General features: G+C 40.7%; 4 protein-coding genes and 1 long non-coding RNA gene across 7 annotated transcripts; 3 read left to right on the top strand and 2 right to left on the bottom strand.

Moving 5' to 3' along the window:
- Positions 1–3341: 3341 nt before the first annotated feature.
- vps37ba (VPS37B subunit of ESCRT-I a) lies at positions 3342–17357 on the top strand. The gene is made up of 4 exons (XM_061037172.1): positions 3342–3510; positions 7562–7733; positions 13944–14026; positions 15040–17357. The coding sequence occupies exons 1-4, from the start codon at positions 3406–3408 to the stop codon at positions 15535–15537; spliced, it is 858 nt and encodes a 285-aa protein (XP_060893155.1). The 5' UTR covers positions 3342–3405; the 3' UTR covers positions 15538–17357.
- Positions 17358–19121: 1764 nt separating this feature from the next.
- On the top strand, positions 19122–48728 carry ppp3cca (protein phosphatase 3, catalytic subunit, gamma isozyme, a). Of its 3 annotated transcripts, none has more exons than XM_061037170.1 (14): positions 19122–19839; positions 25373–25570; positions 26510–26634; positions 31872–31983; positions 33334–33479; positions 34228–34367; positions 34655–34732; positions 34809–34903; positions 35003–35128; positions 36092–36169; positions 36628–36712; positions 38407–38504; positions 41640–41666; positions 46051–48728. In XM_061037170.1, the coding sequence occupies exons 1-14, from the start codon at positions 19773–19775 to the stop codon at positions 46200–46202; spliced, it is 1527 nt and encodes a 508-aa protein (XP_060893153.1). In that variant the 5' UTR covers positions 19122–19772; the 3' UTR covers positions 46203–48728. The 3 variants fall into 3 exon arrangements, with proteins under 3 accessions (XP_060893153.1, XP_060893152.1, XP_060893154.1); XM_061037169.1 differs by having other exon boundaries at positions 46042–48728; XM_061037171.1 differs by lacking the exon at positions 41640–41666 and having other exon boundaries at positions 46042–48728.
- Positions 48729–65593, bottom strand: adam28 (ADAM metallopeptidase domain 28). Its single transcript, XM_061037168.1, has 24 exons — positions 65390–65593; positions 65011–65090; positions 63222–63310; positions 63031–63107; positions 62589–62667; positions 62352–62428; positions 59991–60174; positions 59776–59838; positions 59634–59705; positions 59315–59484; positions 58822–58903; positions 57664–57797; positions 56025–56202; positions 54052–54141; positions 53650–53845; positions 53429–53534; positions 52453–52609; positions 52242–52322; positions 51951–52044; positions 51716–51818; positions 51569–51644; positions 51381–51476; positions 49482–50192; positions 48729–49207 (listed from the first exon to the last, which is right to left on the bottom strand). Exons 2-23 carry the CDS (start codon positions 65066–65068, stop codon positions 50160–50162), a joined length of 2295 nt encoding a protein of 764 aa, XP_060893151.1. The 5' UTR covers positions 65069–65090; positions 65390–65593; the 3' UTR covers positions 48729–49207; positions 49482–50159.
- A 34806-nt stretch (positions 65594–100399) lies between these two features.
- Positions 100400–101329, top strand: tcima (transcriptional and immune response regulator a). The gene has a single exon (XM_061037167.1). The coding sequence runs from the start codon at positions 100530–100532 to the stop codon at positions 100830–100832; it is 303 nt and encodes a 100-aa protein (XP_060893150.1). The 5' UTR covers positions 100400–100529; the 3' UTR covers positions 100833–101329.
- An 8596-nt stretch (positions 101330–109925) lies between these two features.
- Positions 109926–111977, bottom strand: LOC132974948 (uncharacterized). Its single transcript, XR_009673162.1, has 6 exons — positions 111614–111977; positions 111168–111262; positions 110777–110903; positions 110494–110591; positions 110351–110412; positions 109926–110092 (listed from the first exon to the last, which is right to left on the bottom strand). It is a non-coding gene; the product is annotated as an uncharacterized LOC132974948 (long non-coding RNA).
- Positions 111978–124440: the final 12463 nt, after the last annotated feature.

Here is a 124440-nt window from a genome sequence, read left to right as displayed (position 1 = left end):
ATAAACAATTTACATTTACTATATCTATGCTCTATATTTAGGCGTGTGATGACATACAATACAACATAAATGCTTGTGTGATATTAATTATCTTGGAATTTCAAAAAAGGCGGAAACATGGATACAGTTTACTATTACCTGCAGTCATTACTGCAACTTACAATGTACCCACTCAATTTGCTCTTTAAATGATAACTCATCCTGCTGCATGCATGGTTGGAATACTTAATAGATTGTAAAATGATTGTGAGCAGCATGAAATCAAACATTTTTCAGAAAAGATCCCAAAGCCTTGCTAAGATGTTTAATCTTAATCTTTAATGTTTAATGTGAGATGGCTGGCTGGTCCCGTTTCAGTCTCCGACAATTTTTCCCTTCCTGGGCTACCAGAGAGGTCCACGGGCCAGATTAGATGCCTTAACAACTTGGTCGGGGTATGCAGCTGGGATGGAGATTGTACGTCGGTTCAACCGTCGTCTCAGAAGCTCCAAGAAAAAAAAAAATATTAAAGAGTCTTTTGAGACGTCGATTTCCAATTCAGATTAACCGGATGGCCATCTCGATGAATCCAAACTAAGGAATTGGCGTTCAAAATTGAAGAGCAAAGACTTTAGAGAAGAAAGTTCAAAAACCTTGCTAGAGCCAGAAAGAATTGATGTTTCTGACACAATGTCCGAAGAGAAGCGAGCAAGAGCTGAAGCTCTAAACTTTGACAAACTAACAACCAAAAAACAACTGGAGATCTGAGCTGAGTCTGAACTCTTATCAGCTGCAAGAGAGGGGGCTGCCCACGGGTGACTCCCATTCTGACTGGAGGACAATTGTTTAAACTAAACCGAGTTTACTCAATAAGATTAAGAATAAGAATCTAAACATATATACGTCACCATACATTCATTTGATATTATTTCTATCAGATCCACGTTGATGTAGGTTCACGTCATATATTTAGACAAACATTTCTATCAGATTCATGTTGAGATGAAAATCACACCATCTGGGAACATCCTCAGTTAATCCCAGCCTGTAGGTGAACAAAACCATGTTATACAGTCAGCATTCTTAATAAGACATATTAATAAAGTAGGAAAAGAAGTTGGTGTCTTTAAATAACACCTTCTATAGCTAATATCAAAGAGTATGCTTTATAACACGTCTAAATATATAATTATGAAGGTTACGTATTCATGGATATTCTAACACTAGATGGCAATAGTGCTCCACGTCAAATTCCTATTAAACATAATATAACTCTTATTCCTGTTCTGAAGATCAGATTTTGAGTTTAAAAAGATGATTATAATACATTCAATGTGACAATTACAAATATCTAGATGAAGAAAGACATAAATGTTCATTTGATGCAGAATTGAAAGCTGTGGTTTAATTCAGTTCTTCAGCAGTCCTTCAACAGATGGTCAATTTTACGACTTTGCAGAGACTGGTTTCGGTCACAGTTCATGTCTTTGGGGTCAATTCGTAGATAGCAGAGTGTTCTGTTTCCGCTCGGTTGTTTATTCAAGGTGTTGTAAAAGTTCATAATATCCTGTCTTCCAGAGCCTGTCTGAGAGGGAGACTTAAATAATTGATCAGTTCCTTTGTTTCTTGGTAAAAAGTAACCAACATGTTAATCCACAGTCCTGAGTCCTGCAGGAAGAGAGGTGGTAAAACGTGGCTACTAATATCGGCTACACCCACAAATGTGATTCTTCCTCTGCATCAGGCCCATGATCCACAGCCGTGTCTGATTGTTTGGCTGTGCTTTGATTGATGCGTATCAGGCATTTTCGTTGTTTTTTAAGTTTACATATGGGTGGAAATCACGCAGTGATAAACACAGTTGTTAACCATGTACCACCAATAGCGACTGTCAATTTTACACTAGACAGCAGGATTATTAGGAAATTACATTTCCACCCGGGGCTCTGAGACCCCTGACTACTCCATGTGCACCTCACTTGCGCCCCCTGTATGTGGCACATCACAGCAGTCACACCAGAGACGGAGCAGAAAAGTGTTATGTGACCACAGAATGGACACGTAAAGTGTGCTCTCTTTGAGATTTCCTCGTCTGTCAGCGCTGTGTGTGTATGTGGAGCTCATGCTGTGCTTACGCGAGTCTAAAGTGCAAAGTGAATACAAAGACTGAGACATCAATATTATGCTGTTGTGGAATCAATAAGAATGTAAGACGACGTGACAATGGCTGAGTTTAGTAATGGCACTGTTGCACACAAAAAAGCAGTCTGAAAATGACTTTAGATTGAAGGCGTAATGTCACACCGGCGTAAATATCGCGGCTTGAAATGGCAGTCTGAAGAGGGTCTATAATACGACACTAACAATTTGTATTATCCATCCAAAATTATATTCAGGCCTAATTATATTTTTCTTTGTTAATATTTTTTATTGGGGATAACAAAAAAGAATATGAGCACAGTACAAAGTTACAAGTGTAACCCCCCCCCCCCCACACACACACACATTTTTTTTTACAGAACAGGAGCAATAAACAATGCCTCTGTATTGAAAGGAAATAATACAAGACCTTAAAGGCTTAATATGTGATTTTTCACACTTAAATATAATATAAATCAAGTATATCCTCTGAAAATAACTCTGTGAGTCATGACTGTCTACAATGGGTGTAACACCCGAGTCCCACTGTCTGTGATGTTTTCAGAGTTTTCAGAGTCCTATCTTCAGTTTGTTTACATCGTCAGGACAGCGGGCCGGCTCCTCCCCTCGTGTATAAAAGTTGTTTAATTGAGGGACTAGAGAAAAGAAGAATAACATACTGTACTCACTGCTTAACTGTGTTTCTAGATCACGCTCATTTCAGGTAAATTTACATGCAGTGTGAAGATACGAGCATAATAAAGATCACTAGCACCATGCTAACACAACAATGCAGCGCAAGTTGTTTTGGTTTCATGCTGGTGCTCAAGGGCGACATCTGCTGGATCAAAAAATCACATATAAAGCCTTTAAAAAGAAAAATGTACAAGTAAACAAAAACAAACAAACAAAAGGTAAGTAAATATCAAATAGTGAAACCAGATAAATCACTTTGAAAAAAAAAATCATAATAAAGAGATTTATATCAGAAAAATAAAATTCAGGCCTAATTGAATCTTATATATAATAATATTAAGCACAAGAGAAACATTGTGTACATCCCCTACTGAAACTAAAACCTTAAACATAATCACAACATATTCTAAACCTTGATCATTCCTCTACTGACACGTATCGTGGATTATACCAGAAATGTACAACAACTTTTTCTGACAGGACGTGAAGGCAACACGAGGCCTGTATTAGCTTTAACTACTTCCTGTAAAGCGAGCGCAGTCAGCTGTCACAGTGTGAAAGGCGAGGAGAGGGATCGCAGCTGGGGCTATAATGTCTGATCTAAACACCAAGTTCAGCGGTTACACAATGACTCAACTCAACGAATTCTTGGAGGACGACGAGAAACTCACCAAGATGGTTCAGGAGATGGACGAGGTATGTCGAGCTCCTTAGTTTGTAGTCCAGCGCTAGCAACCGACTCTCTTTTCTCGGTCACTGTTTTCCCCTCGACCCTTTGTTGTGCTTTCCCAGCACAGAGCCTCTTACATTCACGGAAATGGCTGCCTCGTTCCTCGTTAAAGACTTCTCCATGAAGACACTTTTGTCTGTGTGTTGTCAACCAAAGTTTATTGTTCCGAAACGTGAAACGGGCTACTAATCGTCATTCAAGGGTCGAGCATGGACAAGCATTGTCTCAAGTTTGAACACACCGGGATCCCGAGTTTGCGACATTATTACAAATAAACTGTCCAGACATCGACAGCTTCTCCATTCAGCTCTTATTTAAAGAACAAAAACGCTTAATGGCCGCACCGATACTGCTGAGTCATTTTTCAGAAAACAGCCTATTGGATTAAAAAATGGCACTAGCGCCGACACTGTTTTCAGACAGGTCGTCCTGCCAATCTGCATTAAAAAGTCTGCCATTTTCTGGCAAAGAGGTCAAGCCAAAGAAAACAGTCTCTCAAACACTTAACCTTTCTGAGTGTAGCCCACAACCAGGACCAGGAGTGTACTTATGACGTCATGGACATGTTGGGCATCGCCTGCTTTACAGCAATGTGGATTCAGCAGATTGTTTACATTCAGGTGAGGTCTGATGCTACATGAAGGATGGATGAGAAGTAGTTGGCAAGTTGACACTTTAACCATTAATCTCCACACCGGCCATAGCTTTACTTCCGGTCTGATAAGCAGCTGACAGGCTTATGTTTTTATACATCTATTACTGGCCTTATTCCCATGAAAGGGGTTTTGAAACACAGATGGACATTTGCCAATTGAAGTGGGAGTGCTGAAAGACTAGACAGTTTTTTTCAGATTATTTCTGCAGCTCTGTCCCTCTCTGTTAAATGTTTTCATTCTCATTAGACCCTCTTCACATCAAGTGTTTGGAGAATTTTCCCAACGCGCTGATGTTGATAGATTTTAGTAGTGAGTCCTCGAGACCAACCATAGGGTCGATATTTTGAGCATCAAACACCTTATTTCTTGTATTCTGGGTTTGAACACACACACACACACACACACACACACACATATTTACTAGCAGCAAAACACAATTGTGAAATTACAGCAGCAAAATGCATCAGAGCCTGTCAGGACTAGAGGACAACCTAAACACACACACACACACACACACAGAAACAGACAGACAGACAGACAGACACACACAGGCAAAAAAACACACACAGACACACACAATAACACACACACACATTGGTCTTACATAAACATGAAATGAAAACCATGTTTATTAGTTTTTAGTTTTATTTGATATAAAATGTCCCATTATTAAAGTCTGCTGCTGCTCTGGGTAACTCTCAGGGCGGTCAGGTAAATAGACTCAGTGCAGTGTGGGATCAATGATTACCACTGTCTCACATGAATGAGTCCTGCATTCAGGAGATACTACGTCCTGCCACAACATGGACTTCTGCAGCACCGTCATCCCTGGTTTAAATTCTGAGACGGCTCAACATAACTCTGATTTTTCAGCTTTTCTGCACGTTTTGATCTGACACTCACTGAACAAAGGGCTCCGCCTCCTCCTTGTGTCGGAGCAGGTGTCAGTGTTTCAAATCGAATTGAATTGTGGCCCAGCAGTCAGGTTAACCCTCTCCAAGTTTCAGCAAATACCAGCCACATTAAGTGTGTTTACTTTGCTCACTTCAAGAGCATCTCTGTCTGTCTGTCTGGAGCTTTAACTCTCTGTGCTGAAATGTCTCGACTCGGAGTCACCCGAGCCCAGAGCAGTAGAATCTCCTTTACAATGGGTCTACCTGCTGAAGGTGTGTTTCAACCGATGACTAGAAGCGTGCTGTGGCTCTGACTCATTCTCTCGGCTGTAAATACGGTCACTCCCTAAAGCAGGGCTTTTCAAACTCAGCGAGGTAAGTGAACATCATGAAGTCCAACCTTTGACATGACTCAGTGATGTGTTTTTGAAGAAGTGGTATAAATGAAAGAAGACCTGTAGTGAAAAACTGTTAAATCAAATAAAGTTGAATTCACTGTATTCAAACGTTTATTCTAAAGTGGAGAGTACTCTGTCAGAATATCTGAGAGTCTTAAATCAGGAAGACTGAAATAAAAGTTAAAGTTAGAGCTTCTCCTTTTGGAGGACGAGCTGACATTTATAACGTTTCCCCTGCGGTGTCAAACAAACCTCTGCTCTGCTCCTCTGTGTGTGTTTCTCTTTGTTTTTTTACACACGCCCGACTCTCTCCACATGCAGGGTTGAACCGAGTAGAGGCTTTGATTGGCTGATAAGCGTCATGATTTACAATGACTTCACCGGTCTGTGACTATCTGAGCTGCTAAACTCACTTCTGAACACACAGTACAAACTTTGAAGAACTGAGAACTGTCTTCTAGCTCATCGTCTTTATGTTGACTAAAGTGATCTGTCAGAGTGCAGAAAGCTTCTCGGGAAGTTACCGTCTGAATACCACCTTGAGACAGAGCAGATGAATGGAGCAGATGATGTGTATCTTTAGTGAATCAGGCCGTGTGTTGCTTAAAGACTAGTCAACCAGTGAGAATTTCAAAGTGCTTCATTGATGGAGAAGTCTCCTGGAACATTCCTAGTGGTGATGGATATTGAATGATCCCCTTCAAGTTGACTGCTATAGTTAAGATGATATGCCATGAGGTCTTGGTGTGTTGTGAGATGCTGAAGGATTCTGGCAAAGATTAATCAATGTTTGAACTTTTGAATTGTTCTCTAATTTGGATTCAACTCGTTGTTTTCCCTCCAAGCTCCTGTGAGATGGAAACATATTACAGAAACATAATTCTTATTGTGGATTACTACATTAGCTTTCCAAAAGCCAGGTCTGTTGTCCGTCCAGACAAGCTTAACCTACATTCCCTGTTCTGATTTAGCCTGTGTGTAGAGACTCATGTAGAATCATTCCAGGCTGACAGCTACGTGTTAGCTTTGACAAGCCTGCAGTTATGTTTGCGATTTAAAGATCTTCTTCAGCATGCTTTACGTTTCATGGCTGCTCACCTCATGATGTGATGATTCACAGAGCTGCTGTAATTAACATATTTAGCTGTTTTATCTTGCCTCAGTCACTTTACTGTTTAAAAATCACAACCTGGACCATATTTTCAAGGACACTCGATCAAAAACAAAACAAAAAGAAACACTCATCTTTTAAGATGGCTTTGTTCCTAACGACTAAACTCCCTCATGGTCATGGACTAATGTGAAGTTCAGACCCAGAAAACAGACAAAATGGAGAACACATTGTTCTGAATTATTAACAACACTTAAACATAGTACAGTAAAGATAAATGTAGAAAGAAGGTCTACATGTTCAGAAAGAAGCGTGCTCAACTATTGTTTGTTTAGTCTTGTTTAAAACGCAATGGATTATGGGATATGTACCTCCTTCCTTCTAGGTTCATGTGAATGTGTATGAATGGATGAGTTAATACTGATGGACTCTTTACTCAGCAGCCTCTACCATCAGTGTGTGAATGTGTATGAATGGATGAGTTAATACTGATGGACTCTTTACTCAGCAGCCCCCCTGTGCTCCCCCTGTGCTCCCTCTAAAGCCACGCCCCTCACTTATATGCACGTATACAGTAACCTTTCTAATCAGACAGAGCGGTGGCTTAACTGACACCTGCTGATCTATTGCTGTACTAACACCTGGGAATGCACCTTCCTAAACATCTGAATTGTATTTGCATTCCCACAAACAATGCCGCCTGGTGCCTACATGAGATTTACATTTGGGACAGTTTGGTAAAATTCCTGTTTTGTACTTCTCATAGATATACGGAGATATGTAGATATATTATACTGTGACTCGTTTCTCGTTTCGTAATTAAAGGCTTCATGGCAGTCACTCAATGACTTCCCTCACAGGCATTCATTAAGGGAGCATTATGTAAGAGATCTTGTCTTCACTGAGGTTCAGAGGGTTGCCATAGACACTTCTGACATGTATTTCTTTTTCTTTTTTAGATGCAGGAAGTCCAGAACAGCAAGGAGAAGACATTGGTCAGCAACCGAACCCTGGCAGAACAAAACCTTGCTCTGCAGCCCAGACTGGAGCACAAGAAAGAGCAGCTGACCAAGACCTACAACAACCTGCAGGAAAGCTTTGAGTCGTATCAGCTACGAAAGTCCACCCTAGGTAAAGCTGCAGTGTAGCTATTGTAAGAATAAGAACTTTTTCAATCATTACTTAACTGTACCCAACAATTACAAAATCTGAACGCACTTTGAACTAATTACTAAACAATGCATGTGGGGCACGCTGAGTAATGTCACAATATTCAAAGTGCAGATTACCGATTACAGCTTTTCCTCTTTTGTTAATAATCATCTCTATAAATATTATTTTGGTAACTGGCAGTATATTGTATCTGTAAATAGTTGATATATGTTTGAATTTTGAGATGGCATTTGATTTCACAGAACATAGAACCAAACAATAATTCAGCAAATGTGACTTGGACAGGTAAAAACATGTATCGATATCTAATTATGCATCTAGCTAACCAGCTAGCTGTCTTCTCTATAGTTCTTCAACTCTGAGTCTCAATCAGTTCAAAGCTGTATTTGTCTCAGATTACCTCAAACCTCAGAGAACATTATCTATATGTACAAGTGTTTGAATATTGTTATGTCATTACAGGAACATGAGGTGTTATGTAATGTTTCCTAGCACATTGTTTGTTCCCATGCAGGGTAGAGCACCAGCTGCAGAGACCGGTTTCCCCAGTTCTCATATTTCTCAACAGACGCCTTAGTAGTCTGGAGTCTGAAGTTACTGTTATGATGCCTTAAAGTTCCAGATCCTTCATCACATGAAGGTGTAGGGTGCAGTGTCAACCCTTCTGATGCACTTTTACCTACACTGTCTTCAGTCTAAGATAAAAAGAACTGCAGTAGTGGTAGAGTTGGTTGGACTCTTTACTCAGCAGCCTCTACCATCAGTGTGTGAATGTGTATGAATGGATGAGTTAATACTGATGGACTCTTAACTCAGCAGCCTCTACCATCAGTGTGTGAATGTGTATGAATGGATGAGTTAATACTGATGGACTGTTCACTCAGCAGCCTCTACCATCAGTGTGTGAATGTGTATGAATGGATGAGTTAATACTGATGGACTCTTCACTCAGCAGCCTCTACCATCAGTGTGTGAATGTGTATGAATGGATGAGTTAATACTGATGGACTCTTTACTCAGCAGCCTCTACCATCAGTGTGTGAATGTGTATGAATGGATGAGTTAATACCGATGGACTCTTTACTCAGCAGCCTCTACCATCAGTGTGTGAATGTGTATGAAGGGATGAGTTAATACCGATGGACTCTTCACTCAGCAGCCTCTACAATCAGTGTGTGAATGTGTATGAATGGATGAGTTAATACTGATGGACTCTTTACTCAGCAGCCTCTACCATCAGTGTATGAATGGATGAGTTAATACTGATGGACTCTTTACTCAGCAGCCTTTACCATCAGTGTGTGAATGTGTATGAAGGGATGAGTTAATACCGATGGACTCTTCACTCAGCAGCCTCTACCATCAGTGTGTGAATGTGTATGAATGGATGAGTTAATACTGATGGACTCTTTACTCAGCAGCCTCTACCATCAGTGTATGAATGGATGAGTTAATACTGATGGACTCTTTACTCAGCAGCCTCTACCATCAGTGTGTGAATGTGTATGAATGGATGAGTTAATACCTATGGACTCTTTACTCAGCAGCCTCTACCATCAGTGTGTGAATGTGTATGAATGGATGAGTTAATACTGATGGACTCTTAACTCAGCAGCCTCTACCATCAGTGTGTGAATGTGTATGAATGGATGAGTTAATACTGATGGACTCTTTACTCAGCAGCCTCTACCATCAGTGTGTGAATGTGTATGAATGGATGAGTTAATACTGATGGACTCTTTACTCAGCAGCCTCTACCATCAGTGTGTGAATGTGTATGAATGGATGAGTTAATACCTATGGACTCTTCACTCAGCAGCCTCTACCATCAGTGTGTGAATGTGTATGAATGGATGAGTTAATACCGATGGACTCTTTACTCAGCAGCCTCTACCATCAGTGTGTGAATGTGTATGAAGGGATGAGTTAATACCGATAGACTCTTCACTCAGCAGCCTCTACCATCAGTGTGTGAATGTGTATGAATGGATGAGTTAATACTGATGGACTCTTTACTCAGCAGCCTCTACCATCAGTGTATGAATGGATGAGTTAATACTGATGGACTCTTTACTCAGCAGCCTCTACCATCAGTGTGTGAATGTGTATGAATGGATGAGTTAATACTGATGGACTCTTTACTCAGCAGCCTCTACCATCAATGTGTGAATGTGTATGAATGGATGAGTTAATACTGATGGACTCTTTACTCAGCAGCCTCTACCATCAGTGTGTGAATGTGTATGAATGGATGAGTTAATACCCATGGACTCTTCACTCAGCAGCCTCTACCATCAGTGTGTGAATGTGTATGAATGGATGAGTTAATACCGATGGACTCTTCACTCAGCAGCCTCTACCATCAGTGTGTGAATGTGTATGAATGGATGAGTTAATACCCATGGACTCTTCACTCAGCAGCCTCTACCATCAGTGTGTGAATGTGTATGAATGGATGAGTTAATACCGATGGACTCTTCACTCAGCAGCCTCTACCATCAGTGTGTGAATGTGTATGAAGGGATGAGTTAATACCGATGGACTCTTCACTCAGCAGCCTCTACCATCAGTGTGTGAATGTGTATGAATGGATGAGTTAATACTGACAGACTCTTTACTCAGCAGCCTCTACCACCAGTGTGTGAATGTGTATGAATGGATGAGTTAATACTGATGGACTCTTTACTCAGCGGCCTCTACCATCAGTGTGTGAATGTGTATGAATGAATGAGTTAATACTGATGGACTCTTTACTCAGCGGCCTCTACCACCAGTGTGTGAATGTGTATGAATGGATGAGTTAATACTGATGGACTCTTTACTCAGCACCCTCTACCATCAGTGTATGAATGGATGAGTTAATACTGATGGACTCTTTACTCAGCAGCCTCTACCATCAGTGTGTGAATCCTTCTGATGCACTTTTACCTACACTGTCTTCAGTCTAAGATAAAAAGAACTGCAGTAGTGGTAGAGTTGGTTGGACTCTTTACTCAGCAGCCTCTACCATCAGTGTGTGAATGTGTATCAATGGATGAGTTAATACTGATGGACTCTTTACTCAGCAGCCTCTACCATCAGTGTGTGAATGTGTAGGTGTGACCTGTGGTGTAAAAGAGCTTTGAGGAGTCAGAAGACGGGAAATGAAATATACAAGCTGAAGATCATTTACTATTTACCGAGTCAAGGGAGTGACAATACTTGTGACGCATTGGTTGCCAAGCTGCGGTTTCATAATAGCATGCTAACCATTCTGCTGGGCTGATATAAGGTTGACTTTGCCCTCTTGGCTGTAAGGCTATAAACTCTTAATTCTTTCGTGCAGTCATGGATACAACACACATGGTTAATCACATTCTATGTGAGCTTTCAAATGTTGAACTTGTATTTCTCTATGGCCAGAATGGAGCATTGCAGAGTTTAATTTCTATTCACAGAAAGATTCAAAATGAACTTTATTGTCTCCAAAAAGTGAGAAATGTGTCTCATGCTCTTCACTCGCCCTGCAGCCATAAAAAGACAACAATCAACATCATTCATAATAAACAGCAAACACTGAACATAGTTAAATAATGTCCAGAAAAAATAATTAGAATATAAATATCATCAGGTTGTTAAAATACCAGTGCACAAAGGCTAAGACAAATGATAGTCCAGTGCCTAGCCTGTCTTATTTACCACTATTGAAAAGATTTCTAGACATTATAGACTTTTGTGAAATTAAGGTTACCGGATAATGTTAAATTTAAAGCCATTAAGCCATTAAGTTATTGTGCAAAATGTTGTCTAATTACCGTAAATCCTCAAATAATTATGGAGGCCTTTATTGACTTTATTGCAGAAAGTACCACGCTGTATATGAAGCAGGCTTGTATTAGGAGGCAGGCCTTTATATAAAAATCTTCCTGTCTGAGAATTTAAGTTTTTCATACTAATAGGACAAAATAATTGTTTTAAACCAATACCCTTAGCCCCACAAATGACTGAACACATAGGATCTCAATTCAATCGATTTAATTAGAAGTACCCAGATAACTCGTCACAGTACCTTCTGATATTTGTTAAATAATGATGTGTTTGTATTTGTTTAAAACAAACTGACTCAAGAATGTATTTTATCGTTGCATTATTCTTTAATAAATAAAGAAAAGCAAACATTAAAGTACTGAATGATCTAAAGTACACTTTTGTGTCTGACCTGAATTCACAGCGCCACAGTGCCCCCAGTGGAGAGGGATGTCATTACAACAACAACTAAAATCGATCTCAGGATTTCCCTGAATCGATATTGAATTGTTAAAATAATAATTGCAATTAATTGATGAATATATTTTTTTTAACCATCCCTACTGCCAGAGGACTGGAGACAGTGTGACCAAAGTACGTAGGGGTTTAGATTTGAAATCTGAAAATAACTTAGTAAATGGACTTGAGCTTATTTATTTCTTTTCTAGTCTTTCCGCAGGTCACATCTACACATTCACACACTGATGGTAGAGGCTGCTGAGTAAAGAGACCATCAGTATTAACTCATCCATTCATACACTGATGGTAGAGGCTGCTGTGTAAAGAGTCCATCAGTGTTAACTCATCCATTCATACACATTCACACACTGATGGTAGAGGCTGCTGAGTAAAGAGTCCATCAGTATTAACTCATCCATTCATACACATTCACACACTGATGGTAGAGGCTGCTGAGTAAAGAGTCCATCAGTATTAACTCATCCATTCATACACATTCACACACTGAAGGTAGAGGCTGCTGTGTAAAGAGTCCATCAGTATTAACTCATCCATTCATACACATTCACACACTGATGGTAGAGGCTGCTGTGTAAAGAGTCCATCAGTATTAACTCATCCATTCATACACATTCACACACTGATGGTAGAGGCTGCTGAGTAAAGAGTCCATCAGTATTAACTCATCCATTCATACACATTCACACACTGATGGTAGAGGCTGCTGTGTAAAGAGTCCATCAGTATTAACTCATCCATTCATACACATTCACACACTGATGGTAGAGGCTGCTGAGTAAAGAGTCCATCAGTATTAACTCATCCATTCATACGCATTCACACACTGATGGTAGAGGCTGCTGTGTAAAGAGTCCATCAGTATTAACTCATCCATTCATACACATTCACACACTGATGGTAGAGGCTGCTGTGTAAAGAGTCAATCAGTATTAACTCATCCATTCATACACATTCACACACTGATGGTAGAGGCTGCTGAGTAAAGAGTCCATCAGTATTAACTCATCCATTCATACACATTCACACACTGATGGTAGAGGCTGCTGAGTAAAGAGTCCATCAGTATTAACTCATCCATTCATACACCACAGATGAAGCAGCGGGAGCAACTTGGGGTTAAATGTCTTTCCCTTGGACACATCTGACATGTGGCCTCAGAAGCTAGGGGATCCCCAGACCATCCGGTTTAGAGATGACCCACTCTAGCACTGATCCACGGCCGCCTTTACTTTTAGTGTCTGAAAGCAGTGTTTGGAAAACCTGTCCACTCTGCCGTGTGAGAGTGTTTGACTTAGACTGTATTTTAAACCCTGAGTCAGTCCTGCTTTAATCCCAGAGAACCGACTGCATTAAGCTTACGTTTAAGTAAGTGTACGTTTTGACAAAGTATTTAATGACCATTTTGAGGTTGAAGAAAACGTCTTGGAGTGCAATGGTTACTTTGGAATCACTGAATATAGATTAGTTTTTACTTTGAGAAGCAAAGGTGGAGAATCATTATGACACAAAATGACATCTCCCTCACTGTTCCTTACTCAGTCATGTTCTATATCTGCAGAATCTTGAACGCTTTTTGATGCACTCTCTGTGTCAATATCTGTCTAAACTTACACCAGAGTTTTAATGAAATCCAATTACACTCCATTGTTGATGGACGATGTCAAAAGAAGATAAAGGCTTGCAGTTCCAGAAGTAGTGTTGTATCTAATTATGCACAAAAGCCTTAAAAGCTCATGTGGCTTCATTCAGCGATCACTATGGTTACAGTTCATGATATCACATGTATGGTTGGAGCTACATCGTCTGCATGCTAAATATCTCGTTTCATGTCTTAACAAAGCTTGACATGCCTTTGCTCAGTTCAGGTTGTTCATTACTTCCGCTGTCTCTTGTTATTAACAGACCATCAATCAGGAAACACTTCTCTGGACACTTTGCTGGCCCTCCTGCAGGCCGAGGGCGCTCAAATAGAGGAGGACACAGAGGTAAGCATGAATACCTCCATTCACACACCTGACATGCCAACACAGTTTCTCTTATTATGTTTTGTGGAGAGTTTATTAATACCTTACACATATAAAGAGCTGCAACACACTTTTCTGTTCACTTTTTTTTACCTGAATGTAAAGAACTGTGATGATAGTCTAGCCAGAAGAATATCCAGGTTTCATATCCCAGATGTGTAAATGTTTAGGTGGACACTATATTTATAATGTACCTTGACTGTCACATAAATTGAATTATATTGAACTATCGACATGATGCTTTGATTTCTCTTTAAATAACACACAATGTATAATTCAGTTGAAGTAGCAGAATGTCTTCAGATGACCTGGACAGTTTGCCATTCAACTGCATTTCTCCAGACGTGAGTTGATGGTCTCCTCCCGGTTAGAAGACGTTACCTCATTGAGCAGCGAGGTCACTAACAGTACAACAGCATTGACATGTGGTGACACAGAGAAACCCTTAGAACGAAGTGAATAACAAACCACCTCAAAGCTTCTAAAAGTCCAAACTGGAGTAATACAATTTTTACTCTGTGAACAAAGTTGGAACTTCTTCAGACCAACACATGCTTTAATGTACGACATGTTGAAACTATATTCAGTAAAAAAAAAAACGTTTAGACAACGTGATTTACTAATGCATCAAATGACCATGAAGCTGACGCCTTCTCATCCTGATGTTACTTTAAATCTTTCATCTTAAATCAAAGACTTCACTATCCAGATGATGACAACAAGGGCATGCAGGGTACTTAGATGAAACTATAGGTAGGTGCTATACAATAGGTGCTTTATTGTCTGTATAAAGGAACACAACAACACTTAGTTGACAGTTATCCTGTACAGCAGCATCTAGGTCATGAACATATAAAAATATAAAGTTATGTACATACAATAAAAGGTTAATGACTTTTTTTTAGTGTTGAATAAACCTCAGTTAAGACTTCTCTACTTCTGTCTGAACTGTCCCACATCTCTGTGTTTCACAGAACATGGCCGACTCCTTCCTGGATGGGGACATGACCCTGGACTCCTTCATCGATGCGTACCAGAGCGACAGAAAGCTGGCTCATTTGCGGAGGGTTAAGATTGAAAAGCTGCAGGAGATGGTGCTGCAGGGCCAGCGGCTCCCCCAAGCCTCTGCCCCTTCCTCCCGATGTCAGGATGTGTCAGCAGCACCCAGGTCTTCATCCTCCTGTCTTCTGACAGAGCCCAGCAGCAGCAGCTCCTCCCCTCTAGCCCAGCCCAGGAGGAAGCCTCCCCTCCCTCCAGCCCAAGCAGCCCCAGCTCTGAATACTGTTCCAGCTGCCCAGCCTCCGGTCTTCTTCTCAGCATCACCATACCCACCAATCCCTCCCCGAACAGGCCAACCATTCCCCAACGTCTCCTCTGGCTACTCCAACCACTTCCTGTCTCAGTACCCCCCTGCTCTGCCTCAGAGGCCCAGTCCTCGCGTGGCCCCGCAGCCTGGCTTCATCATGCAGTAAATCAAGGGCGGGCAGGGCGTCTCAGACTTTTCACAACTGGATCTTCTATAGGAACATTTCTTCTATGTCGTCAGCCTTTTATGAATACGACCAATCACACCACGATGCAGACCTGCTCTGGCTGCTCTGGTCATGTTCATCTGAAGCGAGACTTTTCTGGATTAGGGCTCTACTCTCCATGCCATCAACACTCCAGACACAACAAGACCGGCCTAGAATTCTGACAGCCTGGGCCCTCGCAGGCTGTACTGAAACACGTGTACCCTGAGCTGGGACTTTTTCATTTATCTGCACTTTATGTCTCCACAAAGTCTCCCAAGCTCTGCATGCCAATTCTTCTCTTCTCTCTTAGCCTTTTCATTTGACGTGTTCTTCAATCTTTTAAAGGGCACAAAATCATCTCAGAGAACACGTCGTTACTCTCTGCAGCACACTCATTCACTGCTAATGGATATGCAAGCAAGGAGAGACCCTGATCACTGTGCAATTTGAACCCAAATATTCTCCCAATATATTCAGGCAAAAATTGCAACTATACTGTGATTCTTTATATTAAAATTAAATCACAAGGTACTTTTTATGATCTATAACTAATGGGGTTATGTTGATAACAGTCAGGGTAGAACAATGAACAAGTCTCATTAACATGTGGATGTTCCTAAAGAGGGGGGAGGAGCTATTGAAACAAACTAACAAGCCGATTGGCCCTTGCCTGAAATGAAGGATTTCTGTATAGCCATACAGTGCACTCCTTATGTGTTGTTTTTTGGGATATTTTGGTTATGAAACAATCCTTAATGATGTTTTTTGTTTTGAACTCCACACAGGATAAGGGAGGCAATGCCAACGGTTCATTGGCTCTCATATGGACCTGCTCAGTTTTCCTCTCTGAGCACCAAAGACTCCCTACATTAGCTCTTTGTTTTTGATTCTTTCTAAAGTGAAACATTTATCGAGGTAGTCCATGTTCGTTCCCTACATATCGGTGGTGATTCTGTTAGCCAGACTTTCCACATGTGGAACTTGCAAGATGGTGGTCTTGGCTTCAGGAGGAATCTTTTTTTGGTGCGATTTTAAAAAACACCTCATTCTTCCCAAAGGCTGTATCTCGCACTGTTGAAGAGCCATGAGTGCCTACACTTGAAATCATCATCATGTCCTGCTGACAATGACATCTTTCTCCATGCTCATCTGTAGCCCCCCCCCCCCCCCCCCCCCCCACACCCTTCAAAGAAACAACTGGCCTAACATCTGGTTTCCCTCCTCCTGTCTGTTAGGGTTCAATTTCTTTAGCAGAGGGCGAGGATAGAGTGATACTAAACATGTCTAGGTTTTGATTCTCTTTCATTCTTCCAGCATCGTTTTGAGGTTTTCCCCCGGGGTTGACATTCAGCGTCTCTGCATGTTTTGTTGCTGTTTAACGTTTAATTTTGTAAAAATAACAGGGCTCAGGAATGTTTTCTGTAATCATTTGGTGATACTTTGTCACCCTAAGCTAAACTTCTTTTCCCACTAAATAGACAAAGCTTATTGTCAGGAGGCAAACAACAAAAGGTTCCCATTAACATCTCCATGAACCAGCTAACAGCGGATCATTCTGTCTGCATGCTCTTTGTGTTTGCTCTCAAGATTTCTCTTTAATACTTTTTTAAGCTGCTGAGCTGCTTTTTACTTTTCAACTGATCCTCTGTATGCATTGTTTTCTGTGTTTGGTGACCTTTTCAGTGTAATGTTGTAGTTATTTACTTAGTACAGCTGAATGTTTAAGTTGAATTCAATGTTATTTTCAAGTTCAATAAATCTCAAAGTTTTGTATCAGATTTGATCCAGTTGCATTAATGAGTGTTACTGGGTTGATACCGCACGGCCTTTTTAATAAACTCTGGGAGAAGAACAGGAATACTTATCTTTACAATATAAACCACATGTGAATGTGATGCTGACTACAGAGACTACAATTATTCATGTTTAGAACAAAAACTCCAAGCATTCATTTATCCCACCATGGTCTCAGTACTCATCACTGATTGGCTGCAGGGTTTACAATTCCTGACAGTCAATGGTAAAAAAAAAAGAGATACAAATGGGTTCTGCTTGAAATAAAACCACGTCCTTAAGAGAAGTGAAAATGAAATTCTGTTGATATAAAATATGAATAAAAAAAACATAAAATTTAAGTTTGCACAAATCAAGTGTAGGAATCTGCTGCTCTACATATAACGATGAGCACACACCTGAACACACACCTGTGTGTATCTTTACACAATAAGATGAACACACCTGTGTGTATCTTTATCACCCTGCAGAGGGTGCTGAAGTCCACAGAGTGTATCATGGACTCCTCACCCTCTGATCACCTCAAGGAGGAGCAGAGCCAGAGACCATCAACAGACTGTTTGTTACATCAAGTCCCTCAGGCTGTCAGGACTGTTGACTCCGCCCTCCTCAGGTCAAAACATTTCACCTCATCAGCATAGCACACTATGTAACATACATGATGCACACACACACACACACACACACACACACACACACACACACACACAATCTACACATTTGACACTTACACCTTGACACTTTACTCTGCACACTTTGATATCTTTTACATCATTATACAATTTGTACATTTCTATATTTTTCTTAATCTTATATTTCTACATGTAATGGTATATATGTATCTCATTGTAATGTTTGAGTGTGTTTATTGCATGGCCTTGCAGAACAGTCACAACAATTCACTGAGCATGTGACAAATCAAATCTTGAATATAGAATATGGAACGGTGAACACCTTAGGTTAAAGGCATATGTTTAAAGCAGGTGATGAGAAAGGAAGGAAGGTGATGAGAAAGAGTGTGCAGAGCGCCTGGTCACAATTTGTGCACGAGTGCATGAAAGCAGAATTTAAGAGAACAGTGGATGTTGCAAAAAGGGGGCAGATGATTGAGCAGGACGACTCCGTTATAGCTGAGACGATAACAAAATGTTCCGTTTTAATAAGACTGTCGAGCAACATTAATCTGATATCTATATAGGTTACATAGATTTATTAAATTCTTGTTTTTATTTTCAAACAAAAATATTTCTCCTTTTTTTGTAAAATCCATGTGTATTGCCAGTTCATGTCAGGAAAGTTCCTGGTGGATTTCCCTCATGGAATTCATTTCCTTTTGGTCATATGGATATGTTAATTTCTCTTTTCAGTTTAGTTCTTTTTATCTCTACTTCTTCTTTTGAAAGGTTTTCTTTCTTAAGGAAATTAAGTATGGCTTATATCTTTGCCAATTATTTGCCATTATATTTTCTTTACTATATTTTATAGCCCATAAAATCCAGCTTTTGCGTGTTAAGTAATTGTTATTAAATATTGTCTATATTATTTTTGTAAGCTTACAGGAAATGTCATCTTTCAGGGAACTACAGTTCAGTTTGTGTTTGATTGGATGGATTAATCAAGGTGATAATTATCATGTGGCGATCAGAGAGAGGGAGAGAAGGTCTGTGCCTTGAACGCACCACTTCCCCACGTGTTACGTTTCCATAGTTACGTCATATCAGTAGCAGGTCCACCATGTTGTAGGAAATCCACTGTTGCTCCTCAGTCACTGTCAGATTACAGTGTAATCCGAGGGGGAGGATACACAGTCAAGAAACTGAGTGTATCTTGGAAGGACACTCGGTGTCCAAGCTTCCTTAATAAACGCAACTTTACGTGCTCCTGTCTGTTTTCTCCTCAGCCGGTCTTCCGTTGCTGTCTCTGCCTTCTCACCGTCTTTCGCTTCGTTAGGATGTTAGCTGGCTAACTAGCAGAGAAAGAGTAAGGTTAACTACCATTAAATCGGATTATGTGATAACGGCAGCCTCCCATAGGACAGTCATAACCAGGTATTAAGTTCAGGACCAGCCGCCTCCCTTCTTTCTTGGAGTGTTTTTTTTTTAATTTTTTTTTTACATTTCTTCCTGTTTCTTGCTCTTAAATGTTAACGTTGAAAATCTGCTAGCATTAATGTTTCTGCAAGCTAGCCTGGCTATCCGGCATTCAACCCACAACAAGAGCCGGAGCTCCTTCGCTAGCTTCTCTTAACTATCTGTTGGAAAGAGAAATCATACAAGAATCCCACTTCGACAACACCTCAGCACCTGGTGGATGTGCTAGCTTGTCCTCGGGCTAGCTGGCAAGAAGAAGACTGAACAAGATTTTATTCTTGAAGACCTAAGCTTTCGGACGCAGAGAAGATGTCAGGAAAGGATAAAGACAAAGACAAAACGGAGAAACAGTCCACGACAGAGAGGCTGGTAAAAGGTGGGTGTTTTCTCATGTACTACTCTACTTCTTTACTGATTTCATGCCGACATAAATAGTACTCCACCTGTAGCTTTTAAAGGAAACAGAGTCTGAAAGCCCTCCTGTCAGAAGTCTGTATTCAATCACTACATCAGTGGGGGGGGTAACCATTTCAAATATATAAGCCACATTAGTGACATCCATAAGATCACTGACTACATGATGCTCAGATATCTGTAGATTATTAGTAAGGATAGAGCTCTGTAAAGGTACCATCTCCATACTTATCGACTGGTACATGTAGGCCTATAACACCGCTATAAGAAATAAATCAGAATCTGTATTTATCAGGTTGTTTCTCAGTCATGGAAATCCAAAGGTCTGCTCAGGGTTACCAGCAAAGTATGACTAAATGGATTTATTCATACTGATGTCTTCATGTTTCATGTTTTCTTACTCTTATTTGTGTAAATATTTCTTGTACTTATTTATTGATATCTTACTATTTCATTAATGTTTTATTTTATATAACTATATTTCTACTGCTATGTTGTGTTTTAGAGCAACTGTAACAAACAAATTTCCCTCTGGGATTTATTTAAGTATTTCTGATTCTGATGGCTCGTTGGACAGACTGGAAACTTTTTGTTGAGTCAGCCAAAGATGGGACAAAAGCAAAGTGTGAGACAGAGAGCCCAACCCCATCCTTACTACGACCACTTATTTCCATCACAGCCGGTGTTTCCTGCAAGAAACTCACCAGTTAAGGTGACATAGCTGGCTTGTTGGTGGGCCTTTTTTTATTTAGAAAATTAGTTTTAACAATATGAGTACAACTGACAGTAAAAGGACAAGCTGCATATTTTAAAGTATCGTTACCAAACTAATGGTGAAGTCTGTTAGAGGGCTACACACACTCACAACTCAAGTTATATCACTTACCTTTTCCTGTGAAATTACCTGAGCATGAAATGTTCATTCAAGCATCATTCACACCATTATGATCCAGCTTTATTACTGTTCTGCTAATGTATGTCAGTAGCTAGCATTAAGCTAGTTTGCCACTTGGAGAGATGAAGGAAGCTAACGCTGTAGCAGAACTATGTAGACGCTAAATAACTAATGTTAGCAGACACGTCAGACAACAAGACAAAGTTACACAAGAACATTTCACATTATTGAAAACTTAAACATCAGTTGTATGTAAACTGTTAATTGAGTTTAAAATGTGATTTCCTCACCTCTTTGCTCTTTGTGATGCTTTTGTCTTTCTTGCTGCTTTAAGCCTTCATCACTTTATTTTCTGTTTTGACATTTCTGTTTTATTTTGAAAGGTCAAGTTCTTCTGTCAGATTGTGAGTTTCAGGAGTGGAAAAAAAGCCAAAAGAAGGATAAAAAGTGAAACATTTGAGTGTCTAACATGGTTTTAGATGAATAAATGCTGGTTCTCAACTGGTGTGTCGCAAATCAGTGCATGAAAAAAAAAGTATATGAAGCTCGTTTTAAACATCTTTGCTTTGTTCAGTCACGTCTTCGTCTGGCTGAGGTCCAAACTGCACAATTTTGCTTTGTAGAAATTTGATTGGTTGAAAAACATCAGATATTTAAATAGTGATTTTTTTTATGAAGGAGTTGGTGGTGGGTCCTGAGCATAGACTGTAAATAACGTCACCCATCTGTTACTACAGGGGGCGCTGGAGGCTCATCAGCAGCAGCCGCCATGTTGGAAATGCTGTCTCAGTCTAACTTTCAGTCAACCTAACGACAGGCTGAGATCTGGAGCTGAGGCGGGTTTTAAACCTCCTGATGAACCGTTACACGGCACCCTTTAATCAGGTCCTCCTCGTGTATTTTTTAATTTTTATTTTTTCTTACCACTGTAACTTTTGTTGCTTTGCTAAAGTGCTCATGATGGATAGGCCGGATCTTTGTAACATAACAATAAGTAAGGTCTTTTACCTGCTTTTTGTAAAGTGTCTCGAGATAACATTTGTTATGAGTTGACGCTATACAAATAAAAATTGATTGATTGATTGATTGATAACTATGTATAACACGTATCGGTCATTCCTTATAAACACCAGCGATGCAGTTTGGTCCTGAGGTTAAACCAGTTGAACACCACTGGTTTAACTTCGCGGCCATCCTTCAGAGGGTTCCTACATCCACTCCTTACCTCTGAGATCAGCCAGAGAGAGACAAGATTTATTTAAAGTAACTTTACAGTGCTCCTGTTGGCTGGTCTGGTTGGTTGCTGAGATATGAGTGACTGGAGCAACATTCAGTCTGATTTGATCAAAAGGTTTATCAGTGAAAAGACGAGGCAGGAATTTCTGTTTTGGTGGGTGGAACCCCAAACAGCGGTCCAGATATGTTACTATCCCTGCCGAAATAAAAATAATCAGATACTTTTTTTTAACCAGCAGAGGGTGCTATCTGCTTTTGTCTTCTCCTGTTTAACGTCGTATAGACATGATAGTAGCGAGCGGAGATTTTGCGGTGGGTGGAAGCAGTCTTGTTTCAAAGCGTGGTTACAGAAGGTGAGCACATAAAGACAAAAACTGCAAATATTACAATAGACTTAAAGAACGCAACTAAACATGACACACCATGTAGACATGAAACACTTAGAATAAGACACGCTGGGAAGCAGATTGGAAACCCCCCATGACCAAACAAATTCAAGAGCCACATGCATGATGGATTTGAGACGATTTACAGGTTGGAGGCAATAATGAACAAACCTTTCAGAAACACGAATGAAAACTGTTCTAACAGAAAGTCAGTGTGCTGTGCTTCAGACAGATAGCAGGCTGCACCTCAACAAAAATAGAGCTTCCCTCTCCGGGCTTGAATTGTATTTATTCGACTTAGAATTAGTTTGAAAATCCTTTTTTCAATTTACATTTAATGTTTAACAGTTACTCTTTTTCTAAAGATAACATATGCGTGTTGTAAAATGAGTAAATGCACCACCTCAGAATGAATCAGTGTTATAGTGGAAGAGGAAAAGAAGAAAATAGATATTTTGTAGTTTTATTGTCAGGAAATGTAAATGACAGATTCATGACTGACTTCAGTTTTTATGTCTTTCTACAAAAAGTGTGATTCATCGGTCTCGTTGGCCGTAAGAAAAACCTGAAATCCACCTCAGCTGTTTGGTGTTTTGTGCTTGCAGGTAGCTGTGGAACTGGTGTCTGTAAGAGGGCTTAACTGGTAGACTAATGCTGCTCTGGTTGTGTAAGTCAACTGATAAGCTCATTCTGTGCTGCTGCTCATAACTGCTTTGTTTAACTTGATGTTTTCTCTCACTCTGTGAATATATGAATATTTAAGGCTTTGTTGTGTTATTGAAGTCCATCTTCTTCTCCAAGAATCTTCATTGTTACATCCACTGATGTCTACTTCAAAAAGTAGAAATAGAACCAGGTTATTGTTTATAAGATACATATTTAGAGAGCAAACCGACCTGGCTTCCTAGATTTAGGAGATAATGTATTCAGTGATAATTAGATGTGAAGTGGTCTTCATGTTTCATTCATGTCTACCCCACCGTATCTTTAGTTCTCTTCCATTGTGTTGATCACAATAGTGGACATGTTCTCCATGCTGCTTTGTTTCAACGTCTAAAACCCGATCCACGAGAGTGTCTTTGTTTCGTCGCTCATTTGTTGTCATGCCAGACAGTGAAGGTGTGTGTGTGTGTGTGTGTGTGTGTGTGTGTGTGTGTGTGTGTGTGTGTGTGTGTGTGTGTGTGTGTGTGTGTGTGTGTGTGTGTGTGTGTGTGTGTGTGTGTGTGTGTGTGTGTGTGTGTGTGTGTGTGTGTGTGTGTGTGTGTGTGTGTGTGTGTGTGTGTGTGTGTGTGTGTGTGTGTGTGTGTGTTTTGTTGTTTTTTTAAAGTCTATTGAGATTTCATCAGTGTGGCAGTTACCCAAAAGGTTTTACAGCCCGGTCATCAAATGATAATTTTCTATCCTTTCCTGTCGTCTGCTTTGTCCGTCCATGAGTGTGACGAGGCTTTAAAGTAAACAAACCCTGAATCTGGAAGCCCTTGCTAATAGAGGCTTTACCTAATCTCTTCTTAAGGCTTGTACCTCAGCTTACAGCTCTCTTTGTGGCTCTGCCTGGTAGGCCTGGGAGCACTTAATGTTTATTTATACCACGCTGCTCTATGCATGACAGCTTGTCCTTTAAGTTTGAAATGTTCTTTTCTACTCTGGTTATGGTTTGTGGGCCTCACCAACCCAGAAGTTCTCTACAGTTCCACCATGAGGTCAGTCCCCACACGGCTTCAGCTTCATGGCAGTGTGTGTAGAAACATCAGTGGACCAGGGCTCTTGTTCCTGAACTTCAGTTTGAAGTACTCTACCCCTGCACCATCACTGATACCACATCACTGATTAACCAATGCTAATGCCTTTCTTTCCTCTTCTCGTTCTAAAATCCCTAATTATAAATGGGTATTGATATCACTTACTCATGGATATATTTCATGACATGTTTCCAGCTGTAATCTCTATTTAGTTAGTCTTCATCATACTTTCAGACCCTGATCACAAATAATGAAGCTGACGTCCAGTCAAAATACAAGCATTTTTAAAATGTTGTTTCTTCTCCCCATACGGACAGACTAGGACTGTGTTTTTGGAAGACATTTATCACTAACTGCTTGCTACACAGGAACGCCTGAAGAGACGGCCATCTTTCCCTGAGACATATATCATCGTCAGATCATAGCAAATGTTTTCCAAATCATGTAGCCCCAAAAAGGCCCTCATAGTAATTTTCAAAGTTTTATTGTTAGTGATGACAGACCTAATTGTAAAACCGGACTGTATTTAATTAGTTCATTCATTTGTTGTATGCCTTGCTTTCTAATAAGTAGATATGGTAATATATGGTTATACCTCTTATACAGTATATACATACACCCAGATACCCTTATACAACTATTTACATGTGAACACATTTGGTGGAGAGATGTCTGAGTGGGGCTGCTCACAGGAAGTACACCAGAGCTGAGTTGGGGGTTCAGTGACTTGCTCAAGGGCATTTCAGCGCCACCTCTCCAGCTACCAGGACAACTTCTGTATTAAGGTCCACACCGGGACCGGTGACCCTCTGGTTGCCAACCCAAGTCCCTACAGACTGAGCTACTGCCCCATTGTGGAGGTTTGGAGGTTTGGAGGTTTGGAGCAGGTAACTGAGCGGTGTCAGTGAGTTTTCCTATCATCCATCTTGGATGACATTTTGTAAATTCCTGTGTGTTGTGTGTTTGTGTTCCTTCTCATGTGGCAATAACTTCAGCTTAGCTAAGTCAATGTAAATGTTACATGATTAGAGCCCAGCCTCTGCAGTCTGAGATGCAGAGCATTCCCCTCCGCTCCATGTTTATTTTAGGGAGTCTTATCCTATTGGTCAGTGGGCTATTTTCAGTGGACATTGATGAAAATTTAATTTGGACGAGGTATTTCCATATTGAACTCTTAAAGCTGACAAACCCTTGTTGCATTTTAAAATTGAGTGAGCTAATAAAACCTGTCTTCAACAGCTGTGCCATACCCTCCACAACATAAGCTGAGTGTCAAAGAGCTGTATGAAGATGGAAAGCCCAATGCTGAGGTGCTCCGCAATCACCTGGTAAAAGAGGGCAGGTTGGAGGAAGATGCTGCACTAAAGATCGTCAATGATGGGGCCAACATTCTCCGCCAAGAGAAGTGCATGCTGGAAGTGGAGGCACCAATAACAGGTAGGCTTACAGATGTCAATCTTTTCAGGGCTGGCTGGGTGACCAAGAAGAAGAGAAAGATAACCTTCTGTTAAATACTGACTGTTTAAAAGTAACTCTGGGGTGTAGAAGATGTTCATAAAAAGGTTAAGCACTTTAGGCTGGTATCAGTATCTTATATATATATATTAAAGCGATTATCTTTGTGCATTTTTCATGTGGGTTAAATATTCCTCTGACAAAACAACTGGCCCCAGTTTGGCCCCCTCAGTAAAAGTGGTCTAGAACCTCCACTGGCCCACAGTCAGCCACACGCACCAAAACTACGGCTGCCATAGTTAGAGGGCAGGGCTCAAGTCTCTACCTCCCATAATTATTGAAACAGTGAGGGGAGGATAAAGGTCTGTGTCACATAGGCTGAGAGACACAGGCGGTAGAGGTCACCCCCCCAGCCGGTGTATTGCTCGTGGTTCGCGAGCTAACACACACTCGGTCTGACCATACAGTAGTTGTGCACGGTTACGGCCAGTGAGTCAGGCGCAGGCGATGTCGGAGATCTAGAATCTGAAGATCTTCTTACCTGCTGCATGAGCCTCTGATACTCTCACCATGCTGCTGGGTGCTTTAGTAAACTCTGCTCTGATTGGCTGACAGGCTGCAGGCGAGTCTAACGCCATGTGTGCACAGACATTGCAGCACCTGAACTGAGCTCCGGGTCTCTGCTCTTTCTCATCTTTAGAGTCCTTCACTGCTGAACTGATCCTTGTAAACTGAGAAAGGCCTGTTCAGTGGTGAAATCAGAAATGAAGAATATTTAAATAATATTTGTCCTGAACTAGAATGGAAACCTACATGAGTGCACGATGCTTTAAATCTATTTAATAAATATGGAGGGATATGTGTGGCTGCTTTTATAACATAAACAAAGCATGATTTGTTTTTTTGATTCTCTGTTTGCAGTATGTGGTGATGTCCACGGCCAATTCTTTGACCTTATGAAGTTGTTTGAAGTGGGTGGATCACCCAGTACCACACGGTATCTCTTTCTCGGTGACTATGTAGATCGAGGGTACTTCAGTATTGAGGTAAGTTCTTGTACCACTTCATCTTTTTGTTGGTTTATTTTTATATAGTTTTATTTGAGATAACTGTGAAGCCAGCAGTGTAGACACCTAAATACATTTTAATCACGCTCACAGTTTCCACCTTTCCACGATTAAAGAAACGTGATTAAAGGTAATTTTTGATGTTTATGTGTTACTCTAACCCCAAAAAAAACCTTATTGTACTAAAAATCTTTCTAGAAAGACACTACTCCTTTCTAATGATGTTATGAATGTTCTGTAACTTAGTGTTTGTTTCAAAGCAGGTGATCCACCTGTGTATGAAGCATACAGTATTGTTTATTACATATCATATCTTTACAGTCCCTAAATAAGAGTGCAGAATCTTTACTGCAGCAAAGCAGGCTAATAACAGGATGTTCAGAATCAGAATCAGAATCTGGGTTTATTGTCAAGTACATTTACACAGAATTTGACTTGGTGTACTGGTGCTAAACAATTAACAAGGAAATAAAGCAGAATTAGCAACAACTTAAATAATACAGTATAAGAAGATATTACAATATATAAAATAGAATTTTAAAATATAAAATATAAAAAATAAAAAACACAAAATGTACAAAAGGTGCAATGTAGGAGCTATGCAGTGGACTATGAGAAAAAATCTTAGTGTGTGTAACTAATAGGTGTGTTCAGGTGTGTTAGTAAAGCAGAGGGACAGAGTGAGCATAGAAAGAAGCTGTCGTGTTGACAAGCTAACCATTGCACAGCATAACAGTGAGCGAGGTACAGTAGGTCAGTATCATAAAATGATAAGTCATAAAGACGAAAGCCAAACTTAAGTCAAAGGTAAAGCTTTGATGCTGCAGTAAACGCTCCCTATCAGTTTTCTATACTTCAGATGTTACTGCTGCCTTACTCAGGGGTTTTCCTGGCTCATAGTGAGGGGGTGGGGGTACCTCTCCGGACTCGTGCATGTGCAGACGCACCGTGCATACTGGCTCAACACTTTTACAAAAGAAGCAGAGGATTCTCTGGCACAACTTCACCAACTTCACCTGCATGAAGAGAGAAAGGCTTAGAAGAGCTCCAGCAACACTCGTAGTATGAAGTTCAACTTTATTAACTAATTAGACCGATGCGTTGGGGTCATGACCCTGATGAAGGTCACAAATAATAAAATTCAAAAAAGTTGATCTTCGAGCTTCAAGTGTTGCTGGAGCTTTTTGACCTCTTCAACACTTTTACCAGCAACATTAGGAATTCTGATAATGTTGTGATTGAAGAAAAGACAAATCTAATAAAGAGCTAATCGATTCTACAAATGATTGTGCCTTGTTGAAAATGTAAATCATTCCACAGTTGAAGCAAAGATGTTAGATGAAATGAAAGACCCCCCCCCCCAGACATGTTGAGGGTCAAACACTGTTATTCTTGCATTGTGATGTATGTGCACCAAGTGTTTTCACATGGAGTCTGATGATGAACACAGAGAGAAGTTTCTATATTTTTACTGCAATTACAAACTATTCAAGTTTGTCCTCTTTAGACATTTGCCTTATTTTAAAACCAGGACTGATTAACTGACGGTGTAATTATGAACTCTTTGTCTCTTTATCATTTAGTGTGACTGTTATTTGTGGCACTAACACGTTGTCATTTGGTTATTATCATGGTTTTTTCTTCTTCTGTCGGCATGTTGAAACCTTTTAATCACACACAACATCACTGTAATGAAGAGGTGAAGGCGCTGAATATGAGATAAGATAAACCTTAATTCATCCCATATGAATATGAATTCATATTTATATGAATTATACTCTGACGGTGTCACAGAGAAATAGGAGTGAGAGGGACAGATAGCATATGTATATAAGCACAGACACAAAACAGAAATGGCGCATATAAAAGCCATGTATTACTCAGTGTGACTCTCAGGTCTATCATTGAACTTTATGGAATCCGCTGCAGTCAGGAGTTTGTTATTGTGCCAGTAGACTCAAATCTCCTCGCAGGCTGAATGCACATCCAGAAATCTGCATAGGTGTTTATAATTTCATTGATATGGACAGTTCATTGGTAGCTGGATATTTTTGCAGGAAATGACTGTACAGCAGCGTAGCCACAAAATAAATAAACGCTGACAAATCTTCCTCTCCTTTTACTTTTCTTCCTCTTTTGTTGTTTGGCAGCACGTTTCCTGGTGCACTGGATTGATTACAAAACAGCGCCGCCGCCATTTAAGTGTACAATTGTAATTGAAGTTAAAAATGACAAATTTACCATGAGCTGTGCTTTAAAACAGTGTTCTCCATGAACACTAGTAAGACTGTGGCCAGAGCCAGTGGTGGTACTAAATTAGACGGTGTCGGCCGCATCCAAATTTTGTTTATGTGGTTGATATATTTTACTGCTGCAGATAACTAAGGCTGTGCTACCGTTGAATTATTAATTTGTCATATAAGTGTAAATATGAATTACAATTTTATAAAATATCTTATTAGATGAAGATTAACACTAGAGCTTTTTCTCTGACGATCACTTCTTACAAAAACTTTTCTTGAGTATGGACAATGTGAACTTCTCAGTAACCTTCGATAACCAGGGATTCAGTCAAGAGTTACACAGTGAAACAGAAGGTGTAGTCAGGGGGCCGCTGCTCAGTATTGTTCGGCCAATTGTTGGGGACCGTTGGCCCAAAATGCCAGGGTAGACTTTTTTTTGTCCCAGTCCAGCCCTGGCAGTAGTTGTACATGTCCGATGTGTCCATGGGCAAGACACTTAACCCCAAGATGCTCCCACTGCTTCGTCTGTGGTGTATGAATGGATGAGTTAATACTGATGGACTCTTTACTCAGCAGCCTCTACCATCAGTGTGTGAATGTGTAGGTGTGACCTGCGGCGTAAAAGAGCTTTGAGTAGTCAGAAGACTAGAAAATAAATATAAAAAGTCCATTCACCATATACCGTACATGTTTAAAATAAACACAGAAAATGTCCCTAAACAACTGTGATAAATAATCCCTATAATCTAGCTTTACATTATGCAGTCAAAAAAGATAGAAATTACATGTTGAAATTTGGTTGTGACATCTGTAAAATGGTTTTAATTTCAGCATCCATTAAATGTACATCTGAAGTTTGAATTACACTTATGTTATTGTTACCACAGCACACCCTGAGGGTTAAATGAAATGAAACCTTTAACTTTAAATAACTCAATATGTACTCTAACCGGATCTGGTGGTTTTAAAACCGTTTTACCAAACGTGTTTTTTATCAGAGAAAACCTGCGCTAAGATCTGTGTGCGAGTGTATAATTCGAGTGTAGTGAGTGCGCTCGTGGGAGTGACAGCAGTGAAGCCGTCGGCTGCCTTTCAACTGTGACACACCTGCGCGCACACAAGCGCTTTTGATACGTTGATGCTGTAGCAGTTATTAGCGCGACGTTTGTAAAATAATTACTGACAAAACACCGGTATGACAGGAAAGCACTGTGAAATTGAGAACGTGTTACAGTCTATTAACTGGCCCGAGCGGGCCAGCTGAACGTGCAATCATTCATCCGGGCCAGTTATAATGTCGAGCCCTGGTTGATGATGAGACTTTGGAATATAAACCAGACATAGACTGAAGTCTGTGTGGGTGTGGGTGTGGGTGTGGGTGTGGGTGTGTGTGTGTGTGTGTGTGTGTGTGTGTGTGTGTGTGTGTGTGTGTGTGTGTGTGTGTGTGTGTGTGTGTGTGTGTGTGTGTGTGTGTGTGTGTGTGTGGGTTTGATGTGAAGGTTATTTTTATTATTTCTCTTATTTACCTTTATTTTACCAGGAAGTCCCATTTGAGATGAAAAAATCCCTTTTTAAAAAGACTCATGATAAGGTAGCAGAGCCATACTAAATCACCAACACTGAAAACAACATTAACAACACAACATGAGAACACCACACAATTTAGAATAGATGTTACAACATGTTACAATTCACTTAGCAGACGGTTTTATCCAAAGCGATGTACATCAGAGAGTAAGTACAACACTAATCCAGTCATACACCGCCACGAAGCAGTGGGAGCAATGCGGGGTTAAGTGTCTTGCCCAAGGACATCGAACCCTCAACCTTTCGGTTGAAAGGCAACGACTCTACCAACTGAGCCACACAGTGACCTTTCAAGAAAAATAACCAAATGCCTCTGTGACCACATTCTTTGTGATACTCATAAAGGTATTAAGTGTGTCTATTTGTAGATGCACAAGTGCATGTTGGGAAAAAATAAGTTTACCCCAGATCTGTCAGAGCTCAGGATCAAGTAGAGCACCACATTGCAAATGATACCCAGTAGAGCTGAAATAGAGATGGTTACAGAGGTAAGTATGGCCGTCTGACAAGTCTACTATAATTGTCTGCCTTTTCCACTGAAGACTGAAACATGGCGTGGCTAACTAAGAGAGCAGAGGGCTCTCATTTAAACACACACTTCAAGCTATGTCCTTTTCTTTGCAAAAGAAAGATAAGTAACTCTGAAAACTCCCTCAAAACATCCACTTACTGAGCCATGCGAAAACACATCATTGCTTCTTAGATGAGAGGGGTAGTGGAACTTGTGTTAGAGCATATGATAAAATATAAAATATAATATTTGGTTTAATTAGACTAAAGAACAGATTGATAAAGAAGAGATCAATATGTTTATACTTTTTAGTAAAAAATGTCATATGATTGTAGATATTATAAATATATTCTGACAATTGTCATGAATTAAAACACAGCCCTCAGGTAACTTGTATGGCTAGCAGAGATCAGAGTGTACCTGAGTGAGTGTTTTGAGTTCTTGAAATAAGTTTGCCGAAGTGTTTCCACTGGATATGTCAGTATACCGAACACATGAGTCTTTTTATTTCTACCTGAAAATGATACTTAAGGTTTTTGAATCTTGAGATACTTAGACCATCAGGGTTTTATATCACTGATTGTAAACTGAATATTTTTGTATTGGAAATGTTTTTTTCCGAACAAAAGAAAACTCGTAAAGACTTTCAAGTAGGGGCAGCTGTGGCTCAGTAGGTAGAGTCAGATATCTCTGAACCGGAAGGTTGAGGCTTCAGTCCCCAGCTCCTGCACATTCTTTGTGTTGTATAGATGCTGAGGTTTGGAAATGAGTTAACAGCTGATTGAATGCTGAGCACGTTCGGGGCACACTTTTTAAATGTGTGCGCATCAGTACAAATCTTTGACTTTTTCTCTCCCTGTCTGTCCTCCTCGCAGTGTGTTCTCTACCTTTGGTCCCTCAAGATCAACCACCCCACCACGCTCTTCTTACTGCGTGGGAACCATGAGTGCCGGCACCTCACAGAGTATTTCACCTTTAAACAGGAATGTAAGTCGAGTGCTTCTTTGCCATTTGAAAGCCAATCTAATTGCTCTATTATCTTTGTTCCACTTTACAGCAGTATGACCTCTATCACTCAAGTCAGTTTAAGTGCTGCATGTCTGCTGTGACACTATCGTGGGTTAAAGGAGCAATATGTAACTCTGACACCTAGTGGTTGAAATGGGTACTGCAGTCTAAATTCTAAACACTGTAGAGAGCTGTCCCCCCCCCCCCCCCCTCCTCTCTAGAGTCGATGCTCACACAGGTCACCATGTGGTGGACTCTGAAGCTTCAGTGTTTATCCAGCTCTGTATGGGTCTGTAAACCTTTCTGTGTTCTAACCTCTCTCCATTTTTCAAAAACATCTCCAATATTGATCCTAGTTTGAGCACGTTTCTGCTCGTGGAGCTTATTAGAAACATGCAGAGGCTTTTTAGGTCGAGTACAATCACTTCTATCTGAACCACTTCTCTTGCCCGTTTCCACCGAGAACATACAGACATTTAGTCATTAAAATACTCAGATAATGTTTTATTGAAATCTATTTGCCAGATAATTGAACATTTAACACAGTAATGCTGGATTGATTTCATGGGGATAATGTAAAGAGTAATGACAGCTGTTGAGCAGCACGTCGAGTAGAACAGAACCAAATGTACCACTGAACCTGTGATGTTTGTTCAGCATGCTATCAGCCTTTAACTCACAATGTTGGACTCACCTAACCCTAACCCTAACCCAAAGGCATTATGTGCCCATGCTGAACTACCCAGAGAGATGTTGAGACACACAGCTGCTTTTAAACAGAACTTCAGGTTCACCAGGGTTGATGGAAGGCTGTATATTCATGTGAAGGCATATTTCAAACTAGAGGTGAAGTAGAGCTTTGTCTACTTCATCTGGACAATACACATGTCTGTTTTTTTCAGTTATGATTAATCATTAAGTTTTAAGACAAACTAACTGAAGTTTGAAAATTGTTCTTTTTTTTTTTTTTTTACTTTAGTGCCGTGTTTAATGTCAGGATAAAAAACAAAATCATTTTTGAGATCCTTATCTGAAAAACATCAGCTACCATGACATGAGTGTTTATTTATTTTTGGGGATTTGAAATGTATTTAGCAAGAATTCTTAGTAGCATTTTATAGTACCATGTATAGTGCATCATGCATATCTGGCTGAATGTTTGTGAAATGCAGTCTGAAATGTCAGTTTAGTAATTCTGTTGTGTGAGGACAGTTATGTTTTATATGTTCTGGTTAGATTTTAAACAGTAGCTATATTTGGTAAAATAATGATTCTTGATGAGCTTAACGTTTCCTCACTTTCTGTGTTGACCTTGTGTGATTGCTGCAGGTAAAATAAAATATTCTGAGCGTGTATATGATGCATGTATGGAGGCCTTTGACTGCCTGCCCCTTGCTGCCCTGCTCAACCAACAGTTCTTATGTGTGCACGGCGGACTCTCACCAGAAATCAACTGCCTAGACGACATAAGAAAAGTAAGTATTCAACCCCTGACCCATGAAGATGTATATAATCAAAGGAAATGGCAGAACAATTCATTTATTTCTTTTTTGTATTAAGATCTGTACTGTACATGTCCGTTGTGATATTTGATTGATTTGGTAATCATTTATTTTTTACAGACTTCAAATGAACTAAAAAATGAATGGTTACATTAGCTCCTCCCATCCTTCTAACTTTATCTAGCAGTGTAGAACTTCCATGATTTGTATTTTATACCTTTAGGACAAAAATAAATATAGCAACCAGCTACCACAGCTGTGTCTGTCTCTCTCTGACTGTCTTAGTGAGGGAGGGGATGAGACACACAGTAAAATAAAGATGCAGGATGCATCATGGGATCTGTTACCTTAAATCTAAAGCTGCTCCCTTTCTACCTCACACTGCCCTCTCGCTGGCTTGTTTGGTCAGGGAGCAGAGGCCAACTGCAAACTCTAAATTCACATTAGCTTCCAAATATCAAACATAAAAGGCTTTATATAAAGATGAAAGCATTCACTACCATTTAAAATATAATGCTATTCATATGGGTACCATTTTGGAATGTAGGACACATTAGTATTGTGCCCCCCCCCTCTTAATCTGAGGCAGATTCAAAGATTTGTATTGATCCAACAGATCAATCATCTCTACCTGTTGCCACTTTGGTTTTCTGCATGTAAGAAGTCGTCCTGCACTCTGGAGTTTTCTACCTAGTGTGTGTTTGTGTTTTGTGTTTAACAGTTAGACAGGTTCAAAGAGCCGCCAGCATTTGGGCCAATGTGTGACCTGATCTGGGCTGACCCTGGTGAGGACTACGGCAGTGAAAAGACCTCTGAACACTTTAACCATAACTCCGTCAGAGGATGTTCCTACTTTTTCAGGTATTGCATTCATCACTCCTGCTGCTGTATTACCTAAATCTACTTCATTTTCAAACACAGCAGCTTATTGAGGCCTTTTCTAAATATGCTCACAGACTCAAACTGCTGCTTATGATTATAGTGATGATTAATGATCACCTAGCGTTATAGCCTACATTTAGCTCTTGATGCTAAGCATCTTTAAACACCTAGCTCAACAAGTGAGTGAGTGTCCTAATGCTGTTTCTTTAATCATTACGGTTCATGAAAAGCTTTAACCTCTCTCTGGTTCTTTGTTTTTTTTTCAGTTACTCAGCAGTTTGTGACTTTTTGGTTAATAATAACTTGCTGTCCGTAATAAGAGCGCATGAAGCACAGGATGCAGGGTGAGTAGGGTTATGATTTGGTGATGGGTTTACTGCACAACATGAAACAGATTGTTGATATTGAACTTTGTTTCAGGTATCGGATGTACAGAAAAAGCCAGACCACAGGCTTCCCCTCATTAATCACTATCTTCTCAGCTCCAAATTACCTTGATGTCTACAACAACAAAGGTCTGGCTTTCTCTCACTCTCCTCATTGTAGATTGTATTCAACAGCTTTCAGTCCTTGAATCTTTCCTCCTCTATGTTTCAATGTGTTGTCACTCCCAGCTGCTGTGTTAAAGTATGAGAACAATGTGATGAACATCCGACAGTTCAACTGCTCGCCACATCCTTATTGGCTGCCCAACTTCATGGACGTCTTCACATGGTCTTTACCTTTTGTTGGAGAGAAAGGTATGTTTGTTGTTTGGGCAAAATAAACCTTTCATTGAGTTGTCTGTTTCCTTTGCTTTTTAAAATACACAAAGCCAGGATTACCCAGAAACCCCTGTTTTTTTTATAAGTCATGTAATCTGAGTGAATTCTAACCAGAGCCCCTTTACGACCACGGGAACTTTCCCCCGGTACTACAGACCTTTTCAGGAACTATGTGTATTTGGACTGCAGGAACCAGGCTCTTGATTTAGTTTGGGGGTACCCTGTAGGTCTACCCCTAAAAAAGACCCTGGTGGCGGGTACTATTTTCCTTTGGGTTGATTTAGTTGATCTCTTAAGATGATGTATTTTTAATACATTCAAGTGTTTCTTTGAACCTTTATTAACTTATTCATGACCATTAAAAATGTGGCTTGACAAACAAACTACATTTGTGTATGTTTTGTTTGGACATTAGGAAAGTGTAAGCTCCATTAAAATACCATCTTTGATTATATTACATCCTACCTTGGTGATGGTAAATCTTTTTCAGAAATCCAGTTTTGAAATCCAACAAAGATCTTGTGACTGATGTTTGAAGCTTCTTTTGTTGAATACTAGTTCTTTATCTTTGGAGTTCATTGCAGGGGTTTAAATCATTCATCATCTTCAGAGGTGTGTCTCTGGCTTTGGCTGAAATGAGGGGAGTGAGGTATCCAATCACAGGGCAACTTTAAGTGTGAGTGCGCCCTCACTTCCTCAAAGAGAAGTCCCTGGAACTAAAGTTCTTGGGACCTTTGGACGTATACGGGGCTATAGATGGTGGAGTTTGAAAATAGTCCGAAAGAAATTAAAACATCACGCTGTAAGAAGTTGTCAAATGTTGCTTTTGGTGTATAAATGATTCTGTTAGTGTTTTATCTTGTGTAGGAGTACATTAAGTATGTATGGTTGTTTCTCTTGAGAATCCTGTTTTAAAGCAGTCTTCATTCTGCCCCACAGTCACAGAGATGTTGGTGAATGTACTGAACATCTGCTCTGATGATGAACTCATGTCAGAGGGAGACGACCAATATGAAGGTAAGACAAAAAGTCATAGTTTTTTTGATTCTGTCTCCACTGGATGTTGGTAGTCTGTTTTTATTAGAGCGTGTAGGGCTCGAGTTGTTCACTTTCTCCATTGTGTCTGTTCTCCTGTCACTTAATAGTATCTTCAGGTTAGTTTGTAAATAGCTTTTCATGTCATGTGATTGGTATGAAGCACTTCCTTTTCATCATGTCTGAAGTTAAATGTGGGAACACAACCCTGTTCACCATCTTCACATGGCAGCCTCTTATGGTGGGAACTTTAAATGGTCCTAACATGTTGCACTGCTGTGATCCAGGATGTAAAAACATTGGAACATATCCACCAGTAAGATGGCTTTAAAGATGTATCAAACCATGTTCTTGTTGTTTTTCTGTCACTGTAAAGAACATATGGAGTAAAGGAGGATTTGTTTTGAATACTCCAGCTGCTATACTTTGCTTGTTTTTAGGTGGAACCTCAGCAATGCGCAAGGAGGTGATCCGGAACAAGATCCGTGCTGTAGGGAAGATGGCCCGAGTCTTCTCTGTCCTCAGGTCTGACCCTTTGATTTACTTCTTCCTTTGTGATGAGGACCACCCCTGAAATCCTTCTGATCTGGTTGTTCACATATTCACCTCAAAGCAGGAGACTCTAGTGGTTAGATGAGCGTTTAGACACGTCCAAACACTTAGACACGTAAGAGAGAAGTCCAGTCTTCTCCTCTAACTTCAGCATGTTGTTGTTTACACTGTAAGGCCGTGTTCACACTCGACTTCTTTTTTACATACAACCCTATGGAAACAGGAAAAAGGATGTCGCCTTTTCAAACAGCGCTGTGCCCAACGCCTTTTTCAGTTGATTTGTTTGAACTTTTCAAAACAGCGCCGTGAGACATCAGCCTTTCTGACACCTGACCAATCAGGACGAGTCGTGTAGGTCTGCGTGTACCTTCCCTAGTAACCTACGTCCCTGGTTACCCAGACAGATGAATGCACACATAAACCATGCATCTGTTGTTCAAGGAGCATCCTCCTCCTCAAACGCCATGCAATGGTTGCACTGTATTTAACATTTTACTGGCCAGCGTTATCGGTAGAATGATGTCGGACCAGAACTTCCACCAGATACGACAACGTGAGATAACACGATGTATGTGGTATAAAACTCTAAAGAAACCTTATAAACACATAAACAAACACACAAACGGTCGTTTTTCTGAACCGTTAAAACAGAGTGTTTTATTCTGAAAATTAACTGGATGTTTTAATGTTGTATCGGTGTCTGACTTCCCGTCCTGTTTGTTCTTTTCTGTGCTAAATTGATGCGTCTGCTCCGGGACGGTTGCGCCGTAGGCTAGATCCCGTTGCTAAGGTTACAGAACACACAAGGCGCTGAAGTCCAGTGTGAAGACGGCCTGAGCACTCTCTTTGATCCTGGGGAGATCAACGTATAGATACATAATAAAGGTGTGCAGGAGGTGTCTGTATGTTCACAGCTTCTGATTCTGAACGTATTCAATCAATTCTTTTTGATTTTTGCCAAACGTGATGTGATTTCCTTCTGTCCTTTTTGCTTTGACCAGCATGTTAATGATATCCATAAATACTGTTTATATCATGTTGAATACTGGTCCAGTGTGGTAACGTTAGCTGTACCTGCAGTCCATCAGAGCTCTGCTGAGTAAAGCCAGTCCACCACCAGTTAGGAGGCTTCACCTACACATACTGGTACAGCAAATAAAGATCTTTAACTCCAAATATTTATGCAGTCATTCCTTTAAGTTACAATCCAGTCCATCCAATGATTTCCTCTAACTTTGATATTTAACAGGATGAACTTAATATACGTTGTACTACTTTACCCGCTCACTCACAGGATTCAGACCCGTCAGCTGTCTTCACTCAGTTCACTCTGCATTGTCAAAAATATGATAATCCCTCTTCGAAAAAAATGACTATTTAATTGTCCATCAGGAGGTTTTACTAACTCTCACAATCCATCCAATTGAAGTGTGTTAATTTAAACTATGTTTACACACATCATAACACTTCCTTAAAATGATTAAAATGACAGAAGTTGTGAGTGTTGTTGTGGAGTGTAAACCTGGACATGTAAGGACATTGATTACAGTCTTTGTCTGATTAGGTAGAGATTATATATCCAGTGAGGGCTCAACCAATGACCTTTGGTTACAGAACAGCCTGGTGACCAGGATGTAATCTATGGGTGTGTTTTGTTTGTTGACTAGGGAGGAAAGTGAGAGTGTGTTACAACTGAAAGGCTTAACTCCGACAGGAACTCTCCCTCTGGGTGTGTTGTCAGGGGGGAAGCAGACTTTACAAACTGGTAAGTGTGTTCAATCATTCCTTTTTGGACTTTTCTCACCATTTCACCAAATGCCTAATTTTTTCTAAAGCCTTGAGTGGTGCCTTGTAGGCGTGACTCAGGCAGCCTGATGTTACAGTCTCGATTCCTGAAAAATTAATTTTGTAAAATGTAAATAAAAACAGAACATGATGATTCACAAAACATTAAAAGCCCATATTTAATTTATAACAAAGACAACTGAGAGATGTCTTTCAATCTTTGAATGATATTATGTACTCTAGTCCAGCCTTTCCCAAACTTAAGACTGTCGCGGCCCACTTTGAAATACTATATTACTCCAGGGTCTGTTATAAAATAAAAGTTATGACTACAGCTCCCACGTTCAGTAAGGGTAAAATGTTGGACATGACAACATGATCTTATGGCAAGATAGACACAAACAGATAGTAAAATATTATGTCCATGAATAGTCATTACAAGCCTTACTAATCACTCTGTTTGAGGGGTTGGCTCATGGTAAATATTATGTATAAACATTGTATTTTTTTTCTTTTTATACTTGGTGGAGGCCTTTTCACGGCCCGCCTGTAGTACCCACACGACCCACCAGGGGGCCGCGGCCCACACTTTGGGAAGTACTGCTCTAGTTGATAATATCCACAGATTCTGTGGAGAAGTCTTTCACTGAGTGGCAAACCCCTCCCCCTTTTTACTACTCTTTTTATACTTATAACCCTCATCATTTCACAACTTTCCCCTCTGTCCTGATGTCCAGTTAGGGACACTAGCTGGTCCCTTTGAAGGCTTGTAGATCAATGATACCCCCACACAAAGCTCTGGCTACACTTTGACTCAAGCCTCCCACCCAGGCAGAATAAAGTTTTTGGGCTGAGCTCTAGGCTGTCTGGGTGTGGAGGGCATCCTGCCGTCTGGATTTGGGTACTAACCTTGTGATCTAAAGGTCAGTACCTGTGCTCGTCCATCAGAGGACATGCAGGGTGTCAGGCTTTGTCATGCTGGAGTCTCAGAAGCCGCAGGGCAATCGAAGGGAAAACCACATCTGTGACCTTTTGGAGAATATCAATGCCCTGGACTTCTCCCCTAGCTGCAGCTTTGAACAAGGGAGGCCAACTGGGGGTGGTGTACCTATTCTATCCAATCCAGATTCTTCAAGTTGTATTTCCGGCCTTCTGTTCAGTTTTTGAAGCGCAGTACTTCAAAAAATAAATGTTCATTTCAAGCTTTCTGACGAGCAGATGTGTCACCATTTACTGCTGCTAAAGAGGAGAGATTGCAGCTACAATGCAGCCTATGCTACCTGCTATCTGCAAACTTTACATTTCAATGTGTAACTGTGAGGGCGCTCAGTGAGAGGTGAGAGAATCACCTCGCTGCAGTCAGGTGTGTGTGTCACTGATTGGCTTTGATTAAGCTCAGGTGCTCTGTGCTGACTCATGATGTCACCTTCAGAGGTAGAGACAGGGGGTGCGTTCGAATTGTTCCTCCTATCTCCTTTCACTGTCCACTTTACCTTAACCCCGGAAGCATTTAAATGGTGGCCATGATAAGAGTCGTTCGAATTCTCTAAAAGTTAAGGACAGGTGGGTCAATGCTTCCTTTATAACCTCCTTTAGCATAGGATACACTGGACCATCCTTTACGAAAGGAGATGAGATATGACGCCCCGCAACATTTAAAGCAAGTCGCTCATCCGACCGTTCAGGAACATTAACGATGATCGTAAAGTGACACAGATCATGTTAGAGATAAAAGATAAGAGGCATTTTTATCAGATGATGTTTTATTCAACATATTTCATTCACTTAAGAATGCTTTGTGCAGTTGTACATTTGTATGCTTCAAACACTATGTGTAGGTTATATCTTTCATAAATGTAACAATTCATTTCATACAATCATATTTATGTTGATGTTGATTTCTGAGTGGACAGGAAGCTGATGGTTTCACTTTTCTTACTTGTAGCCTGGTATTCTATATTGCTTTTATTTCAATCCCCCTCGTGGTAATCAGGATTATTTCACTGGTAAGAAGGCACAGGGGAAAGTTTTTTAGATGCGTTTTCTGTAGTCCATTTTCTGAACATTGTAGTTTCAACACGGCAGACCCACGTCATTAACCTCCGCCGGCCCGTCGCATTTAATGACGTGGCCTAGTGGAAATGTGGTCGGATTGAGCAATGAGATCGCCTTTCCCTAAGTCCTTTATGAATTCTCCTAACATCTTTCCTTAACCTCATGACGTTTCCCCGGGGTTAAGATAAAGTGGATAGTGAAAGGAGATAGGAGGGACAATTCGAATGCACCCAGGTTCTCCCTGTGTTCCTCCAGTGTTTTGTGCTGACTCATGATGTCACCTTCAGAGGTAGAGAGGTTCTTCCTGTGTTCCTCCAGTCCTCTGTGTGTATATAAACACTAACACAGATCTGTGTGTGTATTACATTTCCATTGTCTCCCAGAGTTTAAGTTGGGGTGTGACTTCAGTCTTTGGTGTTATCTCTTCGCTTTTTGTTTAGTGTTTTCTGGGTCTCCTGGACATGTTAGTTGAGAGTCAGCTGTGGTTTAGTAGTTCATCATGTTTGGTGCATTAGTTAGTTTAGCTTGTTGTGACTCTATACAGTTTCATTGTTTTTTCCCCTCTCCAATCTATTGCTTGTGATTCTTGTGGTTAACCTTCTGGGTTAGGCTTATTACAGCAGCATGTTCCAGTAAGAAGAGAATACAGCTGTTTATGTTTCAAAGAAAAATAAAAAACATCTTTAAAGAAAAATATGAATCATCATGTTCAGTTCACTGCTGAATAGATCTCAATGATACTCAATTCTAAGTTATTGTTCTGTAGTCATGTGTTCTTCCACTTTGACTTGGAGCCTCATTGTGTATTGTTTTTGTTGTTCATCTCAACATGCACTCTAAGCGCTCAGCCGTAGAGCGCCTACACTCCCCCATCACCTACACTATTTTAAATCTCTGCCTTCCTACCTGCTTACTTTCACTTTCCAGCTGCTCTGGTTCTGATGATGATTGTCTGTCCTGTTAGAACACAAGGGTTCACTCATGTAACTGTTGTGTTTTTCTGTCTCTTTGCTGCCTTTGATGACTCCTTCTCCTTCTTCTCCACACTCTCTTTAAAAAGCTACGGTAGAGGCAGCTAAAGCAAAAGGTATGGATGGCTGTTTGCTTCATGTTTCTGTGTGTTTCAAATGTATTTGTGTCCCTTCTTCTTGGTTTTGAATGTCTTTGTAGTGTTCCCACAGTTTTATTATTCTATCATATTTTATGGATTTAGTGCAGGTTGCTCTTGTTCCAGAGTAAAACAGGTTAATTGGATAGATTTGTGTCCATAGATCAAATAATGAGAGCAGAGTAGAGGAGGAGACATCCCCTCTGTTTACATGTGCTGCTGTCATGTGAAGTGAATATTCCTGGTTAAAAAAAGGTTAAATAAAATAAAGATCAATGTATATTTGTTCTGTTGCAAAGTTACGCATACCTTTAAAAGTAAACATTTCCACCCAGAAGAAGTTCATGGAGCACTTTTCACCACCACAGAGGATCAGATATTAAGATATTAAAAGACAAACCATATGAAGGTTATTTTAGAATAATTCAGATTACGGCTTTGGTACCTCATACCAACTGTTACGGCCGATCAACAACTGAGAAATGAAAACAAAGCAATGAATCCCATTTTAAACTGCAGAACGGTTTCCTGTTTCGAACTATACTGTGCTCACCATTTTCAATACTACTCTGACTTCATACAGATGGAAACCAGAACACTTTCCAATACAGCCCCCATGTACAAAATGAAGCTTTGCGTTGGTTCATGCAGGATGTCATAATGTAATGTGCTGACAGCCAGCTGATTGAATCACAGCTCGTTCTCACATCAGGTCCATTTAAACGTCCGTCTCACCTCTCTCTGCACGCCGTGCTGCTGCTAGCTTTGCCTCCTCCAGCCTTTGAGTTTAGTGATATGCTGCTCAGCTAACCCAGGGAGAATCTAGTAAACTGTTTTTCCATGTTTGTAAGAGAATTGTTAGAGTCATGACGAGAGTCTTCCGACTGATATTTACATTTTTTTTGGTATATTCTGTGTTTAGAGTTACAACAAACAGAAATGTTTGAAGCTTATATAATTCTAAGATTTCTATAAGAGTAATGCTTTGATGAGATAAAGGCATTCAAATAGTGCTGCCTCACTTTCCCTTCAGTGAGTTAGGCCCGTGCTGAAAAGGTTTGTGTGAATGACTTTTTACATATTGACATACTTTCCCTCAAACTGTGTTCACAAGGGGATTTTATCTTCAGAGAGAAAAGCCCTCTAAGACCTGGCTAGGATAAGAGCAGGGACATCCCTGTCGGGGATATTTTCAGCAGCTAATCTTATTACACCATTTCACTGTTGCTACACTGTGGGCGCCTACAACCAGCGGGCTGTAGTGATGGTTAGTTTACCTGAAGTCCTCATGTCCTTCATGCTCAACACATCAACAACAATGAACGCTTCAGTGTGAGCTGTACACTTTAGAATAACCATCATCAATAAAGGCTAAGGTTAATACAAATGTACTTCATAGATATTTGACTCTTAACAGACAATGAAAGTTTATAATGTTTGCTTTGGATGGATCTGAAGAGTAAAATATGTTATTAATTGTCAGTTTCAACTTTATAAAAGCTTCCAGATAATGTTTATACATGCACAAATCTCTGTTTTATAAATCATCTGTTATATAATATATACAATGTTAAAATGTGTGCATCAATAAATCAATGATAGCTTTAGAAATCATGAGCTAACATGATTATCTATCAGTTTACCCTGAAGTGTTACCATGGGGGCTTGGACTTAAAGGGGACATATTCTGAATAATCCACTTTGTCTTTTTGAACACATGTTTGTGTAACCTGAGTGTCTACTGACCCACAACATGTGAAATAAATCCATCCAGTCCTTTGTTTGTGGTCTGCATAAGTCTTACAACACAGAGAAAAATGCTCTGCTTCAAATGTGCTCTCCTTGTGATGTCACAGTGGGATTCTGGTAAAAAAAATAAAAAAAAACTCCCCTCCCCTGGTATCTCCACCCATGGACTCCACCCCCAGCCTAGAGCAAAACTTTTGCACAAGTCCGCCATTTTTATTCTCTCTACAGAGGAGTGATGTCTACTGGGAAAACTCAGGGGGGGGGTCATTACATTTAAAGAGACACACACACCAAAACGGAGCGTTCTGAGAGAGCTGGTTTATACAGGGTCACAAACCTCCTCTGGTGCTTGATTCATGTTATATTTTGACCAAAGCACAGCACAGATGTTTCATTTAGACCACAGGGGACTGTTTGAAAAGGTGGAGGAGGGGGATAATATGTCCTCTTTAAGTTTTGGAAAGTGTTCTGGTTTCAGTTTGAAGGTAGTTTGTCGTCCCAGTAGTATTGACTTAACTTAACAGATACCTGCAGACAAGTGCAGCTGTAGATCAAAACGTTTCAATTTAAGCAACAAATCTACCTTATTGTCACGAAAGCCAATCAGCATTTAGATTTCCTGACTGCCTTGAATGCATCATTAATGACCTCCATTCAACAAACAAACATCTTCTCTCACAAAACTGCATCATGATGATGTTTTGGTGAACATTAGACCCGTTCATTTGAAAGAAAAGAGGTTCAATATCCAGGTTTATAGCTCTTCAGTTAGCTGGGATGAACCCTCTGGGGTTAACCCTTTAGGCTCCAGAGAAACAGATGAACGGCCACTCTAAGGGAAAATGAAATGATGGTGTTAACTTAATGATGTAGCTACCCTCTTTTCATCTGAACACATATGGTCCATGCTGCATTTCATAGAAATAAGTCTTTAAGCCATTAGTCCATGACATACAGTTCAACCTGTTAAGCATTTATTTATAGCTGATTATTACAAATATGAACTCTTCCTTATTTCACATTATTTTTATATACTTAATACATTTTATCTAACAGTCTGAACCTCATATTTCTTAAAGGCTTCACCCGTTGAAACATGAATCTGTATTGACATTAGGTCATATATGTAGAAATTTGAAATACATTTTGAAGTTGGTGCCTTCTTGGCCGGGAAAAGGCAGAAAGTGTCTTTTTGGCTCATGTGGATGAAAGACAACAACTCCCAGAATGCACAGCTCCGCAGGCCACTACCACTAAGGTCAGGTTTACAGACATATTTACTTCAACACATAAGACCATTTCCTCAACTGATTCAGAGATTTCTTCCAGAATTGATCTTGTAAATTCCTGTCAGAAAACAGGATCATGTCTGTGTCCATAGACAAACAGTGAGAGCACCGACACTACCAGTCCGCCCCAGCTCGAGCCGGCCCCCGGGCTGCAGCAGCCATGGCATCAGAGGCAGCAGCCGTCTCGTCGCTATAATGCGGCTCGTAGAGATAGCCACTAACATCCAGTTCGAGCACAATACCTTCAAAATCCCCTTCACCCATATCAGTTTGAAGTTGAAACATACTTTTATCATACATTTGTTCTTCTCAACTTTCTCCATAGAGCCTGTTAGCATAGCTTCAAAGCAATATGGCGGACGTTAAGTTTCGATTCTGGGAGTGAGTTCCCACCCACTGATCTGTGATTGGTCTGTAGCTTCAGTGGTCGAAAATATGAGGAACTAGCGTTGTAGTTTCACCCTGCTAACCACAACAGCTTCCACTGACTCAAAAATCATCATTTTGCGTCACTGGAAGCTCCTTTTCAGACTTAAAAATACAAAGATTTCCCATCTCAGGGGAAAATGAGGGTGGGATGCACGACCATTCAAAAATACTACCAGGTTTCTAATGATACAAAGATTAATGCTAATGGGTGAAGTATCCCTTTAAGTTTGTTGGTTTGCTCCCTGACTAGTTTCCTGTGTGTGTACGGTGCAGTAAAGCCAAACTACAAAGGGTCATTAGGGTCATTGTGTCTGTACATTTTCTAAAAATCAACGTCACACCAGACTTAACTGCTTGGTTGGTCATTCTTCTTATTATTATTTTTTTTTTCTATAACAGATATTTTTCTAACATTAAAAAGAATTGATCTGCTGCACAGATTTAAACCTAACCCAAGTAAAGGTACATTTCAAAAACAAGCTTCCTGTTACAGATATGTGTTTGTGTGAGTACCAGCAGCAGCTAGTTTAAGTTCTAAATGCACATGTAAACCTTCCCCTCACATGGTGCACTCTGTGTTGATGACTTCTATGACTGAAGAGTTTGTGCTTTTTCTTTGCTCTCCTTCTCTGTCTGCTGCTCTCGGCTCTTCCGGACACTACGTAAGTCTACTCAGTGTGAGATGTGTTTTCCTTGTGGTAAACACTGATTGTTTATTTCTGGATGTTCACTGATCATCTGCACTGTGCGAGGTCAACACTGTGTTCTGTGCTTTTCGAACAGAATCCCTCGAGGACTCTAGTTGAGGCTGACAGCTCCAGAGAATATATCTGACAGGAAGACTTTGCAGGAAATGATTTTTAATCGTCTGTGTCTCTGCCTTTCAGCCATTCAAGGCTTCTCTCCTACGAGGAAGATTCGTAACTTTGAGGAAGCTCGAGGTCTCGACAGGATCAACGAGAGGATGCCGCCACGCAAAGACGGCCAGCAGCCAGACGGCACTACAATCAACTCAAACAGCCCCAACAAGAACGGCACTGATGGATAGAAACACCAACAGCCACTTTGAGCCCATAGCTCCTGATCGTCTCCTGCCTCTGTCTCTGTCTCTCTCTCTCTCTCTGAAGGATGAACACTCAGACACATCAGCAGGTTTTAAAAAAAGGTCAAAGAGCGCGGGAAAAAGAACAAACCAAACATTTAAACTAAATCTAGTTGACGGATTGAGAACATTTTACTGACTGAAGTCAAATGTATATCATACATGTAAGTCCTCACATACACCGGTCAGATAACAAGGAGAATATTATATTTGAGTTGAGTAGGCGGAGCCCTGGTTATTAAAAGTTACTTTCAGTTTTTTATGGTTGTTCAATGTGTTGAAGAAATAACTGTCAGAACATTTGAAGCACAGAAACTGAAGCCTCATTTGGAGCTTACTAGATTCTTTGAGATGATTGGCTCTGGAGATTCTACATACTGTGTGAGTTATAAGTGAAGTATGTTTGTGTTAAAGACAAAAAAAAAAGAGCCAGTTCAATCATTTTCTTACCTCAAAAAATTTGATGAAGAAAAAGTTTAATTTTCCCTCTTTTTTTTTTCAAAATGTTGAAATCCCAAAGATGCTGAACGGCTGTGTTCATCGTGTTGTTCCCTTTGAGTTAAACGGGTCTAATGAAGGATTCATGCCTGCTCTGCAATCATAGTTTCTGCTGGTGTGTGAATGTGTTTGCTTGATGCCAACGAGTTCTCACTTTGCTAAACCAAAAAAAGCAGCACCAAACTAGAACAGTCAAAAGTCTCTTAAACCCTTTTCACACATACAGAAATCTCCTGAAGAGATTAGTCTACCCTGAGGTTCTTTATGCTATGTGTGAACGCAAACAGCCGCATTTTTCGCGCAGACTTTACCTGGAGTTTATCTGTCCAGACAGCTAGTATTTTATCCACAGAATATCCGAGTGAGCTGATGTCTGAACACAGCCGAATATACTCCAGAGAATTCACCTCGAGCCAATAGAAAGAGAATGATGTTTATAAACAGTGACTGTCTAAAGTGTCTGCACGCGACCACTACGATCTCCGTGCACGTAATTAAATGGCTGCATTCTGTTTTCTGTTCGTCAGTATATTGTTCTCCTCTCTTTTGTGGATGTTGTCATTCCATTGGATTACACATATGTGAACGACTAGGTCAGGAGAATCTCCGGAGAAGTCCTCCTGTAAATATCTAGATATTATCCGGAGTGCAGATGTGAAAACGGCTCTACACAGCTTGTGAGCTTCTCTCTTCTGTTGAGCCCTGCACATATTCACTGACACACTTTTCATTCTGTACAAAGACAACAGGCTTTAAAATACTCCCCAATGACTTGTGTTTCTAATGGTTGATGACATGATAATAATAATAATTTATACTTTATTGATCCCGTGAGGGGAAATTCGTTTTTTACACTCTGTCTAGTAAACATGAACACAAACATGCAAAAACATTTGCATTTCCATTTGCATTAATGGAGAGGTCTCAGAGTGAGGGGGCTGCCCACAGTGAGCGCTCCTGAGCTGGTGGGGGGGTTAGGTGCCTTGCTCAGGGGCACCTCGGCAGTGCTCAGGAGGTGGACTGGCACCTCTCCAGCTACCAGGCCAATTTCCGGCGACCCTCCGATTCCCAACCCAAGTCCCTACAGACTGAGCTACTGCCGCCCCCAACTACTGCCGACATCTTTGATGATGTAACATGACAGTTTCATTTGATGTTTAAACTTTCTGTCTTTCCTTGGTATCTGATTGCGTATCATTTTGAATCTACAGAGTGAAACATATAGCATGCAGTGAGATCACAGCTTTAATATTCACTGCTGTACTCAGACTAAATGGACTTCCCTCTGGCAGTGATGATAAAACCGGTGCTGTAGCCACACTACCAGCTGTCTATCAAGGCCTGACAGTAACTCTCTCAAACATGGCTGACTGTTTACTCTTTTTACTCTAGTACTACAAGGGGATTAGAAACTAGCTGAGTTTGCTCCGCTCTCTTCTAGGTCTTTTTAACACCACAGCTCTTCAAGGCCAGCTTCTCCTAGGACAACCATCTCAACTAGTGCCTAGAAACACCTGACTGTAATTCTGTTGTCAAAATGCTTGGAGAATCGCTCCTCTCTTTAATTTTTTGAATGAGGCGTTCATGTGCCATGTCACCTTGGCCACACATGTCACAAACTGTTGTGTGTTTGGTGAACAGAGGTCAGCAGGGGTACTTGATGTATGAACTATTAATCTGGATAACTTTTCTAAATGTTGTTGTTAAACATTGTGTTCAGTAGATGCTTAAAGGGTTTGCATTCATAAATGTGTTGTTAAATTTTGAAGGTAAGGCTTTATTGGATGAGCCATACACAATCCTGACCTCTTGTTAGGTCGTTTATATATCCTGCAGAATGTAAAAAATATTGTTATTAAGAATCCTAACGTAGCTGTGGAGGGTTGGAAAATGTACCGTCTTTGTCATGCAAGGCCATGAAATCTTTGACGTTGATGTATCACTTGAAAGAAAGAATAAAATGAAAACACAGTGTCTCTTTTCATTTGGATTGCTTCTTTAACATTTCATCGATCTATTTACACATTTAGCTCCCAAAATGACAACACATGCACAAAGGAATGAGTCAGCTTGAGGATTGTACAGTTGTGGTAATAATTATTTTGCTAACATCCCCTAACATGTAGCATTTCTGTTTTCAGAACTTTTCAACCAAACATCTTTGACATTGCATGGATCCTTTCCCTAAGTGTGTCTTGGGTTGTGCTGGAGAGCAAGCTGTTAATGCACTAAAGAAAGATCCTGGACTCAGATAGGATCATATGATATGCAACACTAAAAACAGCCCTCTCTCTCATTACAAGAAGAATGTAATCCTTTTTTTTTTTTTTACATTTTGAGGTCTTAAATTTATAAACAACAGCTAAATAACAAGTGCATTAATGAAATATAAAACACATGAGCATTAATAACAGGAAAAACATTCTGATACAACCCAAACAGTTCACTTCACTCTCATCTTAGGGCGGCTGTGGCTCAGTTGGTAGAGTCATTGCCTCTCAACTGGAAGGTTGAGGGTTCAATCCCCAGCTGGGCAAGACACTCAACCCCGAATTGCTCCTGCTGCTTCAGTGGCGGTGTATGAATGGATTAGTTACTTCTGATGGATGATACTACATAGTGATCACTACCATCAGTGTGTGAATGGGTGGGTGTGACAGGTGGTGTAAAAGCGCTTTGAGTAGTCGGAAGACTAGAAAAGCACTGTATAAGCTCAAGTCCATTTACCATCTTGAAATGGTTCTGACCTTGTAATTTGCAGCAGAGTTAGTATGGACCTAACAAACTGCTCCTCTGTGTTTGAGGACACTGAATAGAAAAAGGATTCAAAGTATCCTAAAGTGCACTGATGATTCCTCTCAGAGAACAAACATTACAAGTTTGCTTTACATTTAGAAGCCTTCTACAATTCATTTAACAGACACTTTTATCTGAAGCGAGAGTAAGAACAACACAAGGATCTAAACAACGTCAGTGCAAACGATCAGCTTAGAGTCCGTTCGGACCGATAGGACACACAGGTGCTGACAGGAAGTGACCAGAGGCAGCCTTGAGTAACTCTATAACAAGGCACAATAATGCACAAAAGAGCTGTGATGTTTTAAACACCAGAATTCTTGTAAAAGTTAAAAAACATAATATTAGTATAACCTAGCTGGGGTAAAAGGCTGAATTCTTTTATTTAAAAAAACCCTTAATGTGCGGTAACAGAAGTCCAGTGTTTCTCCTCCACACTCAGCATGTAGCTGCTACTGTTCTTGTCACTTAACACAGGCAGTAAAGAAATGGCAGAGGAAACAATCATGACTGGAAAACTTTGGAAACATGTCACTCTGATTTTCTGGCTTGCCAGCAACTTCCCCCAATGAACAAGATGTTTCTTCCCTAGTCACCAGTGGGTCTGAGTCAGACCTTTGGTGGTGGTACAGGCCTCAGCGCCTAGAAGAGAAACCAGAAGGGAAACAGCTTTGTTGTTTACTTCATTATTTGTGTTAAAGAAATACAATTGAAATCAGGAAAAAAGTCAATGATTACATACAAAATACAAAGGTGGGACATAAGGAGGGGCTTAAATGAAGCCCCCTAAACTGGAAAGAATTTTGCAGAAGTTCATATAAGAGACCATCAGAAGTAACTCATCCATTCAAACACATTCACATGTTTGACACCAAGTTTGTGGGTAGTCACAAGAAAAACTATCTGACCCTTTATAAAAACCAGCGTACAAAGTGTTATGGATAGATTCCTAAGTCTCTAAGGGTGTGTCTGAATTGTCTTTTTTGCTGAGTAAGATTTTTAACTGAGTGAAATGACCCGGAAGCATTGAAGTGATAAGAGCCGTCTGAATTCTCTAAAAGCTAAGGAAAGGTGGGTCAATGCTTCCTAACCTCCTTTAGCTTAAGATACACCGGACCATCCTTTACCAAAGGAGATCAGATATGCCACCCCACAATTCCTTGCGGCCGCAACATTTAAAGCGAGTCGTGAAAATGAACGGTGACTGTAAAGTGACACAGATCATGTAAGAGACATTTTTATCCAGATGATGTTTTTATTCTACATATTTAATTCACTTAAGGATGCTTTGTGCAGTTGTACATTTGTATGCTTAAAACATTTTGTATATCTTAGTTAAAAGTAACAATTAATTTCATAAATTAAAACTTATTTTAACCCGGGGTTAAGGTTAAGAGGATACTATCCACTTTACCTTAACTCACCTTTACCTTTGTTTTGAAACTATATTTTTCTTTTGGTCATTTTGTGACTCCTTCGATTACCCCCGTTCTTTGAGTCCTACTTATCTTTTGTTTTGGAGACTAATTTTATGTGTATCTATCATTTTGATAGAATAAGTGATTTGAAGGACTTTGTTCTTCTCTTACCTTAAAGAAACCAGAGGCCCTCTCATGTGGTATCTTTTTGTGAAAGGTGTTTTGTTAGTTCCCCCACTTGGGGAACGTAATGTAACAAAAGATTTTTGCTCTTGGGTATCACATAGTTTAGGAAATGAATTAAGCTGTCCAATTTAATGAGATAAAATATGTTTTGCTTTATGGTGTCTGAGAGAGGCTTATAAGCTGCATGTCATGTGGCAGGTGAACATGTATGTAAAATCAGAATTACCTGGCGTGCAGCTGTGTAGTTCTGGCCCGGGGGCTTAGGTCTGTTTCCTGCTGGGGGAGGTGGAGGGGGAGCCCCTCTGGGCTTTGACCGTCCAGCCTAAAAATTCAAGTAGTTTTACGAATTGAATTAAAAGTTTACATGATTACCCTAACCCTAACCTGTAAAGCTGTAGATTTCCAACACTCTACCTGTGACACCATCGGTGGAGTAGGAGCCTGTTCTTTGTTTAGGCGGGAGCTCAGTGCTGGCGTCTTCCTCTTGGTGCTGTTATATAAAAAGAGAGACTTTAGTAATTGGCTTTTCAGACTTGTTAAAATGAGTTAACTTATACTTACGTTGGCAAAATGGTACTTCGTCGTTTTTTCCACATGAACCCTACCACACCAACAACAAAGCCTATAACCCCTAAGACTGCCAAAGTGATGGCAATAGCTGCTCCTGCAGAAACAGATCAGAAAACAAGTTGTTTGCGGTGCAACACAAGTGATTCAAATGCATAAATTAGTAACGCAGAAAGTACTCATGATTGTGTATTGTTTGTTTGAATGAACAACAGCAGAAAGGTCTAACCAGTAGAGAGAGGACTTAAAGATCCATCCTTTGAATTGCAGAGTGGAGGTATCCAACCAGGCTCACACTGACACTCACTCCTGTGATTACACACCTGACAAACACAGAAGACATTCGTTTGTTGTGTTAACGGCACTATGTGCATCACTGAGATGAAATCAGAATGCTACACACAACAGATGTTCAAATCTTTTGCATCTTAAGATGTAGAGCAGCTGTGACAACAACAACATACTTCTATAAACTAAACCAAAGTGAACCATGAGTTCAGTCAGGATGTCAGTTACTCACAGCGTTCCCTGGACATTTTGCTGAACAGTTTGTGTTTAGGTAGGCTCTCTCCATATCCATACACTGATTCTGACTGCACACCTTCAAAAACAAAGCAGTTACAAAGTCATTGCTTACGTTGATATTGAACCCTGGTATCCAATCTGCTTATGCTGGTTAATCATGAACACATTTACAAAAGATCCTCTCAACAGATAACACTGGTTATTACCTTCCCATCAGCACATTTAGTCCCAGTGTCCACCTGGCCATAGTCCTGTTCATGGTTCTCAAAGAATGCCGCTTTGCAGGAACCAACCCGGACCATGCGACCATAGTTTGGACTGTCCTTTCCATTTTGGCAGAAGAGCTTCCCACAAAGCACGTCACTGCAAAGGAAGAGAGGATTGAAGAATGTGTGAGCTAACTTATTCAACAACACACATGCTTTCAGTAAACATTCAACACAAATACTTTATTTTGATGTTTTGAATATAAACAGAATTTTAAAAAGGATGTATTGCAGAGTAACTACTTTACTGAGACTTAGGGTGTATTCACATCAGGGAAGTCTTTTAGTTCACTTTCTTTGGTCCGGACCAAATGCAGTGTTTCTGTGCGGTTCGTTCTCACGTTGCACTTTCCGCAAGAGGACCAGAATTTTTAAACAAAACCACATGAGTGCAAAGATCAATCATTGGACCAAAAGGTCTGGGGGGCGGGGTAAAGCGATAATCACAAAGTAAACAATCATGGAGCGTGCTGCACTTGTTGTCCTGGTATTGATTTGGTTCAGTTCCAAACGTTAGCAGAACATTTTGTTTGATACTTTCATTTTATGGAGCGATGCTTATCATGTTGCAACGACGAAGACGTGCTAAAAGAAGGCTGCGATGGAAAGCTCTGATGATCACCTACTATTGCACGCTGACAGCAAGCCTTTTGTGCAGAAGCAAACATCAACGCTGAGCTGCTAACCAAACAATTATTTCCCATAATGCAACGGGAGCCTGTTACGTCCAAAAAGGCGTCTGATTTTTAGAACTGGGTTGGACTGAGGTCGTTTGGAATCGAACCTAGACTCACTCTTCGTCTGGGTCTCTGTTCGGCTGTTTGCTGTGACCCGAGTTCGATGGTTTGTATTTACACATGCCCGAAAGATCTGCACCAGGGTTTTAGTTCGTTTCAAGCGAACTTAACACGCTTACTCTTTCTGGCAGGGTATGTACTGGGCCTTAGAGGGACGTCTGCAGAAGCCGTAGTAGATTCCTCTTTTGTTCTGGTCATAGCAGGATCGAATGGCTTCTGTAGCACCTGATGACAGAATTATATATATATATACAGAGATTTGAAGTAAAAATGTTTAATGGTGATTATTTTTGTTCCCCTTTACAAAGTAATATGAAATAAAACATATCTGGACACTTACCATATCCATACAGCTTGATGCACTGGTTTGGCCTCTGTGGACAGAAGCCATTGTGGCAGTATCCCTGGCCTCTATCACATGGAAGACCATTCACAGCAAAGACGTCTTCAGGACAAGTGGCCTTCTTCCCATCACAGTACTCTGCCAGGTCACAGTCATCCTGCTTCCTGCGACATTCCTTGGACTGAGGCAAGATCTGTCCAACACGATCAATGAAAGGGAACAAAAAATAAATACTGTTTGTTATACTTTTAATTTTCCCCCGCAGAATAATTCATATTCCTTTAACCTCTGCATTTTAAAAATGGATGTAATGGGAAAAAACTACATTTGCAAAAGGCTACAAATAATTAATGGCAAAACACACAAAACAAGATCATTGGTCAAGAGATTGTCTCTCACCTTACAGTCCTCACAGCACTCGCCTTCAGCACATTGAGAACCCTCTGACAGGGTGCAGGTTGTGGCATTGCAGCATGGGTTGGTGCACTCCTATAAGGAGGACAATACAGAACTGATCAGGCTTTTTCTTCTTTTGACATAAACACAGATTCAGCTGGTCAATCAGTCAAGAACAGGGCATACAGAGACAGACAAACGTCATGCTCACACTCACACCTACAGGCAGTTTGAGAGTCATGAATTAACCCAATGAGCATGTCATTGTATATGGGAAGAAGTCTGAGTACCCAGACAGATCCCATGCATGCATGGGGAGAACATGCAGACTCCACAAGTATGCATGATGGGATTTAAACCTGGAAGCTTTTAGCTGTGAGTGAACAGTGCAAACCACTGCAACACGGTTCAGATGTGATTCAATTAGTCATGTTACCAAAAAAGTCTTGACATGTCCCTCATTGTCAAATGGTAAGGATACTGTTATCTACCTTTTCTGTGAATGTTGTCTTGTTCAAATCTGAATGTTTTATGAGCTATTATTAAAAGGGCAATTAGAAACAAAGCACTTATGATGCATGATGGAAATTCACAGTTTAAAACCTGCCAACAACAACAGAAAGGTGAGGTCATCCAGGGCTAAATGTGTGTTTTGTGCCTGTGGCATTGAATACCAGCAGAGGCACAAACAGGTCAGAACATTTTCAGAGGTTTGCACATCATTGGAATTATAGTTCTACTGCATTACATTACGACTCATGTTATGGATGCGTATAAATATTTTTTACACTAAAGGGATCAACTTTCTTTTTAAAGGGCAACCGTGGCTCAGTGGCGAAGTTGACCGTCTCTCAACCGGATGGTCGGGGCTCAATTCTTCCACAATTTCCCAGTTTGGACCATAATTTCCCAGTTTGGGATCAATAAAGTAATTCTATTCTATTCTAAAGAACAATTATAAAGCCTGAAATTATTAGGAAGGATTAACTATGAGTTCAATAAATATTATATGTAAAGAAAGGAAGTACATCCGTTAAGCACTTGGGAAGCCAGCACTGAACAGCAACAACAATCCAGACTCTTATTCTTAAAGTAGAACAAACAATCAGAAGGTTGCATGCATTTATACCACTGAATCTTTCCAGGGACGAGGACAATTTGGAGTACTCCGTTTTATTTCACTGAAGGGACAAGGGTCGAACGAGGATCTGGTTCCCTTATTTTACCATCCAAAATGTACCTGTTCTGAGGGTTGTCATTTCCTAAAAAAACAAAGACGTAAGAAGTGGGCCTTGTTGTGCTAAAACATTTGTGATCATGAAAACCTGTTGAGCAGCAAGTTGTGTCAATGTTTGTTGCTTGGTCACTGGCCGTCTTTCCTTAACACAGTGGCTCAAACACTTGAATACTTTTTCAGAAATAAATAGTTGTACATTTTATATTTTGTATAGATGACAGAACTCCCACAAATTGTCTTGTTTACTGTTGGAACATTTATAAAATAAATGGAATAATAGAAATGCAGATTTAATATTTCAGCACTAAACAAGAAAATATGACAGAGTTCTTTTCCCCCAGTCTGTTTGTAAATCTATGATCCCAGTATTATACCTCAATGAATAACCTAATCAATACGTTCAGTGTGTAAAGAGCTGTTACACTTCATGACTAGTGTATACTATTTACTATATGTATATGTAAAAGGAACATAATGCTCATGCTGAATTGCAGGTTATTTGTTAAATAATTAAGAAACAGAATTATGCAGATTATTAAGGAAGCGACCCGTTAGTAAAACGGGTTAATTTTCAAATATCAGCAGTTTTACGATCTTTCTGCACATCTCCAAATGAAGTAAAAGGTGGTCTGCTAAAGTAGAAAAAAAACTGGTGCTGCTGTTCAAATCACAACTTAGCAGACCCGAGTTCCTCTAGAGGAATGTGTGGAACATGTCAGCGTGAGTTCTGTGCAATTACTTCAGCAGTGCCACAGTCACAGTGTTCTCCTTTCTCCACAAAACCGTTTCCGCAGAACGCCGGAGCCACAAGCCTGTTGTAATCTGGTTTGTCCAGCAGGCAGCTAGGGCTGCGGCCTGTCAGGTATTTCTCGTACATGTTGCCGCTGCAGCTACTGAAAGAGCGGGGAACATTCCAGCTGTGAAAAAACAAAACAACATGTCAACTTTTTAAGCCACATAAAGTTTCTTCAACAGGAAAAATACATCTTAATGCAGAAATGATGATTTGCTTTGAGAGGAAAAGTATGGCTTCCTCTTGAAAGATTCCTGCTTAGTCATGAAAGTGTGACATGACTTGCAATACATCAAAGCAGATATATGATCATTTCACTATTTACACCTGTTACATGTGAGGATGTCCTCTGTAAGAATATGATTTATCATTGCACTCCTATAACATCATCCGCCTTTTAATGGAAAGTTAGAGGGAACCAATCTACATTACTTCAGAATATATATATATATATATATACACACATTTCTTCTTGATTGTTAACTGTGTAAACTCCATTATGCAGGTAGCAGCTAAAATAGCTGGCTATAGTTCAGTGATGCACATTTTAATATATGCTATATGTGAAGTGATATGAGACTTCACACAGCTCTGCTCCCTGTCATTACCTGTAAAAAGACGTGTCAAATTACAGTTTGGGGTTCTAAAGACATCGGGCCTCATTTACTAATATGTGTGTAGAAATGTTCTTACTCTGCACATTAAATAAGTGCATACGCAAAATCACCGTCAGATTCATGACACGTGTGTACCAGTATATTTTGTTCTCACCACCAGGTGTATGTTAGTCAATCAGAATGATTCTGAATCAACAGGCGCGTGCCCTCAACCTGCAGTCAGCATACTACCACGCCCCAATCTCTCCATATAAGGACATCCGATTGGTGTATCAGGACGAGAGCAGAGAGGTGGAGACATGTAGAAGTTTTTAGGAGATGGCCTCAAAAGGTAAAAAAGATCGTTGTGTCTGGGGTTTAGATGATGTTACAGTGAATTACAGAGCTGCAGCAGTACGTGTATTGGCAGACAGAATCAGCTGATCAGTCATTCATCACACTGTTCAAACATTTTGATGGTCTGATGTGCTCTCTTCTGAAGGCACCGGCTGCTATTTGTTTCAGTAAGGCTGCTCTTAATAAATGTATTATAATTATAATAATTCACGTTTTTAATGGTTGTCTTTTCAACATTTATTTAAAATATATTTATTTATTTACTAAATGTATTTTTCATGTCGTGCATTTAGTTAAAAGAGTTATGTTTACATTTTCTGAGAAAGCTGGTCAATCATTTGTGCGTACAAATGGTCTGAGGAAGTTCTATTTTTGTTCACAGAGTAAGAATAAATTCAAGTAAGAATATGCCCAATGTCATGTGTGACTTTTTGAATATAGTTGTAAAACAGAATTCTAAATGGGAAGAGTCACCTGACCCTGACAATAATCTGGTATTTGTGCTTCTGTGTGCAGACAAACTAGAATCACGTCTTTTAGAATTTCATCCTCTTAGATATTTAAAGAAATATCAGTTTGAGCATTTAGACAAAACATAAAAACCTTCTGACAGGTTTCTTGTCATTCTTTACCTGAGTGCTGCAGCCATGATGCAGCTGTCCCCAGAACAAGCACAGGCACTAGAGTCATCGTGGTCCATGCCCAGGTTGTGGCCCATCTCATGAGCCAGAGTTGCTCCCACTGCAATTGTCCGGTCATTGTGATCCTGAGAGGAAACAACCAATTATTTTAAAGATGACTCTTTAAATTTAATCAGGCTTATTGTTTACAAATGCAACTAGAAAACAAAATATCAGTTTAATTATTCCACAAAATAACCTCCTTCCCTTCAGCCAGGTTCAGAATGTGAAGACCACTATGTTTGAAAAGAACGGAGACTAACATACTGTTACTTCAGAGAGACGTATTTTCTTTCCTTTTTGCACTGAAACTTAAGCCGCCTAGTAACATTACAAATAAAATAACCACTTTACAACCATTTCATTGGCTCAAAAAAGCTTTCCCTGGGCTCAGTGGTGCTCTGAGCTGAATGCTAACAAAGACATTTATTACGTGCTCTTGTTCAAGATGTCATGTTAACATCACTTTAATTTGTATTTGACTCTGTTGAGTATAGAACATTAGGAAGAACTCCTACAAATTGAACTGGACAACTCCTCTCCAGATACATCTGGTATCCATCTCATCCAATCCAAAGTGTCTGATACAGAATCCCCAGTTTGGTTGTGTATGAATCGTGTTTAAAGCAGTGTATGGTATCGTGTTGTAAAGACTAAAAAGTCCCTATGTAAAGGCTCTTCTTTGTTCACTTCTACACGAGTTTGCCTGTTTACACTAAAACAAATGGATGATGTGCCATGAACTGATCTGTGTGCCTGTCACTCTTCGCAGAGGAAAAAGAAAACCCTAACCCTGCAGCCAACAGTGGATTTCTCATATTTCTCTAATAACCAATCTATCGTAGGTAACGATGAAGAAATGAAAACGTTTGTCAGCTCTCTGTTTTGTGCTTAACCACAGTTTCCCTTCTCTTTTTGTCTTCGCAAAATCGCAGTCATCTCTCTCTCTCTTCTCCAATGAATTAATATCTTTCAAAATGAATGTGATGTAGGCTTCTGTTTAGTTCGCATGTACAACCCCAGATCACAATTTGTCACTTGAGATATTTCAAAGTGAACATGGTCCAAGTGATATCACAAGAGACTTCCTGTCTTAACATTACACATTACCTGTACTACTCCAACAGCGTGACCTGAGCACAGTGTCCCAACATAAGCCAGACCAACAGTTGCTCCTTCAAAGTCAATACCACTGAAAGGAAAGGAATGACCGTATGAGACACTTTTAAACACATGCATCAATTGTTCAAAAGCATCAGCAGTTGTTTTTATTTTTCCTTACTACATTAAAACTAGAGAATTTTACTAGAGTCCTATAAGTACTTAAGCTTGATAACTGAATGTAAAATACAGCTTGCTGATTCCTCTATAACTACACTGGAATGTAAATTCTGGATTTTATAACATTAGTTTTCATGTGATTTGATGAAGCCTGACACCATGCCAACAATCCCAGATAATAAAGCAGTAAATGAGGGAAACTGTGAGTCAGTGCAGTAAGCAACATAAGTCTAGAAAATACACTTTAAGGGTTTTGATTAATCATTTGAATGACCTTTCATAATTTATAATTTTGAGCTTAAACGTATTGAGAGTTTGAGACCTGATCAGATGTGCCATGTCGTGTTTTTTTCTTTTGATTAGTTCAGAGTTTCTCCACTTCATGAAAGCACCCAGGTTGGCCCCAGCTGGGGGGGTCACAGAAATGAGGTCACTTCTGGACCAGATCTCTAATCCAACCAGAGCAATAAAGGTCCTCAGGGGCTTGTATACCTGCAAGCAAAACCAGCATGACAAAGATCTGGAATCTATTGCTGCAAATAGAGATGTTGCCAAAAAGATTAAAAAAATTATGTAATTAACAAAAGAGTCTCAGAACTGTACCTAACATTTGCCAATAAAAAACAGAAACACAGACTTACGAGATTTACAAAGTTGACAATTTCAAACATCCTCTTCCTCAGCGCTGTCTGATCTTTCTTCATCTTGAGAAACTAAAAAAAGGTCATTATGTTAAAGAAAACGGTCTGGTTTTCACAGGAAATGGCCATGTCCATATCTTACCTCACGGTTATCAGCAACAAGGTAAAGCTCGACGTATTTCTGTTGCTGAACTATAGTTATACCCTGGAAAACAAAATCATTCACATTTTTTAAGTTCCATATGTGTAATTGTTTTACAGTGTAATAAATTACATTTTGGCATTCTCCTTTAAAACAAACATTATATCATACCTAGCCCATTATCCTTAAAGGTGAAAGGTGTTATGAAAGCTTACCCCTGATCTGGCTCGGCTGCGGCTTGTTGGGGGTTCAAAGTCGTCACTCCAACTGGTGTTGGTGACACCACACACTGAAGGGGTGAAGTTCTTGTCGTTTAATGTTGTCACTGCGTGATCTCCCTCATCGCTACCAGAGAGTGGCTCAATCATGTACCTCTGTTCAGAAGTCCTGAAGTAACCCCTAAACCATTATCAGCCAGTTAGTATTTTAGTTCAACAGACATAGGCAGAATTAAATGTCTTGATTGGGTCACATTTTAGAGACCAGCACCAAAAGATCATTTTACACACAAATATTACATTTTTAAAAAGACTAACATGGCAGGTAATGAAGTGTTTTCAAACCTTACCCGGAGCAGCCTATCAACTGGACTAACTACCGTAGATTTCTCATCCGTAAGATAAAGTGGTTCCAGTTTAAAATCTACTGTAGCCTATATTAATAATCTTTGTATATTTACAATACCTTTCAAGATTTTTTGCTCCAAGTGATGAATTCCCAATTTCTTTTTCTGGACTTTATTACGTTGCTGTTTTAATGCTGTCTTGTTATTTTCTGCTATTTCTGTCACAGACTGCTGCTTCGAATAACATTACAAACTCTGGATTACAAAGTCCAATTTTTTTTATAAGCAGAAAGAAGTCCATCCGTTTTGTTCTGCTAATCCGAGGTTGGGTCGTGGTGTCAACAGACTAAGCAGACTTCCCTCTCCCCGAAAACGTTTTCTAGCTCCTCCTGGGGGATTCTGAGGCATTCCCAGCCTAGACGGGATATATAATCCCTCCAGTGAGCTCTGGGTCTACCTCAGCCTCTCCTCCCGGTTGGGCGTGCCCAGAAAACCTCCAAAGGGAGGATTCAGGATCAGCCCCCTCTTAACCATGACGATGCTGAACCAATCCACATGTCAATCTCATGGTCCATTTTACCCTCACTCATAAACAAGACCCTGACATACTTAAAGTCCTTCACTTTGGGACTCTCTCCCTATCCGGAAGGAACAATCCACTGTTTTGCCGCAGAGGCTGCAAAGGCAGAGGTAAGATTTTGAGGCCAGGATGGAATCTGCACGGTTCCTCCTGTATCCGAAGTTCAACATTTGGTCGGAGCCTCTTTTCAGCACCCTAGAATAAACTTTCCCTGGGAGGCTGAGAAGTCTAATAACCCAATACTTGGAGCACACCCTTCCTTTAAAGGGTGGCTGTGGCTCAGTTGGTAGAGTTATCGCCTCTCAACCGGAAGGTTGAGGGTTCGATCCCCAGCTGAGCAACGTGTCCTTGGGCTAGACACTTAACCCCGAATTGCTCCCGCTGCTTCAGTGGTGGTGTATGAATGGGATTAGTTACTTGTGATGGATGATACTACATAGCAACCACTACCATCAGTGTGTGAAAGGGTGGTCGACGCCCTGTAGCCCCCACCCCGCAGAGAGAGTCATGTGGGTCAGGTTCACGTTAAGCCGGATGGCAGGTGAAGGCCGGGGCCTAAGCTTGCTAATAGCAACACACACAGGCAAATCAGTCAAAAAACAATAGGGAATAATGCAAAGCAAGAAACTCCATTGGATCTGCAGAGTCCCTCTGCACCTTTAAGAAAAAGCTAAAAACCCAGCTCTTTCATGAATACCTACTAACTTAATGATGATCTCCATATTATTGATGATGATGATGGTAATGACGATGGTTTTGTTGATAACGTCGACTTATAAGATGGTTTCTATACTGATTAGAGCTCTCAAGAACTGCCCTCAATGTTGTGCTTTGCCTCTGGTCACTTCCTGTCAGCACCTGTGTGTCCAATCAGACTCAAAGCTGATCGTTTGCTCTTACTCACATTGTTCCCTTTTTTCTAGATCCTTGCTCGTGTTGTTCTTACTCTCTGATGTACGTCGCTTTGGATAAAAGAGTCTGATAAGTGAATTGTAGAATTGTAGAAGGGATGGATGACAGAGCGACCAACAACAACAAAAACAACTGCCACAGGGACAGACTGGGGCCAGGCCTCACTGCCAATGTACTAAAGCCAATCTTTATGAGATTTATGTTTAAAAAACACCACATCTTTATCCTTAGTTTTTGGTAAAACTGTTCCCTACTTTTAAAGGAAATGGTTTCTGATAAAGGAGCCAATGCAGCTAAATTTAGCTACTCTTAGCTTAGTTAGCTGTGCAGCTAGCACTAGCATTAGTTGATTCTGTCCAGCCTGGGAGCCCTGAACACTGGGGGGATTATCGATGTTCACACATCTAAATGACTGGTCAAGGTAATCAGGCTGGACCAGGGGGAAAAGGGATTGCAAGAAACTTATTTTCATGAACTTTGGACAGTTTAAAGATGAAGTTTAAGGTTTGGAGTGCTTACCTTAGTCCATCACAAGTGCTGATGCTAACTGATGATTTACTATCATGCAAAATCTTCCCATGGTAATAGCAATGATCCTGATAAAGACATAAAGATGATGACGGGTTATGAACAGTTACAAATCCAAACTATATTCAATTTGTTTATTTCTATCACAGAATTGTTGAAGCATTAAAAAAATTCAAGTCATGTACAAGGAAATGAAAACTGGCACAAAACGTGACTGCAAACACTTACAATGTCTTTGGGGGTCGTGGTGACTTGGGTCCCATCTTCTTGATAGTAAGTCTCAGTGTAGTCTTTGGTAAGTAATTCACTAATGATTGAAAGATACAAAACAAAATAGCCTATAATGTAATGTTACGTCATGTGTGAAATGTGATTCACTTCCTGTGCTCTACATTTTATTCACTGTTTCAAAATGTTTTTTTTTTAAATCAAAAATCTTATTCAGAGGTTGTGAAAATCTGGACAATCAATAGAAAACAATTACTTGAACAGTCACCCATTACAGTCACCCAGAGAAAAAGGGAAGTTGCCTTTTTCTCATGTTAACAACGGCTTTATGTAAGCCATCAAGATGAAATGAACCAAAAACATTTTATTTAGCATTTGTTTATTTTGGAGGAATGGTTTGACCATAAAGCAGCGGCATGATTAAAGTGAAGTTAAAACTTACTTGTTTTTTGCTAGCTGTATTTCAATGTCTCTTCCTCCCAAAGTGATTGCATACTGAACTGTTTCAGGCCGGAGATTCTGCCAAGAAATAAAAGTGAAATTGTGCTCTCAGTTTAGTCTAACTTAATAAAAACAAGTAGCATGAATGTTGATAACTGCACAGAGGACACTGACAGTAACACACACATTTACCTCTATATGTCTTTTTCTTATTGTGTGCATTCTTACAGGTCGGACCACCTCATAGTCTTTCCCCTCTTCAAAAATATGATCATGGCTTTCTGTGGGGAAAACATTGTTAGTCTATTGTAGTTTAGGTGTGTTTTTTAACCATCATCTGAGTTAGTGTAGACATGAACCTGCTACTTGAAGACTGTCTAAAAAAAATAAATCAACTTTTGAATAAGATATTTTGGTTGCAACTCCATCCAACATAGTCTCATATTACCTCTCCTAATAAACTATAAGACTAAAGGAATTCTCCCAATATTTTGTGTCCTTATTTAAAATGTTGTAAATATTATCCTGACCTGTGTTTATCTACATCTTAAACCTCACCTTAACCTGTGTACGACAGAGGATTAGGGCCACATACATTTTTTTTTTAAAAATTAATTAAAGTGGTAAATTTACGAGATTAAACTCGTAAAGTAACGAGTTCGAGACCAGCCTGCGCAAAAATGATGAAACTAGAAAATTATGAAAGTAGAACTCTTAAAGTCTTTAAAGATTAAAAGAATAAAGTCTTTATTTAGTCTGTATCAGAAGAGCAGCAGCATCTTGTTCTCAAATGACAAACATGAAGCATCTTGTCCTAAAGGTTTCACTAATAAGGAAATAGGATACTTCCTTGTGTAGTTCAAAAACACACAAGGAAAAAAAACAGTTAGTTCAAGAGAAGTTTTCACTTCAACTTGTAAGAACTTGTTTATCTGTAAAATGATGAACAGGACACAAACTGTCTCTGCACATGAGACACTTTAACAAGGCAGACAGATAACAGACACTAATAGTTGTGTTGTTTACTTATGCAGATATGAAACTACACATGCTTTTGACACATCATCATCTTCACATTGTCTTTAAAATATCAGGACCCTGAAAAGATACTGAAGAAACTGAAGAAAGAACCACACTGACTGAGGATGTTGTGTCTGAAGATGAAAAGACTTTAAGACTTCTACTTTCATCATTTTCGCACAGGCTGGTCTCGAACCCGTTCATTTACGAGATTATTCTTGAAATTTAAAAAAATATTTTTTTTTAACATGGCCCTAATCCTCTGTCGTACCTGTGTCTCAACCTTTGTCAAGAAACGTTTAAATCTAAGAAAGTAGAAAATGCTTTAAAGGAAATGACAAAGTCTCTATGAATCATGGTTAGGTGTCACGTCGCAGCACCTCAGGGTGCTTACTCAAGTTCGATGCTCAAACCATCTCCCACAGTGTGTCACAACAATGTGTTGGAAGTCAACCAGGTTTATGGCTGTGTGTAAAGATTTCCAACACAGTGCTGATGTTGTGACACACTGTGTGAGCTGAATTTTGGATCAAACTGAAAAAAGCACCCTGAGGTGCTGCTACGTGACACCTAACTATGATTCATAGAGACTTGAGTCAATTGAAGTAACCACCTTTTGTTTGCCTCACAAAGCAGTGATAATGAAGTTTTCTGAAATTAGGAATGTCTTAACACCAGAGCTGTGGCTGTGAGCAGGTCCATGTTTCTGTCTCAGCTTGAGGAAGTCTTACCCTCAGGCAGTCAGCACAGTATTAAATATGCTAATTAGGGAGGATGTTTGTTTTGTATGTTTTAGAACAGCCAAACTCCGTTAATAAGAAAACAGTGCGTAACAATGTATTGGAGCACAGGTCCGGATTTTCAGGAACAGAAACCCTCCAGTAAAAAGATCAGACTGAGCTTAACTTCAGAAAATAATAAGTGTCTATGGTAAGAGAAGGTAAACACTTCCATGACTTACCTGCCAGGTTGAGTGATGCATCTAGCATGAGGACCCACAGAAGTAGTGTTTGTACCATTGTCCGAGTGCAGGCAGTGACTGTAACAGAGCAGTGTTCTTATCAGGTCTTACTCTGCCTACCTGCATGTAATATTGCTGTTATTGAGAGGCCACACCCCCGACCGCCCTCCTGGACCTGTCACAGCTACTTCCTTATTGACACAACAGGCCTGAACACACCCCTGCTTCTCTTAAGGAATGCAGGAAGAATACTTCACAGGATACAGTGTTCACAACTTGATCTTGCAGATTACCAAATTAAGTTTCACAAAAACCATTTCTTCATCACATTTTGACAAAATAAAATTTAACACAAAACATTTCCTACCTTTTTTTTTTTTTTTTATAGTTCAGCAGTCGCTTCCCTTTTTTTTTGCATAGAAGTCACAAATCAGCAGTATGACTCACCCATGGTGTAGCAGACGTCTGTCTCACAGTAGAGCGGTTTACCACTTGTCACACTATTGTTAGGACGTTATGAAGTTTCACAACTTTTGCTGAGTGAAGACACTAAACATGTATTCCATAAGCAGCACTTTGCTCCCTCCCCATTTCCTCTATCACTCACCCACTGACCACATGCTCCGTGTCTCGGCAGAGACAAAGTGACAGAAGACAATAAGGCCAATGTGCATGGTCTCGCAGCGGCAGACCAGGACAATTCAGGACACAGTTAAAGAAACAATGTGGGACACTTCTGTATTAAAGTAACAGACTTTTTCAATCACATATGTGATTAAACTTTAAAAAGTGTCATTCAGTTTCACTTCAAATACTCAGCGTTTTCAGTTACATACAGTGATTAGAACCAGGTCAGAGGCAAAGAGAACAGACAGAAGTTCTAGGAAAAACAACATCATCCCTCCACACTCATGGATCAACAAGAGGTCTCTGGGTATCTGTGTTTATGCAGTTTTGATGCATATTCAGATCATGAAGTTACAATATTGAGGACATGACCTTAAAGAACAATTGTCTCTCTGTGGCTGTGATGACCTCACTGCACTACCAGAAGTCAGAATCCTATCTGACAAGTGCTTTTGCAACCTTTGGGTGAAAAACAACAAATCTTTGTATTCTGAGTCTTTTAGAAAATGTGATTGAAGAACAAATGCTGTGGACATGATGTGGCTGGACAGAGCTATAGGTTGCGATACGTTTTAATTCTTGCTTTAATGAGAGCCCATATGTACAACGGAGGATAAGGGCCATTTAATCTCTTAAACTAACGAGTTCGAGACCAGCCTGCGTGAAAATGATGAAAGGAGAACCCTTAAAGTCTTTAAAGAATAAAATAATAAAGTTGTTATTTAGTCTATAACAGAAGAGCAGCAGCTTCCTGTTCTCAAATGACAAACATGGAGCATCTTGTTACACATTAGTAAAGATTTCACCAATAAGGAAATAGGCTCCTTCCGTGTGTTGTCGTTAAAACAGTTCAAGAGAAGTTCTCACCACAAGAACTTGTTTATCTGTAAAATGATGAACAGGAAACAAACTGGCTCTGCACACGAGACACTTTAACAAGGCAGACCGATAACAGAATATAAAATATCCCATAGTTGTGTCGGGGCTTTAATTTTGCAAATATGAAACTACACATGCTTTTGGCACATCATCTTCACATTGTCATAAAATATCAGGACCCTGAAAAGATACTGAAGAAACTGAAGAAAGAACCACACTGACTGGGAGGATGTTGTGTCTGAAGATGAAAAGACTTTAAGACTTCTACTTTCATCATTTTGGTACAGGCTGGTCTCAAACTCGTTGATTTAAGAGATTATTTATGATGCTTCAAAAGGGATTTTCAGGTCAACAAGTGACTTCCTGTTTCACTCATTACACATAAATATTGAATGTATTCTTCTTGTTGCTATCACTCACTTAGTTACCACTAAATACAGAAAGTAGAGCAGAGGTTAGAGGTTATAAAAGTAGAATCTTTGAGTATTTTGATCTTTCTCCCCTCAACCCTCCAAACCTTGAAAGTGTTTATTCATTACTTGTATTTTGATTATGTCAATGACATGTTGTGAATTATCAAAATTCATTAGTATAATGTGAGACACTGTTCACTCCCTGAGGGTCTTTTTCAAACTGGCCACTACACCCTCTCCCTACCCACTACCCCTCCGTTTGCGCCGAGGGTCCGTCATATTAAGTCCGTCCCAAACCAATTATCGGGGAGTGGTAGTGGGTTATAAAACCCTCCACCAGCGAGTCTACACTGATGCCGACTTGCTGAACACGTGCAGCGCTAATTGTGTCCGGTGGTAGTCATGGAGGAAGCAACCTACAAATGTAAATTCTGTGCAAGTGCCTGTCCAAACACTGTTAAACTAAGGTAGATATATTATGATTTTCATACAGACGTTTACAACTTAAAGTGTACATGGTATCAAATAAAGGCCTACCCTGCATTAGTCCAGAAAACAGTTGATGTGTTTATTTTATTGTGTGTTTAAGTTTTTATATATACAGGGACTGTTGCAAAAACCAAAGTTCATTAACTCGAGAGTTACAAACGAGAAGCTGTTCAGTATAAAAAGAAATGCAGCCAAAGAAGTGTGGGAGTAAGTTTTTTTTTTAAAATCTGTCTCTACGGGCCTACTGTGGATTGAATGTAACGAGTCTGCCACCTCACTGCTCATGCTGTTCATCTTATCTAGACTATTAATAGTAGGCTAGTGGTGGTAGTATAAAAGTTTCTAACAAAAAAAAAAAATCACTTTCCTCTCTGACTTAATGGAGCTCAGCTTAAGTTCAGACAGGAAGACTTGTTATATTCTTTCACTCATTCATCCTTTCACTTCAACCTAAACCACTCCCCCTACTACTTCCTCTGTGTACCTGCTCTGGTAATCAGCTGATTATGGGCATTTATTCTTCAAGTGATCAACCAACCAGATTTGTGCACAACCTCTCTCATCCAATCATCTCTGCTGCGGCAAAATGCTGAAACAGGAGAGGCAGTTGACGCGTGTCACACCCTCTGTTGATTGCAAGCTGAAAATCTGGGGCGGGATTTTCAAGAAAATCCAAGCTTAAAAGAGTCTGAATCCGTAACTGCCAGCAGAACAAGCTCTGATTTGAAAACTAGGAAGGTCTTGTCAGCTAGGTGGGTGAATCGAAACTTGCTTTGAGTAGATATTGATAGTGGGTCGTTGTCAGGCTTTGTTTGGACTGAACGTCTGACGCTTCAGCATGGCTACAGAGCCCGGGCATCTACCACTACTGCTTTGCCTATTTCCTCTGGTCATCTGCTAAACACATGTGCTACAAAGAAAAAGAAAAATGGGAACAGGAAAAGACACATCTGTCATAGACAACGAAATCTTAACAACTTGTCTCTGCTTAAGAAAGCTTCTTCTACCCACCCTTCATTTACTTTTGGCCTCTGGAACTGTCAATCTGCTGTGAATAAAACTGAATTCATCCAAGCACTTGCAAAAATGTCAGACATTCAGGCACTTGCCCTTACTGAAACCTGGATCCGCCCAGAAAATACAGTGACACCAGCTGCTCTTTCTGTTGACACAGTGTTCTCACACACCCCCCGCTCTGTTGGACGTGGAGGTGGTACAGGTATCCTCATTTCTAATACCTGGAAATTCAATCAACTCTTCCCACTGAGCAACAACTCCTCATTTGAATATCACACAATCTTGGTTACTGCTCCTATTAAAATGTACATTGCTATCATTTATCGCCCACCAGGGTATAATCTGAATGATTTTGTTGTGGAACTGGACATGCTACTCTCAGAAATCCCTGATGATGGAACACCACTGATTGTAATGGGAGACATGAATATACACACTGATAAAGCCCAGGCAACAGACTTCCTTCCTCTCCTATCCTCATTTGACCTCACGCAGGTCCCAACTTCTCCTACCCACAAAGCTGGCAACACTCTTCAATCAATCAATCAACTTTTATTTGTATAGCGTCAACTCATAACAAGTGTTATCTCGAGACACTTTACAAGAAGCAGGTAAAATACCTTACTCATTGTCTGTTAACATTACAAAAGAGCAGGTAAAAGACCTTACTCATTGTTATGTTACAAAAAGCAGGTAAAGGACCTTACTTATTGCTATGTTACAAAGATCCGGCCTATCCATCATGAGCACTTTAGCAAAGCAGCAAAAGTTACAGTGGTAAGAAAAAACTGCCTTATTAAAAGGCAGAAATCTTCGGCCGGATCCCCGGCTCATGACGAAACAGTCTTCACAGGCCTAGACTGCGCCGGGCTTGGAAAGGGATAGGGGGAGAGATGGGATAAGATGCAGGAAGAGGGATAGAGAGCAAGGGGGTGGGGGGAGGTAGACCGTCCATCAGCAATCCGGTGGGGAGGGGAGGGGGTGTGGGGGGTTGTTCTGGCAGGCCGCCAACCCACGATCCGGTGGGGAGGGGGTAGTGGTGGGGTGGGGGTTGTTCTGGCAAGCCGTCAACCGATGATCTTGAGGAGCCTAGGGGAGCTCAAGAGCTCCCAGGAAAGTAGGTGGTTAGTGACTGAGATTTATAGATAGATACATGCAGTAATATGATGTACTGTATATGCAGAGAGAGAGAGAGAGAGAGAGAGAGAGAGAGGAGCTCAAGGTGCCAGTTCCCCCGGTAGTCTAAGCCTATAGCAGCATAACTAAGAGCTGGTCTACACCAGCACCAGCCCTAACTATAAGATTTATCAAAAAGGAAAGTTTTAAGTCTAATCTTAAAAATACAGACTGTGTCTGCCTCCCGGACCCCGGCTGGAAGGCGGTTCCAGAGGAGAGGAGCCCGATAACTGAAGGCTTTACCCCCCATAGTACACTTGGAGACTGTAGGTACCACCAGCAGGCCTGCACTCCGGGACCGCAACGCTCTCAAGGGACAGTACGGCACTAGTAGCTCCTTAAGATAAGATGGTGCCTGGCCATTTAGAGCTTTGTAGGTGAGAAGAAGGATCTTGAATTCTATTCTAGACTGTATAGGGAGCCAGTGCAGAGAAGCCAGGACAGGAGTAATGTGGTCCCATTTCCTGGTTCTGGTCAGTACACGAGCTGCAGCATTCTGGACCCGTTGAAGAGTCTTTAGAGATTTGCCAGAGCACCCTGACAAAAGAGAGTTACAATAATCCAGTCTGGAGGTAACAAATGCATGAACTAGTTTTTCTGCATCACTTTGCGACAGGATATTCCTGATCTTGGATATATTACGAAGGTGAAAGTAGGCTGTTCTTGAAACTTGACTGATGTGAGAGCTAAAAGACATATCTTGATCAAAAATAACTCCTAGATTCCTAACAGTGGTGCTAGATGCCAGGCTGATGTCATTAAGGACAGTCACATCACTAGAAAAAGTCTCTCTGAGGTTCTTAGGGCCTAGCACAATAACTTCAGTCTTGTCTGAGTTAAGTAGCAAAAAATTTCTGGTCATCCAGGTCCTAACGTCCTTAAGGCATGTTTCTAGCTGACATAACTGACTGGTACCATCGGGCTTCATTGATACATAAAGCTGAGTATCATCTGCATAACAATGAAACTGTATGGAGTGTTTCCTCATAATATTTCCCAGAGGAAGCATATATAATGTAAAAAGAATTGGTCCAAGCACTGAACCTTGTGGGACTCCATGGCAAACTTTAGTGTGCATAGAGGACTCATCATTAACATGTACAAACTGAGATCGGTCTGATAAGTAGGATTCAAACCAACTTAAAGCAGTCCCTGTAATTCCAAGCAAATGCTCCAGTCTGTACAACAGGATCCGATGGTCAATGGTGTCAAAAGCAGCACTAAGATCTAACAAGACGAGCACAGACAGAAGTCCCCTGTCTGAGGCTAGAAGTAGATCGTTTGTAACTCTAACTAGTGCTCTTGATTTAATCCTGACTTGGAACTGCTCGACAGCAAACCTGACTGTCACCCCTCTGCATCTATCAGACCACTTCTTTATTCAATTCACAATCTCCTTGCCAGAAACTCCCTCAGGCACACCCACAAATGGTGTCATACCACCAAAACATGTGATCGCTCAGGCCAGCTCAGCTGTCTGATGAGGTAATGGCTGCCATGCCTGCCCAAAAGGTCTTTCCCGCACTCTCTACAGACGGGGCTACAGACATACTCTGCTCTACAATAGCCTCATCTCTGAACAAGCTCTGCCCTCTGGTGTCCAAACCCGCTCGCAAAACCCACCCTAGCCCATGGCTCACGGAAGTCATAAGAGAGCAAAGAGCAGGGCTGAGGTCAGCAGAGAGAAAATGGCAAAATTACTATAAGCAAAGACTTGTCTCATTCTCCTCCAGCCTGAAAACGACCAAGACAACATATTATCAGAACAAGATATGCAATCCCACAGATACAAGAAAAATGTTTTCGGCTTTTAACTCACTGCTTCAACCACCTCCTCCTCCACCCTCCGATCTGTTCACACCAGACATGTTTGCCTCGTATTTTACAGAAAAGGTTACAACCATCAGTAACCAGTTTTCTGAGCCTGACCAACTCAGCCCAAAGGAACCAACCAAAAGTGCCTCACTCGACTCATTCTCCTCTCTGACTGAGGATGAAGTCTCTAAGCTTGTGCTAGACTCTCGGCCCACCACCTGTCCTCTGGACCCAATACCATCAAGCCTACTGCAGACCATTTCCTCTCCGCTTAATGCTGCACTTAAGCATATCATCAACTCCTCTCTGTCAACGGGTGTGTTCCCCACCGCATTCAAGCAAGCTCGGGTCACCCCTCTGTTCAAAAAACCCACACTAAACCCAGCCCAGGTTGAAAACTACAGACTGGTTTCTCTTCTGCCCTTTCTGTCAAAAATATTTGAGTGCACAGTCTTTAAGCAAGTCTCTGAGTTCCTGTCCAGAAACTGCACTACTGTCAGTAACAGAATCGCTACGAGCTGCCAGAGCTGCAGGTCAGTCCTCAGTTCTATTACTGCTAGACCTGTCTGCTGGCTTTGACACAGTCAACCATCAAATCCTCCTATCCACGCTCTCTGAACTTGGTATCTCAGGATCTGCCCTCTGCTGGTCCGTGTCCTACCTCTCTGGGTGATCCTTTAGAGCAATCATTCCCAAAGTCTGGGTCCCGACCCACGGGTGGGTCGCCAGAGATTTTTTATGGGTCGCCAAATTATTTTTCAGAATGTTTACACTACAGTATTTAATGTGACATTTCTGCCTGCAATACACATTTAAGCCACATGGGGGAGCTCCGCTATGTCACACTTTCCCTCTCCACCATATTAAAGCAAAAAATAAGGCTCTTCCACCAGCCACTGGATGGCGGGAGAGATAAAGCCACCGTCATGGATGCTTGGCTAATAAAAAAGAAATGCGGTGTTCCAGACCAGACAGCTACCGAAGGCCCACAGGGGCAAGCATGTGGTGAAAACCTGTATAGGGGAGGTGAAGTGACCCCTTCACGGCTCGTAAACCAGACGGAAGACCAGTGTGAGTCCAGCATTAACGCTAGCCACGCTAGCATTAGCAATCGACTCAACCAACCGGCAGAGGACCGTACAAAGGGTAGGCGGCTTGAGAAATCAAATGAAGAGCCTCACGCCAAGAAGAAAAAAACAGCTTCAAGGCCATACAAAGACTACTTTTTGAATTATGGTTTTGTGAATTGTTCGAATCATAACCAGGAGGCACGGCCGATGTGTGTTATATGTAGCGAAACACTAGCAAATGAAAGTTTAAAGCCAACCAAACTTAAAAGACATTTGGAAACACTTCACCATGATCTTGTAAACAAACCCCTGGATTTTTTTCAAAGGAAGGCACAGGAAATTAAAGCATCAGCTGATGTTCTGCGAAAAAATGTGACATTAAATGACAAAGCCCAGCTTGCTTCGTACATGGTTTCTTATCGTGTAGCCACAGAGAGGCAACCGCACACCATCGCGGAAAAATTAATCCTTCCTGCTGCAATAGACATGGTAACCACAGTGATGGACGCGAAGTCGGCGGAAAAAATCAAATGTATCCCCCTCAGTAATAACACAGTGTCACGCAGGATTCATGATATCTCAAACAACTTGGAGGAACAGCTTATTTCGAGATTAAAGGCAGCGGCTGATTTCTCCATCCAGCTTGATGAGAGCACGGATGTTTCCGATTGCGCAACTTTGTTGGTTTATGTACGATATGTGTGGGGAAATGAATTTCTGGAGGACTTGTTATGTTGCCTGAATATCCCCACCGGTACGACAGGTGAACAAATATTTGATGTGCTGAATGACTATGTGGTTACAATGTGCTCACTGGACTGGGCCAATTGTAAAGGAATAACGAGTGATGGGGCAGCAAACATGACGGGAAGAAACAGCGGTGTTGTGAAGAGAATTAAGGAGGCAGCTGGAAACGACATTGTCTGGAACCATTGTTTCATTCACAGACATGCACTGGCATGCAAAGGAATGCCTGCAGGTCTCGAAAAGGTATTGAAAGAAGTTGTTCGCATTGTGAACTTTATTAAAGGCAGCGCGCTCAACAACCGGCTTTTTGACCAGATGTGCGTTGACATGGGAGCGGAACACACGCACTTACTGTATCACACAGAAGTGCGCTGGCTGTCCAAAGGAAGAGTTCTTACAAGAGTGTATGAACTAAGAAACGAAATTCATGCTTTCCTCAACCAGAAGAAGTCCCCCCTCGCCGATTTGTTCACTGATGATTGGCTTCTCACATTGTCATATCTGGCGGACATATTTTCATCTCTCAACGAGCTGAATCTGAAGCTGCAGGGACACCACGACAATGTTTTCCGTAACTGGAAACATGTAATTGATTTTCAAAAGTCACTGAAGCTGTGGCTTGCGCGATTCAAACAACCAAAGCCAAGCTACTATATGTTTCCTACTGTTTTACAGCACTCAGAGGAAAACGATGTCACTGTCGCACAAATGAAACAGCTGACCGGACTAATTCAGACACACCTGGGTGCACTCATTGATAACTTTGATCGCTATTTTCCAAAAGAAAGATTTGAAAAGTTGAGTGATAAAAGGTGGATTCAAAACCCCTTTGAGTTCGAAAATCCGGAGTCACTGCTGGATCTTGACATGTCACCAGCTGCAGAAACGGAGCTGATACAGCTGTGCAGTGACGTCACGCTGAAAAAGCGACATGAACGCATGCCGTTATCTTCATTCTGGATAAGCATCGCATCTGAATATCCTGTCCTGAGTAAGTCTGGTATTTTGCTTCTCATCCCTTTCACAACCACATACAAATGCGAAGTGGGATTCTCTGTGTACACAAAAATGAAGACAAAATACAGAAACAGACTGGACGCTGCGCCCGATATGCGCGTTGCTCTCTCATCTTGTACACCGGACTGGGATACAATTCTGAAAAGCAAGCAGGCTCACCTGTCACACTAAAAATGTAACTAAAACTAAGAAGAAAAACACGTGCACAACTGCACAATAATATATTTGGAGTAGGCCTAAAAAGATAGGTATATTTGGTATAAATATAATCCAAAATGGGCTAATTTGATGTGGAATAGACCTGATGTTGAATTGATTGTTTGTTATTTATTGTTTGATGTTTTGCTGAATGACCTGAATTTATTCACAAGCTAGTAAATAGTTATGAATTTGACAAAAAATTGTGTTTTTCATATTATTGAATGTTTGTATTTGATAAATCCCCTGTGTATAGGCACTTTGTTTTGTGATTGTTGAGTTGTAAAGTAGGCTACACTTAAAAATGTGTTCATTATTTTGGTGAAGGTATGAAATCAAATCAGGTGACCTGTTAAATGCATTTATTCCATCCTTTAAAAGTATTTTCAAATTGTAAGACTAACAAAAACGTGTGCAAAGTTGTACAAAAGATGTAAGATGATGCAGAAACATGATTAAAGAACCTTTTTTTGCACAGTTACCCTGTCAAATTATATATAGATTAGACATATTTTGGATTGGGTCGCCATGGCTTGTATCTCTGAAAAGGTGGGTCACCAGAAAAAAAGTTTGGGAAACACTGCTTTAGAGTGTCGTGGAAGGGAGAAGTGTCCAAAGCGCACAGCTTATCCACAGGGTTTTTTTCTACTTTTAAGGTTCAAGTAGCTAACCTTGAGGATAAGTGCTCTCCTTTCCCCGTGTTTCGCACCAGCCCTATCGGCGTAGCCACAAGCAAATAGAAAAGATTTATTTTCGATTTATCCGTGCCACGTTCTGGCCCCTTTGCGAGCATCAACGGTCTCATACCCCTAGAGCCTTTTTCGCTTTATTACGCTTTGGTCGATAATGCAATTAAAATGATAAAATTGTCCGGGCAGGGCTCGTGGCTGTCCAAAGCAGGCATCACCGACGCATATAAGATCGTTCCCATCCATCCATGTCAGTGGCCTCTCGTCGGCATCAAGTGGGAGTCAAATTATTATTTTGGTGTGCGCCTGACGTTCGGGTGTAGGAGTAGTCCGAGCATATTTTCAGGTGTCGGAGGCGCTTTGTTGGATCCTGCTTAACAAAATCCGGATTCCCTCCGTCCTGCACCTATTAGATGATTTCCTTCTGATAGATGCTCCCCATGACGGGACAGGGTCTTCCCTAAGCAAACTGAAATGTTAGGCCTAGAATTTCTCGGTATCAAGCTCGATATTGTCAATATGAAAGCGTCCCTTCCTCTCGAAAAATTGCAGCTTATCCGAGAAATTTCAAAATCATACTGCGCTGCCGACAACATCACTGAACGGCAGCTTCTCTCCCGCCTCGGGCATCTTAATTATGCCATGCGCATCATCCCACAAGGTCGTTCCTTTATATCCCGGTTATGAGACATGTCCTCTTCCGTGCCTAATTTGTGCGATAAGATATCACTAGATGAAGGGTGCCGCTCCGATCTAAGGTTCTGGTCGCACCTGCTCGATAATTGGAATGGCATCACCTTCTTCTATGATGATATGGTGCTTTCGTCTGATTCTCTGTCGTTCATCTCGGATGCTGCTCCATCTGCGGGTTTTGGGGGGTTCTTTCAAGGGCAGTGGTTTGCAGATAACTGGCCTCTCTCTTTCTCCAGATTAAATCCGTCTTCCGCGCTGTACGAGATCGCAGTGGCTTGTCATGTTTGGGGCAACCACTGGAAACGCAAACACATCTCTGTGTCATGTGACAATGAAGCCGTGGTTTGCATCAACAGAGGGTGCTCCTCTACAAAAGATATCATGCCCTTCATGAGGAGCATTACCTGGTCCTCTATCAAACACAACTTTATTATAACGGCTCGACACATTCCCGGGCATTACAACAAACTAGCTGACTCTCTCTCACGTTTTAATTTTCAGACATTCCGGAGTATCTGCCCAGAAGCCAACTTATTACCCATTCAAATTCCACCTTTTCACAAGCCAACACTGTCCTAAATCAGTGTCTCATGCAGAGCTTGCTAGAGTCTGCCAGAATGTATATGAGAAAAGGGTTAGCTCCTTTCACTTTAAAAACTTACAATTTTGCTTGGAGTACTTTTGCCCTGTTTTGTGTTTCATTGTGTATTCCTCTTGTACCTGTATCAGTTAATACCTTTATTTGCCTTTTTATGGATGTAAGACATTTCAAGCCTCAATATATTAGAGGTCTAGTAGCAGGGAGTCAGTTTTAACATTAGATGTAAAGACCCTTCTTAAGTTTATTTTCTAATCATGCCATAAAAATTCTGCTCAAAGGCATTACGAAAGCTTCTCCTCCTGTGTTAGATCAAAGAAAACCGATTACGCTGACTTTACTTCATAGAATGATTTTCGTACTGAGAAATGGCCTTTTTACTCCCTATGTTGATACTCTGTTGGAAGCGGTCTTTCTTTTGGCTTTCTATGCATTTCTTAGAATTGGCAAATTTTCTACTCCCTCTTGGCATTTCGATCCCAACAGTAATATTGCTTTTTCTGATTTGACCTTTCATTCTAGTCACTACATGATTCATCTTAAGTCTACCAAATGTAGAGGTGCTTGCTCAGTAGTTGTAGCGAGCATCGATACTCCATTTTTCCCCGTTTTCATTCATCAGAAATCAGAGTAGCTCCACCTCTCCTCTTTTCCTTACACCAGGGAAATGGCCTGTATCGAAATCTTGGTTTAGCGATCACCTTAAACAAGTGCTTCTCAAATGTGATTTACCCCCTCAGCACTATTCAGGGCATTCCTTTAGAATAAGTGCTGCCACAACTGCAGCCAATCAAGGCATTTCATCCTCTTCTCTGCAACAACTCGGGCAGTGGTCTTCCTCTGCCTTCAAAATATTCAGCCAGATATCAGCGCGGTCTTGAGTAACCAAAGATCCCTAAAACCCTAACTACCGGTAAGAAACTCATACAACTGGTGGTGGTGAATATTATGATGTGCAATAGGCGACTGGTCTACACTGGCGTCATTTTCGGTGCTTCAGTTGTCTCAGTCAGGCTGGCCACGTGTCAGGTCAAACAGACCTCTGATACGCTGGGCCAGATGTCTATATGTCAGTCAACAGACTAGTCATGCTGGGCCACATGTCAGCGGTCGACGGACCCCACGTGCCGGGCCACATGACTTTAGGGCACATCAGTGATTATGAGGAGCCACTTGTTAGGGCAGCAGACCCATACATGCAGGCCTCATGACTATAGCTCATTAGCAGTCGTGCCGGGCCACACGTTAGGTGGTCGACAGACCGAAACGTGCCGGGCCACACGACTATAGGTCAGTCATTAGAGTCGTGCCGGGCCACATGTGGGTCGACGGACCACATACATGCCAGGCCACATGACTACAGGGCAGTTTAGCAGGTCAAGTACCTAGACATACCGGGCCTCATGACCAGGTAAGTCACTAACTGCACAAGGTGAATGCCTTTTCATATCAATAAATGATCATGGTTATATCACTCCATCCAACTGTAATTTCCCACACAGATATCCATACAGCCAATAAGGTAAGGCCTATGAGAATGGTGCTTTCTTACTCTTTTCTCACTTTTATTTAGGGGGGTATCCTATCCTGCTGTCGACCTCATTACCCTTCCGAGTACATTAAGTCGTCACGATGGAGTCTAATCCCCCAAAGACTTTGCACATTCAAATCTAAATTGGTGCACCTTTATTGTTAAATAAATAATTGTTCATTCTCAATTAAGTCTCTCCTGATTGAATTGCTTTACAGGTTCATATCAAGGAGCTGAATGTTCAGGGTTTGACAGTGAAACAGGCGTCAAAGAAGTGCGAGAATTTAAAAAAACAAATACAAGGTACATTTGTTGTCTTTGTCACAGAATGAAGATCACTATCTTCAATGCAGCAATGAGATTTCTAACATGTCACTGTTTGCCCTATAGGAACTAAGAACACCTCCCACTGGGTCTGGACCGGACCAGGGAGAGGAAACCCCCACCACATGGGCCTTCTACCTCAACATGCATGAGGCTGTCTGTAACTCCTCCTGTCCTCATTGCCTCATGCATGTCTAACCCCACCATACTCCCTAGTCCCTCTGGAGTGGGTGCAAGGCATGGCAGTGAAATGAACTTGTCTTGTTTGTGGTAACACTGAAGTGGTATGCGTTGACCAATGACGATGTTACAAAATTTTATGGAGTTAGGTTCGTGTCCCTACTGACATGCATGTTTGGCAGGACATTGTCGCTTCATGGTCCATCAGTTAGATAAAAATATGTTTCAGGAAATATTAAGTGGAGTGTTAAATACATAACAAGCCAAAACAAGTTTCTAATCATCTTTCATCAGAAAAGCTCTTTCGACTACAGAACGAGCCCTTGAATGATGCACATTGTACCTTTCTGTGGATCCGGCCTCGCAGAGGGTGCTTGTATGATGTAATGATGCCAATTGGCCTTTCCAGGCAAGGATAGGCACCATCACCAAGTAGATAATAACCAGCTGGAGAGCAGAACTCTGGCATCATGAACGGAACCTGGATAGCCCACAAACACGTCCAGAAATCACAGATGGACCTTAATAGGAAAATGAGCCAGCACAGAGTGCTCAAGGGAGTATATATAAACTTAACACAGCTGGACCAAATCAGGGCCAATCAGACACACACCTGACACTGCACTGAGATGATTAGCTCCCCACACTCAGGCCCTTTTTCAAACCTATATTAGTTTAAACTAATAAATGCTCCTTTAATGTATAATTTAATGTTAAGTTAATTTATTGTAATTTAATCATAATGTCATAGAACAGGTTGTCCTAAATTAATGCAAAAACAAGGATAATATTTTTGAATGTCAGAGCAGCAAAAAGCTTCTTTTTTTTGTTGTAACTTAAGTTTGTATTGAGATTTCACAAAGACATCAAAAATAAGAAAGAACCTAAATATTAACAGAACTTGTCTGCAACATGATTTTGATCAGCCTATATCACCTAAGTGCTGAAATGAGCCTGATTAATGTGTCTAAGTTAATTAAATAACTTTTATTGTTTTATCCCAGGAGGGCAGAGGGCTGTACATGCAACTAAATGCAGCCACCCCCATCATGATGCTGTACAACAATCCAGAGGCCTGTCTCAAGAGCTCCGTGTTACAAGAGCTACTGTGGGTTACCTTTTGCAGTTAATCTCTTCACCAAGGGACCACGCTTGGGGCCAGGAAATGGAGGTTCTTGTTTTTCGTTTTAGTTTGGCCCATGGACTTTCCCTCTCTGTGGTTAGTTCAACGATGCAATTTAATATATATATATATATATATATATCTCATATTGTTTTTTTACAGTGACCTTTAACACAACATAGTGCGTAAAAAATACTTAAAGTGACTTTAATTGCAGAGCTGTGTGGCATGCTACTGATGTGGCTAAGAATGTTATGTGACAGATTCAGATGAGGGGCAATACAGGAGTCCTCAGGTACATAGACAGGCAGAGCCGCCCTGCAGGACCGGCCTTTAGAGTCAGGGAACTTTAAGTCAGGGAGGGCATGTGACAGAGAAGGGACTCCTCATGGAGTGATGAGCTGGTAGTCAGGTCTTCTCTGGAGATTTGAGTGTGTGAGTATGATGTCAGAAGGTGCAGGGGAGAGGAAGAGGAGAGCAGGACCTGAGGATGATGACAGAACAGGTTACCAGGGGTCAGAGTTCAGCTCCTTAGCTTGCAGCAGCTTTGGCTCATTCGATTTGGCTACATTCTTTAAATGGGAAAGCATCTTACCTAACATTAAGAGCTCTAAAAAACAAGTTCAGTGAGTTTATAACAGATTATTTCAAGTAAATTGTTTTGGTACATTTGTGCAAAAGAGTAAGTACTAATCTCACTGATCCAAACTGATCAGCTGATTCTCAGTGAAACTTCTAAACTTCCTCTCATCATTTGAGGCATGTTATGGAAAATAGGTTGCAGGTTTCATGCTCATCAGAATCTATTGTCTGCACCTGTGATGTTCTCCTCACCTGATGTCTGATGACGATCAGCTGGGAGGCATTAGGGAGGAGGACTTCTTTGCTCAGTTGGTTGAGTGTATGCAGAGAGTCAACACCATCAGTTGGCTTTCTGTGTTTTTGAATGAATCTCTCAGTTGAGTGTTTGTTTAGAGAACACCTTTTTCTTTCGGCCATTTTGTGACTCCCTCTGTTCACTCTGATCTTTTATTTAGAACTTGAATGTTATGTTTGTTTATCATTTTGATAGAATTAGTCTTTTGAAGGGCTTTGTTCTTCTTCCACCTTAAGGAAACCCGAGGCCCTCTTACCTGATACCTTTTAGAAGAGGAGCAGTGTTTTGTCAGTTTTGCGACCTCTGACCATCAGATTTTGTTTACTGGGGGAACGTACCAGGCATAGTGGGCAGAGATAATCACCTCTCTTCCAACTGCTCACAATCCAGGGTCAGCTTGTAGAGCTGGTTCAGTCTTTTATCTGGTAACAGAGTTTGACACCTGTCTCTGTTTTTCACATCATGCTGACTCCGTTTACGAAAAAAGCATGAAGTGTATTAAATATCTAGGACAGAGATATTGTAGTGATCTTTAAGTGTATACTGCACATATCTGTTAAAGGAGTTTCCTTCAGTGGAAAGTTTGTTTAGAGGTGTGGTTCGCAGGATGAGTTATGAGTGTCAGGAAATGTTAGATCAAAGCTAGGATCCCCCGCAGTGGAATGTGAACAAATGGACCCTTATGTCCAGAGGGTTTCCCAGGGACATCTAGACAGGAGATTGTACCTGTGACCTGTGTTGGCCTTTAAGTTTATGACATACATATAATTGCAGAGGCTGCTGCAGTTGAAGTAGGAGGGGTTGTCCTAAAAAACAAACAGATAAACAGATGTCCTCATGTGTCCTGTAACATTGTGTATAAATAGCATTCTCAGTGTATGTTCAGGAGAGATCACTTTTGGCTGTGTCTCTCCCAGGTCGAACCATGGCGAGCCTGGCGATGCTGTAACTTGTTTGTCAATAAAATGATCATTATGTAAGCAAGTCAGTGTCAACGGCGAATTTCTTCATCATCAAACATATCAACAACGGGAATCCACATCAATTTTGGCGTCACGAACAGGATCAGTTGGGGCCTTCTGCAGTGGACGGGAGTTTCAGTGGGAGCATTTCTCCATCACCTCAGAGCGTGAGTGTTGTTTTTACACATTGGGGAGTTGATTCTGTCTGAAATTTGGCTCCACTGTCAAAGAACTGAAGTGCAATGATGTGTTGATGTTGGAGTAATTCTCTGTCTAAATTGGGGTTTATTGAGTTAAAAAGTATATAAATAAAGGGGAATAAAAGAAAAGAGAATAAAATGGAAAGGTAGAGTTAGTATAAGCGCAACAAGTAACTAGAGAACAGTTAGCTAAAAAACTATGCAAGTTTAATAAGGACAGGGCCCGTATCCTTTTAACGGTAAGACATGTGTAAATTAGACACTGGATGTGAAAGTTGGCTTTAAAGAAATAGTCAAATTGAGTAAAAATAAAACAAAGGGGATCCCTGGCCAGGGAAATGGGAAAATTGGAGAAATTAAACGTATAATGTAGGAAATACAGAGATTAAATAGATGAGAAATAAAGAAGAGAAGTAAAAAGATGAAAAGAGAGATAAAAGAGTTTTGAGAAAAGTGGAAAAATTAAAGTGCTGAATAGAGAAACAGTGTGCATTGAAGCATGCAGTGTGAAGTAATTTGTTAAAAGACAATTTGTTAAAAGTTTGGCCAAAGTAAAACATTTTTGATAGAGGGAAAATTATAAATAAGTCGACTTTAAAAATTTGAACTAAGGCGCGGTGGTTTTTTGAGGTGTGTGTGTGTGTGTCTAAAGGCTGCTGGACAGTCTTGGTGCACTGGGATGTGGATGTGTGTAAAAATCTGAAGTGATGTTTTTGTTGCTGTTTAAATGATCCGGAAATGTTCTTGTTTGTGTGTGATTGATAAATAGAATAGCTGTATTATTAAATAGGCATATAAGCAGGTGATTGGTTAAAGGTGATTTAGTAACTGATAAGGGGACATTTTTTGTTTCATAAGTGTTAAAATACCTATGAGCCTTTGTTCCAGAGGACGTTTATATATACGACTTGATAAAATATGAGCCCCTCAGAGGATGTTTATATAATCTGATAAATACTAATGAGCCTAATAAAGGACGTTTATAGATAAATATATATAGTATCTGTTTTTTAACAGAAGTGGAGAGTGCAGTGAGGATAGTGTGTACATATTCAGGGAATAGAGAAAAGAAAATCGTCTGAGAAAGTTAAACCTGCTGGCTGATTGGAGTGTGAATTTTTCTCCTCTTTCTGTCTGTTTGTGTGTATGTGTGTGACCACATGCTGCGAATTTTGTCTGTTCAAAAGAACGAATAGTCTTCTTTAAAATAGGTGGAGAAGTTAGTTTTTCAGAGGATACATTTTGTATTTGGCTGTTGATTGGGAGAATATTGTGCTGGCTTTTGTGTGTCTGTAAACTCTGTGTATTAACTGCACTGGGTTTGGAGATGATGTTAACTCTTTGACAGTCAGTTCATACTGGAAGCCCTTGCTAAATTTAGAAGGAGGGTCCAAGAGGCGTTGCCTCAAATAGAGAGTCAATTAGATTACTCCTCTTGATGAGGAGTGGAGAGAGAGAGCCCTTCCTCCACTTTTCTTCTCTCTGTGGGACACAGGGAGACAGCTTTTGAAACAGATAAAAATAACAGTTATATGTGCATATTTTACTGAATTGTTATTGCATTGTGTATATGAATTCAGGGTGACCCTAAGACACTAAACTTTTGTTTTGTTTGTTTCTTTTGTTTTCTCTGTCTTTACTATGTTATATGAGAGCTAAAGGGAAGATAGACAGATGGATGGTGTCTGAATTGGATCAGTCCAAAAGGCAGATGATGAGAAACCTGGCATTACTTCACAAACACTGGAAGTGAGCGGATGACAGCGAGTAGGGATCCTGAATCCAGCTTGATCAAGGCCAGTGCGGTTTTATCCACAAACTCTTTCAACAAACACCTGCATTTCTCTATATGTGAATACATTTATTTATAGTCAACATTTTTGACATATGCTTAGTTTGTTTTCACACATGGGCTTACAGTATTTCTTCTGATACATCACATTGCAATTATTTAGGAGGAAATCTTGGTAGCAGACTGACTAATTGAAGCATTTGGTTAATTAATGGAGTATTGATGAGTTGATTGATCATTTGTGGAGAAGTTGATTTGATTCAAATGTTGTGAATGCTGGTTTCATTATCTGAGTATGATTTATCTTGATTTGGGGCTATTTTGAGATGGAACATTGACATTATTGCCATAATTTAAGATAAATAGGTGTGATTAGATGAATTAGGTGATAAACAAGTGCTTTTGCTTTCATAGTAAGAAGCCTTTGGTCTCCTTTGGGGTTGGCAAATTTATTCACTTTCAAGTGTGGTAACACGGTACTTTCTAAAATAGTTTTTAACTAGTTTAGTTTGATTTACAATACAAGAAACTAAGAGGGTCATTGTAATGTCAAAGATGGACACCAAAATTACAAAAGCAATCACTTCGATTGATGTAGTACAGAAGACGAATCCTCTAGTTAAAAATATTCCAAAAATAGAGGGGAAAAATGGAGCAAGCGTTGGCCTGACATTGAACAGCCTTGGCCAGTAGAGGGGACTTTGAACCCGGATGTGATCAAAACAATACCGGTGCTTGTGTCTACATATAAGGTAAATCAGAAGAAAGGTAAAATGGGAACAAGACGTAAGGAGAAAAGACAAATTGAACTTGGCATTCTGCAGTTGTTTAAGAATGAGGGACAGAAATTGTTAGAAGCTGTGAGAGAAAAAAGAGACCACAGTATGCAAGAAATACAGAAAAATGATAAGGCAGCAGGAAAGTTAATGGAAAAGGTTAACACATCCTTTTCACATACTGCATTAGTAAAGAAGCCCCCACCTTATGAGAAGGAAGTGAAGTTTGCTGATGTTTATCCTCAGCTCCCAGTGATTAGACAGGAGGGCAACTATCACATCACAGATGAGAGTGATAGTGATGGAGACTCAGAGAGAGAAGGTTCTACATATCTTCACTGCTAGCAGCCAGTGCAGGGGTGGAAGATGATGGATGCAGGATTTTAAGAGAGGTTGAGAGAACTATAAATAGATGTCTTGTGAACATAAGTGACTCTACCAGTCCAGAAACTAAGCAATTATTGGGAAAGCAATTACAGGAACTGCAAATGACACAGAAGAAAATACAGAAGAAGTCTCAAAAGTATGACACTTTGGGGTATGTTTTACGTCCAAGAAAAGAAAAGAGACTCGATAAAACGTGTCCAGTAATTGTGCGAGGTAAAAATTTAGAGTATAAACCTTGGCAAAGTACAGATATGTCAAACATACTTGAAAAGTTACCCACTCTTCAGGATGGAGCACATCCTTGGATTTCAAAGTTAGAAGAGGTTTTGGTGGGAACACAGCCTGCCATGGGAGACATTAAGAGACTGTTGGCTAGTCTCATTGGGGTCCCAGCGATGGAGGAGATTCTGCAAGCAGCAGGCCTTAATAGATATGTGGCGACTGCAGTGTATGATCCAGAATTGTTAGCTGCAAGTAGAGGTCGGATGTGGAGAGCATTGAGAGATATGTTTCCAACAAATGTGCACCCTGATAATATTCTCATTGAATCATTAGGCCCACAGGAAAACCCAAGAGCTTATGTGTCTAGGGCTCATCAAGTGTGGAGAAATGTCACAGGAAATGACCCAGACTTAAATCAAATGGAGCAATCAATTTTGAGAGCTAAGATACAGAAGGGGTTGCCCCTACCAGTGAGGAGCAAGTTGGCAGAGGTGGTTGGTCTTGGTAGCATGGCAAAAAGTGTGTATACAGATCACATAGCACATCAAGTTGAGCTATGTCGGAAAAAGGAGCATGATCAGAAGGAACAGGACCAGGAAACTCTTAGAAAACTTAATCAACTACAGCTGGTGGACAATAAGAAAGAGAAGAAACAAGCTGTGGTTATACATAGTCAACCTCAATCAAATCAATTACCACCACAATCGCAGCATGAACAGATCTAGTTTCAGCTACCTCAGCTGTTATCAGTGATTCCCAATGTACCTTTTCCACAGTTAGTTTTTGATCAACCACAGATAGGAAGTTTAGGAAGAGGTAGAGGAGGAAATTTCCAACAATCTTTAGGAATGTGTCATAATTGTGGACAGCTAAGTCACTTTGCTTGAGAATGTTACAGAAAAGAGGAAGAATAGAGGAAGTTTCAGAGGAGTATAGATAGATGCTGAGGTTGGAGAGGACTTTTCTGTTGTTTACAGGAAAGGTCAAGGAGTTAGATTTATGTTGAAGGAATTGTAAGGTAGAATAGTGAAGGTTCAGGAAGTAGAGAGATAAGTGAATGCTCAGATAATTAAATTGTTAGACCTGCTAGGTCTGATGGTTCAGGAAGCACATGGTTTAGCTCATGTGCAAGGGGGGAGTTAGAAAGATTAAGAAAGAGTATGGTTTTTGGGTACTGTTGGGCCACGCAGGCTTAGGACAGTCAAACCATGGACTTTGAGTTATTTACTGAGATGGCCTAAAAGAACTCTTTATCCCAGAATTCCCTGCGGCACTTCACACCTACGTGTGACGTAAAGGGGGGACCGGAACCTGAGGGAGACCCCACAGGAAGGCGGCCAGGTGATAAAACTCTGAGACTCCCCTCGTTCATCCTCTTTCCACGCGCTGACTTAAGTGCTTGGAGACCAAAGCTCACCTCCTGTTTTCTGCAACAATCTTCCTTTGTTTTAAGTTTTGGCGCGCAGGTAATCCGCGGCCGGCAGTGTTCCAAATTCCGAGCTCGGATTGTCCAGTGAACGCATCTCAGTTTCTCGGAGAGCGTCAGACTATAACAGATTATCAGAAAGATAACGGTCTTATTCCGTCCTGCAACGAAAGGACATCAACGGACATCTTTCCCCTCGACGGAGAACCAACGAAGCCGCTCTTGCCGTAAGGGACCCTCGCCGCCATCAGACGCCTCTGCACCAGGACGGACAGAAGATCTGTTTTATCACCGGACTCCTTTTTCCTTCACCGATCGCAGGCAAAGCGATTCACAAGTGAGGCTTAATTAGGTCTGGGCAGAATTAGCTTTAGAGAGTGTTTTTAACAATTGTTTGATTGAAGCAGAAACTGTAATTTTTATCTTTGTTGGACCGTCGCGTCCTGAGTTTTACCTGTTTAAAACTCTTGTTGTTCCCATTTCGGACCGCTGCGTCCTATATGTGTTTAGCGTAACAGCGTTATAACCGGGTATTATTCTTCTGATCAGAAAGGCCAGTGTAAGTCGTATTAACTTGAATTCGGCCACTGGTTTGATTCTGTGAATGAAGGGAATTACTCCGAGTTGTGGTGCGGGATTCGGACTGTGATCCGGCCTCTTCAGGCACGCATTTCTCTCCTCCTCTACGCTCCTTTTTATCCTCTTTTCTTCCCCCATTACGCACATAGGCTACACACCCACACACACAGAGATCTATACACTCGCGGCCATCCAGACGCCTCAGAGACACAGATCGTGTAGGGCCGAACTCGGTCTCTTTTAGACATTAAGGCCACATTAGGTCTTTGTTAGGTGTGTGCCATCGTAAGGGCGACCACGTGGGACGAAGCAATCTCCCCCTTTTCTTCTTCCCCCCCTCTCTCTCTTTCTCACACACACACACACACACACACACACACACACACACACATTCACACCTCATTCACAAGGTGTGCTTGATAATGTTTGTTTGCTTAGATTAGTTTATAATAGTTATTTGTTTGATTAAGTTCATTGATTTTGGATTGATGTTGCTTTGTTTAAATAAATTCTGTTATAATTTAAGAGAGCAGTTGTTTGTGATTACTGGTGTATTTGCATTGTGATATAAGCTGGGTGCGAAGGCTTTGTGTACGGATTTCACGCCTTCAATTTATTAAATATAGTTATTAATTATTAATAATATTAGTAATTAAATAACTAATCTGAGACTGATTTGAGTGATATTTTGGTTATATTTCCCTGAGTACAGGGTGGTGCCCCAAAACGAGATTAAACATAGTTTAATGATATTTTATTTATATTATTAATAATTAGAAATAATTATTAAAGAATATAACCAAAGTTGACTTGATACAACCCCAACAAATGGTGCCCCGTGTGAGGCCTTCAATAAACCAGCTTTATTGCACTGTAAATGCACAGTAATCCGAACTTAAATCCCAAAAGGGATCTTTCTGAAGAAAATTATATTTTCTTTAAATTTTTGTTGTTTAACCAACGCACACATCAAGCTGTGGCTTAGTTGTGTTGTATGTTGTTGGTTAACGGTTAAAGCAATAACTGTTGTCCCCTTTGTGTCCATACAACAATTGGACATAAGGATGCAGCTAGTGTGACTTTCTCAATGAACTTGATTTGTTGCATTAATCCAGATTTTGATCCTGAAGTATTCTACTAAAGGATTGTGGTGCTCCTTGTTGTTTGAGAGCCATTTGGCCAGATGAGAGTGTAACCTCATCATTGTCGCATAGCCAGCTGTCCGAGAGGTGTGAGTTCCTCCCTTCCTTTGAGGACTTGAGGTGTGAATCCCCTCTCCTAGCTTCCAGGATAGACTGCAGTGATCAGTTGGGAAACCTAGATAAGATTTGCTCTGGTGTTGATCTAGCTTTGTTTAGCTTAGCGGCTTTCTTAACAGTAATCCACTGTGGTTCCATTTTATCACGAAAATGTGTACCAAGACCCTAGGTGAGCCGGGAGCTGAGACTCCTTTTGGATCAGACGACGGAGCACTGCAAAAAACTGCTGCCGGTCTGACGAACCTCTCCTCAGAGGAGAGTGCCAACCTATATAGCTATTCAATTAGCATTAGGGATAAGAAATTAGAGGAGCTAGTTGATCTTGTCAACCACAGAGCCAGGATCACCCCTAATAAAGACAGAATGTATGCAGAAGACATACATCAACCATGGGCCAAGGCTCGCTGTGGATCAGACGATCCACCCCTTCAAGACGTAGTTGCTAATCTTATCCACCTCCCTATAGGGCAGCTCGACAGTCTGAACTCCTACACCCTCAGCACATGTGAAGAGAAACTAAAGGGCTTGGTTGAATATGCAAATCAACCAACTGGGAAGCCAACACGCACAACTTCAGATGTTCTAGGCAAAATTCTCCTCCTTTATCAGCGCAAATCAAATGTGCAGAATGAGATACACCGGGCACAGCTAGCCCGGGTACAAGAAGAAGGACAGATCCTGCGGGATGACTTCGAAAGATTGCAGGATAAACTAAAGACCTTGCAGGAAAATTGCAAGGCCCTGCAGGAGGAGAATAAAACACTGCATGAAAGCAGCAAACTGGCCGAACAGAAGAAACGAAGTGACACGGTACCCAGATTTCAGGATAGGCAGATAAGTACTGCAGCCCCCATGTCAGCTGAGGAAACCTCAGACGAAGGATGGGAGACTGAACCAAGCACATGGAGGAGGGAGACAGACATGTTGAAGGATCTGGAGGAGAGGGGAAAATACCGCCGGGTCGACCCAGGCACAAAAGCGCACACGTCCTCAGACTACCCGGTAAAGAGCTGGGTGAGTAAAGATGAAGGGCGCCACGCCTCCCCAGACCATGAAGCACCGTCATGGGGAAATGCCCCAAGGCCCCCGCGTTCTGCAATACGCTTTGAGCCAAGAGAACCCTCACCCCGCAGGAAGAGGGACTTCACGCCCCCTAGAGACAAGGAGGAGGCACGGGTCCAATCGGGCACCGAATATTACCTGTCCCATGATAGACGGCCACGTCTGAGCCGAACACAAACCCCGCCACGGTTGCAACCGTACTACCGTGACAACCACAGGGCTTACGATTCGTCAGACGACTCGGACGGCCCTCGCCAGCCTTCAGGTCAGAGTCTGCGAACCAGGCAGATGGAACCTCAGGCCAAAGATCTGAAGCGTTTTGACCCAGATAGCCCAGATTCAAGTAGTAACGACTACCTTAGAGAAGTCGACCATTGTCTCCGTGACCTGCCTCATGCGTCCTCACAGGAAAAACTGAAACGGATCTGGAAGACTACGGCTAGGAGTGTCCGTGCTTTCATGGGGACACTCCCACCAAAGGTCCGATCCTTGCAGAAAGGAAACAAATCTGTTAGTCAGCACTTACAAACTGCCAAGCAGAAAGTGTTGGACTTGTTTGAATTAATTCAGGGAGTACAGGTAAGCATGGAGCAAGACATATCGTCAGGATATGACTCCGATCCTGGACCAAGCCCCTCAAATGATCAAACAACCCTGCTGAAAAAGCTCAGTGAAGAACCGAGCAGCCAGGACAACCAAAGGACTGAGGAAATAAGTCTATTTTTCCCTGATTTTGACTGTGGAGCCCCCCTCCTTGGGGAAACACCCCAGTTCCCTGAGTGCTGTGACACCCTTTCACACCTTCACAGGTTGGAATCACCACATAGAAAGGGGGGTGACTTCTCGGCCCCCAGAGGCAGAGATAACACCCGGCCCCCTCCTGCTACCTGTAGGTTCCCATCGCAGGATTCACAGCTGAGGAATATCCAAACCTCAGATGACTCGGATGGCTCCCTTTTACCCAGAGATCAAAGAATGCGCATAAGGCTCATTGAATCTATGGCACAGGATGTAGAGCGGTTTGACCCCGATAACTCAGACCGCTGCATCGATGATTACCTCAGAGCGATTAACCTGTGTCTCAGTGATGTACCTGATGCATCCACAAGAGAAAAACTCAGGCTGATCTGGAAGACAACTTCCAAGAGTGTCCGTAACTTCACGACTACCCTTCAGCCTGAGATCAGATACCAGTACTCTGCGCTCTGCAATGCTTTGCGCCAGGAATACTCCACCTACATTGACCCTGCATCTGCCCTTCTTAGTGCTTTCAGTGTCCTGCACCAGAAGCACGAGGCCCCCAAAGATTATTACTGGCGCCTAAGATCTGCATATTTCCAGGGACGTGAGGCTCCAGGTTTGGAAGAGAACCAAACTTTCAAGTCCATCTTCATGCACAATCTGCATGGCTGCGTGCGGTCAGATGTCACCCTGCATAGTCGTACACATCAGCTTAGTATGAAAGAGATCAAGAAATTCGCACAGGTGGTTTGGCAGACACGCTTATGTCACGTGACACGTGAGGGCAACAAGAGACCACATCACTGGCAGAATAGAGAACAGAGCCAGGGGGGTGAACGTGGGACTCAACCACAGAGTAGGTTCCAGCCTGGAGAACTGAGAACTACCAGATCCAAACGGAACTCTCGGGATGGCCGTAGCCTGAGACAGAAGGGTAGGTATAACCGGAGTTCCTACGAGCTCCCTAAGGAAGCAAGTTCTGCCAGGGAGTTGGAGCGCATGAAAGAGGTGGCAGGTCAGGGGGCCTCCCTCGCTTACAGAGAACCCGATTCTGACTCCACATAGGAGTGGGGTATAGCCTCCATTCTGGAAACACAACAATGTCACTCTCCCGACATGAATGTTTCCTAGTCCCTGTTTTTGTGTTTTGACATTGGTAGGGAGACACATAATGTACATGTACATTTACACACCTACATGCCACAAACACCTTCCCACAGGCTTACTCCTGCCCAGGCTAGGAGTTCACAAATCTACACCTGATACTCTTCTCTTTCTCTCCTCCTCTTGTCTGTTTGTTTCATTTGTTTTGTTAAAGAATGCACCTTGAGTAGCAAAGCTTTGCTAATGCCTGGTTATGTTGTATGCCTAGCTTTAGACATAATTAGACAGTCTGCCCAGACTTTGCCTCAGTGTCTGCCCAGACCGAATGCCTCTCAAAATGTATGGACTGTTGCTCACTAACTATTTGAACGTTTGTCTCCTAACACATGGACTGTTGGCCCTATTTGCCCTAAAGACTGTGACCCGCAATCCCATTCTTCAGGACAAAGGGGGGATGTTGGGCCACGCAGGCTTAGGACAGTCAAACCATGGACTTTGAGTTATTTACTGAGATGGCCTAAAAGAACTCTTTATCCCAGAATTCCCTGCGGCACTTCACACCTACGTGTGACGTAAAGGGGGGACCGGAACCTGAGGGAGACCCCACAGGAAGGCGGCCAGGTGATAAAACTCTGAGACTCCCCTCGTTCATCCTCTTTCCACGCGCTGACTTAAGTGCTCGGAGACCAAAGCTCACCTCCTGTTTTCTGCAACAATCTTCCTTTGTTTTAAGTTTTGGCGCGCAGGTAATCCGCGGCCGGCAGTGTTCCAAATTCCGAGCTCGGATTGTCCAGTGAACGCATCTCAGTTTCTCGGAGAGCGTCAGACTATAACAGATTATCAGAAAGATAACGGTCTTATTCCGTCCTGCAACGAAAGGACATCAACGGACATCTTTCCCCTCGACGGAGAACCAACGAAGCCGCTCTTGCCGTAAGGGACCCTCGCCGCCATCAGACGCCTCTGCACCAGGACGGACAGAAGATCTGTTTTATCACCGGACTCCTTTTTCCTTCACCGATCGCAGGCAAAGCGATTCACAAGTGAGGCTTAATTAGGTCTGGGCAGAATTAGCTTTAGAGAGTGTTTTTAACAATTGTTTGATTGAAGCAGAAACTGTAATTTTTATCTTTGTTGGACCGTCGCGTCCTGAGTTTTACCTGTTTAAAACTCTTGTTGTTCCCATTTCGGACCGCTGCGTCCTATATGTGTTTAGCGTAACAGCGTTATAACCGGGTATTATTCTTCTGATCAGAAAGGCCAGTGTAAGTCGTATTAACTTGAATTCGGCCACTGGTTTGATTCTGTGAATGAAGGGAATTACTCCGAGTTGTGGTGCGGGATTCGGACTGTGATCCGGCCTCTTCAGGCACGCATTTCTCTCCTCCTCTACGCTCCTTTTTATCCTCTTTTCTTCCCCCATTACGCACATAGGCTACACACCCACACACACAGAGATCTATACACTCGCGGCCATCCAGACGCCTCAGAGACACAGATCGTGTAGGGCCGAACTCGGTCTCTTTTAGACATTAAGGCCACATTAGGTCTTTGTTAGGTGTGTGCCATCGTAAGGGCGACCACGTGGGACGAAGCAATCTCCCCCTTTTCTTCTTCCCCCCCTCTCTCTCTTTCTCACACACACACACACACACACACACACACACACACACACATTCACACCTCATTCACAAGGTGTGCTTGATAATGTTTGTTTGCTTAGATTAGTTTATAATAGTTATTTGTTTGATTAAGTTCATTGATTTTGGATTGATGTTGCTTTGTTTAAATAAATTCTGTTATAATTTAAGAGAGCAGTTGTTTGTGATTACTGGTGTATTTGCATTGTGATATAAGCTGGGTGCGAAGGCTTTGTGTACGGATTTCACGCCTTCAATTTATTAAATATAGTTATTAATTATTAATAATATTAGTAATTAAATAACTAATCTGAGACTGATTTGAGTGATATTTTGGTTATATTTCCCTGAGTACAGGGTGGTGCCCCAAAACGAGATTAAACATAGTTTAATGATATTTTATTTATATTATTAATAATTAGAAATAATTATTAAAGAATATAACCAAAGTTGACTTGATACAACCCCAACAGTACCGTATTTGCTTGAGCAGATTGATTATGTCATAGGCAGGTGTACAATTTGTCTAAAAACAATGTTAGGACACCAATAGGTCCTATGTGTGAGTTAGTTGTGGATTATGTTGATATGATAAGACCGGTAGGAGGTAAAAGATGTATGCTAGTTGTTGTGGATAGATTTTCAAGATGGGTTGAAGCCTGTCTAACTAAGCGGAAAGATGCTCAGTCTGCTGCCAAGAAAGTTTTTGTGTTGTGAGGTCATAAGCAGGTGAGGACACCCAGACTGCATATCTTCGGATAATGGAAAAGAGTTTGTGAATAAAACAATAAGACAAATTTTGAAAAATTGGAAATTAAATAACGTCTAGGAGTTGTCTATCATCTGAGAATCCAAGGTTTTTGTGAAAAAATGAATGATGTGTTAAAAATGTATTGTTAAAATCTGCCAACACATAGGTCTGAATTTGATGAAGATGTTTCTGTTGGTGTTAATGGTGTTTTGATTAAAGCCACTTAGAGGTAAAAGTCTAAATTTAACTGGAGGTGACTGTTATACTTTGATCCTGATGCTACTGACAATATGACTAGTGTCATAGATGCACTGAAACTTATAAGGAATTCATTTGGTCCATCAGAAGGAGCAGGATGGTCTGCGAATGCTTGGATGCAATAACAATTAGGACCAGTAGAAAACATTCAGATTCTGATACTACTGAGTGGTAATGATCTGAGCGAAGATGAGGAGGTCATAGAGATTGGACAAGAGCTGGTAGAGAAATATCCATTTTGAATATCTGATTTCATCATTGACTCCCTATTATTTTGAACGAAGGAGTGAATGGATAAAAGGGGGGAAATTGAATATGTTAATCATGTAGTGGAATAATGTGAAAGTATGATACAAAAATGAATATTTTTGATGTTTTTGTATGTGCAAAGATACTGGTTGTTGATTTTTCTTCCTAGGACAATATTTGGGAGACCAAAGTGAGGGTGGCTAATTGTCCAGAGATCCTTCCAGCCTAATGGACTTGAACAACTAAACTTAGGACAATGGAGGATGGACATGGACAGTGGAAACCTGAATGAGGACATCATGATGAGGGGTTTCGATTGAAAAATCATTGAGGGGTTATTACAGTAGAAGCTGATGCTGCTAAAAAGCAACAGTTTTGATGTTTTATGTATGTTTTATGTATGTTTTATGTATGTTTTTATGTATGTTTTTATAGTATTGGATTTTCTTCATTACAATGTAATTTGTATTATTGGTTATTATAATGTACTTTTTACTCTATAGTAGGTATTTTTAGTTAAACATATTATTTGGATTAGTATTGGAGTTTTCAGGAACTGTATGAGATGCATATATTGGGACCTCAGGTGTTTTCTTTCTTTATCGATCCTTAGGGAAACTGGTGTTAGATAGGGAAAGGTGCGATGGGTCGACCAGCCTGACTTTGGACAACTTTTTTGATTTTATTTCTGAGGGTTTAAATGTGTGCATTTCTATATCGTCCTATAAAGTTTTTATAACCTTTTTCTTTTTGATTTGATTGGTTTGGAGTACTATATGTGGTTGCCTGGGGCAGAGGGACCGTGAGAGAGTTTTCCTGTCTAGATTGTTTGATGGATAAAAAAGAAAGATAGCTGCCAGATGGGTTTTTCGCTCTCACACTCCAGAACAAACAAATATTTTATTATGTTGCTAAGGTTAAGCATGGATAGAAGTGATTCTTATGAGGTCAATTACCATCATGATTGTATGTTTTTTTGGTTTGCGAGACTATCATCTCGAAGGGGGGAATGAAGTGTATTAAATATCTAGGACAGAGATATTATAGTGATCTTTAAGTGTATACTGCACAAATCTGTTAAAGGGGTTTCCTTCAGTGGAATGGTTGTTTAGAGGTGTGGTTCGCAGGATGAGTTATGAGTGTCAGGAAATGTTAGATCAAAGCTAGGATCCCCCGCAGTGGAATGTGAACAAATGGACCCTTATGTCCAGAGGGTTTCCCAGGGACATCTAGACAGGAGATTGTACCTGTGACCTGTGTTGGCCTTTAAGTTTATGACATACATATAATTGCAGAGGCTGCTGCTGTTGAAGTAGGAGGGGTTGTCCTAAAAAACAAACAGATAAACAGATGTCATCATGTGCCCTGTAACATTGTCTATAAATAGCATTCTCAGTGTATGTTCAGGAGAGATCACTTTTGGCTGTGTCTCTCCCAGGTCGAACCATGGCGAGCCTGGCGATGCTGTAACTTGTTTGTCAATAAAATGATCATTATGTAAGCAAGTCAGTGTCAACGGCGAATTTCTTCATCATCAAACATATCAACAACGGGAATCCACATCAAGCACAACAGCGCCTCCTGATGAGGAAACTCAGGAATTTTAATGTCAGCAAACATATTTAAACTCTGGTTTATCACTTGATGAATCCATCCTCACTTTGAACGTCTCATCCTGATACAACTCCCTCACCAACAAACACAAAACTGAAGTTAAATAACTTATCCAGTCCTACCCCTTTTTATCTTTTTAGTTTAATAAATTAATCCAAGACTAAGCTTTAAAAAATAAAGTTGAATAATACAGATAACGAAGTAACAAAAGCAACAGATATAATATATTACACACATTAATTAGACTGTAGACTGATTAAGTAGACTGTACTGGCCTTACAACTGATATTGATTAAATTTTTCCCATTGACTGTTCAATTTTATATTTGTGGATAAGATGTTACCAAACACAATTTGAATACACATTAACCAGAAGAAATGAGAGATGATGTAGACTCTCAGAGGATTTACTTTGAGAGGATTTCACAAACAAATAGCATCTCATTTTAGAAGAAAACGCTGCTTCTTCATGATCCAATCTGATTCCTCTTTAGTTCAGATCGACATTCAGTATCAATTTACCACCTACACACATTGACTATCATGTCTTAAGTTCTATCTTGTCTTTATCACTGGTTTGCACTCCACAACATCAACACCAGGGGGCAGTCTCTTCTATTTCAAACAACCCAGCTGCATGTGACCTGAGCTGCCAACAGAGGACACTCACACATCATCAAGTCACCCACATGAGAGCAGCTGACAGCTTTCATTAGGACACTCTTAATCCATTTCTTCAACCAATCTGAAAATGTGTTCTTTTATTGAAATAAGTCACAACATGCCTCCACTTAATAATGCTTATTTCCGCTCCTCAAAAGTAGTATAAGAAGTTAGATTTTCTTTGTTCATGTCATCTCTGATGGCCAGCAGCCATCCTGCATGCTAAAGGTGTTGCTAACTGGGTTGTGTCTCTGTGAAAAAGGCTGAATGCACAGATATACAGTAACTACATAGAATAATGCACATTACAGGGCAGATGGATCCAGATATGACATTACAGTTTGTTCTTTAAGTAAAGATTTTCCTCTATCCTATCAGGCCAAGTTCCCCACCTCTGCTGTGATATAACACATTATCGCTCCACATTACAGGATATTTACTTCAAATACTGGAGGGAAGTGGTCGAACAGAACGAGATACTTTTAAGAGCAGATTGCAAAACCAAAAATAATTCAGTACTCTGTTTAAAAGTAAAAACTCCATTTCTATGTTTTCTTTCACAAAGTTTGAAAAAACAAAATCAACAACTAAAGATTGAACTAGTTTTCGACAGAATCACTCGTTCAGAGTGAAAAACTACAGAGCCCAGAGAGTTCCCCGAGAGGTCCTTAATATTAATATTGGACATACATATCACATATTTATACTAAGCAGCTGATTGACTTAGTGTTAAAGTTATGATTCACCAAATTGTCCTCAGATAGTTGAGTTGTTCTGCCTGATGTTTGATATCACTGATATGAGTGAGATATAATATAGCTTTGCACAACTCCAACCTGACCAGGAAAAGCAAGCAACCACAAAAACCATTATCAACTATTTACCTATGTTAAACTTTTTTTTTTTTATTCATCATATTTGATCAGTTAATTAGAAATGACAAGCTATAACTCAATGTAGTTGAATATTTCATAAATTTGGTAAGTAGTATTTATTGGAGGTGAAAACAATGAAGTGTTTAAAGCCAACACAAAGTACTAATAAGTTGATTATACATATAGAGCTTAATATAAATGTAAATATTTATGACTGTCTTTACAATTTCTCTGGAATAATTACCTTTTTGTTTTCTGCTATAAATTATACATTCAATTCAAAAAACTTTATTTGTCCCCAGGGGTCAATTCAAAGGCACACAGAGCGGTAAATTAACAACAGTGCAGGTAGACAAAACATTTCAAACCTAAAATATAAAGTGTCAATTTAAATACAACTTAAAGCTTAAACTTAACTTAAAATATAAAAAGAGTAGATATAAGTAGACAGTGATCAGACTAACAGATGTAAACAGAACTATGTGCAGTAAAAGAGAAATAAATATATACAGAGCTATGTACAAGTAGGCAAATACTAAATGATAAGTTATAAGGTGTGTCTATGTTTTTGATCTTCTGGCTGTTTGCTTTGTTCCTCCCTTATCCTGTAGAAATGGAGCAAATGTTGACCTAATTTCTTTATTTCCTTCTTTATCTCTTGACCTGACTACATCTCCCCTCTTCAATGAACTCATTTTGAGTTCAAGAGGTTTAGTTAAGGTATTTACTTCAGATATATCTCTATTAAATGCCCTGGATATGAATTCACAAGACCATAATGAGGAATTTGCTCATCCATGACATGAGCTCTCTAACCAGCAGACCAGTTTGAAGTCTGAAGCTCAGCTGAGCTCTTAGTTTCACATCCACAGTAAGCACTTCTCAATGATTCCAAAATGACCAGCCGATAGACTTCCCTTTTCTCTGTCTGGTTTCATTGCTAGCTTTTGAGCGGTTGTCTGTCTGAGGCCGACCTCTCTGTCATCTGGTGTTGCACAAAGAGCTTGTAGTAATGTTGTCTTTTCTGTCTCATCAGCAATCTGATCAAATGACTCAAAGAGCTAACACCTGGATTCTTATTTTCAAATGAGTCAAACAGTTGTTGTTGTTTTTTAATCTGGACATCATTGTGTCAAAAATGTAGAATAAGAGATCCTCAGTTAAATAGTTATTTTAAGGGGGGACTACCTTGGAGGTTACATTTTACAAACCAAACTATGAAAATGACTTCTTAAACATACGCATATATCTCAGCCTGTGTGTGACGAGCATTACTCTCAATAAGAGAGTGTAAAACCAGAGATTCCCCTCAGAGACCATCCCACCCTCTGTCACTGAATAAACCTGAGGGTCCTCATTTATAGTGTTGACCTTCACAAGTGAAGTGTATTTATATGACCTGATATTTCATATGTCCTCCTCTACACAACAAACACTGATCCCAAATGTGCTTCCTTACCTGCCCGTCTTACATAAGCAGCCTTTTGTTAACCACACATGCCAAGTGATTGCTGCAATCAACAGATTTTAGCAAAGTCTGACGGGATTCATACTACATCCAAAAAAAGACATGGGTCTTTTTAAATCAACTAAGTGGACTTGGACAGCGCTTTCCTATCCGCTCAAAGTGGTTTTCCAATTGGCTACATGTCACCCATTCACACACTGACTGTCTATCACAGTGCCCATAAAGTGTCCTACTATAACATCTCAACAGGTGACTGCATTAGCTGGGGATCTAAACCCCCAACCTACAGACTGAGATACAACTGAACACTGTGCTGCAGCTGCACCACCTGCTCCATTCAACAGCAGGAGTCTCTTTTTTCTTCTCATGGTCAAGCACCAAGTCGAATCCTATGACTGTGAAGTCAAAGGTCAAAGTCTGAAAAGAAGTGTAAAGACGCCTCTGATAACAATGTCTCTACTTACCTCATGTGCGGGTTAGGTAAGCACTGGTATCTGCTCTCTGGGTCAAGAGAACAGAGAGACAGCCCTTTGAGCTTTTCTAAAACACAGCGTGATCATTTTAGGACAACAAACGCTCCACAACCTGAGAACTTCCACTTCAAACTCTGAAACATGGATTTATCAGTGTGTGCAAATGAAGTCATTTGTCTTAATACATCAACAAACATTAAATACTTCTAACACTAATGATAAACCTTTACATTTAAGCGTAAAGTAACAGGAAACATGTCAGGTGTTTTTGGGGTTTTTACTTGTCTTGTTGAAATCAAACAACCACAATGAAAGACATTCACACAATGAATTCACTGTGCTGAAGTTGGATAAAGAATAAAGGAAACAAACTCTTATATTACTTGTGTCTTGGACTCTTCTGCATATTTTTGCCTCACAGGACTTTAATTTCAGATCACTAACTTAAGAAACACACTTCATCTCTATCACAAACCCCCAGGTTGTAAAGTAATTATGTCTGGCTACCTACTTTGTTGTGTAACCTTCCTGCGGTGCCTAGAACTGTTTGGTCATAAACACATGGATAATAACCAAGAACAACAATCATCTAACTGAAACCACTCAGGAGCTGATATGAAAGACATGTGTTGCTGTTGAGATTTACTCAATAAGTAAGACATATGACGTCGTAAAGGCAAAAATGAGACTAAGTGGACCAAAACAAATGTTCACATTTCATATTGTGCATAAATACTTATTCCTCTTAAATGTACATTTGTTTTGTTTTGGGGGTTTTATTTATTTTTTTTTTTTTTAAATACTTTTATTGTAAACACCTAGTGGTGAAAAGGAAACAAAACATAGAAATATATATATATACACAGTATGCAGATTCAAAATGCATATAACAGAGGCAGCATCCAGAGCGAGCTTTGTGCCTCCTTTTTACAAGTATATAGATAGTCAGGTTAAGCATACTGTTAAAGAAAAGGATTACAAAGGATTTTTAATTTTGTTTTTGGGGGTTTTCGATCAAGTTTTGATCATTTTCAAAATTCATTTTGACCTATAACAATTTAGGGAGTGAGTAATACCTTCTTATAATGACATCTCAGCTCAGGCATTGTTTGACAAATAATTGTGCAGTTGATCATAGTTCTTTTTTCATGAAGAAGGTAGTCCACTATAATCACATGTAACTTAGAAGTAGCCGACAATAACCCTTAAAAAAGAATGAGGTTGTCTTTTTCCAGTTATTGGAGTAGCTTGTAGCTGTCTTATAACTCATATTATTGGAATGAATTTAATATCCGTATTTGAAGTATTCATTCGTTGGAGAGCTGCTGCACTAGACTCTCATACGTAAGGGGCGGGGCTTAAGCGTGACGCTGTAGTGTGTCCCGGTTTAGCAAACCTCCCACTTTGACTATAAATACTCTGCATGAGCGAGCTCGTGCGTCTGGCTCAACGCATCCGGGGACGCGCCGATGAAACAGCAGCCACTTGACATCTCAGCTATCCGTGTTGCAGGGCCGCTCTTTGGGGCTTTGAACCTCCACAGAAGAGAGATAAAATGTCGACCTTTTCTTCATCTGACTGCCGCCGCGTCAGCCCCTTCGTCCGCGGCAACAAGTTCGACACCGCTCACCGCAAGAAGGCGGTGGCCAACATTTTCGACAACGTGAACCAGGACGCGCTGATGAGACTGTTCCAGAAAACGGGCGACATGAAGGCAGAGGAGAGAGTGAGGAGCATCTTCTCTTACACGCAGGACCCGGAGGAGACGGCCCGCGCGCTGATGGCTCTGAAGCAGCGGAAAAAAGACAAGTTCCTCCAGATCGCGGGGATGCTGCGGCACCTGCTTCAAATGCGTTGACATTTCACAGCTGCTTTCCTGCCTTTGCCTGCCGAGACACAAAGGTGAAAACAGTGCCGAGGTGCAGTTCATCTGTCGCCTGGAGGGAAGCTTCGGGTGCGGAGGAGAACGCGCACCCGGCCGCGGGGATGGCGATATGCGGCGACTCTCGTGTCACGGACCGGTGACAGCGGAGAGTCCGGTCTGGAGCTAAAACGGGCACAAACAGCCTTCCTTGAGCCTTGAATAAAGACACATTCCTGTGGAGACCTGACTGACTGTGAACCTTTTACAGGTGCTACTACTGTATTGATCGTGGCGCATGCAGCTCCGAAATGTGATTTAATGCCGGTGATTTGTTTTTTTTACATGGATGCCTGTCCTGCACTCATGCCTTGTCTCAGTTTTATTTAAAAACTTCCTTTTAGTGGCCACTAAATCGTTGTGAAAATGTTATAACGATGATTTGCAAGAGGTGTTCCTTTGTTTGTCAATTTGAATAAATTATTTTTTCTATACGATGGTTTAACAATGTTTCTCCTTATTATGACATTGATACCTTTTATTTGTCATCCCACTAATATTATATGTGGTGCATTCTGTGTAAGCTATTGGCAGATTCATTTCTACAGACTTTGGCTTCTTTCTGGTTCTGTAATGATGTGTTCATAAACCCCTTTGACCTAAAGGACTAGGGCTCTGAAAACTACAGAATATTCTGATTAATATCGGGATCCATTGTTGAATTAATTTTCTTTTTTTTTGCATTCTGACAGCCTTCATATATATCATCACACTGACTGAGGAGATAGGGAAACCCATTTGAAAACAATCCAAATCAACATAGAAATGGGAAACATCACATCCAATGCAACAATCTGTGAAGAGGACCGAGTCATAGTCAATGATGAGGTTCACTTTTATTTCATGTCTGTGTGTAAATGGTCAGTTCTGATGCAAAAGAGCTCTGAGGGAATAGATTGACTCATGAGAGGATGTGGTTAAGCTTCACCTCCCCTCAGAGGGCTGTATATGCTGCATTAGACCAGCATGAACCAGTTTGGGTGGGGAGGGGGGTGTGGGGGGTGAAATGCTTTCTCCTCTCAGCTTGTTTGTGCTGGAGTCTGTTATGATCTCTTTCTCAAGATAACAGTGTCTCTAAGAAGTATGAAAAGGCTTCTCTGTTTCTCAGCCAGTGATTAATCTGCTTTTTATTCATGTTATTACAAAAGAATAAATATCCCCTCCGTTTTTCAAACTACATTTACAGGCCATGTCCAAACCCTGGGGTATGTTTTACAGCGTTTCATCAGCGGTTGGCTTAGCTTCACACACAGATCACTCGAGTGTATGCCTGCTAATCTGCTTGCTGTTGAAGTCCCTCTGCCGGCTCAAACCAGTTTCCTGAGTTGTTGTGCATGATGACATCTGACTCGAGGCACTCCCTGTCTGTGCAGTGTGAAGCTCTATTAGTCAGGGGGGGATAATCATCTGTACAAACTACAAAGACAGCTTTTTACTTTGTATTATATAGATAGATAGATATGTTATTGATCCAGAGGGAAAAACAAAGGCTTGACTGAGCCTGACAAAGGAAAAACTACAATAATGGAATTCTTAAAAGAACAAAGAGTAAAATTAATAAACCATGTGAGGTTTTTCTTTTTAATCATAATGTGTTTCTCAATTTTTGCACCAAGCAAACCCTAATATTCAATGCTGTTGTGTTTGCAGAGGTGTGTGAAGAGTGAATGCTTTGATGTCAACAAACACTGACAGTCTTTATTATTCCTGAGTATTGTTATTCCTGTGTGTCTATTCACCCGTGGAGCATGGAGGACATTAACCACAGAGAGAGAAACATTTAGTCTTTAACATCATCTTTAAAGAGAGAGAGAGAGAGAACAGAGTTGTAAATGGTTGTAAATTAAATATGAAAGATTAAATGTAAATGTGTAAAAACAGAGTTGTAAATGGACAGTATTGACATAAGTTAAAGTGCATGAGTGTAGACATATTATAAGCAGAAACTATACAATATAACGGTGAGTAGACAGACAAATGAAGTGAACATGAGTGCAGGGATAATTTGTAAATTTAACATGTGCAGAACAGATTACAGTAAGGAGAGACAGATATTATCATGATGACAGTTTTCTGTTCGCATGAGGTGAGCTGTTGTACAGAGTTATGGCCTTCGGTAAGAAAGATTTCTTGTATCTGTCCTTGTGACAGCGGCGTTGTATCAGTCTGTTGGAGAAGCTGCTCCGCTGTTTGTCCAGTAGGGTGTGTAGAGGGTGATCAGGATTATCCATAATGGATAACAGTCTAATCTCTAAAATAACAGAAAAATGGGATGGCTAATCAACTAACTGACCACCTAAACAACGTGTACAGCTCTCTACATCCCATGCAATTTGGATTCCATGCCCACCATGCAACAGAAAGTCCCATCACTCTGTTTATTGGAAAAATAAAATGTTTTCTGGACCGAAAGGCTTGTGTTGGGGTTGTGTTTAAAGGGCATTTGACGGGGCGCTATGGCGCAATGGTTAGTGTGCTCCATGTATGGAGCGGGCGGCCCGGGTTTGAATTCCACCTGTTGCTCCTTTCCCACATGTCATTCCCTACTCTCTCTCGTAACTCTTCATTAAATGCACAAAAAGCGCAAAAATAAATCTTTTGTTTTTTAAAAGGGCATTTGACACTGTTGATCACCAGGCTCTACTTGCTAAATTGACTCACTTTAACTTCTCTGATCAAGCTATTAATTGGATAAAATCATATCTATCAAGCAGAAAGCAATGTGTCTCCGTTAACGGTGTAAATGGTAAATGGACTTGAGCTTATATAGCGCTTTTCTAGGCTTCCGACTACTCAAAGTGCTTTTACAGCACCTGTCACACCCACCCATTCACACCCTTTCACACACTGATGGTAGTGAACGCTATGTAGTATCATCCATCAGAAGTAACTAATCTCATTCATACACCACCACTGAAGCAGGGAGCAATTCAGGGTTAAGTGTCTTGCCCAAGGACACATCGGACATGTTGCTCAGCTGGGGATCGAACCCTCGACCTTCCGGTTGAGAAGCGATGACTCTACCAACTGAGCCACAGCCGCTCGGTGACAAGTCTCCTTACCTTGAGTGTCCAGTAGGGGTCCCACAAGGGTCCGTACTTGGGCCTATTTTCTTTTCTTTATGTATCAATGATCTCCCCAAAGTGTGCCCAAATGTCAATGTTCAAAATGTCGGCAAAAAATACCAAAGAAACTTCCAAAATTCTCACATCAGCAATGACCCACATTCGGGACTGGCTCACAAATTCCTGTCTACTACTGAAAACTAACCAAACTGTGTGCATGATGTTCTCAATACATCCAGAAAATATTTATTTCATGCTCGCATTTATTTTAAGGAGGGGAAGAACTACAGCTTGTTAATGAGTTTAAGTACCTGTGGGTCATCCTGGATTCTTCACTCTCTTTCAAGAGCCACGTTAAGAAATGTCAAATACGGTCAAATTTAACCTATAATTCTAAACAAAGACATCCCTGACTGATTGTGCTGCCTTGATGTACCTTCACTCCATGATACTCTCTCATATCCACTACTGTATAACCAGTTGGTCTCTTACTGGAGCAGCTACTTTGAAGCCTGCTGAATCAAAAAAAAGCGTTAAAAATATTAGACAAGAAACCCCTCTCGTATCACCATTGTAACATCCTTCTAAAGTACAGCTTAATACCTATTAAGCTTTGATAACTTCCAAAAATTCAAAACTGTATGACGTACAAAGTCCTAAACGGGCAGGCTCCACCCCCTCTAAATTACACAGAAAGCTATCAGTAACTCCTCATCTAGAACCACAAGAGCAGCTGTTAAGAGGTTCCCCTCAGACGTTCCGCGTTTGGTTAAAATGTTTTGTCGTCCAAAGGAAGCATATTATGGAACAGCCTACCACTCTGTCAGGGAATGTCCAAGCTTTGCCTCTTTTTAAGGGTCATCTGAAGTTGTGGCTCAGAACAAACCAGTTGTGTGACCATTTACATACTCTTTTACATACACACATGTAATTTACCCCAGTGCAATACTGCGTCCATAAACACCAAACACATGCTTACCCTGTGCAATAGTATTCACATGTCTGTGTATTCAAGCTGAGTACAATAGAGCCATGTGCAATCACAACAGTACTTTAAAGTTACAGACCCCAGGGCAAATGTGCAATTAACAACAGTACCTGTTAATGATGTGCAAAACTCCAGCACTGTGACACTTGACCTCCCTTAGAAGCACTTTAAGGACTTTTAACACTGATGGTCACTTTACACTGGTTCGTTCTGAACCAGTCTATATACTGGTTTAGTAATGAACAGTATATGTTGTTGTTTTGTCATTACTTGTTGTATTGGTTCTGCTTGTCATTGTGGTTTTATGTAACTGTGTCTACCCAACCTGCTGAGGGACTACAGATGGAAATGAGCCTATGGCTATAATCTGGTATATTTACATGTTTATGGTCATTAATGTGCACTGCCCCTATTTTAAATAAATAAATAAATGAAATACAAAAAAAAAGGTTTCTGACAGCGATGCTACGTTTCCCAGATGATTAAATGATCACTTAATGATAGAAACTGTCCTTATCTTGTATGAATACAAACTAACTGCATCAGTTGTGCTTTTTGAGCATATAGCCAGACAGACATCTAAATGGTGTGATCTTTAGTGGCCTCTGCCTTTGTTACTCTGTTTCCTTGACAGTCTGTTCATTGAGTTTGAGTTTGTGTGAGATGGGTCCCTGGAGTTACAGCAGAGTCATGTCCAGGGCTGGGTCAGGATGGGGGCCTCTATTGTTCTCATTTCTCTGTATCAGAGTGTGTGTGTGTGTGTGTGTGTGTGTGTGTGTGTGTGTGTGTGTGTGTGTGTGTGTGTGTGTGTGTGTGTGTGTGTGTGTGTGTGTGTGTGTGTGTGTGTGTGAAGCAGCTCCAGAGAAATCCCTTTCCTGTGTGGCGCTGGAGGTTCCTTCTGGGGCCGTGCAGTCTGCGGCCCTACAGACAGGCTGTCTCGTCACAAGGCCTTACCATTGTTCTCTGTGCCCCTCACTCCCTTTTCTCCTGTTCAGTCTGCCAACACACACCAACCCCCTCCTGCCCCGCAGGTGCAACTGATCTATCACACAAGGAAGGAGGAAGTTCAGCCCTACAAACAATAGCACTACGCTTCAAATTTGAAGGTTCATAATTGTCTTTCTGTTTGTGGCAGCTAACTTTAAGGAGCCATGTAAATCTGGTGACCCTGTTGACTGACCTATGGGATTCTTCTCTTCATCTAGGAAAGGTTCTATTTAATAAGGCTACTGTTGACTTTTTCATAATAGACCATAAAAACCACATATACAGTATTGGAAAGCAGCTGTTCTTATAGAAATAATAGAACAGCATTCATTTTAATAGAGGATTGTAGTAAATCCCCATGTTAACAGTATAGGACGGATATTGCACTTCTGTTTCAATATGAATGCATCAAACTATTCAGTTTAGTGTTCTGGCAGTGGTGCAGGTAAACCCTTTTCTCTGAACACACATGCACCTTTAAATTCAGCTGTCAAGCTTACGGTTTGACTTAGACAAGCCTGACCAACTTCACAAAGACATACTATATACAAAAGCAGAAAGTGTTGAATGGTAAATGTTTAGACACTGAAGACCCATGTCTACACTAAAGACTACAGTAGTTGCTCGTTTCTGAACAAAGAAAGCAAATATAGTTCACATTAATGCATTTCTTCAGCCACAAAATCATTCAATAACCTCAGTTAAAGTGCATTATATCAATGTCAATTCAAATCGTTTTTAACCCCAACCCCGTACAGTGTGTGCCCATGAGGACAGATAACTAATCAGACCTATTTGGTTTTTTAAAACGTGTTCATCCCTGCTGTACTTAGAAAGGTGTAATAGCTACTGATGGTACGTTGACATTTGAACAGGTTGTCTGATGCTTCAGATCTAAGGATCATAAAACACTTCTTAGATTACTTCAGAACGCTAGAGACTATTGAAATATGTGTGTGTGTGACTGGTTGTCTGTCTCTCTATGTCTGCTCTGTGATTGGCTGGTGAACAGTCCAGTGTGTAACCTTGCCTCTCGCCCAATGGCAGCTGGGATAGGCTTCAGCCCCCCCCCCCCCGCGACCCCGAACAGGAAAACACGGTATAGAAAATTGATGGAGTACAGTAATCTGAGCAAAGAATGGTCAGAGAAAATGTGGTCTAAGGACTAAGGAGGAGCTGCCCAAAGAGTTAATGATGGAACACCTTTCTCAACAGAACCCTGAAACCTACAGTCTGCATTTGCTTAGACCAATGACCATTGAACTGGTTTAAAACCTGCTATAAAGTAATTCAGAGAGAGAGCTGCAGAGAGTATAGCAGAGCATACCAACTGCTTTAGCCAGGCACCCTGGGACCTACAGTTAAGCCTATTAGCAGATCAGCTGTCAGCCACAACAGATGTACCACACCGTACACTGTACCTCTTCTGATCAGGCCTTCTCTCACAGTTCAGGTATTCTCTCCCTGAAAATTTTGAATTTTAGTGCATGATCCTTAATTCTTTGTACAGACTAAGACAAAAAGCGTTTTCAAAGACAGACAGATCCTTTTTTAATTGAATATAGGCCTACTTAATTAATCCCAAGGGAAATTCAACTTTTCACTGTTATTGTGAACCTTCACACACATATAGGCCCCAAAGCCATAACAGGACTCATAGTCTTGTCACAGGTAGCAAAAAACAAAGAAGAGGATCCAAGTGCAGACTACACAACAATAGTGTATCAGACAAAAAGACCAGAAGGCAAAAACACAAAAGCTTACTTTTTCCAGTTCAAGTCCAGCATCAGGGCTAGAGCCCAGGGAGCAGCAAAGTTCAGGTGTCTGGTCGGCCTCCAGACAGGCAGATCAATTCTGGGGAAGACAGGAGGTTTCAGTCTAGTGACTCACTGAAAAAAGAGGCAGGTGTAGGTGTGCAGGGCTTCTAACGAGGACACAGGAACCGGCAGGACCTCTGATGAGGCATAGGGCCTCTAGAAGGGCCTCTAGCAGGGCCTCTAGCAGGACCTCTGATGAGGCATAGGGCCTCTAGAAGGGCCTCTAGCAGGGCCTCTAGCAGGACCTCTGATGAGGCATGGCAGGATCCACACCAACAGGAACACAGTAAGGACTCTGACAGGTAACCAATAGTCGCAGATGCCTCGGATGGGGAACCAGGAGTCACAAAGACCCCAATAGGGAAACGGGATATGGGATTGTTTTGACTACATTTTTTCACTCAAAGTGTTGTTTTAATGAAAAAATACTGTTAAAAGTTGTTCCAACAGCAATCAATACAACGGGCAGGATAGCTGAGAACCGTGGCATGAGGGGCCATCAAATGATCCTGATGCCTTCCAAATGAAGCCTTCAGAGGAGGGCATGACAAAGAGAGAAAGCAGAAGCTTGTCCCTTGGGCGTGCCAAGGCATCCCACCCCAGAGGACTGTCATTCCTCAAGGAGAAGAAGAACTTACAACGGTGGACCCTCTAGAAGCAGGATAGGGGTTTCTGGCACAACTACAGTAACTAACAAGGCTTGAACAGGTGAAAAAGCTCCAGCAACATTTGTAGCATGAAGATCAACTTTATTAACTTTATCTTTATTAACCTTATTAGAACGACTCATTTCAGCTTGTAGCCTTCATCAGGGCAATCAAGAAACACACTGCAACAACATTTAAATAGAGTAGGTACAAAAGTTTAAAAAAAATACAAAAACATAAATATAACCAATCATATGCATCCTGATATACTGTATATCTGCCAAGGTGGGCTGGTAGTATATTAGACCAATGACCACTGATGGGGAGGGGCGTGTCCAACAAAGGCATAAATAACACCATATATGGTCAATAAGTTGGACACAGAGATCTTTAAGAATGCTACAGAAAGAGAAGAAGTACTGTTAATGAAACAAATATAAATCATGGTATTTTATGTTGTGGTGTTTAATAATGTGAGGTATATTGGCATTATATGTATATTTTTTAAAAGCGATCGTCTTTGGCCCCAGTTTGGCCCCCTCAGTAAAAGTGGTCTAGAACCGCCTATGATGCTGTCTTTGAGTGTGTTGTTTGACCTACATTAATTATGTCACAAGGACATGTTATCTTGTACACCACAATTTTTGATTGGAAGATAATACGTTTTGTTTATGAATTTTAGGTAAAATGGCTCAGTTTATTTCTACATCACGATGTTGACGTAAAAACACCCATGAAGTCAAATTGTGATAAAAACAGTTTTTCACTGTGAGTGTTACTTAAAATTATTCCAAAGATCTTATCTGTCAATTCTTTAAATCAAAACACCACTTAGTGAATAACTATGGTGTGGCAAAAACAAATATCTTTTCTGTCAAGGTGTCCTGAGAACGACTGCTTTTCTGAGATTAACAGCTGAAGTAAGTAAAGTAACTTTTTGCAATTAAATTCAAAGAATACTGAGATCATTTTAATAGGACCACAACTCATGACTAAGGAAATACTGCCATCTGCTGGTTCCTTTATTTTAACCAGGCCAGACCTGCTGAAAAAAATCTGTCGTTTGACAGTGACTTAAATTTTGAGCAGCAAACAACACAGCTTGGACAGTTTTGTTATTATCATCATCTCAGAACTATTTGAAAAAGTCAACCTATTCTAACTTTTTCACAAGACAAGTACATGCAGAACTTCAAGTGTTGTTTTGATTTACAAATTGACAGAAAATATCTTTGAAAAAATTTAAGGGTACCATTTAAGCAATATTTTATTTTGAAAAATCTATGACAGGTGACAAAGATCTTTCAATGGATTCTTGTTCCTCATGTCCCTGGCTGTCATCCTGAGAATTTTCAGCAGATTTTACTGTACAGTTTTGGAGAAAAAATAAAGGTTGATTCAACTCAAATTTTGAAGACAAAATAATAAAAATAAAACCTGATAAATGACACATCACAAAAGAAACACCAAAAACCAAGCAAAAAATATATTTATTTATATACATATATATCAGCCACCATGGGGAACAAATGGGCCATTTATGTAAGTGGTTATGCTAATTGTCTCTCCTGTATGGATTCTTTTCTTTGCACAAATTGCAATCCCACTCCGCAGTGTTTACGTCTTGAAATTTTGCGCTGTCCATCTGATGGCACTCTGCGTGGAACCATCTTGAACAGCTGTCACACTGAATCTGTAAAAGTACAAGTGGTTAACCTTTACTTACAAAAAATATAATAAAAAAATGCATTTTACTTCAACAGAAAGGTTTATCTATGGTTTAAACGTTCTATTCTTTCAACACAAATCGTACATGTCTATTGTTTTGGTCATATTTCCATTTGTCAGTTATAGTTGTTGATAATCTGCAAAAACAAAGAAAGTCACAAACTACACAAACAAACATGTGTATCCATCCAAAAACAACAAATAAAACATAAGATGGCCTTACCCAGTCTGTGATGGAAGGTCCTGGAGTGGGTGGTTTGGCACAGTTGCTTTCTGTGTCAAACACTAATATAGACATTTAAATTTTTAATCTCAAGTAGTGCAATATCACAACATAATAAAATATTAAGAGAAGCTGTCACACACCCGATGCTTCAAGCATTGTTTCAGCCATGGCTCTGTGTTCAAGTGCCATCTCTTTTGTTGGGGAGTTCTGGAAATGCCTCCATTACTGCCTTTGCCATCTAGTAACAGAAAATGGGTAAAGTCAATTGGATAAACGTTTTACGTTAATTTTTAAAAATTGGATAAAAGTAATTTCCAGACTGAAAATAACTCATGCACACAAATCACAAATCTGAAAAAATATGAATTCATCGATGTATTTTTTTCAAAGCACTTATTTCAATAAGTAATTAACAAAGGGTACCATGATAACTATAACCCCACAACTGTTTCCGTCCTGCTGAACTGGCTGTTGCATAACTCCTCCTCTGAATTTCACATCCACCCAGTCGCTCTTGTTGTGACAGGTCCTCCTCATTTTAAAGAACTCACTGTGTGAGGATGATATATTATATGTTTTCTATACGTACATCCACTTTAAATATATGCACAATATAAATAAAAAAATGGTGATGACTTTTCAGATAACTTCAGTGCTCTGTGGCATTTTTTTTCACAGGTCTGTAGTACACATATAAACACAGAACTCTATTCATCTACTTGTTAGTAATTGATATTCATCTCCACTTCACATGTAACTATGTAACTTCACTCTTAAATACTCTTCTCTTACAGCCTTGACATTACATAATTACTGAAATCTTTTTGCTGCCAGGTCTCAGTCAGCCTGCTCTGCAGAGTTCTGTGATGGATCTACCAAGTACACTTTGCTGGTTTCTGCATTGATATACTTAAATCAGAAGAATTAAATTCAGTGTTATTCCAAAAGAATATTCAATATATTAAGAAAAACAAAAAAAAATCTATATAACTTTAAATAAATATGAGTACTGTAATTACTAACTACAAACTTCCAGTGTACATTTCCAATGTTCACTGTTACGACCCCGAAATTAATGACTCGTTTTTACCGGGAGTCGAACATAAATCAATCAGAAATGAAATCATTTCAAAGAAAAGGTTTATTTTTACAATCAAACAACAAAACTACAAGCTGAAAACCTGGGGTACAAAACAAAACCAAAAAGAAAGGTCAGCCACCAAAGCCAGCCCACACAGGGCCGTTGGACTGGGCACTCACCGTCTACCACCAAAGCCACAGGATCCCTTAACACAATGAACAAAAGCCACAATAACGGGATAAACACTCTACCAGGTTACTCAGACAACATTGATAAAGAATAGACATTCTGTCATGACTCTCAGGAGCCAAGGAGAGAGAGATACGAGAGCCGGGCAGTTCCTGCCTTCTTATTTGCACCTTCCTCAATCACCCCCAACCATACACACCCTAGGGAAAAAGGTCAACAGGTTACAAACAGTTACACATTACAACCAGCAGAGGGGGACAAGACAACATACAACGTAACATCACAAACGTTATTATTGCTTTGAAGTTGTCAAAGTTGATCTGCAAATAATCAAAAATTAACTTCACCAAATGATATCGTAATAGAAATGAATGCTGTTAAAAAAAATGGTAAACACTGTTCATCACAGACATTACTGTAAAAAATAAAATAAAAACTGTTACCTTTGACAAACTATGCCTCCTGAGTCTTTCTCTATCCCCAAAGAGGACAGTACCTGTCGTGAAGTAACTCATAATATAGATAGAACTTCCCAAATGTAATTCATTCACTTTGTGATGAATGAGGCAGAGGATGACCTGAGGAAAACAATCAAAGGCAGACAGACAGTGTAACAGAAAATGCACTTTATTTACACAATGACAGTGTATCAGAAAATGCACATTATTTACACAATGACATGACGGATTACTGTGTCAAGACATATTGTGAGAAAATCTGAACTTGGGCTAATCATTGTTAATCATTAAATTCCCATGTTTATTATTATGTGGGAGTGGGAGTGGATGCCATCATCAGAAAGTTTTCATGATTGGCTTCCTCAAGCTTAAAAAACCTGGTAAATATGAAAATGTATGTATTGTACTATAGACCCTAATTTACACATTTCAGGATTGTCACATGAAAGCAGTATCACATGTGTATAACATTTTTACATCAATTTTTCATATGCTTTTTAAAATGATGCAGGTGTATTTTTAAGAATACATACCTCGCCTGTGAGCCAGGTGTGAGGTTCAAGTGTAAGCAGATCACTGGTGGATTACAAAGTTGTTTCCTTTCATTTGAGAAGGGACCACTGAAACCACTACTTTTGTTTCTGGTTTTCGCCACAATGCAGTTAGCTGAGGTTTAACAGAAGAATACATTATTTTGAGGATATATATTTGTAAGAAAATACTTGACAGAACAAGATTTTAAAATACTATTAATACATATTAAAACATTTATGTTATCTATCTTTCTGAGGTTGTCATGTCTGTTACCAAGTATTCATTTTATTTTATTCAATACTTTGGTGCTAATGTCATTATGTGTTTTTAATTTCCATGTACATTTTTCTTTCTAAATGAAAGTATTCGTTTTGTGAGATTCTAACTTTATTGTGCAGTCAGAATTTCAGTACAGTAATGATCATTTTAGAAGATTTAACATTTTTTTACAAATGTAAAACGTGGTTTTACAAAACATCACCTGTGATTGGGCAGCACTTTGAGGAGTCTTTCCTTGTGTCTCCTTCCCATGACGTCCTCTCATGTGGGATGTTGATTGGGCCTCAGAAGCTCCCATGTCTTTTGACTTCTGTTAATGGAAAATGACGTCATTATTGTACACAGGTAAAGCTGTAAGTAAACAAGATTGTGGTGTTTATGCTCCAGGATACACCCCCTACTAACTTGATAACTTAATTACTTAATAACTGACCTACTTACAGGCACTTTTTTTAATTAATAAGTGAATAATGAAGGAAAACAACAATGTTTTTCTAATTAATATGTCTGAAAGCTCTTAGGAATTTGTTGTTTAAGTTTAATGTTATCCATAACTGCTGCTATCATTTATGTGTATTGGATATTTCTTTGAAATCACTTAGCGGTGAGGTTTAACTATCAAGTTCCAGGAAATCGAAATATCCATATTAGCTACAAAACCCGCCCTCACTTAATGTTTTCCGAGAACATTTGTAGGTTTGCTAAATCAAATGGCAATCTGACTTGCCTCTGACTTGGGGCCTTTAATGAAATTATATAATGACACTTTGTAGTCTTGCAGATTTGTATACACATTGTTTTACACATAGTTTCTGGGCCCCAGAAAAAATAAGTAAATAAATAAAAACATAAAACTCAAGTTTATATTAATGCAGGAAGAAACAAAAACAGAAAAAACACTAGAGAAGTTGTATAAAAATTAACAGATACAAAGTAGTAGTGGTAACAGATATGGTGATAACAGAAGTGTTTTGTAGTTGATTGATTAAGTTGATTGATTAATTGGGTTGAGAGCTCTGGCTTACAGGTGGAGGTGTTTGTAAATGTAATGCCCTAATAAGAGGAGTCCAGGTTGCTTCAAAGTAATGAGTTTGGTCTTGGAGTGAGGCTGAGACCTTTTCCATTGATATGTATTCTGATAGGATGTTTAACCAGTTTGTGTCTAGTTTTCCAGTTCATCAATATGGTCTTCTTGGCAGTGCTAAGGGCAATGAGTATAGGTCTGGGGCTATTGGTTGCTGGGTTGATTACTGACAAGTCTCTCAGTAAGCACAGTAAAGGTGATAATGGAAGGCTGCACCCCAAAAGATTGGACAATCTGTCGATGACCCCCTCCCAGAAGGTACGTACAGGGGGGCAATCCCACATGCCGTGATAATAGTTGTCTGTTGCGTTGAGTGTGCAGGATGAGCAAATGTCTGAACCTATAAGTCCCATTTTGTATATTTTATGTTGGGTGAGATGAGCTCTGTGTAATACCTTGTATTGAATTCATTGTAAATTAGTATTTTTGGACATTGTGAAAGTGTTCTGACAGATATGAGACCAGTATTCGGGTTGATCAACAGGTCGTTCTCCCATTTTTGAATAGGAAGTGATATTGTTCTATCTAATTTTAATAAAAGTTTATATAGTTTATATAATATTTATTATTTGTGCCTTTTTTTTGTGTATTTCTTCTACCAGTGCTGGAGGTCGTAGGTGATTGCTTGTGGTATTGATTTTGGATTTGAGAACAGATTTTAACTGGAGATACTGAAGGTACTGGTCAGTACTAATGCCATAAGTTCTGACAAGGTTTTCAAACGAGATGAGGTTGTTATCATGGAAGATGTGATCTAGGTGTGTAATTCCCTTTTCTTTCCAAGTGACAAAATTGATAGGTGAATTGTTTAATGTAAAATCAGGGTTGTGCCAGATGGGGGTATATTTACAGGGAGTCAGTGTAGATTTGGTGATTTTGATGATTCTCCACCAAGCTGTCAAAGTTGTAGAAATGGCATTCATTTTGAAGCAATTGTGACGTTTAAGGCTTGTGTTCAGGAATGGTAAGTCTGATAGTGATATATCTTTACATTGGGTTTGTTCTATTTCTGTCCATGAATAGTTTTGTGTTTTATAGTTAATCTATTTGGTGATGTACTGTAATTGGTTTGCGAGGAAGTAGAACTGAAAATTAGATGCCTCTAGTCCTCCTGTGTCTTAACTTTTTTGCAGTGTAGTGAGTTTAATCCTTGTTTTTTTATTTTTCCAATAGAATTTATTTATTACGGAGTCCAGCGATTGGAACCAGTTGGTGGTGGGTTGGGTTGGGATCATTGAAAAGAGATAATTTATTTTTGGTAATATTATCATTTTGACTGCAGCTATTCTACCTGTAACAGAGAGTGGCAGCTTCATCTAGCGGGTTAGGTCTTCCTGTATGTTTTTAAGCAGAGGGGTGAAATTTAATTTTAACAACTCTGACAGGTTAGCTGATATGTTTATGCCTAAGTATTTAATGGTATCAACAGATAATGGAGCTGGTATATTTTGGATTGAAGCCATCCAGTCTTGTCCACATAGTGGGAGAATTGCAGATTTTGTCCAATTTATTGCATAGTCTGATATCTTTGCAAACTGGTTAATGAGCTTGATGGATTCTTGTTGTGAGTTGGATGTGGATTGGAGGTACAGTAGAATATAATCTGCATAAAGACTTATCTTGTGATGGGTGTTGGAGATGTGGATACCTTGGATATTATCATTCTGGCAGATAGCTGCAGCAAGAGGTTCAATGAATATAGCGAAGAGTGATGGGGAAAGTGGGCATCCCTGTCTTGTTCCCCTATGCAAAGCAAATGGAGTTGAGGTTATGCCATTGGTTATGACTGTAGCCATGGCTGAAGTGTATAGTTTCTTGATCCAGTTTATAAACAGTTCTCCAAAGCCAAATTTTTTAAGTGTTGTGAATAAGAATGTGCGGTTTACTCTGTCAAATGCTTTTTCAGCATCAAGTGAGGCAATGATGGTCTTTAAATTGTTTAATTTTGAGATGTTTATTAGATTAAAAAGTCTGCGCATGTTGTCAGAGGAATGCCTACTTTTTAATGAAACCAGTTTGATCAGGGTGTATTATGAGAGGGATTTTCTTTTCAATGCGAATGGATAGAGCTTTACTTATTATTTTAATATCTGTGTTGATAAGTGATATTGGACGATAGTTCGAGCATTGTGTTGGGTCTTTATCTGGCTTTCGTAACAATGAGAGGATGGCTGTGTTCATGTTTTGCGGAATTTTAGATGTATGCTGAGTTTCTTGACACACTTTAATGAATAGTGTCGAGATTGTGCTCCAAAAATGTTTATAAAATTCAGCAGGGAAGCCATCTGGACCTGGTGATTTATTGTTTGACATTTGATTTAGTGCTATAAAATATTCATTTTGTGTGAATGGTTTTTCTAAGTCATTTGCTTGATCCTTTGTTAATTTGGGAAGGTTAAGGCTTTCTAGAAAGGAGTCAATGTCTGATGGTTCCAGTTCCTTGTCACAGGAGTAGAATTTGCCATGGAATGATCTGAAAGTATTGTTAATGTCTTCAGTTGTTAACATTGGCCTCCCTTCTGAGTCCATTACTGTAGAGATTAATGATTTGTCTTCATTGCGCTTGAGTTGGTTTGCTAAGTATTTCCCGGATTTATTGTTGTGTTCAAATTTCTCCTGTCTTAATCTTTCGATCATGAATTGTGTCTTTTTATTAATTATTTCATAAAGTTGGAATTTAACTTTTGTTAGTTTGTTGTAGATCAGTTCTGATGGATTATTAGCATAGGAGTCATTTAATTGTTTAAGTTCATCTTCCAAATCCTTTCCATCCTTGTTTCTTTTTTTATCTTGTAGGATGAATACGATATTATTTTACCTCTCATTACTGCTTTGGCTGTTTCCCATAATGTTGTTGGTGATATTTCGGGTGTGTCATTTATTTCCAACAGCGATGCCCACTCCCCTTTAAAGTATATGTCAAAATCAGAATCTTTGAGTAAAGAGGTATTAAAGTGCCATCTTGTGTTGGAAAGTTTTTTATAGTTCATGTTGAGGGAGAAAGATACAGGGTCATGGTCACTAATCAAGATAGGATGTATTTTTGCGTCTGAGACATTCGGTATGATGGAGTTGCTGATATGAAAGAAATCTATGCGGGAAAAGGAATGGTGAATGTGTGAGAAATAAGAGTATTCTCTGCTATTTAGATTATACAGATGCCAAATGTCTCCAAGACCAAAGTCATTCATATGTTGCTTAATGGTTTCCGATGATTTCCACGGTTTGGAAGTCTTAAGTGTGTATGATCTGTCAATTTTTTGGTCTATGACTGTGTTAAAATCTCCTCCTATTATAATAGACGAATCTGGCATATCCATTAATAAAGGAAAAAATGTTTGAAAAAATTGAGGATCATCAATATTTGGACCGTAGACACTTGCAATTATTACTTTTTTATTATGCAGCAAGCATTGATAATAATGTAACATCCCTCTGGGTCAGTTGTTGTTGATTTTATAATAAGTGGTATATTTTTGCTAATAAGAATTGTAACCCCTCTTTTTCTTACATTGTAAACTGCTGAGTAAATTTGGTTATATTGTGAGGATTTTAGTTTATTTTGTTCAGTATGGGAAAGGTGTGTTTCTTGTAATAGACATAGATCTACTTGCAATTTGATTAAATGGTTAAGGACCTTAGTCTGTGAGCCGATGCCCCGAACATTCCAGCTTATAATTTTAACGTTTGACATGATATTTATCTTGATTAAGAATACATTTCAATATTATCGATAGGTATGACAACATTAAAACAGTGAGACAAAACAAGGTGCCACAGAAACTAGTGACAGAAGGACAGACAGGTGCAAGGGATGAGAGTTTGGAGAGAAAGTCCCTATTGTAGAGCATTTGTAAATTATTGTTCTGGCAGGCCGTCAACCGACGATCTTGAGGAGCCTAGGAGAGCTCAAGAGCTCCCAGGAAAGTAGGTGGTTAGTGACTGAGATTTATAGATAGATACATGCAGTAATATGATGTACTGTATATGCACAGAGAGAGAGAGAGAGAGGAGCTCAGGGTGCCAGTTCCCCCGGTAGTCTAAGCCTATAGCAGTATAACTAAGAGCTGGTCTACACCAGCACCAGCCCTAACTATAAGATTTATCAAAAAGGAAAGTTTTAAGTCTATTCTTAAAAATACAGACTGTGTCTGCCTCCCGGACCCCGGCTGGAAGGCGGTTCCAGAGGAGAGGAGCCCGATAACTGAAGGGTTTACCCCCCATAGTACACTTAGAGACTGTAGGTACCACCAGCAGGCCTGCATTCTGGGACCGTAATGTTCTCGAAGGACAGTACGGCACTAGTAGCTCCTTAAGATAAGATGGTGCCTGGCCATTTAGAGCTTTGTAGGTGAGAAGAAGGATCTTGAATTCTATTCTAGACTGTATAGGCAGCCAGTGCAGAGAAGCCAGGACAGGAGTGATGTGGTCCCTCTTCCTAGTTCTGGTCAGTACACAAGCTGCAGCATTCTGGACTAGTTGAAGAGTCTTTAGAGACTTGCCAGAGCACCCAGACAAAAGAGAGTTACAATAATCCAATCTGGAGGTAACAAATGCATGAACTAGTTTTTGTGCATCATTTTGCGACAGGATATTCCTGATCTTGGATATATTACGAAGGTGAAAATAGGCAGTTCTTGAAATTTGCCTGATGTGAGAGCTAAAGGACATATCTTGAATTCTTCAAATAGAACTCCTAGATTCCTAACAGTGGTGCTAGATGCCAGGCTGATGTCACTAAGGACAGTCAAATCACTAGAAAAAGTCTCTCTGAGGTTCTTCGGGCCTAGCACAATAACTTCAGTCTTGTCTGAGTTAAGTAGCAAAAAATTTCTGGTCGTCCAGGTCCTAACGTCCTTAAGGCACGTTTCTAGCTGACATAACTGACTGGTACCATCGGGCTTCATTAATACATAAAGCTGAGTATCATCTGCATAACAATGAAACTGTATGGAGTGTTTCCTCATAATATTTCCCAGAGGAAGCATATATAATGTAAAAAGAATTGGTCCAAGCACTGAACCTTGTGGGACTCCATGGCAAACTTTAGTGTGCATAGAGGACTCATCATTAACGTGTGTACAAACTGAGATCGGTCTGATAAGTAGGATTCAAACCAACTCAAAGCAGTCCCTGCAATTCAAAGCAAATGTTCCAGTCTGTACAACAGGATCTGATGGTCAATGGTGTCAAAAGCAGCACTAAGATCCAACAAGACGAGCACAGAGAGAAGTCCCCTGTCTGAAGCTAGCAGTAGGTCGTTTGTAACTTTAACTAATGCAGTCTCAGTGCTATGGTGGACTCTAAATCCTGACTGAAACTCCTCAAATAAACTGTTGTCATGGAGAAAGTCACACAGCTGATTAGCTACCACCTTCTCCAGGATCTTCGAGATAAAAGGAAGGTTGGATATAGGCCTGCAGTTAGCTAGAGTTCCTGAATCTAGAGTAGGCTTTTTAAGTAGAGGTTTGATTACCGCTACTTTAAATGCCTGTGGTACATAGCCTGTCAGTATAGACGAATTGATCATATCTAATATAGAGTTGCTAACTAAGGGAAAGACTTCCTTAAACAGCTTGGTTGGGATTGGGTCCAAAATACAGGTTGACGGTTTCGACGCAGAAAAAATGGAATGTAGCTCTGAAAGGTCGATTGGAGAAAAACAGTCGAGACTAATATCTGGTCCTGGAACTGTCTCTGCCGTATCAGACGTATCTGCACCAGGTAAGGGCAGGAGGTTACCAATTTTGTCTCTGATGTCTAGAATTTTGTTGTTGAATAAGCTCAGGAAATCATTACTGCTGAGGGCTAAGGGAATACAAGGCTCAATGGAGCCATGACTCTCTGTCAGCCTGGCTACAGTGCTGAAAAAGGTATCTAGGATTGCCTTTGTTTTCCTCGATTAGAGAGGAGTAGTAGGCAGCTCGAGCGTGACGTAGAGCCTTCATATATCTTCTATGGCTATCCTGCCAGAATAAACGAGATTCTGCCGTTTTGGTCGAGCGCCATATTTTTTCAAAATTCCGCGACGATTGTTTCAGAGTACGGGTTTCCGAGTTGAACCATGGAGCCACTCTCCGCCGCTTGACAACCCTCCGTTCCAGGGGAGCAATCGAATCAAGAGTAACTCTCAGCGAATCCACTGCACTATCAACAAACTGATCCAGCTGAGAGGGACTAAAGCTATCATAAGAGTTTCCAACTGGGTTGAAACACGGTACTGAATCAAAAGCAGCTGAGATAGCTTCCTTAAATCTAGCTACAGCACTATCAGACAAACTTCTAGAGAGCACACCACTTCCAAGCAGAGATAATTCTGGCAGGACAAAGTCGAATGTAATAAGGAAATGGTCTGATAGAAGAGGATTTTCTAGAAAAACTGTAAGGCTATGGATTTCAATGCCATAAGCTAAAACAAGATCCAGGGTGTGGTTAAAACGATGAGTAGGTTCGTTTACACCCTGGGTGAAACCAATAGAGTCTAATAGTGACATGAAAGCTGTGCTAAGGCTATCATTATCAACATCCACATGGATATTGAAGTCACCTACAACAATTATTCTATCACTGCTAAGGACTAAATCTGATAAAAATTCTGCAAATTCAGATAGAAACTCAGAATATGGGCCAGGAGGGCGGTAAACTACAACAACTAGAACTGGCTGAAAGGTTCTTGAGACTGGATGTGGAAGACTAAGAACAAGGCTTTCAAAAGAAGAAAAATTCAGCTTTGGTCGAGGGTTAACTAAAAGACTGGAATTAAAAATAGCTGCTACTCCACCACCTCGTCCGGTGTCTCGAGGTATATGAGTACAAAAATGACTGGGAGGAGTGGATTCATTCAAACTAACATATTCATCTCGACACAGCCAGGTTTCAGTCAAAAAAACTAAGTCAATATGCTGATCTGATATCAGACCATTCACTAAAAGAGACTTGGATGCTAAGGACCTAATGTTCAAAAGTCCGCAGTGAATTTTCTGATTTTGTAGCAAAATCCTATTCGTAGTTTTGATTCTAATGAGATTTTGACGATTTACACCGTTTGGATGACTTATAAAAACGGGTCATGGGCCGGGGGACAGACACAGTACCTATAGTATAACTACAGTTCGATTCAGAATTACAGCTATAGTGACTGGGAGACAGATCTAAGGGAGGCGCAGAGAAGTGTGTAAGACTGCAGCTCTGCCTCCTGGTCTGAACTCTGTGTTGTTGTCAGGGTTTTGGACTAATAACCTCTGCTATGTTTCTAGATAATAGAGCTGCACCGTCCGAAGTGGGATGGATGCCGTCTCTAGCTAGCAGACCAGGTTTTCCCCAAAAAGACTGCCAGTTATCTATGAAGCCCACATCGTGTGCTGGACACCACCTCGACACCTTCGTTCATCCCGAAGTGGGTGCCTTTCAGTTCTTTTCCCAGTCTTTTAACATGTTCTTTGTCCTTGTAATGTTCAAATTTAGCCACAATTGGTCTCGGTTTGGTGGTGTTCGGTTTAATGTTACCAATTCGGTGGACACGGTGAAAAGTGATCCGCTTGACGTTATCCGCTGGCAGTTTGAGTTGAGTTAGCATGAAGTCTGTTATAGTTTTTTTCCGTATTTTCCTGAGCGTTTTCTGGTATTCCTGAAAAGACCAGGTTATCACGCATGCTCCGGGCTTGGAGGTCTCACATGGTTTCTTTAATTTCCTTATTTTCTTTAGTTACATGTGTGAGCTGAGTTTCAAGCGTTTTGACGGACTTTTCGAGTACTTTCTTGGATTTAACAAGCAACGTTATTTGTTCCTGACTGAACTCTAAACTCACTCTTAATCCTTGGAATTCTTTGTGGAGCTCTTATCCAGCGCCGCTCTGGGTGGCCGCTTGTTACGGCAGCTCCGACCCCCCTCGTTATTGTTTTTTTTAGTTTATTTTGTTAATATTGACTTTTTGTTGCAGTAACTTGGCGAGTAACTCCAACTCCCAACAGCAAACATGGATATTCTTCTTTTTGGAGTATTGGTGATGTTTTTCTTTCTCTGTGGACTCTTTAAAACTTCCTCGGGAGACCCATTCAGTCACGGCTCCATTGTTTACACCCGTGAACAGCTGATTGTGCTGTTCAATCTCGGTTACATCCAGCCGAAAGACCGGACATCCCCGCAGAACTACGGAGGAAGAGAAGGGGATGCAGAGCCGGAGTGAAGTGTCGGGAAAAGAAAAGACGGTACAAACCATCCGTGCTGTCTTTAATTATGGGGAATGTAAGATCTCTCCCTCCGTCAGAACGGACCGGAGCGTGAGGGAGAGCGGTAAGAAGAAAGGCGGGGGAATAGTGATGTATGTGAATGAGAGGTGATGTAACTCTGGGCACATCACCGTTAAAGAACAGCGCTGCACTAAGGATGTGGAGCTGCTGGCTGTAGGCATTCGGCCATATTACCTGCTGAGGGAGTTTTCACATGTGATCGCGGTGACTGTTTACATCCCCCCCTCGGCAGACGCTGCTGCAGCCTGCGAACTCATCCACAGTGTAGTGTCTCAGCTACAGACGTCACACCCCCAGTCTCTTATTCTCATCTCAGGAGACATTAACCACGCTTCCCTGTCTGCCACTCTCCCTACTTTCACTCAGTATGTTGACTGCCATACCAGGGACAATAAAACTTTGGACTTACTGTATGCAAACACCAAGGATGCATACAGATCATCACCCCTCCCCCCCTGGGCCGCTCAGACCACAACCTGGTGAGACTGCAGCCCATTTACATACCTGTGGTGAAAAAACAACCCCCCACAACCAGGTATGTGAAGAAGTGGTCTAAGGAGGCCACTGAGGCGCTGCAGGACTGCTTTGACACCACTGACTGGGAGGTGCTGAGCAGCCCACATGGAGAGGACATCGACGGTTTAACTCACTACATAAACTTCTGTGTTGAGAATACTGTACCCACCAAAAAAATACAGTGTTTCTCCAACAACAAACTCTGGGTGACCCCTGAGCTGAAAACCCTGCTCAATGAAAAGAGAAGGGTTTTTAGATCTGGAGATAGAGAGGAGCTGAGGAGGGTGCAGAAGGAGGAGCATTTGCAACATAAAAATGCAAGAGAAGTCTGGAGGGGCCTGAATAACATCTCAGGTCACAGCAGAAGGCGTGGGAGGGGCCCTGAAGCAGGAGACAGGGAGTGGGCAAATGAACTGAATCTGTTCTTCAATAGATTTGATTCTGCTCCCAACCCCACCCCCACCCACCAGAGCGCAGACCAGCCCGCTTCTCAGGCACTCCATCTGAGTACCCTGAGTACCCTGACACCCCCCTCAACAGCCCTCTCCTCCTCCTCCTCAGACGACCCCCCAACAACCCCCTCCTCTTCTTCCTCCTCCACCGACGGCCTCTCCATAACAGCTGATCAGATGAGAAGCCAGCTGAGGAAGATCAAGGCGAGGAAGGCCACAGGTCCCGACGGCATCAGCTCCAGACTCCTGAAGGATTGTGCAGACCAGCTCTGTGAAGTCCTTCTGCACATCTTCAACCTGAGCCTGAGACTGGAGAGGGTACCGACTCTGTAGAAGACGTCCTGCGTGGTGCCAGTCCCAAAGACATCTCACCCCAGGGAGCCTAACCACTTCAGACCTGTGGCCCTCACCTCTCACCTGATGAAGACCATGGAGAGGATCGTCCTCAACAACCTCCGCCCCCTGGTGGCTTCAAATCTGGATCCTCTGCAGTTTGCCTACCAGCCAAACATCGGGGTGGATGACTCGCCGTCATCTACCTGCTGCAGAGATCCTGGACTCACCTGGAGAACACCGGCAGCACTGTGAGGGTCATGTTCTCTGACATCTCCAGTGCCTTTAACACCATCCAGCCTGCACTGCTCAGGGGGAAGCTAGAGAGGGCGGGAGTGGACTGTCACCTGGATGCATGGACAATGGACTACCTCACCAACAGACCACAGTACGTGAGGCTTCAGGACTGTGAGTCTGACATGGTGGTCTGCAGTACAGGGGCCCCGCAGGGGACAGTTCTCTCCCCTTTTCTCTTCACCCTGTACACCTCGGACTTCTGTTACAACTCTGGGAGCTGCCACCTGCAGAAGTTCTCCGATGACAAAGCCATCGTGGGGTGTGTGTCTAAGGGGAGCGAACAGGAGTACAGGCAGGTCATCATGGACTTTGTCGACTGGAGTGAGCTCAACCACCTTCAGCTCAACGCCAGCAAGACAAAGGAGATGGTGATTGACTTCCGCAGAAAGTCACCCCAGACTGCACCGGTGAACATCCAGGGCTTGGCCATCGAGAGGGTGGAGACGTACAAATACCTGGGTGTTCACCTCAACAACAAACTGGACTGGTCACACAACACCGACGTCCTGTACAAGAAGGGCCAATGTCGACTACACCTGCTGAGACGACTGAGGTCCTTTGGAGTGTGCAGGACTCTGCTACGGACTTTTTATGACACTGTGGTGGCGTCTGCA

This window comes from Labrus mixtus, chromosome 5 (genome assembly GCF_963584025.1).
Source record: "Labrus mixtus chromosome 5, fLabMix1.1, whole genome shotgun sequence".
Classification (NCBI taxonomy): Eukaryota; Metazoa; Chordata; class Actinopteri; order Labriformes; family Labridae; genus Labrus; species Labrus mixtus.
The sequence above is the reverse complement of the archived record's forward strand: the minus strand, read 5'-3'. Positions and strand labels throughout refer to the sequence as shown.

Coding starts and splice junctions, on each gene's coding strand:
- vps37ba (XM_061037172.1), top strand. CDS start 3,406: ATGTCTGATCTAAACACCAAGTTCAGCGGTTACACAATGACTCAACTC. Junction 3,511..7,561: donor TGGTTCAGGAGATGGACGAG/GTATGTCGAGCT, acceptor TTTCTTTTTTAG/ATGCAGGAAGTCCAGAACAG. Junction 7,734..13,943: donor GCTACGAAAGTCCACCCTAG/GTAAAGCTGCAG, acceptor TGTTATTAACAG/ACCATCAATCAGGAAACACT.
- ppp3cca (XM_061037169.1), top strand. CDS start 19,773: ATGTCAGGAAAGGATAAAGACAAAGACAAAACGGAGAAACAGTCCACG. Junction 33,480..34,227: donor GCCTAGACGACATAAGAAAA/GTAAGTATTCAA, acceptor TGTGTTTAACAG/TTAGACAGGTTCAAAGAGCC. Junction 41,667..46,041: donor AGAGGCAGCTAAAGCAAAAG/GTATGGATGGCT, acceptor TCTGCCTTTCAG/CCATTCAAGGCTTCTCTCCT.
- adam28 (XM_061037168.1), bottom strand. CDS start 65,068: ATGGTACAAACACTACTTCTGTGGGTCCTCATGCTAGATGCATCACTC. Junction 62,429..62,588: donor CCACGACCCCCAAAGACATT/GTAAGTGTTTGC, acceptor TGTCTTTATCAG/GATCATTGCTATTACCATGG. Junction 54,142..56,024: donor GTGACTGTGGCACTGCTGAA/GTAATTGCACAG, acceptor TCCTCCTTATAG/GAGTGCACCAACCCATGCTG.
- tcima (XM_061037167.1), top strand. CDS start 100,530: ATGTCGACCTTTTCTTCATCTGACTGCCGCCGCGTCAGCCCCTTCGTC.